Source organism: Haliotis rufescens, unplaced genomic scaffold (genome assembly GCF_023055435.1).
Source record: "Haliotis rufescens isolate VD_foot unplaced genomic scaffold, xgHalRufe1.0.p SCAF_3, whole genome shotgun sequence".
NCBI classification, from domain to species: domain Eukaryota; kingdom Metazoa; phylum Mollusca; class Gastropoda; order Lepetellida; family Haliotidae; genus Haliotis; species Haliotis rufescens.
Genome location: NW_025964001.1, coordinates 58857233 through 58963396, shown reverse-complemented (window position 1 = coordinate 58963396; position 106164 = coordinate 58857233). Strand labels below are relative to the sequence as shown.

Sequence of the window (106164 nt, the reverse complement as noted above, 5' to 3'; positions counted from 1 at the left end):
ACAAACTTATATATTGACATTTCCATAACGCAAGAGGCTTAATAATTTAAACATAATTACAGATAATCTCAATTACTTATTGCACCCAACCTCAATAAATCCCATGCGGAATACACTCTGCAAAATCAACATCGTTATCGAATCATGACTCGCAAGGGGGTTACTTTTTTTTAGCTTTGGTGGGATATCTAATTTCTATCGTCAAACAGAGATAGTCTCAAGTCTGTGTATATGGTACGGATACGTTTGATAAAACGACTATCTACTTGTAACACATTAAACTCCTTTTTTTCTGAGAACAGACTTAATCTGGTCACGTGTACCCTTATTTCGACTCAGCCCAACATGAAATAAACACACCAATGTCGCTTGTGTCCTTATAGGTCTATCCAATACTATCAGGCTTTCATGCGATGCCGCCATTATTTATGAAAATGACAAATTAGTATAAACATGCAACGGTGGTGGTCTCGCTTTGGCAGCAATATCAGCTTGTTGGGCAGCAGGCACGGAACAGCTACCGTTAGATTTGGCCTTATCTATATTTTATTGAACGTACAATCCCTGATGTGACACGTCATAAACACTTGACCTTGCACGTGCGAAATGTCAACACACAAATGTTGCTTAGCAGCGAGTCCGATTGTCCTTCTACAAGGCTACGGTGTTCTGTTAGAGTTATCTGCAGAACCGCACGTAAAGCTTGCTCCGAGGATCAGGAATCTCGTTAATACTACCCCCGAGCTCAAATAAAGAGAGTAATATACGAGAACGAAGATCGCCCGTGTGTGGGACCCGAGCCTTTTGGAACACGCGGAGAAAGCGATCCTCGTCGTGGAAGAAGTTTAGATACAGCGACAGTAACAACGTTTCAGGTTACCCCATTGCAAACGTCAATTACCTTAATAATTGTAGCCAGTGACGAAATTAATACGATGCGTCTGTATAGAATGCCAAAAGTGTTATTCAACGATACTTAATTTCAGCGTGTCAAATTATGAGAATATTTATTATCTCACAAAGATAGAATGCGACGAAAGAAAGACCAAATGTTCCTTCCTTTCAAAATCATTCTTGACAGGCGAGAAAAGAAATTTACGCTCTTCATGACAAAAACGTGCTTGATTAAATTCTTTAGAATTCAATTAAAACACTTTTCGTGGATCACATTCCCAAAAGCAGATGTCGCCTGTCTGATTCGAGCATCGCGATGGTAATTATTTAAACGTCTACTTGACACGGGACATTCCTTCTAATACTGAACCAGAACCAAACCAGTCCACTGCGCATGCGTAAACCAAACAGCTGCGTTGCCTCATTTAAGATTACCTACTCGCTAAGATAAGGCCACACGTTCATGGGTTTGAACCTAGCTTGAAAGCGTAAAAAAATATTAATTAACCCATCCTGGAGTTTGGCCGGAATGATAAACAGGAGTTTTTGATGAGAATATGGGAAACACGATGAAAAGGTCGCACTTCATCCATCATTCTCAAGCCTCTTAAAAGGGTCCGTTTTGACAATTTGTTTAGTCTAAGCCGTTTGTCTCAGGAAGCTATGGCCGGAAAAAACCATCGATCTTGCTGCAATATGCGTTGGCTGACCCACATGCTAATCTCGAACACACATGTCTTAACGGTTATGTGAACGTGTCTTTCAAAGATGTGTTTAATGATTATACTTAGTTTTGGATATCATTCAGTGAAATCGAAACAAATATATTTCATACCACCAGGCCCCCGAGAACAGGTGGGCGATTGTATTTCCTCCATTCAGAGTTAATCACGAGTTATATATGTAAATATAGCAGAAGTACACACGGGAATCAAGTTGTTTCATCAACCAGAAATATCCAAGGATGTATGTCAATGCTCAAAGGGGCGACACAACTAAAAGTCTACTGTTCATATTAAAATCAGAGCAGCTGTCGATGTAGCGATCCGGGTTTTTTTTCAGCGTAATGTTAAAACTTAAATATTTTATGGTCGCATCTCTGAACTTTACCACTAAGCGCTTCCCATCCGCGACTTTCATGAGCTTATGAACATGACAGTGGCGAAATGTACACATATTCCGAAAAAGCCCGATATAATGTGACTTATCTGTGTATATGACGGACAGTATCGTGCCAGTAACAGCTGCACCCATCATGACGTTTTCAATGTAAAGGACACGACTCTTTTGTTTGTTTGTTTGTTGTTAACGCTGCACTCAGCAATATTCCAGCCATATGACGGCGGTCTGTAAATAGTCTGGACCAGACAATCCAGTGATTAATATCATGAGCATCGATCCACGCAATTGGGATCGATGACATGCATCAACCAAGTAGGCGAGCCTCACCACCCGATTCCGTTAGTCGCCTTTTACGGCAAGCGTGGGTTGCTGAAGACCTATTTTACCCCGGAATCTTCACGTGTCTTCCTTAGGCGGAGAGGGTCTTCTTGGTCTAGTGGTAGATCGTCAGCCCGGAGAGCGGAAGGTCTGGGTTTCGATCCCCGGTCGCATCATACCAAAAGACGTTAAAAGATGGTACTTGTTGTTACCCTGTCATTACCCGGCATTAAGGGGCTAAAACAAGGACTGGTCGGCTCGGAGTCAGTATACTGTGTCTGAGTGGGGTATTCATGTTAAACTGCTGCATGGTATCTCAGTGAGCTAGCACTATAAATCGGCATCAGTCCGGACTAGTACAAGCAGCCACACAAACACACACATGCACGTCGCTATATAAGTGCAATAATCACTATCTTGAAATTTCAACTTAGTTTCTAGAAATTTCAAGATAGTATCGAAAAAAAATAAAAAAACAAATGGCCCTAAAGGCTTCCGTAGAAAACCTACTTGAAGCTTTTAATTTCGGATTTTCTGTCCCAAGTGAATGAATGCAGTAAATCCCTCATCAAATGCCTGGCAGTTACACCATTCATTTACTTGGGGCAGGTAGTCAATAATTCCTCGTAGCTCCTTCATTATTCTGTAATAACTAGACAACACAAAACGGTACAACAAATTTTATTTCTGTTCTGATACGGTAAATGACCATCATTACATTATTGATGCACTACTTCATCAACAGGATTATGTTGCATCTGTTACACAGATGAATCTTTGTTGTCGCGAAGTGTTCGTTGTCTTGTAATAATGGTCAATTGGAGATGGACAATCATGAATCTCACTATTTACCATCTTCGATGTTAGCAGTTTGAGGGATGTTGTTTCAGGTCGCATCATACCAAAAGACGTTAAAAGATGGTACTTGTTGTTACCCTGTCCTTACCCGGTATTAAGGGGCTAAAACAAGGACTGGTCGGCTCGGAGTCAGTATACTGTGTCTGAGTGATTCATGTTAAACTGCGCATGGTATCTCTGGGTTAGCACTATAAATCGGCATCAGTCCTGACTAGTACAGGCGGACACACACACACACACGTGCATTCACGCCGCTATATAAGTATAATAATCTTGGACGCGACGTTAAACCCCATTACACCTCACCTCAAGCTGACTCACATAAGTTACTTGTATCCATGTGCATGCAGACAAGAAATATCGATATGTACAGTCTTACATGTATAGAGTCTTACCATGGTGTGAGTGAGTGAGTTGGATTTAACGCCGCTTTTAACAGTATTCCAGTTATATCATGGTGTGTCAGCTTAATGTGGGAGGAAAGCCCGAAGTGATGCAGGTCTCAGACGTTTACCACTTTGGTGAAACACACACACGGTATGGTGCTGACAAACCTAGAAACATAATCGGGCGAATCGGGATTCGAACCTACAATCATAGGTTTCTGGCGTGCCCAAGGGACGCAACTCTGCACAGCGAATTGCAGCGCCTTAGACCTGTCCCCATATGATGTTTGAAAAGACAACATTCCATAAATGCAGTCAGTATTTCTCATTTACCCTATAATTGTATTGTTTACCATCGCAATGAACAACAGTCCTGCTATATGAGGGCAGGCTGACAATAATTAAGCCTGGGCCAGACAAACCAGTGATTGATATCATGAGCAACATCTCAAGCTATCGGGTATGATGACATGAAATTAACCAAGTCACAGTGTCTGACCATCAGATCAATCTCATTAAAATCTGATCTAAGTTCTCGCTGCCGCTAAACAAAGATATGAGGACATCCCATTACGGGTCACGTCAGAACAACCATTCGCAAACTTTGACCGATCACTGAAATGACATCAGCCAATTGGAAAGCAGCTTTCTCGAGCTTTACGGCACTCGTTTCAACCTAGCGACTTCCATTTCAGACTACGCTTGAAAATTATGTCGACACAGTTGTCGATTAAAATTTTGAAAACTGAACAAACGAACATTTGGGAAAGTCCAATATATGGTTGCGATTGTATGGCAGTGCTTCCCACGTACTGTGCAACGCATCTTCCGTTCAAATGTTTATCCCATGAAAGCGAGACATAGGCAATAATTTTGACGGAATCAGTCGTACGGGCCGTAACACGAACTGGGCCGTAACTGTCGTTCGGAATACCCCGTGTTAACATTTTCGAGGTTGCATGATAGGAAAACGCTTTCCGACTGTCACTTTCATGATCTGGTAAGCGAGGCTTGGATTGGTCGGATTAAAGGTGGTTCTGACGTGACCCATAATAGGATGTCCTCAGATCTTTGTTATAGCGGGAACTAAGATCTGATTTTAATGAGATTGACCTCCAGATCAATTTTGTTGTCTACTATGACCAGTATAGGTTGCTGGGGAGCTATTCTAACCTTGATTCCCCACAGGGGCTATTTATCTTTCTGCCCCCTCTGCTAGACAACTTGGGAATCCCAGAAATCTATGACAGTGGGTTCGAACTTCAGTCGCCCCAAATATGTTTTCAGGTCTATCGGTTCCATACCTGTGGGTTTGACCACAGTGGTAAAATTTTAAGACTTGCATCACTTCAGCCTTTCCTCCCACATTTAGCTTCCACTTCCACTGGTTTGGTTTGTTTTTTGTTTAACGCTGCATCTATAAGATGGCAGTTTGTAAATAATCCAGTCTGGACCAGACAATCCAGTGATTGACATCATGAGCATCAACCCATGCAATTGGTTGGTTTGTTGTTTAACGCCGCACTCAGCAATATTCCAGCTATATATGACGGCAGTCTGTAAATAATCAAGTCTGGACCAGACAATCCAGTGATTGATATGATCATCGATCCATGCAATTGGGATTGATGACCTGCATCAACCAAGTCAGCAAGCCTGACCACCCGATCCCGTTAGTCGCCTTTTACAAGCATAGTCACCTTTTACGGCAAGTATGGGTTGCTGAAGACCTATTCTACCCCGGAATCTTCACGGGTTCCACGCAATTGGGTTAAGATGACATGCTTCCACCAAGTCAGCGAGCCTGACCACCCGATCCCGTTAGTCGCCTTTTACGGCAAGTATGGGATGCTGAAGACCTATTCCATCCCGGATCTTCACGGGTCACCTCACTGGTACACACAACAGTAACACCATTAGGATATAACAACTGTTTTATTGACAGCACTGTCGACATCTGGCTGTGTTCAAACCATAGAAAACTAGCACAATCTTCACATGTTTACTGATAAACACATGGGAAAAGTTGCATAAATCATGTCACCATGTTACTGGGTACATCATGAGTGTCATTGAACCTCCAGTGACACATTTTATTTCCTTCATCATCTGTAATACTGTTCTCATGGAAGTCTATTTTCAAATTTGTTTTCATAATCAATATATTTCTCATCTATTCTCCATCTGAGTATTTTAGTAAGTGTAAAATCAACACAATCATCATTCTTTGCAATCTATACTACTCAAAAGAAATGAAAGAACATCCAACTTTTACAAAGGACTATAGTTAATCTGTCTTAATATGAGCATTCTGATTAAATGACTTGTTTTTCTACTTACCTAACGCCACACCTATAGCAGTGTGTAGCGTCAGGTAAGGTAAAACATTTTGGCGATAAACCCAATGTGTTTTGAAATTTGATGTAGTCCCACTGTAGAGTAGATACCTCTTAAATTAATTTGGAACCAATGTCATGGTAGAATGACAGATTAACTGTAGTCATATGAAATAAATTGGGAGTTCTTTAACTTCTTTTGAGTAGTATATATCAAGTGTTTGTGTCGTGCAGTAACAGAATTTACAGTTACGGAAATTGGAAAATACTTACAATTTCTCCTGACTATATTCAAAATGAGCTCCAACATAGAATAGAGTGCTGTGCCAAATACCGTATTTGACGTAATAAGCGCCCAGGGCGCTCTCAAAATTAGAAATAGGGGGCTCTTATTAGAATGTTCATTGGTGAAAAAAACAGAGTTGAAAGATAAATTTCAAGGTTTATGCTGACAGCCTGAAATGTTTATGTACGACAGATATATTTTTCCAGAATTTAGTTGCCCATAATTAAGGGTGCATATAACACACGAGTGCGTATTATACACGAATAAATAAGTCTTGTGTACATTGATCAATCGGAAGGGGTGCTAACTGGGATTGTTCTCTAGCCAATATCTTAGCAAATGTCGCCGTGGGCGCTTATTAGAGTGGGGCGCTTATTACGTCGAATACGGTACGTATCGTGAAGGAAGTTAGAGCAAGGGACGACAGTAATAAGAGTTTTTGCTATAATCACATAAATTCTTTGTTATCAACTGATTTTTCTCAACTTGTCAACAAATGATTGACCCTTTCCACAAGTAAAATTAAAACTTAGCGATGATATTCACAGTATTTGTAAGTCTGATCCCCCAGATATCAGAAATTAGTTTGTAGTGATGAATTAAGGCAAATTTTGATTTCATCACTATATCCAGACTTGACTTCAACACATCAAAGGACACACATTTTTTAATTTATGGCATTACAGACTTTTGTTGGCTTTGACAGGAGTATGTCAAAATTAGATTAATTTGTGTAGCTCTATTTTGTAAAAAAAATTTGTATTTGGCATGAAGTTATTTAGGTCAGTACGTTCAGTAAAATAAATGCTAAAACTGTTTTCAGTGCCGGATGTCAAGTGATTTGAAAATTCCATGTAATTACTGCATTGAAGGCTTTGTTCTATTCATAGAGGCTTGCAGTGCCCAGACGCTACATACAATGGATTTGATCAAATATTACCGTATTCGACGTAATCAGCGCCCAGGGCGCTCTCAAAATTAGAAATAGGAGTCTCTTATTAGAATATTATTTTGGTGGAAAAAAACAGATTTGAAATTTAAATTTCGTGGATTATACTGACAACCGGAACTGTTTATATACGACAGATATATTTTCAAGAATGTAATTGCCCATAATTAAGGGTGCATATAACACACGAGTGCGTATTATACACGAAGAGATAAGTCTTTTGTACATTGATCAATCGGAAGGTGTGCTAATTGGGATTGTTCACTAGCCAATATATTAGCAAATATCGCCGTGGGCGCTAATTAGAGCAAGGGTGCTTATTACGTCGAATACGGTATTTAAAAAAGCTTATAGGTAATTTAATTTTGTATGTTTTTTTAACCATATCTTTTTATTTATCTAATATTTGAAAGACGGAGCACTTGGGCAAATAAAAATTAATACAACTCATGGTATTTTAGGTCTGTGGCCTCTGGGGTCGGCCTATCAAATCCATAAACCAAACAATACAAACGTGTGGCCTGACCTTGAATATAAAATGTCATTACAGGTAGTACGGAGACAACACTTTGAAGACAGGTAAACTGTATGCATTCTCACTGACTTAACACTTGGAGCAGAGGGAAACTGTACTGCATTCTCACTGACTTAACACTTAGAGCAGAGGGAAACTGTACTGCATTCTCACTGACTTAACACTTGGAGCAGAGGGAAACTGTACTGCATTCTCACTGACTTAACACTTGGAGCAGAGGGAAACTGTACTGCATTCTCACTGACTTAACACTTGGAGCAGAGGGAAACTGTACTGCATTCTCACTGACTTAACACTTGGAGCAGAGGGAAACTGTACTGCATTCTCACTGACTTAACACTTAGAGCAGAGGGAAACTGTACTGCATTCTCACTGACTTAACACTTGGAGCAGAGGGAAACTGTACTGCATTCTCACTGACTTAACACTTAGAGCAGAGGGAAACTGTACTGCATTCTCACTGACTTAACACTTGGAGCAGAGGGAAACTGTACTGCATTCTCACTGACTTAACACTTGGAGCAGAGGGAAACTGTACTGCATTCTCACTGACTTAACACTTGGAGCAGAGGGAAACTGTACTGCATTCTCACTGACTTAACACTTGGAGCAGAGGGAAACTGTACTGCATTCTCACTGACTTAACACTTAGAGCAGAGGGAAACTGTACTGCATTCTCACTGACTTAACACTTAGAGCAGAGGGAAACTGTACTGCATTCTCACTGACTTAACACTTAGAGCAGAGGGAAACTGTACTGCATTCTCACTGACTTAACACTTGGAGCAGAGGGAAACTGTACTGCATTCTCACTGACTTAACACTTGGAGCAGAGGGAAACTGTACTGCATTCTCACTGACTTAACACTTGGAGCAGAGGGAAACTGTACTGCATTCTCACTGACTTAACACTTGGAGCAGAGGGAAACTGTACTGCATTCTCACTGACTTAACACTTAGAGCAGAGGGAAACTGTACTGCATTCTCACTGACTTAACACTTGGAGCAGAGGGAAACTGTACTGCATTCTCACTGACTTAACACTTAGAGCAGAGGGAAACTGTACTGCATTCTCACTGACTTAACACTTGGAGCAGAGGGAAACTGTACTGCATTCTCACTGACTTAACACTTGGAGCAGAGGGAAACTGTACTGCATTCTCACTGACTTAACACTTGGAGCAGAGGGAAACTGTACTGCATTCTCACTGACTTAACACTTGGAGCAGAGGGAAACTGTACTGCATTCTCACTGACTTAACACTTAGAGCAGAGGGAAACTGTACTGCATTCTCACTGACTTAACACTTAGAGCAGAGGGAAACTGTACTGCATTCTCACTGACTTAACACTTAGAGCAGAGGGAAACTGTACTGCATTCTCACTGACTTAACACTTGGAGCAGAGGGAAACTGTACTGCATTCTCACTGACTTAACACTTGGAGCAGAGGGAAACTGTACTGCATTCTCACTGACTTAACACTTAGAGCAGAGGGAAACTGAACTGCATTCTCACTGACTCAGGGGAATGCCATGAAATAAGGCCAAATTATCTTATTTCTTTTCTTTGACAAATAGAAAAATGAAAGAAAATGGAATGATTGGTACAAATGACAAAGAAACAAGAGCATAATTCTTCATATTTTGAAAATTGTAGAAATGATAACAGAATCATTTTGGTTTTTTACAAAATAAATGTGAAATTTTCAAGTAGAGTTGGCAACATGAAGGTTTTTGAAATGAGACTACATTCAACCAATCTTTTAGCATTTGCATACAGATAGGTTTGGATCTTCTGTAAAACAAGAAAAAAAGCTGATCTGGGCTGGAATATTTATCATATAAAATGTTTTTTATTTGGTCTTGATGTTTATAACAATAAGGCACACAGCGGCATAGAGCACTATATATAAAGGATAGGCATAGCAGGGGACCTAGGATCCCCCAAATACAGGCCCCCCCATCCTTACCCATACAGACCACCCACAATACAGACCACCCACAATACAGACCACCCACAATACAGACCACCCCATCCTCGCCCATACAGACCACCCACAATACAGACCACCCCATCCTCGCCCATACAGACCACCCACAATACAGACCACCCCATCCTCGCCCATACAGACCACCCACAATACAGACCACCCCATCCTCGCCCATACAGACCGCCCACAATACAGACCACCCCATCCTCGCCCATACAGACCACCCACAATACAGACCACCCCATCCTCGCCCATACAGACCACCCACAATACAGACCACCCCATCCTCGCCCATACGGACCACCCACAATACAGACCACCCCATCCTCGCCCATACGGACCACCCACAATACAGACCACCCCATCCTCGCCTATACAGACCACCCACAATACAGACCACCCCATCCTCACCCATACGGACCACCCACAATACAGACCACCCCATCCTCGCCCATACAGACCACCCACAATACAGACCACCCCATCCTCGCCCATACAGACCACCCACAATACAGACCACCCCATCCTCGCCCATACAGACCACCCACAATACAGACCACCCCATCCTCGCCCATACAGACCACCCACAATACAGACCACCCCATCCTCGCCCATACAGACCACCCACAATACAGGCCACCCCATCCTCGCCCATACAGAGCCATGACATGACACCTGTTGTTCCAGACCACCTCATCCTCGCCCATACAGACCACCCACAATACAGACCACCCCATCCTCGCCCATACAGACCACCCACAATACAGACCACCCCATCCTCGCCCATACAGACCACCCACAATACAGACCACCCCCATCCTCGCCCATACAGACCACCCACAATACAGACCACCCCATCCTTGCCCATACAGACCACCCACAATACAGACCACCCCATCCTCGCCCATACAGAGCCATGACATGACACCTGGTGTTCCAGACCACCTCATCCTCGCCCATACAGAGCCATGACATGACACCTGGTGTTCCAGACCACCTCATCCTCGCCCATACAGACCACCCACAATACAGACCACTCCATCCTCGCCCATACAGACCACCCACAATACAGACCACCCCATCCTCGCCCATACAGACCACCCACAATACAGACCACCCCATCCTCGCCCATACAGAGCCATGACATGCCACCTGGTGTTCCAGACCACCTCATCCTCGCCCATACAGAGCCATGACATGCCACCTGGTGTTCCTTGGTCCTGAACCACAAGTTCATGTTTCATCACTGAGAATGCAGCACCTTTGAGTTCCCAATGAGATCATTATTTGCAAGGGACTGTTGTGCATATATCAAGGGGCGTGTTCGATGCTGGAATGCATATAAAAGTTAAAACAGTTAAAATTCCTATATATTAACATGAGCTCGTGTTAACTGTCAGGGCTTCTAAAACATGGCGCACTGTTGGAAAAACCTCCCATACTTTAGGGAGTGTTGAGACAAGACTGTTGTTTCTGAAACACAAATGATGACATTTTATTTAAGCTGTTAACCCAAATGACAGCATGAAACTTGAACTAGATACGCTTTTTGGTTTGTTTGTTGTCTAACGCCATACTCAGCAATATGCCAGCTGTATGACAGTGGTCTGTAAATAATGAAGTCATACAAGAATATGAGAAATGCATGAATCCATTAGTCGCCTTTTAGGACAAGCATGAGTTGCTGAAGACCAGTTCTAACCTCTATGTTCACGGCTGAACTACTAGATAAGAGTAGAAGAAAACAAATTGTTCAGACAGACAAAGGAGAGAGCGTGTACATATGAACTTCACTGTTAAGCTTTAATGATTTTATGTTGTTTAACGCCAGTCAGCAATATTTCAGCTGTATCAGAGTAGCCTGTAAATAATGGAATCTAGACCAGATAAACCAGTGATTGATACAAAGTGCACTATCCAAAGTCATCAATGTACATTGACATGCAATCAGCCAAGTCACACAGTGACGACTCGATCCATTTACCATCTTCTAGAGGCAAGGGAGTTAACTGACTGTGAAGGTCCAGTTTCCACCCTTGCCGAACTAGGCTGGATTTTCTGAGCTTGAGCTTAGCACCACAAGTGTCTATTATGAGTTATGTCCTTTGTATGTCCCTCCTATTGACCAATCACATTCCACCTCTCATATCGATTGCATTTGCTTCAAACAAAATGGCGGTGCCCAGTCAAGACAATATGATGGATAATCAAGATCTTTATTAGTAATCAAATCATGTGAGCACCTTGATTAAAAACATGAAAAGATTTGGAATATATATGTTGACGCTAAATTGACGGTACAGATGCTTTGCAAATCCTGCAATCGATGGAAATCTGCACGACATTTTGCCAACCGGATGTCGATTTCGTTACACGATTTTGATTGGACCATGAGTAGTATAGGTAATGATGGTTCTGCCGCAACTCCACTGGAGCTGGATTTATATACCTATACTGCTACTACAGATGGAATTTTTTATGCCAAAATGATGATGCGATTTAATGATAGTCATAAGATTAAGTTAAATTGGCTCTAGCTCACCAATACCTGGGGCCAATCATTGCTTTAGATGAGTCTAAATGGTAATAAAAATATTCTTCATTATTTTTATCGATAAAGCGATGTTCAACATTTTTTATTAAGTTCTTCGTTCATTTTACTAGGAGACCAGACTATATAACTACACTCTTTTTGTAAATTGATAAGAAACAATTGATAACCGTATTTGGTTGGTTTGACATCACTGATATAATAAAAACCTTGTGGTAATTCTTTCCATTGAATAGCTTTCTCCATTATTATATATTTATGTAAGCAATTGTCTAAATGTGATCAAACGATAGTAAGCAATCTATTTTTAATCTCCAACCAGTTCTTTGGTTTTGGCACGGAATAATTGACGCGCTTGTTGCCTCCCCTCTTCTATGAACTTTTTTTTCTCGTCTTCGCTAATACCACTGGTCTTACGAGATTTTGATCGAATCTCCTGCTTCATTTTATTGTATTTGTTGAGTTCCGACAGCACTAAACGAAACTCATCCTCGGATATCTTACAATCGGCCATTGCTGTCGAAATATGATCCTCGATGCTGTTCAACTTTGCTTCGGCGAGTATCCGAATATTATCGTGTTTTAATGCTTTCTTTTGTAACCCACGAGAAATGAATTTTATCGCTATTCCTGCCAGTCCCGAGACTCCAGCGGCTATTTCCATGCCTAGCACGATAGGCGCGGCGATTATAGTTGATAGTAAACCGATACCCGCTACACCGAGTCCCATGCCAGATACTACAAGAGCGGTGTCAACTCCGTCCAGAGCATTCACGGCTCTGCGATACTTTTTATACAATCCAAGTCTCAACTCCCTATCCTTCCCTATTCGATGTTTTATGTCGCTTATTTGATGTAATCGAAATCCATCAACAGTTTCCATCTTTTCAAATGCTTCATTGAGCGCCGGATATAAACTCATAGTGTATATAACAATCATATAATAGTCTTTAATTGGTCTTGCTTAAATGTTTTGAGACTATACATCAACCTTATTAAATGTATATTATACGGCAATAATATCTTAGAAAGAGAAATACTACCACTTTTAATAATTTGGACCCCCTCGAGGGTTGCAACGGGCGATGCTCCGATATGAATAATACTGCAACGTTGACGCTCGTGTTTCTTGAGCCATTTAATCGATAGACCTGGTAATATTTCGAAGGCATCTACCGGTACATCTCCGAACAAGACTTCAATAATAAGCGTAGAAATATTAGGTATTGCACTCAGGTTAACTTTAATATCTTCGAATTCAGTTACCAAATTTAAACTAATGTTTTTTAAGGACGGACGACTATATAACATATGACCTGGGTTTTCTGGCAGGGGAGTAACCAACACACTTTTTCGTTTTGACGGGATATAAGCCGCGAGTACGATGCCACTATTTATTATCTTAGTTAAATTATGTCCCTTACCCATCATCACATAAGGTGGGATAATGACGATATTCAGTAGCCACTCGATGTTTGCTTCAACCATAGTCCATTTATTATCGTCGTTGCGAGTAATATTGTACGAAGTGTTTTTAAGGAGTCTACTAACATCGACATCGCTTAAATCTCCTAGATTACCCGTGAATGTGACTTCTTTCCGATTGTATACATTATCGTGTAAGTGTAAAGCGTATAACTTACCATCGGTACCGGGTTTATCAAATCCTTCTGTGTCTCCGAGATCGGAAAGCGCAATTGTATTACATTGTCTTACTGTTCCAGGGCCTGATGCATCAACCATTATTTTTAATATGGAGTGTTACGCTTAAGTATCCTATATGTACAGGTTGATGTTTTACATCTAATATAGAAATTTTGAGGTCTGAAATAATACCACGCTTCAATTTTTTATATTGTAATGACGAGAAAGATTCCGTTCTACCGCTATTATATTTTTCATTTTTAACTGGAACACTTCTGAGCAGAGTTGAAGGACTTTTTTGTTGGATATTATCTGTCGTACTGATTTGATCAAGATGGATGCACAACTCTTTATAGGGAACTAAATCGGGCAATGTATTTCCATGTTGTGTTTCGTTAGAACTTATAATTTTAAGCTCAAATCCAAGTGTAATTCCTAAGTATGGGATAAGAATTACACCATTTTCTCCAGTGTCGATTTTAAGCATCCCATTCGATTCATTTTGTGAGAGACTAATTCCATTAGGCTTAAAAATTTCATCATTGAGTGAGCATACGCTGTAATACCCATCAGGTATAGTAATGTATTTGTCAGGAGCATCTTTATCTAATATATGTATCCTATTATTAATTTTCGCAGCACTTATATTGGTCCACAGTGGGTAATACGTTACATCGCATAGTGCGACTTCGAGTTGTCCATCCGAGTTATCGATAGTACGAAGCAGTTGAATAGACTGACCATTTGTTATTCCCGGGAGTGTAACATACATATCAAATATACAATGATACTATATCATAACTTAAATATGGCATCAACCATTATTTTTAATATGGAGCGTTACACTTAAGTATCCTATATGTACAGGTTGATGTTTTACATCTAATATAGAAATTTTGAGGTCTGAAATAATACCACGCTTCAATTTTTTATATTGTAATGACGAGAAAGATTCCGTTCTACCGCTATTGTATTTTTCATTTTTCACTGGAACACTTCTGAGCAGAGTTGAAGGACTTTCTAGTTGAATATTATCCGTCGTGCTTATTTGATCAAGATGGATGAACAACTCTTTATAGGGAACTAAATCGGGTAATGCATCTCCATCAGATGTTGTCCTGAATATTGATAATATAAAGTTTCTTGATCTTTCTACCTGTGTAAATCCAAGCGTAATTGCTAAGTTCTCATGAATCCACATACCTTTTTCTCCAGTGCTGATTTTCACTATCCCATTCGACTCATTTTGTGTGATACTAATTCCATTAGGCTTAAAAAAATTATCATTGAGTGAGCATATACTGTAATACCCATCAGGTATTTTAATGTTTTTTTCAATAATATTTTGTTTATCTGTTATAGACAACTCATTATTTCTTTTTATAGCATTTATATTGGTCCACAGTGGGTAATACGTTACATCACATAGAGCGACTTCGAGTTGTCCATCCGAGTTATCGATAGTATGAAGCAGTTCAATAGACTGACCATTTGTTATTCCAGGTAGTGTAACATACATATTAAATATACAATGATACTATATCATAACTTAAATATGAAATCGAGATACATTACTAATCAATCGATTATAGTAACTGCCTCTGGTGCTGAATTTTTCGTTAAATTCCCAGATATCTTTGAAAATTACAGGGTCACGGCAACTAGCGATAAAATGGTGCACGATTGGTTTCACAATCCGATGCAATTTTGGCAGAATCAGTTAAACTTTGCCATATGGTGTGCCACAACGGGATGTGGCGTATCTGTTAATGCCCCAGGATTTATGCTAAATAAGTCTGTTTTATTATTTCATGTGTATTATCAGATTAGACGTATACTTAAAGAAATTAGTGCTCCATTACCGCAGGATCGAGCGTGGAATTCCACAAATAATAATTATGATAGGTCCGCGTATGAGCGTATTTGTAATGAATTTAATATTTCTACGAGTAAAGATTGGCGCATTAAAGGAGCAAACCATGGTCTAGGTGTTCCGTACAGCGGACAAAGAACTGTTAAAGAAGTCAGCGATGATTTAGTTAAAAAAACTCATCAACCATTCAATCCATTTAAATTCTTACAGAAAGACAATCTTTTTGTAAGATTGCATAATCTTAATCATGGCTGGGAACTTTGGAGTAACGATTGGAGAGGTTCCCTTATGAGTTTTAAGGGTGGTTTGGCTTATATTGTTACAAAATTTATACAAATGAACGATACCGCAAACGCTTGGAATGAATTTCTTAATGATAAAACGGAAAATAATTTTACTAACCCAGGATTTGTAAGATTTAATGAATCGATAAGAACTTATGTATGGGCAATTCTCGGTGCACAATCGCAAACACGAACATCCATTATCGGTACTGGGACGGCACTCGATGTGCAAAAACAGTTTGTCGCAAACGTGGAGGGCGCCATTAATTCACCAGTTGACATACCATCGTCTATAAAGCGTTTTCAAGATGCATTACAGTACGCTCAATCAAAAGTGGACTTCGTTTATGCGCCGGGACTATACATGTCCCCGAGTAATATGGAACTTAAGATCGGTCAAGTGATAGGTTATAATAATAAAATTGTTATCGCTACCGATCAACAAAAACCAGGTATAAATTCAGATATTAACGTTGAATTAATAACGCAAACGATCACGGGCGAAAAGGGAATAGTCAAGCCACAAACACCAACTATCGCTCAACCATCTACTAATGCTCAAGTACCACCGCATATTGAGGCTAAAAATCAACAACATATCGATGAAAAAACAGCGCTCGTAGTGGGTGGAGTCTCGGTTGGCTTACTCATGATTTGGTTAAATAGTTCTTAGCGAACACGTACAACAGCCCTGCAATTGCTACGATCAACCCCCACAAGTTTTGACTAAGCCAAGTGGTGGTCTTAGCTAATAAATTCAATAGCCAGGAAACAACACTCCCTATTATACCGGGAAGTGCGGCTGCGGCTTTCTCAGCGAGCTTTCCCAGTGCTGAACCTAATGCTTTTAAATGCTTTTTTATCCACTCTTTTATACCATTTTTATCGTTGGGCGGTGAACCTCCACCTGTACTACCACCTGTTAACGAGAGAGTCAAAGTCGATATAATAAATCCCAACGCGGTTAAAATACTGGCAATGGTTATTCCCTGTTCTCTGAACAATGTTTTAATTTTATCGGCCAGTGTAGTGTCATCGTTGAGGACTTGATCGATAGTTTCTCGAATACGACTGATTTGTGAACGAAGTGCCTTTCTATTACTGGAAGCAGCTTCGAGGCGGGCCGATCTTTCGTCTTCTAAGTTACGTAATCTTTCTGCTACGCGGCGTCTACTGAACTCATCGTCCGCCTGTTCGAGTTTTGTTTTCTCTTGAGCTATATGCTTGTCGATTTCGGATATCATGGCTGTATTATTGATGAGTTCTCCCCGCATTGTTCGCATTGCCTTGTCAAGACCTCGTAATTCCCTAATACTAAACTCCGAATATGGTGATACACTGACCGTGGAATTATCGTAATAGGTATCTAAGATTTCTCCGAGTCCGTTCGTGGCCACATTAGAGGCTTCTTCCAAATCATCTGTATTACCGAGTTCAGTACGCACGGTTCGAAGAACTTTAGTAGTCTTCGCGGGAAGTTTTGCTCGTCCGTATTCTACAAAACCTAATTCATCACGAACAAACTCGCGGCTATGTTTACCAGCTATAGTAGACAAGGCTAGGGGCTTACGAGTACTATAATGCATAAGATCAATATGCGGAGAGTCACGCACTCGCAATATTCCTTTACCATCTAGCTTAAACTTTGAATAGTCACGACCTATTGGGATAACATAATTTTTATCATCTTTTAATGCATCGTAATAATCATTGACGGTTGATTGTAAAATTTCATCGTTAAGATTCGTGCCACCAAAGTTGGTTTCATCAGTACCCTCTTCGTTTGGGTTATCAAAGTCATCAAATGTACTTAGATCTAATTCATTATGTTCAAAATTAGCCATTTTTATATTAAACATAGGGTACATAATTTCAATATAAACAATGTCTTCGCAATACGGACGCAAGTTAAACCCACAACGTAGACTTCGAGATCCATTAGGGGTCAAAGCAATTCGTCAGTCTGTAACTATAACTAATAACCCTAGTACCATAGATCAGAATCAAACGCTTCTGGTTCGCTTTCCTAATCTCGGCGCACACGATGTGTTAGTTCCGGGAACTGTCCGACTAGCGTTTACGATTAGTTTGACTTCTACAGACGTTAACAGGGAGCCCGTTCAGAACATAGGTCGTGCTATCGTTAAGAAAATCGCCATTAAAATTAGCGGTAATGAGGTTTTGAGTATCGACGATAGCGATGTATACTATTGCTACATGGATCTCTGGAGAACGGATAAAGAGCGGGAAAACTTACAGTACCAAGGTATTTGTAATAAGAACACATTGAGACTGCGCGTGGGTGCTGAAAATGGTGTTGATACCAACGAAAAAGATAAGGCCGTTGCCGACGCATTAGGTAACAGATTCTATGTTCCCCTAGACTTTGAATTACTAGATTCCCACATGCCCTTTTATCAAGCATCCCTAGGTGATAGGTTAGAATACGAACTCACTTTTAATGACTACGGTAGAGTAATCAGATCTGCTAATGATGATGCTAGCTATTCTATTGACAATATCTCGCTGGAGTACGATATGATAACGGATCCCGAATTAGCCAGACAAATTCGTAACCAGTATACGGGAAGTTTAGCCATTTTGTACGATCGCGTGCTGCGACACCGAAAGATCACGAGGGACAAAAAAGATACGATGTGGAATATCAATCTAAACGTTCCAACGAGGTCGTTAAAGGGTATTTTAATGTTGTTCGAGGACCCCTCCGATGCGTTTAAAAGAAATACCGAGAAGTTCTACAATCCCAAGATTACAAAAGTAGAATTGACTATCGAGGGCGTTCCTAATCAACTATATAGCCAAGGAATGCTAGCGTATCACCAGTGGGATGAGATTAAAAAACTTCCTTCTATAAAACGTTCTCCGGAAGTTAACGCGGTCGTGAAAGATCTGTCTCTCGGGAGTGTATCGATGGGTGAATACCTCACCACGAAGTACGCGCTATGGCTCGACATGCGAACAACGGACGATGACCAATTACACGGCAGTGGGAGGAGAATAGAAAATGCTAGCAAGGGTGCCACCATACAGATAACGAAGCTTCAGGAAGCGGCTGGTAAATTAAACATATATTTGTACGTGATTATGGATGCGCAACTTAATATACAGAATGGGAGATTCGTGCAAGCAATCTATTGATAATCTTTTACCTCAAGATCCGCACTGCGCTATCATATGCGGGCAAACGGGCTGCGGAAAAACAGCCTTTATTCTAGATATTTTAGAAAGTCATTATCGGGACGTTTTCGATCATATTATTATTCTGTGCCCGACTATAAGCGTTAATAAAACCTACCTATCGAGAGATTGGGTAATGAATGACGACGGGGTACACAGAGTCGATCCGGGCGATCGTTTACAAGACTGCCTCCGAGTATGTCACGAAAAATACAAAGGAGAATCTACCCTTTTCGTAATAGACGATTGCAGCGCGAGTAAAGAACTCACAAAAAAGAAAGATATGCTTTCGTATTTAGCATTCTCTGGTCGGCATACTCAACATAGCGTTTGGGTACTTACTCAAAAATACAACTCTGTCCTGAAAGATCTCAGAGAGCAGACCAAATGGGTAGCACTGTTTCATTGCAAAGATCGAGATTCATTCGAGGAATGTTTACGCGAAAATGATGTCATTTATACCAAGGGCGAACGAGATAAAGTCAGAAAAGTGTTAGCGGCAACGAAGCACTGTAAACTCGTATTAAAAACCGATCAACCAGCTGCTTATGCAATTGCTTAGCAAATTATAGCAAATTGTAGCAAAAATGTAGCAAATTATAGCAAAATGTAGCAAAATGTAGCAAATTGAACATTAGCGGTTAATATTACATAAAAAATGTGGTTCGAAATCCTCATTCTTTCACAACAGTTCATTATTACGGGTTGTATTGGATATGTCATATTATATTATGTTAGACTTAAATATCTCCTTAGGTATTACATTATGGAATGCGACGAACTCATCGAACAAATGCTCAAAGAATCTGATGCAGATCAAAATGTTACAGATAAATCTTTAGATAAACATAGAGAAAGACTCGCTGCTTTGGTAGCCGGTGGAAAATGTTCCCAATATTTGGGAGAAAATTATACCATCGAAAAAATTGATAACATGACCGACGAAGAGATTAAAAAACTGTACGCTCGTTACGAGTCTAGACTGGGAGCTACCATGACTAAAACGATAGGGTCTTCTATATTACAACTATACACAGCCGTAGCTAGTACGTTTCTCCCCATCCCGGCAGAACATCGCCTGTATTTATGCGAATCTCTAGAGAAAGACCCATTCATCGAACACGCTATAAGCTCAGTGAGCTGTGAGTTTTATCATAGATTCGGAATGTACTTAGCTCCGTTCACCACAGCTTTAATAACGGCTAGGTATTGTCAATTTAAACATACGTGCCCACTTAATAATAATGGAGACACAATCACAACAGGTGACACCACAACAGATTGTGAACGAGGAACCACAACAGATTGTGAACGAGGAACCACAACAGATTGCGGAACAACAAGTGAACACACAACAAGTGAATGAGGAACCACCACCAGTGAATGTGAATGCACCACATGTGAATAAGAAACCCAGAGTGACAAAGAATCCTTTGAAAATAGCCGCAGGAAGAAAGGGTGGGCTGGCGCGCAAAGCGAAATTAATAAATAATTCAAATCCGATTAAAACATGGACACTAGTAGGAGTTGCTGGTATAGCGGTTGTATGGTTCTTTTATAAGACCGGAGAAGAGAAATCGTCACCCCCGCCGCAACAACAAGTTCAATTAGAGGTTAGTCCCCATATAATGCTATAAGAAGCATGACTACTCCAGCTACAGATGGTAAAATGTTGGTAAACGCGACGTATCATTCAGCGGTGGTCACCGGCTTGGCCATTGGCTATGCCCGTATGGTTAAAATGATTACTAAAGCCACACCTCCCAAGCTAGATTTTAATGGATATGACATACCAATGATGGTTCTGGATATTGGATTAGCTATGGCAACGAAGGATATGCTCATCAAACAAGGACTTATCCCGGAAGACATAATGAAGTAATTAAACATTTGAATATTTTATATTATTATACATATGGCATCAATTGCGATGATGGTCGGTGGAGCTATTGTTAATGCTCTAGCTTTTTCGGGGAGTAATTTTTTATTTTCTAGTATGAGAGGTTCGGAGCAGAAAAGACATAATAAAGCTTTAGAACAATACCAAGCAGCCCAGTTACAATATACACAGCAGAGAATGAAGAGATTAGACTTTATTCATGAACAACTGATTAAGGAAGGACATTCAATTCAAACGTTTAAGGATGTTGAATCTGCCATGCACGAATACTTCCTCGTTTATGGGAAAAAACTAGACCCAATACCGAGACCAACAATGAGTCAGTTTTATACACCGTCAGAGGAACAAAAGAACCGAGAGATCACATTTATGATGTTGGGATTGACTTCTGTATTGATTTTCAGCTATACCATGCATAAGTCGGAGTGACAGCTGTGGCTATGCATAATCAATATCTCACAGTGTAGCTGTGATTTGCATTTAGACAAATGATATGATAGATGTATATACCATGAATAACTGCAAGTTTACACTCATGGGAAAGACTACCCTATGTAACCGACGCTGTGTTGATTTTTTTTACTGCGGCATACACAATTATTACATCAGGCGCGGAAACATCAACTATACGTGTTCTGTATGCGGGATAGGGGTCAAAGGTCGTTATTGTTTATGCAAGGAACACGGTGCTGATAGGGTCAGGAACCAGATTATTTATGCTAGGAAGAGAGATTACATCAATGAGAGGAATAGGTTGGGGAGAATATGTATTTAGATATATGAAAACAACCAATTAGACATTTGTCTCATTTTGCATATACCATTCAACCACAATGGTTTTTGTCAGAGAATTAAAAGCTATGGCAAAGCAAAGTGGACTGCGTGGATATTCTCGTATGAGAAAAGCTGAATTGATTGATTTACTCGGTTTGGAATACAACAAACCCGAGACTGTTAGAGAACTCAAAGCTCGAGCGAGAAACGGTGGGCTGAGAGGTTATTCTCGAATGAGAAGAGCTGAATTGATCGCTTTACTAGATAATAATCAACCTATTGATAATGTTGATAATGATAATGATGATAATGATGATGATAATCAACAACAAGAATTAATATTTGTACCCACATCCGCCGGCGTTGGTAAATATCTAAGAGGTTGGAAGATGGATATTAATTCCAACATGGATGTTAACGATATTAAGCCCATCATATCGAGTAAAATTAACGAGGAATTAGATGATTTACATAGTATAAAATACCAGCTGACGATTAAAATGACATTGAGTAAAAGTAACACAGACGATAGCACCGAATATATCGAACCATATTTCCGTAGCAATCAAGAAGTTATAACCGAATCCGATACTATAAACTCATCATTAGATACATCAATTCAGAGGATACAGGAAACTTTAGAACGCTGGACTAATAGAGGTTCGGGTTGGGGTGTTGATAAAATCGATAGTTTATATTTAGATATAGCAAATTATATGCCTTTCAAAGGTGGATCTTATATAGATTTACCTCCGTATTATAAGAAGAAAAAAGCCATAATTAACGTAAAAAATAAATCTGATGACTGTTTAAGAATGATGATAAGATCTGCATTGTTCCCCGTAGATTCTAAAATTGCAAATAGACCTTCTAGCTATCCCCAAAACGATGGACTCAACTTCGATGGTATAGACGAACCTACACCAATATCACAAATTGATAAGGTAGAAAAGCAAAATAATTTAGCTATAAATGTTTTCGGACATTCTAAAGGAATTGTTGTACACAGGATAAGCTCCGCTCCGGAAAATATCCCCAGAATCAATTCATTTCTGATCGAAAAAGATGGTAAATATCATTATACGTGGATAAAGAGTTTAAACAGGCTATTATACGATCAAACAAAACATGCTAGAAAGAAATATTTCTGTGAAAGATGCCTGCATGGGTACAGCAGACAAGATCTATTAGAAGCGCATAAAGAAGACTGTAGAGGTGTTGGACAGAATGCTATCAGGATCGATATGCCTAAAGAGGGAAAAAATATATTAAAATTTGAACATTATTGTAATCAAATGCCAGTACCGTACGTAATTTACGCCGACTTCGAAGCGCTTATCAAACCCATAGAAAATACCAACCATAATAATCAAGATAATAGTTTTACGTACAAAACTCAAGAACATATTCCTTGTGGGTTTGGATACATAGTTGTAAGGTATGATGGGAAAACAAACCCTCCCGTGATTTACAGAGGTCCCGATGCAGCGGGAAAGTTCCTAGAATATCTACAAAATGAAGAGAGAATAATCAGGGAAAAACTATCGTGTAAGATACCCATGCGTATGACGAGGGATGATTGGAGGGTCCATAAGAAGTCAACGAGTTGTCACGTTTGTAATAAACCCCTAGATGGGGATTCCGTAAGAGATCATTGTCACGTCACGGGTAATTATCGGGGAGCCGCTCATAACGAGTGTAACTTGAAACTAAAAATGAATGCTCAAACAATACCCATCCCCGTTGTGTTTCATAACCTTAGGGGATACGATTCACATCTCATTATGCAAGCTATCTCGAAGACCGACGGCGGTTTAACGTGCATTCCTAACAATATGGAAAAATACATATCGTTCTCGTTGACTAAACCTATACATTATAGGGACAAGGATGGGAAATCTAGAACAAAGCAAAGTAATGGGCTTAGATTCATAGACTCCGTACAGTTTCTGTTATCTTCCCTGGACAATTTAGCTAATGCGAACAATCCCGATGACTTCGCGATAACAAATAAATATACCGATAAGATAACTCGTCATTTGTTGCTGAGAAAAGGTGTATATCCTTACGAATATATGGATGATTGGTCTAGATTCGAAGAAACTGAATTACCACCCCTCGAATCATTCTATAGTAACTTAACAGAATCTAGAATAACAGATGCCGATTATGAACACGCTCTGACGGTCTGGGATAAATTAGGTTGTAAGAATTTAGGCGATTATCACGATCTGTACTTAAAAACCGATGTACTGTTACTCGCCGATATATTCGAGATATTTAGAAAGACGTGTTTCAAACAATACGGCTTGGACCCGGCATGGTACTATTCCAGTCCCGGACTATCGTGGGATGCATTGTTGAAGAAGACCGGCGTAGAACTAAAACTACTCACAGATTACGATATGCACTTGTTTATTGAGAAAGGATTAAGAGGTGGTATATCGATGGCAGCTAAAAGGTATTCTAAGGCTAATAATAAATTAGTGGAAGGATACGATCCCAGTAAACCCGAAACCCACATATTATATCTCGACGCTAACAATTTGTACGGATGGGCTATGAGTCAACCTTTACCCACGGGTGGTTTTGAATGGGTCGATGATATCAATGTGAATAATATCTATAATATCGAAGTGAATAAAGGGTACATACTAGAAGTTGACTTGGAATATCCAAGTTCGTTACATAAAGATCACAACAGTTATCCGCTAGCTCCCGAAAGATTAATGGTTAATAAAGATTGGATGTCGGAATATCAACGCTCCTTGATGGGTAATAGTAGGTTAGCTAACGTAGAAAAACTCGTACCAAATTTGATGGATAAAACAAAATATATAGTTCACTACAGAAATCTCCAGTTGTATCTATCGTTAGGTATGAAACTTAAGAAAATACACAGAGTTCTAAAGTTTGATCAAAGCCCTTGGATGGAGCCCTATATAAGGTTGAACACAGATTTAAGAAAGATAGCTACCAGCGATTTCGAAAAGAATCTGTATAAGCTCATGAATAACTCAGTATTTGGTAAAACTATGGAGAATCTAAGGAAGCGTGTTGATGTTAAATTAGTCAGATCTAATGAGGAAGAAAGACTCAGGAAACTTATAGCCAGCCCGGCTTTTAACAGAAGCAAGATATTTGATAACGACTTAGCCGCGTTGCATATGCAGAAGAGTAATATAAAATTCAACAGACCGGTGTACGTCGGTATGAGTATTCTCGACTTGTCAAAACACTTAATGTATGACTTTTATTACAACGAACTTAAGAAGCAATACGGCGATAGATGCGAGGTTTTATATACCGACACAGATTCTTTGTTGATGGAAATACAAACCGAGGATGTGTATAAAGATATGGCAGAAAAAATAGATATGTACGACACGAGCGATTACCCTAAAGATAATCCACTGCACAGCGTAGTAAATAAAAAGGTGTTAGGTAAGATGAAGGATGAATGTGCTGGGACCCCTATAGCAGAGTATGTGGGATTAAGACCTAAGATGTATTCTATAAAGAAGTCCGATAATGGAGAGATAAGAAAAGCTAAGGGCGTTAAGAAGTACGTTGTAAAAAAGCATATCAAACACGAACAGTATAAAGAATCATTATTCAACGGTAGAACGTTCAAACACGAGATGAACTCTTTAAGAAGTTACGATCATAGGATATATGGATTAAGAATGAACAAGACATCATTATCCCCCTTAGATACAAAGAGATGGATTGATAATGATGGTGTAAATACCTATGCTTATGGTTATGGTGGTAATACCGTACCATCGGGAACTATGAACAACTCTTCTCGTACAAATGCCCTACCCGGTCCATCTTGAAGATAATAAAGAATGGGCTCTCCTTCTTTCGTAACCAATCGACTAATGTTATACGTCTTAAGGGACCATATGGGATCGGTTGCGCGACGTAGGCCTCCTTCGAGTTCACCTGCCTGGTATAAATATCTTACCCTTACTCTATCCGGAAGTTTTTGTTCTTTGCCTCTCCTCGGTGCTGAAGATTCGGAAGTCACGGATTTCATTTTAATAGCATCGGATGGTTTCTTCGCTATTAATCTCGTTACTTCATTATTCAGCGCTGATACAACGGCTGATAATCGTGTCACCCATTCGGTTGATCTCAATCGCTCCGATTTCATTTCGATCCCATACTGATAGCCAAACAAACGTTCCGCTAATGTCCTGTTAAATCTTTCGACGATAGCTTGACTGCGGTGGGCCTCTCTTTCACCACGGACTATTTTGACATCGTTCTTTGTTAACAGTTTAGTTACCGATCCCATAAACTCGCGACCGGGATCTACTTGAAATAGCTTAGGCCATTTTAGCGGTCCACGTTTATATATGCGACTCAGTGCATTAGCTACCTCTGTTGATTCTTTCGATGTTAATGGCTCAGCCTCTTTGTATCGACTAGCCACATCCACAACGGTTAAAGCGTATTTATACGTTTTGCGTTTTACCTTATCGTGGGGAAGAAACAAGAGGTCAGCCTGATGAACTTCATTAGTTGTAAAAATATCAAACTTCTTCCTCGGTATATAACGCGGTGCCGGTAAATATATTTGCCACATCGCTTGTTTCTTTAACCAATCCTTGGCCACATCTTTAGATACCTTAGCCGTGGTGGCTAATTTTTTTATTGCTCCTACACCTTTCCAATATCCTCGTGGGCTATAGTAAATTTTATCCATTATTAATTAATATTGATATTTCTTTTAAAACGACTTTCGTTGAATCACATCATCATTTTTATACTAATTGAAGCAATGATTGGCCCCAGGTATTGGTGAGCTAGAGCCAATTTAACTTAATCTTATGACTATCATTAAATCGCATCATCATTTTGGCATAAAAAATTCCATCTGTAGTAGCAGTATAGGTATATAAATCCAGCTCCAGTGGAGTTGCGGCAGAACCATCATTACCTATACTACTCCATGCATTGTTAATTAATGAAATATTACATATTTCTAACTGATTTTAACTTCAATGTTTTAAAAACTAAGATTGAGTTCCAGTGACAATTGACCCCCCCCGCCCAAATCTCCCATGTTACCAGTGTTCACTACGAGGAAGTAGATCACCATGAACACCTTTGAATAAAAATTTGATTGAGGAGGTACATAAGAAGGACCAAAAATTGTTCATATAAAAACACATAAAAAATGGAACAATATCATATAAGAAAATCAATAAATTAATAATTTTCATCTAGCCATAACAGATATGGTAAAGAATTCATGAAATCAAACTAACACAAAGCACAGATACTTATGATGATCTACATAAATCTACAATTTTGGACGGACAGAAGGACGGACGGACGAACGGAACGCTACAAACCCCCGATTTACTTCGCAAACGGGGGTATAACAAGCATGGGCGGGTGGGGACCTATTCTATCCCAGGATCCCCGTGATCAAAAGTACAACTAGTGACTGTGATGTCCTGCCACTTTTTATTTTCTCTCAAGGAACTATTTCAATGTGATGATAATGCGTCTTGTGGAGGCAATTTCACTTGCAATTTTTTATGATGATCTAAACTAAATAATTTCACCTATAACGTAAGTTATTCAAAGACTTGCTTAACATATACAACATGTTGGTCTGGATTGGAACCACAGCACTGGTAGAGAGGTGCGTAGACTTACTTCTTGATATTCATCCACTGTTTAGAGACAGCTACAAAAGCATCCGGGGCACCTGCTAGCATGGCTTCCAGCTCCAGCAGCTGAAACCATTACATCATTTTGTTTGTTGTTGAACGCAACACTCGGCAATATTCCAGCTACATACTCAAATCTGGACCAGACAATCCAGTGATTGACATCATGAGCATTGATCTACGCAACTGGGATAGGATGACATGCATCAACCAAGTCAGCGAGCCTGACGACTCAATCCTGCTATTTGCCTCTTACGTGAGTGAGTGAGTGAGTATGGTTTTACGCCGCTTTTAGCAATATTCCAGCAATATCACGGCGGGGGACACCAGAAATGGGCTTCACACATTGTACCCATGTCGGGAATCGAACCCGGGTCTTCGGCGTGACGAGCGAACGCTTTAACCACTAGGCGACCCGACCGCCCCTTTGCCTCTTACGACAAGCATGGGTTGCTGGAGACCAATTCTAACCATCACATCACTACAGATATATCATATTATAGGAACAGATGTCTAAAAAAATTCCCTTTATTTCACCATTCATCATTCTATCCTATACAAATAGTTAATACAAACCGAATGAATGAATAAGTATTGCTTTACTCAACATCTGGGCCTAGATTTTCGAAACGATCTTAGCTAAGATAAATCTTAACTACTTACGTTCAAAGATAAGATATCTTAAGACTAAGATAAGATAGTTTTTTGAAACAATCGTAAAACTGTCGCAGATCGCTCAGAGCTACGACACCTATCTGTAGCGGGAGAATAGCTCGAAGTCGTCAAGCGTATCGAGGGGACGAGTTCTGTCTCGGAATATCCTCGGTCTTGTCATCAAATCATTGTCATCTTCATCATGAAAAATGTCCAGAGCAAATTATACCGCCATCTTGGATGAGGATAAAATATACTTACGACAGGTATAGGGCTATCTTAGAACTTAAGATATCTTAGGGCTACGATAGTTTCGAAAAAATAGGCTACGATAGCCTACGATTTTTTTACGATAACTTTACGATAATTTTAGGGCTAAGATTGTTTCGAAAATCTAGGCCCTGAAATATTCCAGCAATTTGCACCTAAGAATACAAACTTAAATATGGGATTCAGAATGGCTTTAATTTCAGGTAGTGTTAATCTTATGGATTAATGGAGGTTAATTAACACCAATCTTGTTGTATATACTACTCAAAAGAAGTTAAAGAACACAAGATTCTTTCATGTGACTATAGTAAATCTGTCATGGCTGGATATACTAATTATAGTCATATGAAAGAATCTTCTTTAACATCTTTTGAATAGTATATATCATAAATGAAATAGATAATGCTGTGCTATTTTATAGCTGTCAATCAAGAAAATACCTTACATTAACAATTTTATCAAATAAAGTATCTAAAATCATATCTGAAAACAAATTCCCATATAGGCATCGAATTGGTGGAACACTTTCGGACAGATATTGTATATATTACTCTCTGAAACTGTAAACTAGTGAGAGAGTGAGTTGGGTTTAACGCCATTTTTAACAGTATTCCAGTTATATCACGGCCTGTCAGCTTAATGTGGGAGGAAAGCCTGAAGTGATGCAGGTCTCAGACGTTTACCACTTCGGTGAAACCTACGAGCACGGGTATGGTGCTGACAAACCTAGAAACATAATTGTGGCGAACCTGGGTTCGAACCCACAATCATAGGTTTCTGGTGTGCCCAAGGGACGCAACTCTGCAAAATCGCAAAATTACAAAAAAGTACCACTTTTCGACCCATTACATAATCAGTCAGTCTTGATGTACAGGATGAAGCAGCACGTACCTTGCCTGTAGGTATCTTCCCCGTCACCTGTCTCCCCACCGACATGACCAGACCGAGGGCTACTGTGTATGCCACAACACTGCAACAAGGGCACCGAGACAATCAACCATTGTGCAGTGGACACGCCACAACACATGGACTGAGAACAGATCCATGTACTATACTTTCTCACTGAGCATCTTTCTAATTATTTTTTGCAGCACAAAGCCTTAGGTTTATAAAATCTTGTCCATCATCAGTGTTTGATACAAATACAGCTCAATTCCAAATACACTAATATGATGTCCTACAATTGTGATACTGTCAAAGACGCTGTCATCAATTTCTTTGTTGGAATCAACACCGAGTAATCCTGTATGATATGGTTTAAAGATCCTCCTCTACGGAGCCAAAAGTTGTCGGACATACCTGGAGCCTAGGGTGAGGTAGAAGTACAATAGGGACATACCTGGAGCCTTGGGTGAGGTAGAAGTAGTTCATAGGGACATACCTGGAGCCTTGGGTGAAGTAAAACAAGTATTTGTCACAGAGTGACGAAATATCCCCCGCCTGTACACCATAGTACCAAATATGAAGACAATCCAGCGATTAGTTCTTGAGATATTGTGGCAACACCGTTTTCCAACTCAAAAAACAGATTTGCCTGCTGTGACCTTGAAAATGGGGTCAAGGTCACCAAATCTGACAGGTGTATGCGGTGTCTGTATATACACTATAGTTCCAAATATGAAGACAATCCAGCGATTAGTTCTTGAGATATCGCGGCAACACCGTTTTCTAACTCCAAAAGCAGATTTGCCTGCTGTGACCTTGAAAATGGGGTCAAGGTCACCAAAACCGACTGGTGTCTGCGGTGTCTGTATATACACCATAGTTCCAAATATGAAGACAATCGAGAGGTTTAGTTCTTGAGATATCGCGGCAACACCGTTTTCCAACTCTAAAAGCAGATTTGCCTGCTGTGACCTTGAAAATGGGATCAAGGTCACCAAAACCGACTGGTGTCTGCGGAGTCTGTATATACACTATAGTTCCAAATATGAAGACAATCCAGTGTTTAGTTCTTGAGATATCGCGGCAACACCGTTTTCCAACTCCAAAAGCAGATTTGCCTGCTGTGACCTTGAAAATGGGGTCAAGGTCACCAAAACCGACTGGTGTCTGCGGTGTCTGTATATACACCATAGTTCCAAATATGAAGACAATCCAGTGTTTAGTTCTTGAGATATCGCGGCAACACCGTTTTCCAACTCTAAAAGCAGATTTGTCTGCTGTGACCTTGAAAATGGGATCAAGGTCACCAAAAACGACTGGTGTCTGCGGAGTCTGTATATACACCATAGTTCCAAATATGAAGACAATCCAGTGTTTAGTTCTTGAGATATCGCGGCAACACCGTTTTCCAACTCTAAAAGCAGATTTGTCTGCTGTGACCTTGAAAATGGGATCAAGGTCACCAAAACCGACTGGTGTCTGCGGAGTCTGTATATACACCATAGTTCCAAATATGAAGACAATCCAGTGTTTAGTTCTTGAGATATCGCGGCAACAAACAGGTGGGACGTACGGACCGACGTACGGACGGACGTACGGACGGTCGTGAATAATATATCCCCCGCTTCGCGCTTTCGCGCGGCGAATGATAATAGTACATTAGGGACATATAGGGACATATCTAGAGCCTTGGGTGAGGTAGAAGTAATACATAGGGACATACCTGGAGCCTCGGGTGAGGTAGAAGTAGTCCATAGGGACATACCTGGAGCCTCGGGTGAGGTAGAATTAAGACACTAGGGACATACCTGGAGCCTCGGGTGAGGTAGAATTAAGACACTAGGGACATACCTGGAGTCTCGAGTGAGGTAGAAGTAGTCCATAGGGACATACCTGGAGTCTCGAGTGAGGTAGAAGTAGTCCATAGGGACATACCTGGAGCCTCGGGTGAGGTAGAAGTAGTCCAAAGGGACATACCTGGAGCCTCGAGTGAGGTAGAAGTAGTCCATAGGGACATACCTGGAGTCTCGAGTGAGGTAGAAGTAGTCCATAGGGACATACCTGGAGTCTCGAGTGAGGTAGAAGTAAGACACTAGGGACATACCTGGAGCCTCGGGTGAGGTAGAAGAAGTCCATAGGGACGTACCTGGAGTCTCGAGTGAGGTAGAAGTAAGACACTAGGGACATACCTGGAGCCTCGGGTGAGGTAGAAGAAGTACATAGGGACATACCTGGAGCCTTAGGTGAGGTAGAAGTAAGACACTAGTGACATACCTGATGCTTCGGCTGAGGTAGAAGTAAGACACTAGTGACATACCTGATGCCTCGGGTGAGGTAGAAGTAAGACACTAGGGACATACCTGGAGCCTCGGGTGAGGGGCATGAGGTTGTAAAAGTAGTACACCAGGGAGACAATCAGGTTGAGTATCTGGTCAATGTCCTGCAACAATAGAGGTATAGGTTATTAGGTAACTGACAACAGAACAGAACAGAACAGAGTGAGTGAGTGTGTGAGTGAGTGAGTGAGTGAGTGAGTGAGTGAGTGAGTGAGTGAGTGAGTGAGTGAGTGAGTGAGTGAGTGAGTGAGTGAGTGAGTGAGTGAGTGAGTGAGTGAGTGAGTGAGTGAGTGAGCGAGCGAGCGAGAGGGTACACAAACTGAGGCAATATGCCCTATCACTTTAGGTGCAAATCACAATGTGCCCTTCCCCAACACTTACAGTTATTTTGCTGAGGCCTGTCTTCCTGATCTCGTCCTGTATTTGTGTAAAAACATAGTCCATCTCCGACGAGTACATCGTCATCCGCTCTTGGGTATTGGCTACGTTCAGAGCAAACACAATCTTGCCATTTCTGAAAATAACCCACCATATCTTAGACCAATGTTTCAAGAAGTTAATGACACAACTATGTCCACAGAACAATAGATAAACTACCAGTGTGCCGGTACTGCTTATGAACAACAGTGTTACTCTACTCACAAGTCCTCTGTCAGTATCAGCATGGCGCCGTCTAACCGATCCTCCTCTTTGGTCTTTGTCATACTGGGAACTTGTGTCGACACAAGAAACCCATGCGGGTTGATCTTTCTCTTCTGTGCAAAAAAAAAGCAGACTACAAAAATGGCAAAACAATTCTAAATTTTACAAGACTCTATCTTTATTGATCAAAAGCTGTATTTGTTTGCCCTTGAGATACCTTGAAAAAAATAAATACATTAACCGCCTTCAACAAAACAATTTGTGGGTATAAAAAGAAATCAAAGATGGCCACTTGACTGCCATATTGAATTTCCGATTGTGATACTGGAAACCTTTTACTGTGATAAAGTTTGGCTCAATACAGCTCACAACAACAGAAGTTGAAAACTGGTTTGTTTCAGCAAATATTAGCATAAATAATGTTGCCTTTAGTTTCTACCCCATGCTAAATACAATGTATAACTGATCACAGGATGTCTTGATGGAAACATAAATTGTGGGTGAAACCTCCCCTCCCCCCGAAACACTAAATGGGTTGTGGGTTGAGGAAGTAATGTTTGGTAAGAGGCTTTATTGATGCTACCTACAACTGTACATGCCATCACAGCTTCAGGTTACTCCTGCTTACCCTGGCGACTGAAAGAAGGTCCTCGCATGACTGCGCCTTCCTGATGTCTTCCTTCAGGTTAGCATAGGACACCGCACCCTCCCTGAAACAACATCCCTCAAACTGTTAACATCTGCATAGGACACCGCACCCTCCCTGAAACAACATCCCTCAAACTGTTAACATCTGCATAGGACACCGCACCCTCCCTGAAACAACATCCCTCAAACTGTTAACATCTGTATAGGACACCGCACCCTCCCTGAAACAACATCCCTGAAACTGTTAACATCTGTATAGGACACCATACCCTCCCTGAAACAACATCCCTCAAACTGTTAACATCTGTATAGGACACCCACTCTCCCTGAAACAACATCCCTCAAACTGTTAACATCTGTATGGGACACCGCACCCTCCCTGAAACAACATCCCTAAAACTGTTAACATCTGCATAGGACACCGCACCCTCCCTGAAACAACATCCCTCAAACTGTTAACATCTGTATAGGACACCGCATCCTCCCTGAAATACATCCCTCAAACTGTTAACATCTGCATAGGACACCACACCCTCCCTGAAACAACATCCCTCAAACTGTTAACATCTGCATAGGACACCGCACCCTCCCTGAAACAACATCCCTCAAACTGTTAACATCTGCATAGGACACTGCACCCTCCCTGAAACAACATCCCTCAAACTGTTAACATCTGCATAGGACACCACACCCTCCCTGAAACAACATCCCTCAAACTGTTAACATCTGCATAGGACACCACACCCTCCCTGAAACAACATCCCTCAAACTGTTAACATCTGCATAGGACACCACACCCTCCCTGAAACAACATCCCTCAAACTGTTAACATCTGCATAGGACACCACACCCTCCCTGAAACAACATCCCTCAAACTGTTAACATCTGCATAGGACACCGCACCCTCCCTGAAACAACATCCCTCAAACTGTTAACATCTGCATAGGACACCGCACCCTCCCTGAAACAACATCCCTCAAACTGTTAACATCTGCATAGGACACTGCACCCTCCCTGAAACAACATCCCTCAAACTGTTAACATCTGCATAGGACACCACACCCTCCCTGAAACAACATCCCTCAAACTGTTAACATCTGCATAGGACACCACACCCTCCCTCAAACAACATCCCTCAAACTGTTAACATCTGCATAGGACACCACACCCTCCCTGAAACAACATCCCTCAAACTGTTAACATCTGCATAGGACACCACACCCTCCCTGAAACAACATCCCTCAAACTGTTAACATCTGCATAGGACACCACACCCTCCCTGAAACAACATCCCTCAAACTGTTAACATCTGCATAGGACACCGCACTCTCCCTGAAACAACATCCCTGAAACTGTTAACATCTGCATAGGACACCGCATCCTCCCTGAAACAACATTCCTCAAACTGCTAACATCTGCATAGGACACCGCACCCTCCCTGAAACAACATCCCTCAAACTGTTAACATCTGCATAGGACACCGCACCCTCCCTGAAACAACATTCCTCAAACTGCTAACATCTGCATAGGACACCGCACCCTCCCTGAAACAACATCCCTCAAACTGTTAACATCTGCATAGGACACCGCACCCTCCCTGAAACAACATTCCTCAAACTGTTAACATCAAAAATGGTAAATAGTTAGTTCCATGATAGTCCATCTCTGATTTACCATTATTACAAGACAACGAACACTTCGCAACAACAAAGATTCATCTGTGTAACAGATGCAACATAATCCTGTTGTTGAAGTAGTGCATCAATAACGGAATGTTGATCGTACCGTATCAGAACAGAAATTTCTTTTGTTGTACCGTTTTGTGTTGTCTAATTATTACAGGATAATGAAGAAGCTACGAGGAATTATTGACTACCTGCCCCTAGTAAATGAATGGTGTAACTGCCAGGCATTTGATGAGGGATTTACTGCATTCATTCACTTGGGACAGAAAATCCGAAAATAAAAGCTTCAAGTTGGTTTTCTAAGGAAGCCTTTTAGGGCCATTTGATTTTATGTTTTTTTCAATACTATCTTGAAATTTCAAGAAACTAAGTTGAAATTTCAAGAAAGTATCTTGAAGTTTCAACTTATTATCTTGAAATTTCAACTTATCTTGAAATTTCAACTTATTATCTTGAAATTTCAACTTAGTATCTTGAAATTTCAACTTAATATCTTGAAATTTCAACTTCTGTATCTTGAAATTTCAAGATAGTATTGAAAAATACAAAAAAACAAATGGCCCTAAAAGGCTTCCGTAGTTTTCACATAGACATAAACATTTTATGAAGTTGAGTTTAGTTGAGGTGAACTTGGTATAATTTCACTTACATAGTGTCTACATGTAATAGTCCGGTTTTGCCGTTTTTTCAGTGCTGGCCCTCTGAGATACTATCACGCAGCTAAACATGGATAACCCACTCGGACACAGTACATGTGTATACTGACTCCAAGCCGAGTCCTTGTTTTAACTGTTAATGCTCATCAAAAAAAGGAAACACATGTGACAAAATTCTTCATCTGAGGTGGTGAGGTGAAATGGGGTTTAACGTCGCGTCCAAGATTATTGCACTTATATAGTGACATGCATGTATGTGTGTGTGTGGCTGCTTGTACTAGTCCGGACTGATGCCGATTTATAGTGCTAGCTCACTGAGATACCATGCCGCAGTTTAACATGAATACCTCACTCAGACACAGTATACTGACTCCGAGCCGACCAGTCCTTGTTTTAGCCCCTTAATGCCGAGCGCCAGACAGGGTAACAACAAGTACCATCTTTTAACGTCTTTTGGTATGGCGCTGTCGGGGATCGAACCCCAGACCTTCCGCTCTCCGGGCGGACGCTATACCACTAGACCACTGAGGCGCTCTCTTCATCTGAAGGTACTTGGGACCAACAAAACAATATGAGGTGTGGTTGCTCCACACACAGGCAGGGATGACAATCTAATGATTAATTTATTATGGATTCAAATGGTCTTACCCTGTATAGTGTTCTAGCATTGTCTTGGCCAGTTTAAACACCAGGTCAAAATACTGCATTACTTTTAGGTTAGCTACTGATCCCCTGCAAAACAAACACAAGGTATAGAAACAGAGTTATTAAACACCCATCCTACCATAGTATATAGACTGGAGCAGTTTCCATTTATCATAACAAATTGCCTTTAAAAAACATAAAAACAAAATGGATCCAAAAATAATTTGAAACATTGTTCCCAGGAAGTTACAAATTAGGAATCAGGAGGTCCATATTCATTCAGAACACACCAGGGCCCCGTTCCACAAAGCGATCGTAGCGCTAAGATGATCGTAACTCCCATTCTTTAGCATAGGCTTACGGCAGTCATTGCTCTACTATCCCTTTGTCGAACGGGGCCCAGGAGGAGGAAAAATATATATGATCGTTTTAGTTATATAAATTCTTTTTATAAACAACCTTATGACAGAATGACCAGTCTACTACTGACGTGTCACCATATTACAGTGGGATGAATTTTTGTGACCAAACTTTCTCCTTTCAATTCTGTATACCTGATTGAAGACACATGAAGCTGTGGGCCCACCTTATAAATGTGATGTCTGTCCGATGCCCTTCTGTTGTGAGGTGATCGGGGAGGGATGACACCCACAATACTGGCTGTTCTGGGTCGGCTAGGCGACGATATTGCACTGCTATTCCAAATACCTCCCTCCAGCTTAAAGGCCTTTCTGTGACATTGACTAGGGTTACATTGCAAGAAGATGAGTGAGTGGGGTGAGGAGGATTTACACAGATTTCAGTTAATGTGGGAGAAAGCCCAAAGTGACGCAGGTCTTGGACCATTATCATGTTGGTGAAGCTCATTTGGGGGAGAGATTTCAGGATATGATCTCATCCACTTTCCAAATGAGTGAGTTTGGTTTAAAGCTGCTTTGAACAGTATTTCAGTCATATCTATACATGGATGTCAGCTTAATGTCAGAGCAAAGCTCCAAGTGTAGCGTCTTAGACGTTACCACTTTGGTGAAGCACGAGCAATCCTAGAAACATAATTAGGGTGAATCTCGGATTCAGCCAACAAACATAGGTTCCTGGCACACCTAAGGGAGGCAACTCAGCACAGGAAATAGTGCCCACCAATGTACCACGAGTCTGTGAAGCTTATCTGAATATTCTTGAACATTTGCAACATTCTACCAAAATTATATCTTCAACATGGTTGCTACTGCAAACAGACTGGTATATAAAGTTCAAAGTTGAGGCACATAAATAAATATTCATCAATCTGAATATCACACAATTACCATAGACATAACAAAAAAGCTGAGAAATGATTTTAAAAAATGACATTTACAATATGGTTGCCATGGCAACAATTCCTAAAATCTGATCGAAAGTCGTTGAGCACTTAAAAATGCACACTGTTTTTTTGTGATGATCTTGAATCACAAACCTGCCGACATGCATCTGTAGCTATGAATAATGGCAGATCCCAGTATCAGACAGAACTTGTTATATTTTCCATGAATACTTCACAAGAAATCCTCTAGAAATTTGATAATATGATTTAATGACTCATGCAAATCAAGACAAATGTCTTATCTCTATACATACCTCCACTTCCTTTTGTATTTTTATAACTTTTCCATTTCATCTGAAGCAGAAAGAGAAAACAAATATCTGAATGAAAAAATGAAGTTACAAAGCTCAACAGTATGATTTATCCTGGGCCTTGCTCCACAAAGCAATCTTTGCACTATGACTAGCTCCAACATGTCAACACAGACTTGTGAAAGTCAGAGCTAAGATTGTGGAGACCATGGACCACTGTCCACAATATATTGTCAGTGCTACGATTGCTGTCACTCCTAGTCCAACACTTCAACACAGACTTGTGAAAGTCAGAGCTGAGATTGTGGAGGCCCTGGTTCACTGTCCACAATATATTGTCAGTGCTACGATTGCTGTCACTCCTAGTCCATCACTTCAACACAGACTTGTGAAAGTCTGAGCTAAGATTGTGGAGGCCCTGGACCACGGTCCACAATATATTGTCAGTGCTACGATTGCTGTCACTCCTTGTCCCACACTTCAACACAGACTTGTGAAAGTCAGAGCTAAGATTGTGGAGGCCCTGGACCACTGTCTACAATATATTGTCAGTGCTACGATTGCTGTCACTCGTAGGCCAACACTTCAACACAGACTTGTGAAAGTCAGAGCTAAGATTGTGGAGGCCATGGACCTCTGTCCACAATATATTGTCAGTGCTACGATTGTTGTCACTCCTAGTCCCACACTTTACATATAAACTTATGTTAGCGCCATTGAAAGAATGATTGTGGCACATGGCCCAATGTGATTGTTAACCAGCCAGTGCCTCGCAGGCAGCTTGGGTTCTATACTCCCCAGGGAGTTGAGAATGAAAATCAAGTACACACTGATCCTTTGACTGGGGTAATGAAAATGCAGTGCTTCGAGACTACAATGTGTATGGAGTTATGCATTTTATAAGTGGATGATGATGATGATGATGATGATGATGATGATGATGATGATGATTATGATGATGATGATTATTATTATTATTACTGGGTCTTTAGATAAACTTAATTACCTGTTTTCCAGAAAATGGAATAATGTGTAACGTTTTGAATAAAAATTAAGAAATTAAAGTGGAAATTAAGAATATTGTTTGTCCAACATACCTCAAAATGTTGTGCTATGTGTATCGAGGCAAGCCCCATGGCAAGATTGAGTCTTTTATTGGGTGTAAATCCATCTGAGTTGACCTGCATGGACCAGCCGATCTTCTCCGCCCGGCACAGCAGGGTCTGTGCTTGTGGTGGGTAGCTGGACAGGGTCTGGGGCGTGACGTCTCTAGTGGGGGGAAGGGAGGTCATTAGTGAGGACATGTTCACAGAGCAATACACAAACTTCACGGTAGATGTCACACACACATTCTGATACATATGACAACACAAAGACAAATGTACCTGGCCTGTGAAGATCCGGGGTAGAATAGGTCTTCAGCAACCCATGCTTGCTGTAAAAGGTGACTATGCTTGTCGTAAGAGGCGACTAACGGGATCGGGTGGTCAGACTCACTGACTTGGTTGATGCATGTCACTGATCCCAATTGCATGGATCAATGCTCATGATATCAATCACAGGATTGTCTGGTCCAGACTTGATTATTTACAGACCGCCGTCATATAGGTGGAATATTGCTGAGTGCAGCATGAAAACAACCAACCAACCATGAACCTCCCCACCCCACCTTCATTTTTCAGGAGGAACCCCCTTGGAGCTTTCTTTTAAGTTAATAACTAGAAAGTGTTTTTACTCGTAAAAACATATGTCTCCCCCCACTCCCCTAACCCCCATTCATTCGTTTACTTCACTTTAAACCCCATCTGTTCATTCCCACAAAAATAATTCACAATATTTTAATGCTAGAATTGCTTTGAATTCAATAATATTGAAAAGATCAAATTCTTAAATTTCATTATAAGCAAAAGACACAGAAATATTGAAGGGGTGTTGAGTTTAGTTCTGGAACAAAGCCCATCCCAATACAGAGTCTAAGTTAAACTTGTCTCCATAAACAAGAAAAAATAAAATGTGAAAAACTTCTAAATAGCAAGAAGCACCACTTCAGGGCTTGGTTAATATGTTACAACTTCATGAAATAATATTGAACAGTTTTTGAGTTATGGTCAGGAAACAAAGCTTACCCCCATTCAGAGCCTATGTTCAACTTATCTCCATGGAAACGAGAAAAAATAAAAATGTCAAAAATCTCTAAATAGCAAAAGGCACCACTTCAGTGCTGGGTTAATGTGTATACAAAGTTTCGCGAAAAAATATTAAACGGTTTCCGAGTTATGGTCCGGAAACCAAGCTTACCCCCATTCAGAGTCTATGTTCAAGTTATCTCCATGGAAACGAGAAAAAATAAAAATGTCAAAAATCTCTAAATAGCAAAAGGCACCACTTCAGTGCTGGGTTAATGTGTATACAAAGTTTCGCGAAAAAATATTAAACGGTTACTGAGTTATGGTCCGGAAACAAAGCTTACCCCCATTCAGAGCCTATGTTCAACTTATCTCCATGGAAACGAGAAAAAATAAAAATGTCAAAAATCTCTAAATAGCAAAAGGCACCACTTCAGTGCTGGGTTAATGTGTATACAAAGTTTCGCGAAAAAATATTAAACGGTTACTGAGTTATGGTCAGGAAACAAAGCTTACCCCCATTCAGAGTCTATGTTCAAGTTATCTCCATGGAAACAAGAAAAAATGAAAATGTCAAAAATCTCTAAATAGCAAAAGGCACCACTTCAGTGCTGGGTTAATGTGTATACAAAGTTTCGCGAAAAAATATTAAACGATTTCTAAGTTATGGTCAGGAAACAAAGCTTACCCCCATTCAGAGTCTATGTTCAAGTTATCTCCATGGAAACAAGAAAAAATGAAAATGTCAAAAATCTCTAAATAGCAAAAGGCACCACTTCAGTGCTGGGTTAATGTGTATACAAAGTTTCGCGAAAAAATATTAAACGGTTTCCAAGTTATGGTCCGGAAACGGTGGGAACGCCGACGCCAACGCCGACGCCGACGCCGACGGGAACCGTGCCAAAAACAATATGTCTCCCTCCATTCTGGGGGAGACATAATTCAGTAACTTATAGTGACTGACATCATGAGCATCAATTCAGGCAATTGGGTTACAATGACTTGTATTGACCAAGTCAGCGAACCTGAACACCCGATCCCGTTAGTTGCCGCTTACGACAAACATAGTCGCCTTTTACGTCAAGCATGGGTTGCTGAAGACCTCTTCAAACCTGGATCTTGACAGGTCGGTACACATAGAAGGTGGAAATGGATCAATCAAACCGGTGTGATTTGTAAACTACTGACCTGATGTCAGGCTGTAACCCTGGCTGCTCTTGATATGGTTTCTGGAAACAGTGAATGAGTTCATGAGTTTGTGAGTAGGGTTTGCAAACAGTGCAAAACAGGGGTTCAGAATACTAACCAAGATAATGTTAAATATCTGTGGTTGGTTGGTTGGTTTGTTGATTAACGCAGCACTCAGCAATATTCCAGCTATATGACAGCGGTCTGTAAATAATCGAGTCTGGACCAGACAATCCAGTGATTAATATCATGAGCATCGATCCACACAATTGGGATTGATGACATGCATCAACCAAGTCAGCAAGCCTGACCACCCGATCCCGTCAGTCGCCTCTTACGACAAGCATAGTCGCCTTTGGGTGGGTGGGTGGGTGGGTGAGTGGGTGAGTGGGTGAGTGGGTGAGTGAGTGAGTGAGTGAGTGAGTGAGTGAGTGAGTGAGGTTGATTTGACACCGATTTAAACAGTATTACAGGGTGTCAGCTTAATGTGGGAGGAAAGCCCAGAGTGATGCAGGTCTCAGACATTTACCACTCCGGTGAAACCCACGAGCACGGGTATGGTGCTGACAAACCTAGAAACGTAATCGGGGTGAACCAGGATTTAAACCCACATCCCACAATGATAGGTTTCTGGCAATTCTCAAGGGACGCAACTCCACATAACGAATTACGGCGCCTTAGATAACACCTGTGCCCTCGAGAACTATATGAAGACATCATCCATTGACAATATAATGACAATGAGAAACACAGAGACTAACGGACTTGAAACTGGAATGGGATTAAGTCTGTGTCAATTCAAGACCGTACATTTGTCCTCATACTGATGGAGATCTAGTTTTGAGGGATTCGACTTTATAAGCCTAAGTAAGGATAAGAATTTATGGATGAACAACTTCTTTATTACAATTTAGAGCGACATTTTGGTGTAGGTTTTAACACCGTTATCAAGCAAGTGATTTACAGAGTGTAGTAAGCAAGTATATATACACGTAGGAGGCAATGTTTATACAGTAGGGTAGATATTGTTATACTGGAGTAGAGAAGCCTGTTATGTACACACAAGGGTAGTGATGGCAATCATCGGTGAAGTCAGTGCCATAAACAAAGGACGAAGCCAGTAAATAAACAACGGGATTATGGCTGATTGGGGTCTTTGATGAGTTGATGGTACGCCGGGGGGTATGTAATAGCCTTGGTCACGGTTGATTGAGGGCTGAAAAACCTACACCGAAACGTCGCTCTTAATTGTAATAAAGAAGTTGTTCATCCATAAATTCTTATCCTTACTTAGTACTCCAACTTCTAAATGCCTATCAAAGAAGTTGTATAAGCCTAGATGATGTTAATATACAGAGGGTAACAGTCTCGGATTGATTCATTATAGTTACTAGGTATTAATCTTATATACAGAACCTGTTAATTTCTGCACAAGTATGTGGTAAAACTGTCATTTTTTAACAATCTCTCAAACAACCATGGTACCACATATGACGTACCGTAAATGTAAATGGCAATGTTTTAACCCAGTGATCCTGGAATTCATCTCCCAGATCGTACTCCGGTTGAAGTTGGTCCAGGTTCACGTCCAGCTTGGAATGTAAATATCGACCATATTCTGTAACATCACACAGGTAGCATTTTACCATGTTTGACATAACTAACAGAAATACTTACGTCATTGATTGAAAGACGTGACTAAAAAGACGGGGTAAAAATGATTATTCTCAATACAGGTATTTCCATTTTCATTTGTTTTTAACCTATGGAAGTCAGACGTCCTTTTCTGAAGGATTTGCTTGCCTGAACCGAAAATTTAGAGTGAGTAAGTATGGTTTTACGCAGCTTTTAGCAATATTCCAGCAATATCACGGGGTGCTTCACACATGGTACCCATGTCGGAAATCGAACCATGATGAGCGAACGCTTTCACCACTAGGCACTATCCACTAGGCCACAGAGGTGGTTGTTAATTGCCAAGAAACAACATATAACAGATGTAGCCATAGGATTAATTAAGTCTCACGTACCCCTGAGGTAATGAGCTTTTATGAACTCTGGTGACATTTTTATAGATCCTGCGCTTTTTATCATCACCTGAAAGTGGAAAATACAAAAACGTTATCACTTCCAAAATACTGCCATCGTTCAGCATAAACAGATCACAAATTAGCCAATGCTTGATCAACAATCATGATTAGGAAATAACAATACTAACATGCCAACCCCATCTTAACTACCAGAGCCCTGTTCCACAAAGCGATCATAGCACTGCGACAGTTGCAAGTCTATGTTAAAGTATGGGACTTACCATCTTCCCCAGGCAAGGGCGTTAACTGACTGTAAGAGTCCAGTTTCCACCCTTATCGAACTAGGTTGAAAATTTCCAGGCTCGATCGTAGCACCACCAGTGGCTATTACAAGTGATATCCCTTCTATGTCCCTCCTATTAACCAATCAGATTTCATCTCTTATATCACTTGTATTTGCTTCAAACAAAATGGCTGCGCCCAGTCCAGATGATCTGATCAATAATCAAGATCTATATTGGGTCTTACCCCACGAAGTGCACTGACATATTTCTTTGTATTCTAATTCGTAGGACCATGAATATTCTTTCAGTTCATCAAGTAAAAAAAGAAGGCAAAATATGGCGATTTTCTATTCTTTAGTCTGTACATTTATAAAGATTAATAGGTTTAATCAAAAGATATATTTCCCTCAAATAAATGGTAAGCATTATAAAAAATAAACAACTTTTCCTTGATTTTAAAATATAAATTGAGTCAATGTCTTTAAAATCCGACCTTAGTGCTCGCTACTGGTATACTTAGTGAAGCAGTAGTGAGCACAATTATGTGAGTTTAATGAGTTTGAAAGACAGAGTATGAGTGTAATTATTTTGATTACTAGTAAACATAGAGGACACTTGGCTCAGGAATTCTGTTACGAAGGAGATGGGTTCAATTACAGGAAATAGTCCAACCACAACTGTTGACAAATGAGTCAGATAGTCCCCACAGACCAGCGACACTGTGGCATGTTTACAGTAATATCAAGCACAGATCTCACTGCGAAGGTAGTGACATGAAATGCGTGGGTACCTACTTTTGTGGACGCTTTGACACCTTCGTAAAACTTGCCCATAGCTAAGTAGGCCAGGCCTTGCATATATTGGCAGTGAACGTTTTCCGAGTCGATTTCTAAACATTTCTGAAACAGAAAAATATGTGCACAATGATAATTGAACTAAAACTTGTCATGGTCACTAAGGTGCCAATTCCCGAGGCAAAGGCGTCCACTAGCCCTGAACCAAAACTTGTCGTGGTCACTAAGGTGCCATCTTCCCGAGGCAAGAGCGTCCGCTAGCCCTGAACAAAAACTTGTCATGGTCACTAAGGTGCCACTAAGGAGGCAAAGGCGTCCACTAGCCCTGAACCAAAACTTGTCTTGGTCACTAAGGTGCCATCTTCCCGAGGCAAGAGCGTCCGCTAGCCCTGAACCAAAACTTGTCGTGGTCACTAAGGTGCCATCTTCCCGAGGCAAGAGCCTCCACTAGCCCTGAACCAAAACTTGTCGTGGTCACTAAGGTGCCATCTTCCCGAGGCAAGAGCGTCCGCTAGCCCTGAACCAAAACTTGTCGTGGTCACTAAGGTGCCATCTTCCCGAGGCAAGAGCGTCCGCTAGCCCTGAACCAAAACTTGTAGTGGTCACTAAGGTGCCACTAAGGAGGCAAAGACGTCCACTAGCCCTGAACCAAAACTTGTCATGGTCACTAAGGTGCCATCTTCCCGAGGCAAGAGCGTCCACTAGCCCTGAACCAAAACTTGTCATGGTCACTAAGGTGCCACTAAGGAGGCAAAGGCGTCCACTAGACCTGAACCAAAACTTGTCGTGGTCACTAAGGTGCCATCTTCCCGAGGCAAGAGCGTCCGCTAGCCCTGAACCAAAACTTGTCATGGTCACTAAGGTGCCATCTTCCCGAGGCAAGAGTGTCCACTAGCCCTGAACCAAAACTTGTCGTGGTCACTAAGGTGCCATCTTCCCGAGGCAAGAGCGTCCGCTAGCCCTGAACCAAAACTTGTCATGGTCACTAAGGTGCCATCTTCCCGAGGCAAGAGCGTCTCTAGCCCTGAACCAAAACTTGTCATGGTCACTAAGGTGCCATCTTCCCGAGGCAAGAGCGTCTCTAGCCCTGAACCAAAACTTGTCGTGGTCACTAAGGTGCCATCTTCCCGAGGCAAGAGCGTCTCTAGCCCTGAACCAAAACTTGTCATGGTCACTAAGGTGCCATCTTCCCGAGGCAAGAGCATCCACTAGCCCTGAACCAAAACTTGTTGTGGTCACTAAGGTGCCATCTTCCCGAGGCAAAGGCATCCACTAGCCCTGAACCAAAACTTGTCGTGGTCACTAAGGTGCCATCTTCCCGAGGCTACCCCTAAACAAAGATCTGAAGACATCCCATTAGGGGTCACGTTAGAATGACCTTTCATCCGACTAATCAGAGCGTCGCTTACCAGATTATGAAAGTGACAGTTGGAATGTTATTTCTAATCATGCAACCTTGAAATCTTTAACACGGGGTATTCCGAACAATAGTTACGTGTTTAACGACTGAATCCATACAATCCAGACCATCTATTAGCCATTCCAGAATGTTCTTTTGTTCAGGTTTCAAATTTGTAATCGAGAATTTGTCAAAATATGTTTGAAGCGTGGTCAATCCATTGGTAATTCAAAGTTCACCGAAGGTCCTTCTGATGTGACCCGTAAAGGGATGTCCTCAGATCTTTGTTTAGCAGTAGCGATAACTAAGATCTGATTTTAATGATTGCTAGTGAAACAAAATTTTCAGTCGATGTCTCATTTATACTTTGGAACAATAGCATGATGACATTAAACAGTTGTTGTCACTTGAACACTTTTTATATTTTCCCCAGTGTTTCAACCATCTGTAGAAATGACATTATTGTTTGGTCATTACAAGAGATAAACACACAAGACATCTTCTATGTGAATATTTACATGTCTTCATTTTGAGTGTCACTCGGCAATAACAGGATAAAACAATGTCTGTCCAACTCGTAGTCAGCATAATGGGGTATCTACCCAGTATATTAAACTGTGGCATAGTATCGCGCAATCTCATTAAAATCAGATCTTAGTTCTAGCTACCGCTAAACAAAGATCTGAGGACATCCCATTAGGGGTCACGTCAGAACGACCTTTCATCCGACCAATCAGAGCGTCGCTTACCAGATCATGAAAGTGACAGTCGGAATGTGGTTTCTCATCATGCAGCCTCGAAAACTTTAAAACGGGGTATTCCTAACGATAGTTACGGGCTTAACGACTGAATCTATACAATCTAGACCATATATTAGCTATCTGAGAATGTTCTTTTGTTCAGGTTTCAAATTTTTAAGTGAGCATTTGTCAAAATATGTTTCGAAGCGTAGTCGCCAATTTGAAATTAGTGCTGTAAAGCACGAGAAAGCTGCCTTCTGATTGACTAATGTCGACTTCTTGTCAGTAATTCCATTGGTCGGTCAGAGTTTGCGAAAGGTCGGTCTGACGTGACCCGTAATGGGATGTCCTCAGATCTTTGTTTAGCAGCAGCGAGAACTAAGATCTGATTTTAATGAGATTGGGTATCGCTGGGCTAGCTCAACAGAACCAGCACAAGGGCAGGGTTAAAATCATAACAGCAAGGTTAACATGAGGTCTAATGGCTGATAGAAACTCTTCTTAAAAAATACCTTGTGCAGTGTGTATTATATAAAGACAGTGATAATTGTTCTTTCAGACAAGTAAACTGTATACATTATGAACAAGTGGTCCTGAAGATTCAGAAATTGAAAAGGTACGCCAGGTTCAAGTTATTGAGTATGGTTTTACACCGCTTTTAGCAATATTCAAGCAACATTACAGTGGGGGACACCAGAAAAGGGCTTCACACATTGTGCCCATGTAGGGAATCAAACCTGGGCTTTCGGCATGGCAAGCGAACGTTTTAGCCACTAGGCTACCCGACCGCCCCACATGAAGTTCGAAATGGTTCAAAAGCATTCTTCTTGTTGAACACTTAGTTTCCAAAGGGTACACTCAAGCATCGATAGGAGTGCTCTGTGGCCCATGTGACAACAACTACATTTGTGACGCTGCTGTACTGACGTTGAAGTCGTTGAGGGCAGCGTGGGAGTCTCCGCTGTGGTACATCATGCTTCCCTGTAGCTGCAGGGATAGGCTGTGGTTGGGGTCCAGCGACAGAGACTGGTTAAAACGACTTCTTGCTGCTTTCAAGTTACCTAATTCTCTGGGAAAAAATGATCATTTTTCAGAATTTGACACACTACATGGCTATCATATACATAAAACAACTGAGAGTAAGAGCTTCACAATACTTGCATGTGCATTTTAGCGATTCTCAATGCTGATTGGTCAATTGAAGTGATATGAAATCACAATGCTTCATTGTTGGGAAAATGTGATCATCTTCCCGAGGCAAGGGCGTTAACTGACAATAAACGTCCAGTTTCCACCCTTGCCGAACTAGGCTGGAATTCCGGAGTTACATTTTGGCTGGACTAACGAGTCCATGTATAGTCCAATCAAAAAGGAACTAAAGTACTCACGGCAAAAAACAAACCCTGTTTTTTCGATCTAAGATTTTAAATAAATGCAGTTAATATACAAAATATATAAATATTCACACAACTCAATTAGTACTAATTGGGCCTTGGCACAAATACAAAGGTTTTTATGTCTTTTTACGCGTAAAAGTGTGTAAAAATAATATTATTATTATTATTAGCTGTTATTTTTATTGTTGTTTTGATCACTTTTTTCCAGGCTAATTTGCATAATGCCTATAGCCTGTTTCTGCCATGTCAAGTTGGACTTAGTTTTATTTTTGAATGTTGAAACTGCCTACAAATTACCTCCTGTAAAGTACATTTTGTATTGAGCAATGAGATAAAACTAGCAAATCCAGACTAGTACTTTTCCAGTTGTTTTGTTATTTCGTATTTACATCTACTTAATGCTTTGTGTCGATTATTAAATCCAGCAAAACAGATATTTTTCATTTCCATGAGTACTTTAGACATCCGGTTTGTAAACAACATGGAATTCAACATGCTGATTTCGGTTGTCAGCAGGATTTACAAAGCATGTGTACTGCCAACTGGGTGTCGTTTCATGTTTTTAATCAAGCTGCTCAAGTGATTTGATGCACTTTGTGGGGTAAGACCCATTTTATTACAATATAGATCTTGATCAGTGATCAGATCGTCTTGACTGTGCGCCACCATTTTGTTTGAAGCAAATGCAAGTGATATGAGAGATGAAATCTGATTGGTTAATAGGAGGGACATAGTAGGGATATAACTTGTAATAGCCACTGGTGGCGCTACGATCGAGCCTTGGAAATTCCAGCCTAGTTCGGCAAGGGTGGAAACTGGACTTTTATAATCACTTAATACCCTTGCCTCGAGAAGATGAAATGCGATATGACATCATCGATTTTTTTATAAGATCACAAATGGATAACATTTTGTCATCCGAACCCAAGGAAAGCTTCAGTGAAGGTCACATTACATATAATTATCTTCATGATGGGTAATATTTAGAGTGAGTGAGTGAGTTTGGTTTAACACCGCTTCTAACAGTATTCCAGTTATATCGTGGCGTGTCAGCCTTATGTGGGAGGAAAGCCCGAAGTGATGCAGGTCTCAGATGTTTACCACTTCCGTGAAACCCACGAGCACGGGAATGGTGCTGACAAACCTAGAAACATAATTGGGGCGAACCGGGATTCGAACCCACAATCATAGGTTTCTGGGGTGCCCAAGGGATACAACTCTGCACAGCGAATCGCGGCGCCTTAGACGACTGGGCCACCCGTGCCCCTGGTAATATTTAGAATAATCTACTTGAAAGTAGAGGTTATTGTGACATTAATGCCCCAGATCTCCTGCTGAGCTGCTGAGTTTGGCCACCTGTGCCCCTGAAGATATAAAACAGGAACTCACTTGAACGCCTGTGCTAAACTTGTACATGCATCTATGTGATCGGGTTTCTTCTTCAGAATTTCTTTGAATACTTCTATTGCATTCTGAAAATAAAACATCATTTTTAGAACACAAAAAACAGCCAATGTCATGTAAGCAAGATTTCAGAAATTAATAGGGTCCGAACAAACAGGGTTTTAATTACTGCACCATGAAATGATATACTATCTCTGTCATGAAAATGTGCAGAGTGAAGATAACGTGTAGAGAAGGTCGCAAAATTTCTTGTTTATTACTTTGTGTAAGGATCCATCAACCCTGACTCGGCTCCTGTAGTACTCACCCTGACTCACCCCTGTAGTACTCACTCTGACTCACCCCTGCAGTACTCACCCTGACTCACCCCTGTAGTACTCACTCTGACTCACCCCTGCAGTACTCACCCTGACTCAGCCCCTGTAGTACTCACCCCCTGTACTACTCACCCTGACTCACCCCTGTAGTACTCACCCTGACTCACCCCCTGTAGTACTCACCCTGACTCGGCCCCTGCAGTATTCACCCTGACTCGGCCCCTCTAGTACTCACCCTGACTCACCCCTGTAGTACTCAACCCCTGTAGTTTTCACCCCTACTCACCCCCTGTAGTACTCACCCTGACACCCCCTGTAATTCTCATCCCTACTCAGCCCCTGTAGTCCTCGCCCTGTAGTACTCACTCCCTGAAGTACTCACCCTGACTCATCCCGTTGTTCTCACCCTGACTCACCCCTTGTAGTACTCACCCTGAATCAGCCCCTGTAGTACTCACCCTGACTCACCCCTGTAGTAATCACCCCCTGTAGTACTCACACCCTGTAGTACTCACCCCCTGTAGTACTCACCCTGACTCACCCCCTGTAGTACTCACACTGAATCAGCCCCTGTAGTACTCACCCTGAATCAGCCCCTGTAGTACTCACCCTGACTCACCCCTGTAGTAATCACCCCTGTAGTACTCACCCTGACTCACCCCCAGTAGTACTCACCCTAACTCGGTCCCTGTAGTACTCACCCTGACTCGGCTCCTGCAGTACTCACCCTGACTCGGCTCCTGCAGTACTCACCCTGACTCGACCCCTGAAGTACTCACCCTGACTCGGCTCCTGCAGTACTCACCCTGACTCGGCCCCTGTAGTACTCACCCTGACTCGACCCCTGTAGTACTCACCCTGACTAGGCTCCTGTAGTACTCACCCTGACTCAGCCCTGAAGTACTCACCCCGACTCACCCCTGTAGTACTCACCCTGACTCACCCCTGAAGTACTCACCCTGACTCGACCCCTGTAGTACTCACCCTGACTCGGCCCCTCTAGTACTCACCCTGACTCACCCCTATAGTACTCAACCCCTGTAGTTTTCACCCCTACTCACCCCCTGAAGTACTCACCCTGACACCCCCTGTAGTTCTCATCCCTACTCAGCCCCTGTAGTACTCACCCTGACTCACCCCCTGTAGTACTCAACCTGACTCATCCCATTGTTCTCACCCTGACTCACCCCCTGTAGTACTCACCCTGAATCAGCCCCTGTAGTACTCACCCTGACTCACCCCTGTAGTAATCACCCCCTGTAGTACTCACACTGTAGTACTCACCCCCTGTAGTACTCACCCTGACTCACCCACAGTAGTACTCACACTGATTCACCCCCTGTAGTACTCACCCTGAATCAGCCCCTGTAGTACTCACCCCTGTAGTAATCACCCCTGTAGTACTCACACTGTAGTACTCACCCCCTGTAGTACTCACCCTGACTCACCCCCAGTAGTACTCACACTGACTCACCCCCTGTAGTACTCACCCTAACTCGGTCCCTGTAGTACTCACCCTGACTCGGCTCCTGCAGTACTCACCCTGACTCGGCCCCTGTAGTACTCACCCTGACTCGACCCCTGAAGTACTCACCCTGACTCGGCTCCTGCAGTACTCAATCTGACTCGGCTCCTGCAGTACTCACCCTGACTCGGCCCCTGAAGTACTCACCCTGACTCGACCCCTGTAGTACTCACCCTGACTCGACCCCTGTAGCACTCACCCTGACTCACCCCTGTAGTACTCACCCTGACTCACCCCTGTAGTACTCACCCTGACTCGACCCCTGTAGTACTGGGCCAGACCCAGGTTGAAGTAGGACATTATGTACATGTCCCCCTCAGACTCCAGATTCTGTTTAAAATCCGTCTCAGCATCCGCAAAATTCTGGAATGTCACACCAAAATGTCAGCCAGGTATAGCCTTACAGAGCTTGGTTGGATTGTCAGAGTGGTATCTCTTAAACATATTTAGGATGGTGGAGCCTTATGTACATTTCCTTTCAGCCAACAAGACTTTTTTCATAATCATCAACAGGATTCATAAAAATTCATACAAATTTGTAACACTAGATCCAGTGAGGGACTTTTGACAGTGTTCCAGTTATATCATGGTGTGTCAATTGGATGTGGGAGGAAAGCCTGATGTGATGCAGGTCTTAAACATTAACCACCCATGCACTGGTATGATGCAATCAACATAGAAACATAAATGGGGACAACCTGTAACACTAGACAATGTAGTGAGAGAGTTGGGTTTAACACTGCTTATAACAGTATTAGTTATATCACGTGGGTTTCTCCCAGGTGGTAAACGTCTGAGACCTGCATCACTTCTTTCACGGGCTTTCCTCCCACATTAAGCTGACACGCTGCGATATAACTGGAATACTGTTAAATGCGGCGTTAAACCCAACTCACGCACTCACTCATACAATTCTAATCCGGATTACCCATGTGGGTTATATATTAGAAGACTCAGATACTGAGTCATCATACTGAGTGTTGCAATTACTATAATATGAAATATTTATCTCACCTCTAGTAAAAGGTTAATGACTCCCCTCATAAAATAAAGTTTTTCTGTAGGCCTGTGTTTGATGGCCACTGTGAGATCCTCCAGTGCTTCGTTGTACTGTCCGAGGCTGATATACACCTGCAACACACTCAGTCATCAACAGGGGGACATTAACACAACAGATTACTTAGGCCTTTTATCTTATGTTAATTGGTTTGCAAAATGTTTCACCCAAAATTCGGTGTAGGCAGTAAAATAAAATTGTAACACAAATCTGAAGTTCCTTGCTAATGAAAGAAAAAAGTATGCTTCAACACTTTGAGGTCATTGAGTGATGGAACTCGTAGTGCTCTGTGGGTTCTGTCCTCTTTGTTTACATCCAGTAATATTTGGAAAGAAGTGTATCAAACTGAGAATTGGTCAGAATTAAGACTGTCATCTCTTTAGTAGTACAGCAGCCATCAGTTTGAAACCAGAAGGTTTTTCTGTCCTCCAAATAACTTAAAAGCATATTGCTTACAAGTACCAAACTTTTACACCAGAGGTGCCCTTGAAATAACTTGTAAGTGTCATTTTCTTCATCTGTGAGAAAAATCAAAATATGAACTTGTCTCATTTTCCATTTTTTAAGATTGAAACTTAATACAAAGTTATTGATATAAATATAATTTGTAAATATTATTGATCATTTATTTAATTTTATCTTTATGTCTACACAACAACTGGAGGCTCGCTTGACTTTCCATGTGTTCCAGTAACTGGTTTAATTGTCTTGACACAGTACCAGTGATGACAATGATTGTTGGCAAGTTCCAAACATGACATACTTTCATTCCTACAGTAGGGTTTTCAATCTTGACCATCTTCCCGAGGGTTTCCAGAAGCTGATATCAAAACTAGATTTTGCCTCGGAAGACTTTGATATAGGTTGGTGGACATTCAGGCCTCGGGAAGACTTTGATAGAGGCTCGTGGACAGTCTTGCCTCAGGAAGACTTTGATAGAGGCTCGTGGATGCTCTTCCCTAACTTTGCTAGAGGCTTGTGGACACTTTGGCCTCGGGAAGACTTTGATAGAGGCTCGTGGACAGTCTTGCCTCAGGAAGACTTTGATAGAAGCTCGTGGACAGTCTTGCCTCGGGAAGACTATGATAGAGGCTCGTGGACACTTTGGCCTCGGGAAGACTTTGATAGAGGCTCGTGGACAGTCTTGCCTCGGGAAGACTTTAATAGAGGCTCGTGGACAGTCAGGCCCCGGGAAGACTTTAATAGAGGCTCGTGGACAGTCTTGCCTCGGGAAGACTTTGATAGAGGCTCGTGGACACTTTGGCCTCGGGAAGACTTTGATAGAGGCTCGTCGACAGTCTTGCCTCGGGAAGACTTTGATAGTGGCTTGTGGACAGTCTTGCCTCGGGAAGACTTTGCTAGAGGCTTGTGGACACTTTGGCCTCGGGAAGACTTTGATAGAGGCTCGTGGATGCTCTTGCCTCAGGAAGACTTTGATAGAGGCTTGTGGATACTTTGGCCTCGGGAAGACTTTGCTAAAGGCTCGTAGACAGTCTTGTCCTAGGAAGATGACTCTTGACAAAGGCCAGTGTTGGAATGCCACTGTTACTCGTTCAAGCACTGATTTTATGAGTGGGTCATAATACAAATTATTGATGATTCTACACAAATTACTACATTGCGGGTTAAAATATTTCAAAGAATCCAGTGTTACCTCTGCTCTCCTCTCATAGGCTTCATGTCTCTTCTTATCAGTCTGAATGGCTTCTGTAAAGTCAGACAGAGCTAATACTGCATTTTCCGGCACCTGCGGACAGAACAAGGCTCATGTGTCATGTGTACAGAGATAGTGACTGAGTAGGGTCTTACACGACTATAATAATAATAATAATAATAATAATAATAATAATAATAATAATAATAATAATTTAAAAAAATTAAATAATAATAATAATGTGCCCCTTATAATGCGCTAGCCTCCATGTAGAATTCATGCACAAAGCGCTACATTCAAATGTCACTCTGGAAAGCTTTTGTTAACAAATGTGTCTTTAGTTTTGCTTTGAATGTCTGAAATGTTGAGGAAAGTCTAATCTCAAGTGGAAGATCATTCCATAACTATGGGGCAGCCACACCGAAAGTCTTTAGTCCATAGCTGGAAAGTCTATACTGAGGAACAGGTGTTGATTTGCTGATGGAAGAGTTCTTGGTGGATTATGAAGCTGGAGCAGAGTGGAGGGATAAGCTGGAGCCTGGTTGTTGACACACTTGTAAGTCAAAGACAGCATTTTGTACATGATCCTTGACTCAACCGGATCAGTGTTCCCGCTGGCTATTGAAACTGCCAGTCCTTGTGTACTGGCAACTCTAAAAATTACCAGTCCCCCCTAATTTTTGCCAGTCCCAACTTTCAACAAATAAAAAAACGTATGGAAATTATTTGGTTTTAATTCTTGCAACATCATGTTCAGTGCAAAGATGTCATCTCTGAAGTAACTTAGTTAGATCTATACGCCATCCACACAAACTTCAGTCACAATTTTCTCTTCTTTTTTTATATATTTCGAGACAAGTCACTACAAATGGATATTTAACCTATTAATAGACACGGGGAAACCCTGATGGTAACAGACAAGCCGACTTGAATATCACCAATGTTTTGTTCAAAAACAAAGATTTAAAAGGTACTTTATTTGCCGGTCCACAGGGACTGGCAGTCACATGAATAACCGGTCCAAGCCTAATTTTACTGTTTAAAAAACTGGTAATTACCGGTAAACGGGAACGCTGCCGAAGCCAGTGTAGATGCTAATAGCAATATTCCAGCCATCCATTCATATGTACAATCAACTTCGAGGATTCAATATGACTAGCATTTTAACCACGATGTTACTCCAAATTCCCCCATTATACTGGATGTAGTGAAGACAGTGACAAAAATGCCTTAGCTTTGTATCATTGATGGCAACCTACATTTAAGCCTTTCCTTGCATAGGCCACTCCTCGGCCATAGAATGCAGCAACAGTTCTTGGCTTGACCTGAAAATATTTTGAAATGTTTACATACACTTTTGATAATTCATTTAAAGTGCTTCGAAAAATATGTAGGGAAACAATAACTCAATATTTCATTCCGTAATCACACATTGTTTTTTCTTGTTATGAACTATCATTTACTACATGATGTCATCACACAGTTTTAATAATAATAACAACAATTACATATTTTTTTATTTTTTTTATTTTTAAAAATATCTAATTTTTTTATTTATTTATTTATATTAACAGCCTTTTCAAGACACATATAATTTTAAGGTCTTCTAAAGGCTCGACGGCTCTATTAAGAGCCTTTTCAAGGCAGCCTGAAAGATGAAGATAAATCTGACATCTAATGGATGATGGAATGATTAACAGAACACTCACCTGAAGTATTTTTGTAAACTTTTGAATGGCGAGGTCATGTGATCCCAAATTAACCAAGACCACTGCCAGCGCTACAATACAAAGTCATTCATAGTGTGATCAATACAAGCAGCACATGCATATACAACACTAGCATATGAAGACGAATCTGAATGTAGATCTGACAAGCCCTCCGTGTTCTCATGATGTAATAGGGTATTTATTCCCCCTGGAGATTCTTTCCAGGAGAAAGTAACATCCTAGGTAAAAATATCCAGTTGAAATTCTTGACAAAGATATTACGTCCACAGCAAGTATCTTAAAAACATTGGAATATTTTCCCATATGAATATTATTTCTTCCAGAAACGTTTTGAACCGAAAACATTAATCGTTTACAATGTCAGGTCAGCTTCAAATCAACCTCTCCGTGTGGATTATTCTAAATATGGTAAGAGTCAGCAAAACATTTGGAGCAGCTCATCTGATTCTGATTCTTGAAAATGAATGATAATGGGCAGTTCCAAGTGGGGACCATCTTCCCGAGGCAAGAGAGTTAACTGACTTTAAAAGTCCAGTTCCCACCCTTGCCAAACTAGGCTGGAATTCCTGGGCTCGATCGTAGCGCCACCAGTGGCTATTACGAGTTGTGTCCTTTCTATGCCTCTCCTATTGACCAATCAGATTCAACCTCTCGTATCACTTGCATTTGCTTCAAACAAAACGGTGGCGCCCAGTCAAGACGATCTGATCGATAGTCAAGATCTATATCGCGAAGTGCATCAAATAATCTGAGCACCTTGATTAAAAACATGAAAAGATTTAGAAAATATCTGTTGACAACGAGTTGGCGGTGCACATGCTTTGCAAATCCTGCAGTCGACCGAAATCTGCATGAGACTTTACGAACCTGATTTCGATTTTGATTGGACTATGCATAGACTCGTTAGTCCAGCCAAAATGTAACTCCATAATACCAGCCTAGTTTGGCAAGGGTGGAAACTGGACTTTTATAGTCAGATAACTCTCTTGCCTCAGGAAGATGGCCTGGTTCGGCAAGGGTGGAAACTGGACTTTTATAGTCAGTTAACTCTCTTGCCTTGGGAACATGGCCTGGTTCGGCAAGGGTGGAAACTGGACTTTTATAGTCAGATAACTCTCTTGCCTTGGGAACATGGCCTGGTTCGGCAAGGGTGGAAACTGGACTTTTATAGTCAGTTAACTCTCTTGCCTCGGGAAGATGGCCTGGTTCGGCAAGGGTGGAAACTGGACTTTTATAGTCAGTTAACTCACTTGCCTCGGGGAGATGGCCTGGTTCGGCAAGGGTGGAAACTGGACTTTTATAGTCAGATAACTCTCTTGCCTCAGGAAGATGGCCTGGTTCGGCAAGGGTGGAAACTGGACTTTTATAGTCAGATAACTCTCTTGCCTCGGGAAGATGGCCTGGTTCGGCAAGGGTGGAAACTGGACTTTTATAGTCAGATAACTCTCTTGCCTCAGGAAGATGGCCTGGTTCGGCAAGGGTGGAAACTGGACTTTTATAGTCAGTTAACTCTCTTGCCTCGGGAAGATGGCCTGGTTCGGCAAGGGTGGAAACTGGACTTTTATAGTCAGTTAACTCTCTTGCCTCGGGAAGATGGCCTGGTTCGGCAAGGGTGGAAACTGGACTTTTATAGTCAGATAACTCTCTTGCCTCAGGAAGATGGCCTGGTTCGGCAAGGGTGGAAACTGGACTTTTATAGTCAGTTAACTCTCTTGCCTCGGGAAGATGGCCTGGTTCGGCAAGGGTGGAAACTGGACTTTTATAGTCAGTTAACTCTCTTGCCTCGGGAAGATGGCCTGGTTCGGCAAGGGTGGAAACTGGACTTTTATAGTCAGTTAACTCTCTTGCCTCAGGAAGACGAGTGGGGACTATAACCAGAAAATTCATCTTTCTTTTTTATGGGATGGTCAAAGTTTGCTTTAATAGGTTTTCCTGACATGACAGCCTATGGATTTTGTGATCTAAAGGCAGGGAGGAAACAAATCTGAGTAGAAAGATCTCATGTTGATAAGACTGATATGAAGGCATACATCTTGACAATGAGGAACTGGATCTGTCATTCATGTAAATAATACATTCCACAGGAAAAATAACACATTATTTGATCAATATTACCTTGCAGGGCCTCATTCCACAATGTGATCTTAGCGATATGGTGAACATAACAATAGTTGTAGAGCTAAGACGATCGTAACTGCCATACTTTAACATAGACTTACGACAGTTGTAGAGCTAACATCATGAACATGATCATAACTCCCATACTTTAACACAGACTTACAACAGTTGTTGTGCTAAGATGATCATAACTCCCTTACTTTAACATAGACTTACGACAGTTGTAGAGCTAATATGATAATAACTCCCATACTTTAACATAGACTTACGACAGTTGAAGTGCTAAAATGATCGCAAATCCCATACTTTAACACAGACTTACGACAGTTGTAGAGCTAAGACGATCCTAACTGCCATACTTTAACACAGACTTACGACAGTTGTAGAGCTAAGACGATCGTAATTCCCATACTTTAACACAGACTTAGGACAGTTGTAGAGTTAAGACTATCATAGATCCCATACTTAAACACAGACTTACGACAGTTGTAGAGCTAAGACGATCGTAATTCCCATACATTAACATAGACTTACGACAGTTGTAGAGCTAAGACGATCCTAACTGCCATACTTTAACACAGACTTACGACAGTTGTAGAGCTAAGATGATCGTAATTCCCATACTTTAACATAGACTTACGACAGTTGTAGAGCTAAGATGATCGTAATTCCCATACTTTAACACAGACTTACAACAGTTGTAGAGCTAAGATGATCGTAATTCCCATACTTATACACACACTTACGACAGTTGTAGAGTTAAGACTATCATAGATCCCATACTTAAACACAGACTTACAACAGTTGTAGAGCTAAGACGATCCTAACTGCCATACTTTAACACAGACTTACGACAGTTGTAGAGCTAAGACGATCGTAATTCCCATACTTTAACATAGACTTACGACAGTTGTAGTGCTAAAATGATCGCAAATCCCATACTTTAACACACACTTACGACAGTTGTAGAACTAAGACTATCATAAATCCCATACTTTAACATAGACTTACAACAGTTGTAGAGCTAAGACGATCGAAACTCCCATACTTTAACACAGACTTACGACAGTTGTAGAGCTAAGACGATCGAAACTCCCATACTTTAACACAGACTTACGACAGTTGGAGAGCTAAGACGATCGTCACTCCCATACTTTAACATAGACTTACGACAGTTGTAGAGCTAAGACGATCGTAACTCCCATACTTTAACACAGACTTACGACAGTTGTAGAGCTTAGACGATCGTAACTCCCACACTTTAACACAGACTTACGACAGTTGTAGAGCTAAGACGATCGTAACTCCCATACTTTAACACAGACTTACGACAGTTGTAGAGCTAAGACGATCGTTACTCACATACTTTAACACAGACTTGTGGCAGCAGTAGTGCTATGATTGCATTGTGGAAGGGGGCTCCGGAAGTTATTATGATCACATGATGATGCCACAAATTTACACATGTAGTCAAACACCGTTGTGTTGATGAATAAAGAAAGAAATATGCAGGGACCAAGCTTTAACTTTGAAATAACCATGCATTTAAAACATCAAAGTTTGACAACAGTGTTTTTTTGTTTGTTTGTTGTTTAACGCAGCACTCAGCAATATTCCAGATATATGACGGCAGTCTGTGAATAATAAAATCTGGACCAGACAATCCAGTGATTGACATCATGAGCATCGATCCACGCAATTGGGATACGACGGCAGGCATCAACCAAGTCAGCAAGCCTGACCACCCGATCTTGTTAGTCGCCTCTTACGACAAGCATAGTCGCCTTTTACGGCAAGCATGGGCTACTGCAGATCTATTCTACCCCGGATCTTCACGGGTCCAACAGTGTTATACTGTATATGGTATATATATCTGCATACTGCCAAACTATTAATACCAGGTATTTTTAATAATTTGGTCTTAGGTAAAACATCCTTTTATTACCATGTTTACATTAAATGACTTGACAAATCATCTTACCAATCTTTTGGTCAATATCAGAATCTCCGGTTGCCATGGGAACAAGACCTTGTTCAACTATACTGTTTGCTAAAATCTGTAAGAAAAATCATTGAAATGATTATGTAAGTTATCATAAATGTATTTCAGTGTTTTTTCAATCAAACATACAAGATAATCCTGTCAACAACTAACAGTTCCAAAATGTCCCTCTAAGATGTTATTTCAATGGAAGACAAGATCACCGCCACCACAAAAATAGAACTGCTACTGGTTTTTCTTTGCGAGTGTAACTGGGCGTGGAGTCATCCCACAGATGACATCCTTACCTTGTCAGTTTGCTCATGGGGTTAACCGCTTTGGTCATGTCGACAAGGCGTCCGACCTCAGACCAGGGCCCTGTTCCACAAAGCGATCTTAGCACTACGACTGTAGTAAGTGAGTGTTAAAGAATGGGAGTTACGATCGACTTAGCGCTAAGATCACTTTGTGGAACGGGGCCCTGGGGTCTGAATCCCATCATAGGCTGCTACATTTTATGGCCGCTACATTTGCAGAAGTTCGAATTTCAATTTTCACTTAAGCCACTATATTTGCATTTGTTGGATCATGAATCCACTACATTCTTCAAAACTGGAAAAAAATTAATCCAATTTTACACTTATTTTTGCTGACATGTCATACAAGCAAACATTAATAAAACTTATGTTTCTCAATTTGACTTACCGTATTCGACTTAATAAGCGCCCCGCTCTAATAACCCCCGGCGATATTTGCTAATATATTGGCTAGTTAACAAGCCCAATTAGCACCCCTTCCGATTGATCAATGTACACAAGACTTATTTAATTGTGTATAATACACACTCGTGTATTATATGCACCCTTAATTATGGGGAATTAAATTCTGGAAAAATATATCTGTACGCACAGACTTTTCTTTTGTATCATTTCAGGCTGTCAGAATAAACCAAGAAATTTATGATCTTTCAACTCTGTTTTTTTTCCCCACCAAAATGTTATTCTAATAAGAGCCCCAATTTCTAATTTTGAGAGCGCCCTAGGCGCTTATTACATCAAATACGGTATATGTTGCCAAATCGTTCAGTAAATGGATCTGGTTGTCAAACTTAATGACTTAGCGGATTTAATTCAAAGTATCATCTTCTTCATCATAGCGCGCACATGATGGCATCTTGTTTTACTTTTGCTCGATTTCATCAGAAGAGAGAAATATTCAACCAAAAATGATGCACAAAACTTACTCTTGTAAAGAAATATTAAAAAATAAAGCATATAATCACCTTGCTTAAATATAACTTTAGAAGAGACATGTGCGAGGTGTCACATGACTTATTCACGCATACAGAAAAATAAAAAAACACGATGATGCAATTTCAGTTCTGTTGTAACTTTCTATGTCTGTTATTTCTTCTCCAAATTACAATTCTAAAACCTCTTTGAGCTATTTTTACAAAAATGCATACTGTATTGGACGTAATAAGCGCCCCACTCTAATTATATTGGATAGTGAACAATCTCAGTGAGCACCCCTTCCGATTGATCAATGTAAGACTTATTTATTCGTGTATCATACGCACTCGTGTGTTATATGCATCCTTAATTATTGGTAATTAAATCCTCGAAAAATATATCTGTCCTTCATAAACATTTCAGGCTGTCAGCATAAACCACGAAATTTACGATCTTTCAACTCTGTTTTTTTCACCAAAATACTATTTTAATAAGAGCCCCCTATTTCTAATTTTGAGAGCGCCCTGGGCGTTTATTACGTCAAATACGGTAACCCTGTATATATATATATATATATATATATATATATATATATATATATATATATAGTGAAATTCATAGTACATAGTGTTGAGGATAAACATGTGTAAATCGAATTTGGGCAATATTGGTGTGTCAGTTTGCAGATAACAAATTGATAAAAGCATTTCTTTCTAATTGTAATGAATATAAAAATTGAGCGCAATACCAGAGAAAATAGAAAATGTTACTTGTATATCTGAAGCGGTCTGTGTGATCACGTGGCATGTGCTGTTTAGATGATGGCGATGACTGGTACGGTTGGTCAATGGGAAATTTTTATTTCCTCTGTTTTAATTCCATGTCGTCGCATTATAACAGATATCTAGTGAGGTTTTGCCCACGAACAGAAATACCGTATTCAATGTAATAAGCGCCCAGGACGCTCTCAAAATTAGAAATAGGGGGCTCTTATTAGAATATTATTTTGGTGAAAAAAACAGTTGAAAGATAAATTTTGTGGTTTATGCTGACAGCCTGAAATGTTTATGTACAACAGATATATTTTTCTAGAATTTAATTGCCCATAATTAAGGGTGCATATAACACACGAGTGCATATTGTACAAGTCTTGTGAACATTGATCAATTGGAAGGGGTGCTAATTGGGATTGTTCACTAGCCAATATATTAGCAAACATCGAATACGGTATGCGCATTTGCTCATAGTTTCACACAATCCAAAGTTATTTGCACAGTCAACTTTGAACTTGGAATATTTAAAAAATTAAATGAAAAAAATGGCGATATGCTCAGAGAAATGCTAGACTATATCCATGCCACTACATGGCTAATACTGAGAAAGCATGCTAACCTGGGGATCCTCTGGACATGAGGACGGATCATCTTTATTGCAAACTTCGTTCATATGCTGAGAGGTACAAAGCCCAGCTGGGAGATTGTGTTTGCCTGTCTCTGTTAGGAAATGTTAAATCATGAAAGATATTAATAAGGATATCACAGCACAAGATAGAAACATATGTTAAATTCCAGTTAGAATTTATGTTCACACATAATTCACTTAGACTAACATATAGTCTCTAAAATGAACATATCGTACAGAAAAAAGTTGTTCAGTTATCTTAATAAAAATATAATAAAAAAGGAGCCCAGTGATTCTCTTCATTTTCAGATACTGCAGTAATCTAGACTTGCCAAACATTATAGACTTGCATGGGCTGTAGTTGATATATTTGTATCAGGGTCTGTAAGACAGACTAATAATTCACTCACAGCACGGCAGAATTATTTTGAAATCAAAGTACACAAAAGTGGAATTAATTTAGTCATTTTCGTAATGAAAACAATTATATGTATATATTTCTAACACATTTGTGACCAGAACACAAATAAATATTTGGATATATACATTCAAAATACATCCATAAGTCAAAATTCATATACACTGACAGTGATTAAATCATGAATACTGTTACAGATGCATTAATAAATAATGAAACAAAAGTTTACAATGTATCACAATAAAATGACAACTACTCCCACATATCAAACAGATCTAGGCTACATATTCACCAACAGCTGATCAATACAAGTGGGTGTATATTGCGGTCGACCGACCGACCGGTCACTCGTGTCAGTCCACTCGATAACACAACTGTACGTGACTGATTTGGATGATATTCCTCATGGCTTAATTGAATTGCATATGCTTGACAACTGGCGTTAAATTAATACTATTTTTAAACTGTAACAACACGCACCACACTCGGCGACGACTTCACCGGGCGTCAACACGATGTTGAACGTAAGCGGAGTTGTTTCCCATTCTCTGTTGCTTGCCTTATTCCCACATACGAGGCAAGGAGCGCCTTTAATCGGCTCGATTCGTTTTAATTCAAAGACCTGTCTGGTTCCATCTTCATGTTCAATCTGGACATTGGCGATTTCGCAGAACTGATTGTCCTGCAGTGTAAAACATAACTGTAAAACCACCACCGTTAACCACAACAGCGCCATGTCACCATAAACTAAAGTGGACTTCTGCGTTCAAGATGTTATGGCAAGGGAAGTAAATCCTGTTAGAATACGAGGTGGATGGTAGTGCATATTTATTCTCTGTCAGCAGCTTAGTTAGACAAGTTCGATTCCAGGTTTGAAATTATTCTTAACATTTTGCTATCGATTGGAGGCGGTAATTTTTTTATATTTTTCATTCATTTTCACGTGGTGACTGATAATAATTCGACCTATAGTATATCAGTTCCACGATAAACGGTTAATTTGGTAAAGACTACTGAACATTTTATCGATATATATAAAAGTACAAAAGAAACACCTCTCCTACATTTTAGGGATTAGTATTGTACAGCGGGTGTTCTACAAATAGAACGAACATGTTCACCGATGACGTCATACACAATAAACTAAGACAATGACGTCATCACATTAATGACGTCATATTACCAATCTATATGACAACGTTAATCGCCATGTTTTTATAGTCGACAGTTTCGAAAGATGGATTATTTTTCAATCTGTATTTGACACGCTAATAAGCGGCTGCTGAAAATGAAACGGTATGGCAAATTTTCTAACAGACATTTCGGAAGAGACACGGTTGAAGATTACCTTGGTGTCATCCATTCTCAGCCTGATTTGCATTATTCCTTCGCTCATGCTGCTAGGTGCCGGGGCCTACATTCAAGTTGCTGTTCAGACAAAAGCTCGCTTGATTAAGGATTTAGATGCAACAGTTTTACCTTCATGTATAATTACTATAGGATTTTTGTGCGTGTTTCACAATTCCTTTTGTGGGGCGGTGGTGTTTTTGAGCAGGAGAAGGAAGAAGAGGGAGGGCGTCATTAAATTTTTGTTCCCTACAGTTATAATAGGCCTTGTGCTCTGTCTGGCGATTTTCGCAGCAGGGATTATGTGTTTTGTACAAATTACCCATCTAAGCGATTCATTACGAAAGGGCATATCCACAGCAATGAAAGAATACAAATCGGATCCCGTCTTGAAACAAGAGATGGACATTGTGCAGATTGAGTTCGAGTGTTGTGGAAACGATAAGTACACAGACTGGTTTGCCGTTTCCTGGATACATAGTGACTACCTAGCTGCTAAAAGGTAAGGTTATATGAAGGAAAAGTATCACAACAAAACGCATGTGTTTGCCTAGCCTTATGATCGTGTTCTTGAAATGAAATCTAAATTTTACGTACACGTGGAACAATTTACATAACGTGTCCTAGGTAACAGTTTAACTGACCAATAAATACAAATTAAATTCCTTATACAGATTAAGGTCCGGCAAGGGGAACGGATGGCCCAGTCGTCTTAGCCGCCGCAATTCGCTGTGCAGAGTTGCGTCCCTTGGGCGCGCAAGAAACCTATGCTTGTGGGTTTGAATCCCGGTTTGCCCCGATTATGTTTCTGGGTTTGTCAGCACCATACCCGTGCTCGTGGGTTTCACCGAAGTGGTAAACGTCTTAGACCTGCATCACTTCGGACTTTCCTCCCACATGAAGCTGACACGCCTCGATATAACTGGAATACTGTTAAAAGCGGCGTTAAACCCAACTCACTCACTCACTATTGATCATATATTTCTCAGGTCAGATTTAACAAAAAGAATCAGTATATTTTACACTTTTTGTACACTTTAACAGCAGTTTAAACTATGTGTGATGAAAATATGTCTAGCGCAATCACTTGGATACACGATACGTTACTTACTTCAAACGAGAATGGGCGCGATTCGAACCCAAGATCGGCACAGAGAATTGCGGCACCTTAGACGACTGGGCTAACCCCATCCCCTAGTACATGTATATAGGAGAGCTTGACGTTCTGAGCTAAACCGCTTCCCTTTAACACCCCAGTGCTGTTGCAAACAACATCAACGACGACGTGCCCTACAGCTGTTGTAATCCCGCGTCACCACGTCCCTGTATCAACCACGGCATCCACGACAACAAACTTCACCATGACTACGATTTCCGAATGTCGACGACACTACACAACACGGGATGTCGTCCCGCCCTGGACAAGTTCTATGGGTGGGGGTTGCTCACGGATGTGGGTGCTCTCATCGTGTGTATTTCGCTCCTGCAGGTACGTGGTAGAATAAGGGACTGGAGCCAAATTGGACACAATTGAAATGTCAAATTTTAAACTTGCGAAAACTTTAAAATATTGATATGAACGTTATCATTTTCTTTTTCTGCCACTTGCACGTTTTGGGCTTCTTACATGACTAAGTACATATACTGAACAACAAAAGTTCCTGTGACATTGAATAAGATTTAATGCAAGTTATGTTTTTTACCAAATCTGAAACAGATAAAAGACTCCCGTAAGTGTTCAAATGGTTTAATTTGCCATACTGACTTCAGAAAATGCGTGATTTCATAAAAAACAACAACCCACGAACATGCCAAAATGTCAATTTACAAATCAATAGCGTGTGTGTCCACCTCTGGTTGCGATGCAAGCAACACATCTTCGTCTCATGTAACGGACCAGGCGTCGCACAAAGTCCTGTGGGATATCTGTCCATATCTGCTGGAGCATGTTTCGAAGTTCCTGGAGTGTCTGTGGATCACGTGGTTGACGTCGAAGGCGCCGATCCGTCTCATCCCACATGTGCTCGATTGGTGAGAGATCAGGGGAGCGAGCCGGCCAGGGGATGACATTCACGTTGTTTTGTTGAAGAGAATCCTGAACAAGTCGAGCAATATGAGGTCGGGCGTTGTCATGTTGAAAGGTAATGCATGGGCCATGACGACGCAAAAACGGTAGAACAACAGGGCCGATGATCTCGTCGCGGTAGCGCTGTCCATTGAGATTTCCCTCTACCACTATCAAACGGGTCCTCTGTCTTGCTGTCGCCCCCGAACCGATCTTCTTCCATGACACAATGATTGACGTAACGTTCAGCTCGACGTCGGTACACTCGAATCCGTCCATCGCTGTGGCTGAGGTGAAAACGAGACTCGTCAGTGAATAGAACTTCCTCCCACTACATGGCCGTCCAGCGTAGACGCTGTCTGCACCACTGTAGACATGCTTGACGGTGGTTTCCTGTCAAAATGGGACATCTGAGGCGACGACGTACGGTTTGTGAAGATATTCGTTGAAGGCCAGGGATGCTTCTTGCAGTCACTGTTGCTTTCTGGAATCGATTTCGTAGGTGTGTTGTTCGAATCCAGTTGTCGTGTCGATTATTGGTTACGCGTGGCCTGCCACACCGAGGATGGTCTCTGACTGCATTCGTCTGTTGCCAACGTTGCCCTAAACACCAAATAGTGTTTCTGTGGACGTTAAATTGTCTTGCAACATCACGTTGACTCGATCCTGCTTCAAGCATACCAATAGCTCGCAGACGCTCATTTTCGGACAGGCGTGGCATTTCGTAATGTTGAAGTAATGCGTAATTTTGTTGTTCTTCTGAGTGGTTGTTGTCAGCACGAGGCTAAACAATGCATATGGAATCCCGTTAACGCACATGTTTGTATACCCATTCTTGGGTAGTAAAATGCATGGGACTTGCATAAAAGTCAACTTTTGTATGGAATGCATGCTTTTCTGTAGCAGTTGCGTTTTTGTGACTTGATTCCATACATGTACTACAATACTGAAAACCAAACTTTACTTGTTTAAAAAAAATCGCTAAAATATTGGTGTCACAGGAACTTTTGTTGTTGAGTATATGTAAAGCTTTTCCCGAGGTTAAGGTTTACATTTTCAACCAAAACCGAGGAGGCGTTTTTTACCCAACGTATGAACCGACTAAATGCAAGAAATAACAGAAAAATAAGAAAACATCGTCATACCTTATAGTGAAACTATACAGTGAATTCGCTCAAAGCGTGCAAGAGAGAAAACACGCATGGACTAGCTGGAGTCATTTTAAACAAAATTGTGACTTTAAACCAATCAATAAAAACAATTGTGTTCACACCAAGAGGCAAGTTTATAAAACGTTAATTGTAAAGCATAGTTATAATTATAACAGTTGAAATGTATTCACCAGATCCCAGGCAATACACCAGAACGCCCCGGGGATAATTGATATAGCCTGCCTTGGAAGTTTATCAACGTTTAGAGTGACTGAGTGAGTGAGTGAGTATGGTTTTACGCCGCTTTTAGCAATATTCCAGCAATATCACGGCGGGGGACACCAGAAATGGGCTTCACACATTGTATCCATGTCGGGAATCGAACCCGGGTGTTCGGCGTGAAGAGCGAACGCTTTAACCACTAGGCTACCCGACCGCCCATCAACATTTAGACGAACCTTCTGTTACTGTACGGGGCGGTCGGGTAGCCTAGTGGCTAGAGCCATCGCTCGACACGCCGAAGACCCGGGTTCGATTCCCGACATGGGTACAATGTGTGAAGCCCATTTCTGGTGTCCCCCGCCGTGATATTGCTGGAATATTGCTAAAAGCGGCGTAAAACCATACTCACTCACTCACTCTGTAACTGTAGGTTGACGTCATCAGAATACCAAGAATTAGTTATTTTTCAACACTTTTAAATCTTATGTTTATGGACACATTTAGCGTTGTTGTAAGTCGAAAACATGCAAGTGTTGAAATAAACAAAATCACAAGCACACATCCCACATTCCTAAACGTTTTGTTATCTTGTTATCGGTGGATGTCTATTCTATCCCGTATCTATCGATCGTGACCGCCTCCGTGGTTCAATCCCCGGTCGCGTCATACAAAAAGATGTTAAAAGATGGTACTTGTTGTTACCCTGTCTGGTGCTCGGCATTAAGGGGCTAAAACAAGGACTGGTCGGCTCGCAGTCAGTATACTGTGTCTGAGGGGGGTATTCATGTTTAACTGCGGCATGGTGACTCAGTCGGCTAGCACTATAAATCGGCATCAGTCCGGACTAGTACAAGCAGCCACACACACACACACACACACACACACACGTAATGCACGTCGCTATATAAGTGCAATAATCTTGGACGCGACGTTAAACCCCATTTCACCTCACCTCGATCGTATCCGCCTCACTCATTAATAGCAGATCTTTGGTCTCGCAACCAACTTGCATTCAAGCGACTGTCTAACGAGAACTAAGACCTGATTGTAATGAGATTGGGACCCAAGAGCAACTATATCTCTTTACACGTTGGCTTTTGGTACTGCTACATATATTATTCAACATAGCCTTTACGCTATATAGCCAATATATTGTCCTTGCATCTATTTGATTCACGAAGGACCGGTGAGTTAGTCAGCCTCGATTATCCATTCAGTTATGATGAATGCCCTGGACCCATTAACTACCGTATAGCTTCGTAATAAGCGCTAGTTCGATTTCCATGTGGATATTTGCAAGTGAAGTCCATTCTTGGTCACATTTCTTTCCCGCTGTGATATGGCTGTGATATATTTTATTTTTCCCCTTTTTTTTATTTGTGATTTCTATGATGCAGGGTGTTGCTGTTATACTGACACGAATCGTTCAGACATCCATGACTACAGCTTATGAAAATGGCGATCTGTTCGGCCCAGCTACAGGATATATTTTCTGGTGCAAAACCTCTGCTGGTAAGAACAGTTTATTTGACCCGCACTGCATCCAATGGTTGGTTGGTTGGTTGGTTGGTTGTTTAACGCCGCACTCAGCAATATTCCAGCTATATGACGGCGGTCTGTAAATAATCCAGTGATTAATATCATGAGCATCGATCCAAGCAATTGGGATCGATGACATGCATCAACCAAGTCAGCGAGCCTGACCACCCGATGCCGTTAGTCGCCTTTTACGACAAGCATAGTCACCTTTTACGGCAAGCATGGGTTGCTGAAGACCAATTCTACCCCGGAATCTTCATGGGTCCTGCATCCAATGGCCCTTTATATAATATCTAAAGAGGATTAAGCGTACCATCGGGCATAGTGGTGGGGTAGCCTATTGGTGCAAGCGTTCGTATGGCAAGCCGTTTTCACATTTATTACGGAATTACAGATATCTTCAATTGTTTTAAAGATATCTGTATTTTATTTAAAGATATCAATAATGTTTTTAAGATATCAAAAAATAATTGAAGATATCTTAAAATGTTACGGTGATATCAAGAAATTAGTTTGTGATATCTCTAAATGTATTTAAGATATCATTAAACAATTACCATCCTACAGTACATAAATATATTAGAAATAAATTCAAGATATCTTAAATTCAATTCAAGATATCTTGAAATAAGTCATACATATCCACAAATGCATTGCAGATATCGTTAATTCAATTAGAGATATCTTTAATTCAATTAGAGATATCTTTAATTCAATTCAAGATTTCATTAATTCTGCCCGTTACGGATATCAAACATCCAATTAAAGACATCATTAATACTTTTGATGATATCTTTATATCAATTATTGATATCAGTTATCTTATTTAAGTGACATTATTAATGTAAATTCTTTAATAATGGCAACAATTGAAGATATCAATAATTAATTATTAATATCCGTATTTAGTTTCAAGATATCAGGAATTGAATTAATGACATCATAGCAAAACATGACATTTTGATATCTTTAACTCATATTTTGATATCAATAATCAAATTTAAGATATCAGCAATTCTTTTCAAGATATCTTCAATTCCATTCAATATATCTTCAATTCATTTCAAGATATCTTTAAAACAACTGAAGATATCTTATATTTTATTGCAGATATCGACAGTTATCTGCATTTAGGATATCTTCAATTCCATTCAAGATATCTTCAATTCCATTCAAGATATCTTCAATTCATTTCAAGATATCTTTAAAACAATTGAAGATATCTGTAATTCTGTAATAAATGTGAAAACGGCTTGCCATACGTCCGTTCGCCACGGTAGCGAAAACTAAGATCTGATTTCAAGGAGATTGGAATAGAACACTTCAGCAGTATATAGGGTGGGTTGCAAGGTCCTTTATGATGGATTTGAGTTTCAGATGACGAAGGCAGGGATGTGGCTGAACGTCTTCTCCCTGACAACGATGACCTCACGTGGGGCTCAGATTTCGAAGACGATGATCATCAATATGATGTTCCCCAGAACGAGGGAGATATGTCCCCGGATGTCCAATCAAATGATTCATCGGAACATATTTACCACGCAATAGAATTCAGCCCATCTTCACCCCGAAAGTCACATACAACAGCATACAACAACTCCGCGCACCTGCCAACAACTCTGTCCACTGGGGTACCATCTTCACATGCTCCCCCTGTCCCCAGCCGTGGGAAGCAGTATGCGTCTCCCCCAAGGTCACGCTCCCCCAGCCCCGTCCGAGTCCCTTCATCCCCAAGCACCCCTCTAAACTTCCTTGATGTTTCACCACAGAACACTTCCACGAAGGCGTCGCGCCATAGTCATTCTCGCCTTATACCTTCGGTCAGACATCCCGTTCTCAACACGATGTGATCAGCATCTTCATCTTCAAGTGCAACTGTTTAAATGTGTGATATTCAAAGAAACATGTCAATTTCTTCAACATTTGAGGAATGGTTCGATACAAGGCTTTGAGGCTGGAACCGTTAGAGCACTGTAACTCCGACAAACACTGATGTCACTCATTGAGATGTACATTTATTAAACTGTCTTATTTGTAACTGATTGTACGCTGTTGTCTTTAATCCTTGACTACACCTGCATTGCGTCTACATGTATATCGCATTGGTTAGTTTTACATTAGAGCACCAGTGCTCATTTCAGAAACTGGAAATGTGGGGCCCAATGTCCCCTACCTTTCGAAGAATTGGGGACTTTTGAGGAAACAAGGGGACACGCACATATTTTTGAAATAAATGACGGTTGGGCTATATTGACCACATGCATAGGGACAAGGGTATCGGGGATGTTGTTTTCAGTTATACGCACTGAGCATAACGTTTTGCTTTATGCTGATTAAGAGACCGCCTCCGTGGTCTAGTGGTAGAGCGTCCGCCCGGAGAGGGGAAGGTACGGGGTTCGATCCCCGGCCGCGTCATACCAAAATGCGTTAAAAATGGTACTTGTTGTTACCCTGTCTGGTGCTCGGCATTAAGGGGCTAAAACAAGGACTGGTCGGCTCGGAGTCAGTATACTGTGTCTGAGTGAGGTATTCATGTTAAACTGCGGCATGGTATCTCAGTGAGCTAGCACTATACATCGGCATCAGTCCGGACTAGTACAAGCGCGCACACACACAAACACACACACACACACAAACACATACACGTAATGCACGTCGCTATATAAGTGCAATAATCTTGGACGCGACGTTAAACCCCATTTCACCTCATGCTGATTATGACAAGTGTTCTATTGTTGTTTGCGGAGTGTACCATAGCTTTGGGATTTTATATCAACGTATAGTCGCAAATATTAATGTCACCTAAATTTCGTTTTGGTGCATCGGCAGATAATCCGTAAGTTCCTTGCATAAAAAATATTCGAAGGAGTGCATTTTTCGCGCGAGGTACTTCCGAAAGGATTACCTGCCTATGCACCAATGAGCCAAGGCTTATACATAGATTACTACCTCGCGTGTTATCTGTCCCTCGTGAAATGATATTCTCAAAATTAAATCCTCGTGTCTCGTCGGTCACCATTCGTGACCAACTTGTGTTATTCCGGGACAAGCCAAATAGCGACTCGTGGCCCCCTCGTGGCCATTTTTTGCGACCGGGTTCCGTCTTAGCGCAAACGGGCATACCTAAAATAATTGTCAACTCGTCGCGTTATGGTTCACATATATTTCCCCATATATTATATATATTTCAGATGCAATTTAAAGCACATCGGGACATGCGGAATTATACAGTATGATTGAACACATTTAACTGTGCCTTGGGTATATTTTTAGATGCAAGACATACGTAAAATCAAAACTTATTTCTGAGGGATTCTCTGACGAAGAACTTGAAATCATACGCGCATTCTGATTGGTTTGTCGTATTTTCGCACATAACATACATCGATAGGGGGTCGAGTCTTCTTGCAGGTTACGGAAAGGGGCGAGTGGTGACGACTGCGTCGGTTACCTCAGTTCTTTATTTCGGTATTTCAATGGTCCAACAGTATTTGGTACAGTATTTGGTCCACCACACAATACAACATGGTTAAACGAGTGACGCAGATAAAATAACAGTAAATATATTGAAAATTGAAGTTGCAGTTACAAAAGAAGCAATTGCTGACGTAGGTGGTTTCTTTGCATGAAATATAAAGTATGCGAAGTTTTCTGTTAGCACAGTCCCGTTTAGAAGACGTAAGAATACTGAATGTATTTGTTTGTTTGTTGTTTAACGCCGCACTCAGCAATATTCTGTAAATAATCGAGTCTGGACCAGACAATCCAGTGATTGACATCATGAACATCGATCCACGCATGTTGACATGTTTACACCAAGTCAATCGTTTAGAAAACATAACCCCTAAATATTTATAAGATGAAAGACATTGCATCTGAACACTATAGTAGTACCATATTTCGTATTTTGGAGTCAAAACATCATTTCTGAAAGCTTCTGTTTTCGTTTCATCCATATAAATAGACAATTTGTACTTATTACAATAGACCCGAGAAGATTCCGGGGTAGAATAGGTCTTCAGCAACCCATGCTTGCCGTAAAAGGTGACTATGCTTGTCGTAAAAGGCGACTAACGGGATCGGGTGGTCAGGCTCGCTGACTTGGTTGATGCATGTCATCGATCCCAATTGCTTGGATCGATGCTCATGATATTAATCACTGGATTGTCTGGTCCAGACTCGATTATTTACAGACCGCCGTCATATAGCTCGAATATTGCTGAGTGCGGCGTTAAATAACAAACCAACCAACCAACCAACTTATTACAATATTGTTCAAGAACGTTACTACTTGTTTTGCAAACCATATATCATATCTGACAACAGAACTATACATAATCAGCAAATATAAGATAGCTGCGCGATAAATCGCAAACTTGATGATTGGAGGACCTTATTTTTTAGACGGGTGTGTCTGGTAAGTTGTTCCCCATAGATGTAGCTGGGCAACGCAGATAAACGCAGTGGCCCAACGCATTCGTGACCAACTAGTGTTATTCCGGGACAAGCCGAATAGCGACTCGTGCCCCTCTCGTGGCCATTTTTTCGACCGGGTTCCGTCTTCACGCAAACGGGCATACCTAAAATAATTGTCAACTCGTCGCGTTATGGTTCACATATATTTCCCCATATATTATATATATTTCAGATGCAATTTAAAGCACATCGGGACGTGCGGAATTATACAGTATGATTGAACACTTTTAACTGTGCCTTGGGTATATTTTTAGATGCAAGACATACGTAAAATCAAAACTTATTTCTGAGGGATTCTTTGACGAAGAACTTGAAATCATACGCGCATTCGGATTGGTTTGTCGTATTTTCGCACATAACATTCATCGATAGGGGGACGAGTCTTCTTGCAGGTTACGGAAAGGGGCGAGTAGTGACGACTGTGGCCCAACGATCGCATCCAAAAGTGGGAGAAACGTGGAGACTGGTATTAGGAGAAAAGGGTTACTGACGTGCACGTGTCTAAGTATCTGGATCTAAATTAGACGACCTTTCTACCTTTATGGGTTATATTCTTTATTCATGATGTATTTTGTATTAGTTATATTCGACGAATCATATTCTACCAAACGAGAGTGTAGGTTTATTTCATCAAATGCGTCCGCGTGTATGTCACTGCCACTTAAAATGCCTTCGGCTCGTGATATCTAACCTAACGCGGGACGCATTAAACCCCATGTACCCCGAGTGATCCTGCTACAACAAATTTATCTTGCCGACATGTTTTAAAATTACATTGTAAAAGAATTCAAACAAATTCAAAATTGATAGAAAACAGCTGTTTGATTGAGCTGAGGTTAGCTTCGTCTATGTCACGTGACTTGGAAAAAGCGTGTGTTTTTTTGCTTTGAAGCGGGGTATAAAGGATTTACATTTTGCCTCTCAAAAATCAACGTGCAGCCTGATTTGCTCGTGGTGGGGTATAAGAGATTTATTCCCCCGCTGAGAAATTTATTCCCCTCCAAGGCGGGTTTCACAGTATTTTATCAAGATCACTTGGGCCAATCAGATCTAATAATTCTGACATGGGGGTATGATAAAGTATCATATAGCGACCCTTGTAAAGGGTCATAAGACCAAGGCAGTATCTTGTCAACTCTACAATGCAAATCGAAGTCCAGTGAAACTTCCAGTTCGTGTGCTATTCTGACCCGGGACACCCACTATACAGTATATATAAACACCGTTCTAATTCGTCTATTGTTTACTTGGCAGTGAGCTAGCCACACAATTAGTGAAATAAACCCGCAATCTCGTTTGATAGAATATGATTCGTCGAATGTTACTAATACAAAATACATCATGAATAAAGAATATAACCCACAAAGGTAGAAAGGTCGTCGGATTAAGCTTCAGATACTTAGACACGTGACGTCAGCAACTCTCGGTGCTGTTTGATCAGTTGAAGCGATAAGACGTCACACTGCTTAGTAGCAATATGTGACGTTATACATTGCTGTGATAACGTTACGTCATCTGAGGGTTGATTTCAGTCAAGTTTTCACAACATTTCATTCGTCTCTTTTCATTTCTTCACTGTCTGTCTTAAAATGAACAAAATTTAGATCCATCAGTTGTTAACTCTATCTTAGGCCACGTTCACACAGTGCCGATTATGGATCCCATTTGAGATCAGACAGCGCTGAAAAGTGAAAAAGTAGGATTATTACCCATATGGGCTCAAATATGCAGTGTAGTAACTTTTTGATATTTGCACAGTGTGCAACTAGTGATTCTAGTTTAATCACTAGATTAAGGGGATTGGTGATTAGTGATTGGTCAGTTGAACAAAGATCAATTTTCATTTGACAACGGAACTATTTTTTTCTCATCCCATTCATTTACAAATCCACGCCATTCATTCAGATGTTTTACGTGCTACAAACTCACTGATTCGGGATTTTTAAGACAAGACACATACTTTCATATCAACAACATGATTTCAGATTATTATTTTTTCATTTATTTCACATGATTTTCATTTTACAGTAAAATCCAAAACTTCGTCCCCGTTTGTAAACAAACATGGCTGGCCATTTGACACCTGTCAAAGAAAATGACCTCGATAAAGCGGACGGAGATCTGACTGACATGAAGAGTTATTCGTATAATTCAACCTCTGAACACATTTAATGTCTTTGTTGTCAAAACTGCATAAGGCCAGATTGAAGTTCCACGATTCAGATTGTGAATTTGCCAGAAACTGTTTCTAGTGCGCCAGGATCATCACCACCAAGTCCGGGTTTGCGTCTGTGTTAGAGCCAACTTAGAGGGCTTGCTGTTTGATGAATTTTTCGACCACCCGAATCCAAAAACCGGACTTTGTAAAGACAGGTTTGTCTTTGTGAACGATGACATCGATAACTGCCAATGAAAATGAAAACACAATGAAAAAGACTGAACCTGACAAGTTGACATGAACTTAGTTCACCAATTTATACAGGTAAGAAAACACTAAAAATATGTCTATTGTCTACTCACGCTTTCAACGATGGCATGAGAATAAAAACAAATTCATTTTGCAACAACATTTAGACTTTCCGAAAGACATCATAAAGATACACTATTTCGTAGAATTTTGTAAAGTTGTGTGAAGAAATAAGAACGTGACACTTTTTTATACAATGTATACGGTTTTTTTGTAACCGCGACGTCTGCACAGTACGGCGCTGAGCGGTATGCAGGCTGACTGACGTCCGGGCACCATATAACTATGAGGGTTAATGACACAGGAAAGGTGCAACTAAACATTTTCCTTTGCAAATTTATCATTTCGGCATGCACATCAGACAGTTCAGAATTCGAACTGTCTACTTTGAAGGAGATCAAGGGTAGCATAGAGTATTACCTTAGCGACATGATTACCAGCATATGGTTGCGAAATCGATGCACTTTGCTGAACTCGGAGAGGTTTTGAAATCAAATTAAAAAATATAAGGAAAAGAAAACTTACCCCAGCGAGCTTGATCCTGTGTCCGATATTGAACTAAACGAACTCCGTGAATGCGGACAGCTTAGCACCAACCAAAAAAGTCTCCAGATACCGTGTTTGTCTATCAACAGGTATTCGACCATTATGAATCACTTTAAGGATTGACTGTGTAGTGTTTTCGGTTCATTGAGGCATGAATGGAAAAAAATTATGTGCAAACTGCATGATTCCGCAAAGCGGATTCTTACAAAAGTTTGCACATCGGTTTTTCGATTCATACCTCAATGAACCGAAAAAAATACATAGTCAATGCTTATAATTAAATTCGGCAACGAAAACATATAATAGTTTAACGAAAAACAGTTTATATAAAAGCAGACCAAAATGATGAGATTGATAAACATTCCCGGTGTAGGAATACAGACTGTGGCGTGACATGAATCAGGTGATTGTTTAATTTATGCACATAACTTGACACGCCCACACAGTCAGTAGCCAATAAACGGAGAGTAGGATTAAAACAAAGTTCACAGGACTTGTCAATCAAGGAAAGAGGCGAGAAGAACTGGAACAGTCAGACTGTAACGAGCCGGAACAAATATGTCCGGGAGAAGGCGGCTGTTTCAAATGACATAGTCGGTAAGATACGAACATTAGTTCCCTGAGAACGGGAAGACCCAGTTGGAAAAATGCTAGTTAGAAATGAAACCCGAAGAAATGAAAGTTGCGGCATCGAGGCGAGCGGGACAAAATCAGGCGAGCAAGTCTGCACATTTGCTGTTTCATTAATATTCCTTCTCGGCCTTCGGTCTCAAGGGTTGTATGGACAAGGAATATGCATGAATTTCGCTAAATGCCCAGTGCATGGCGATACACGTGAGCAGAAAGGGAATTCCCTCGCATGTAATATTAGGATTCCCCGACAATCCGTAGTAATAAAAGTAGTCCGCTTCGGTGGGCGTGGCTTACCTTTTCACATTCATTGGGAAATGAATGCAATAACACGTGACCAATTCAGCTAATCAGAATGCAGGAATTTCAATGAACACAAGGAAAATTTAATTATATCAAAATATCAACATAACTACCGTCATCTGACTGTCCACTCCACAAGCGCGTTTGACAAGTCCTCCTAAAGTCCCACATGCACATGTTTCCCATCAGTTACTCTTTTCTCAAATCACACACGATGTTCATTAAACTTGTAACGCCGGTTCTCTTGTCATTCCTGGTTTCGGCTGTCTCATATATCTGGGTCAAGTCGGGTCATTCGTTCCGACACTGTGACAGCAATCGTACTTTTCAAAGTTTACCTTCTTTTCGTAACTTTTCTCAAACAAACAAGACTCATGTACATTCCGTCTATGTTGTTGTTATAGGTTTTGACATTTTTTTTCAAATGACACATACAAAATTGGACATTTTTTCTGTGTTTCCTCCTCTCAATGTGAAATGCATGTCTCTTCCGATGCACGACGGGGACTGTCTGGCAGTGACGAGATCTTGTCAAAACAAGCTTTGATTAAAAAACCTGATGAACCATTTAGGAAACTTGTCTTCTTTATCAATGCTAGATAGTGTACGGTGTGTAAATCGGAAAGAAATGTAACTGCAATAACGTGATCTTTATAGTTTTTTTAACAGAACTATATTTTTCACCCGTAACAACACGTTAATTGAGTATTGCGATTGGATTGATTGGATTGAATGGACAGTGTTTTTTCACACGCGGATTGATACAAAACAGCTGATTCTTGATCGGCGACAGTTTTTTTCCACCCTTGAAACGTCTTTAATATGATTATGAGTAAAAAATAGAATAACCCACACGGTACGAGTGATTACGAAGAATATGTCACTCGTGAAATTAATGTTGTCGCTAAAGCTCGGAACTTAAAACATTAATTTCACTCGTGACATATTTTCCGTAATCACTCGTACCTCGTGGGTTATTCTATAATTACTATCCTCAATGATCTGGAATGTCCTATCATTGTCTGAACGCAGTCGTATACGTTCGTAACAGAGTCCTACGGATCGGGAAAGGTCCCGAGAGGTCGGCCAAGCACTCCCGACAGTACGGTGCGTCCCGTAACATTCGGGAAACTCAGACGATTTTTTCTAGTCGGATTATGTGATCAATCGTGACGATATGTCGTGACAGATTCTGCTGTATCGGATCAAAATCGTAACAATGTCGTTTGTTGTCTGGACGGTGTCCTGTGGATCGGGACGCTGTCGTGATGAACGCCGTTTTTTGTCGACTGAGTCCAGATTGCGTCCAGATCATGCCTAATGCGAACCGTCTTTGTCGGTTCACTGTCCGGTCACTGTCTGATCTCTGTCGGATCGCATTCGGGAAAATCGGGACGCTGTCGGGACAGATTCGGTCGTTTTTGACCATGCGGAAGATCTATACAAATCGGATCAGATTCGGACTGTGAACGGGAGAATCGGGACGAATTCGGCTGGAAACGGCTGAATTGGGACGCTTTTCCCGCCACGAATCACAGGATCTTGATCAGACTTTTGACAAATTTTAATCGGGAATGGTCCCATCTAGGACGGCAGTAAAAATCCTGAATGTGTGACTGTCCCTCGGAATCAATAATCCTTAAATCGTCGAAGGACACGTGAAGATCCGGGGTAGAGAATAGGTCTTCAGCAACCCATGCTTGCCATAAAAGGCGACTATATGCTTGTCGTAAGAGGCGACTAACGGGATCGGGTGGTCAGGCTCGCTGACTTGGTCGATGCATGTCATCGTCTCCCAATTGCGTGGATCGATGCTCATGATGTCAACCATTGGATTGTCTGGTCCAGACTCGATTATTTACAGACCGCTGTCATATAGCTGGAACATTGCTGTGTGCGGCGTTAGCAACAAACAAACAAACAATAATTAGTCGAAGTGTGTGTGTGTGTGTGTGTGTGTGTGTGTGTGTGTGTGTGTGTGTGTTACTGACTTTATCAAAACAGTGTAATATGGTTGTTGTTGTTTTGTTTTTTTCATTTCTCTACCGAGAATGGAGGAGGAAAATGAATGTAATGATTTCTTAAATACCGGTACTTAGCAGCAGCACTAAACAGCTTCCTTTATTATTGACAATTTTGTTGAGAAACAGGATCATCTTATACGACATTATTGTGATGCCGCTTTAAACAATATTACAGTTATACCACGGCGTGTCAGCGTCATGTGGGAGGAGTGAGTGAGTATCGCATAGAGACATGAAAAATGGGCTCCACACATTGTACGCATGTGAAGAATTATATCGGAGCCTTCGGCGTGATGAGCAAACACTTTAACCACTAGACTGTCACCTCAAGTGGGAGGGAAGCCCCCCCCCCCCCCCCCCCCCCCCCGCTTTTTATTTCGAAAAAAATCTTTATTTCTGTATAAATTACCACCAAAGACAATAAATAGATCTTAAGTGTGCACACACACACACACACACACACACACACACCTTTTAAAAAACCCTGTATCCGCCCATTGTCTGCAACTAAAATGAAACACTGCAGGTACAAGCCCTCTATTCATAGGCAGGCTGAGGAGGCACTACAGGTAGCTCAAAGGAGGCAGAGAAGAGGCAGAAGCATTGCTATGGTGTCTCAAGGGTTGCCGTGGTCGCCGATGGAGCACGGCGGTCGCCACAGTCATCGTTAAATGCACTCTGTCGGTCGCCCAAAGGAGGCACAAGGGAGGCAGAAGCCTCGCCCAGATTGACGGGAAAATATTTCAGCATAACGCATCTATTACCTGGCCACCATTGGGCGACCACTGTGCCTTCATTCTGCAACAACGGCAATGCGTGTGCCTCCCTTCTGCCTCCTTTTAGCCACCTTGGAGCAACCAACCTCCTCGGCGACCTTTGTGCGACTGTTTTGAACATGTTCAAAAATTGACGGCGACCATGGCGTCCATGGCGATGTCTGAACCTCCCGTGTACCACCTTGGAACGATCTAGGCAACCATTCTGCCTCCTTTGAGCCTCCAACGACAACCTGGCAAATTTTATGGTCGCACGATGGAGGCACAAAGGTCGCCATCATGTGTAAAGGCCCCCAGTCGTCACCACTCGCCCCTTTCCGTAACCTGCAAGAAGACTCGTCCCCTTATCGATGAATGTTATGTGCGAAAATACGACAAACCAATCAGAATGCGCCACAAAAAAATCAAAAATGGCCACGAGAGGGGCACGAGTCGCTATTCGGCTTGTCCCGGAATAACACGAGTTGGTCACGAATGTAAAGGCCCCGTAAGATTATCCTTTGTTATGTATTAGCGAATCCCTACACTGCTAGACAGACGGATATAGTGCATGCAGATACTGGTGAAACACAAGCAATGATACACATAGTGGTTGTTTATCTCATTGTTCCAATGATTACATGAAAACACATTGGAAAGTATTCCCATGACATAACCAAAACACTCCAAAGCTTATATAGTGTAAGCAAAATAGATACATCCATGTCTCGAACATGGATTTAACGCTGGATGAGGCTTGTTAAAATTAATTTCTTGTGTCTAATGACCCGAGCATCTCTAAAACCAGCACCGCTTAAGAACTGATAAGAAATTACTTTTTTAAAAGTCAAATTTCGTTTTTGCACGAGATTCCTTCGTTATGTTCATGTAATGCACTGACTAGATGGACCTGGGTGCACGGGTGGCCCAGTCGTGTAAGGCGCCGCGATTCGCTGTGCAGAGTTGCGTCCCTTGGGCACGCCAGAAACCTATGATTGTGGGTTCGAATCCCGGTTTGCCCCGATTATGTTTCTAGGTTTGTCAGCACCATACCCGTGCTCGTGGGTTTCACCGAAGTGGTAAACGTCTGAGACCTGCATCACTTCGGGCTTTCCTCCCACATTAAGCTGACACGCCGTGATATAACTGGAATACTGTTAAAAGCGGCGTTAAACCCAACTCACTCACTCACTAGATGTATCTTTCCATCAGTGGATATAACATGACTCTCTGTCATGTAAGTTGTGTATATTGTGAAGTTCCAATGTCGATGGCATGTAACATTTCTAATGCAAAGAAGTACAAAAAAAAGTTCACATAAAAATAAAAAGTAAGTTTTTATCAGGTTTACATCAGCACAAGTACGTTTTAACCTTCCTTTACGAAGATACAGAAACCACGAACCTTCTACAATAATAAACCCTGAATAATAGCAAAAACTTTCTTTGCTTGTACACCGATCCCTCGAACTAATGACGTAACTAGACCTTGCTGGCTCGAACATCTACACCCAGATGTGGTGTTACTCTCTTGGCACCCTTCTCCGGTGACCTCTGCCCGCCTATTGCCTTGGGGAAAGGAAGATAACTCTTCTTCGACTAACGTATTCCATTCCAAGGACAGGTCAATGCCAGGAAAGAGCTGGGCCAATTCTAGGTCATCACACAGCGTTTCCAGAATATGGTCTGGGTCAACTCTTGTCCCTGTGTCCACGGCTTGAGTGACGGCCGTGTCAAGTATTTCAGCAATCAGATAGTCTAGCACGCCCGCAAGGTAGATAGCAGCTCCAATGCTAACCGGCGCAGGTGTTCCTGGGCGTGATCTCAAAGCATTCAGAATGAACTGGGCCGATATTGTTGTCATCGGGGTTGGCGTGTGGTGGTCGTTGTCGATAGCTCCGCCATTGTAGCGTCTTTTACGTTTTTTCATTGTTGCTGGATCTAAGTTTAGATGAAAATAAGAATAGAAACACGGGTGTTATACAATTCAACACACTGTTTTTTTAATCAGGTGGTCAGGCTCGCTGACTTGGTTGATGCATGTCATCGTATCCCAATTGTGTAGATTGATGCTCATGATATCAATCATTGGATTCTCTGGTCCAGACTCGATTATTTACAGAACGACGTCATATAGCTGAACTATTATCGCATGCGACGTTAAAACAATAAACAAACATACATTATTGCCTGCATTATTTGAAACCTTAGTGAGGGAGGGAGCTAGCGAGATGGGTCTTGTCAGACTGATTTATATAATAACATCACGTAAAAAATGTCTCACATTACCGTAAACAAGCAAACAAACAAACTGCAAACCCAAAATAATCTTTGAAACATTTTAGGGGTATTTTCTTTATGCATTCCGAACACCAGAGGCAAGAGAGAGAAATTTCGATTCGTTTATTATTTTCTCAATTCAGATTGGAAACGGGGTCTGCGAAATGTGGGAGGGAAGCCCGAAGTGATGCAGGTCTTAGGTTTGCAGCATTAGATTTAGTTCATACTAATTTTCCCTTCTGTAACAAAATGAACACCAAAGAGTTCGCGCTTAATTTCGTCATGGTAGAAACTAGGATATAAACATGGTTTGGCATACACAATTAGTAATTGGACGAAACCCCATTAAAATATTCCATTTAAAGTGCATATGGTTATAGAAAAAAACAGCATCTGTCGTGTTGGTAATCATATTTTAGAAAGTACATTTTAACATTGAATCAATTAATAAATATGTCTTATGAACAAGTATCACGATAACTGGGGAAAGGATATATAACACCACACACATATATATATATATATATATATATATATATATATATATATAGAGAGAGAGAGAGAGAGAGAGAGAGAGAGAGAGAGAGAGATAAAATACAAAAGTCCAAAGATGAGCTGTATAATTTACTCAACCGGTTTCACGCATGTGATTTTCAAGAGTACAGTTATACCGTTACGCTATATATATATGGAATGATTTTAATAACATTAACGGCGACAACTTACATATATAAGCAATTCATGCCTGTGTATGTTGTAGAACCATGCTTTAAATGTTAGGTTGAGAGGAAGATATAACAAGAATATTATTACATTAAGGGATCACACTTTGCACTAAAACAAGATTGGATAGAAATATAACATAATTATCATACATATTTGTAAAAATGCAAAGTTCAGCCTATGAAGGCTTATGAGACACAATAGCACCATATAAGACATTCAAACAAAAAGATATACAATAAGACCAGCGTCGAGTTTTAGCCATGTCAAGATATGGTTACCTCCCCATTATGGTAGAATACCAACCTCTTTAAGTGATTCATTAAAATCAGATCTGACCCATGAAGATTCCGGGGTAGAATAGGTCTTCAGCAACCCATGCTTGCCGTAAAAGGCGACTATGCTTGTCGTAAAAGGCGACTAACGGGATCGGGTGGTGAGGCTCGCTGACTTGGTTGATGCATGTCATCGATCCCAATTGCGTGGATCGATGCTCATGATATTAATCACTGGTTTGTCTGGTCCAGACTCGATTATTTACAGACCGCCGTCATATAGCTGGAATATTGCTGAGTGCGGCGTAAAACAACAAACCAACCAACTACAATCAGATCTAAGCTCTCGCTGCCGCTTTGTATAGCGATAGTGAGAACTAAGATCTGATTTTAATGAGATTGTTAATGATATAATTTGCCCACATTGTTTTAGTATTTATGTTGATGATGAGAAGCATGCCCCTTTTTATTCTGACTTCAGAGATGAACTTTTATCATGCTATAGAAATAATGAACCCAATTATAACAGTCTTGGCGAGAGCGAAAAGTTAATATATTTTTACAGAATGATAGTTTAGTAAACATTTTATACAGAACTATGTTATACATGTAGAAAAGAAAACTATGAACTATGAACATTATAACATGGTTGTTTTAAAACGCAACTATTTTTCATTTTTTATGTATACACTGATTGTATGGTTGTATTAATATACTACTGTGGCACTATTTCATTCATTAAGATCGTGAAGTTGTGCATATTACATATAGTATCTTATTTTGTTTACCATGTCTCACAAACTTTATGGCCGAGCGTAACTTTTATTTATCATCGAAAACTGGCTCCCACAGGAGATATCGCTTGGATGAGATCAAGCGATATCTACATTGTAGATATCGCTGCAATGAAATTGCATCTCAATGCTTTTCAGACCATTGTAACGTCATTGTTACCATGACGTCACAAGCAAATGACATCGCTAATGGCTCTGCTACTGAAGCTGTTAGCAGTGCTTTTTACACTTAAAACACTACTTATTACTGTCTGTAAGCTGAAAAACTTGGAAGAATGATGTTGGATGATAATTCTCTATATGTTTACCCATCCATTTTAACCCCACTATTGGTTTATTAATCATGGCAACTGTAACGTGTGGCACGCAAATAAACTATCACATTTCTCTCTTCTCTGTTACATGAAACAAATAAAAAACTTGTATTTTGAGAGGTTCATTTACAGAACCTTACACCTTTTGTAATTTAAACAGTTTCGTTTCATCCATGTCCGACAAGGCGACACTTGTTATATGTTTCAGGTTTCGCCACAATTATAAACTAGAAAAAAATAGTTCAAGGTCCTCCTTATTTATTAACATGCTCCAAAGCTCAATCTGTGATGGATTAGAAAAATAGAAAAGATACAACTATACATTTAAATTATATGGTGCTCCTCTTACTGAGAGACAGGTCGGTATTAAACAGAAGTAAAGAATGGTTAAATAAATAAATAAATAAATAAATAAATAAATAAATAAATAAATAAATAAATAAATAAGGAGTCCAACCAAGGAGATACACAATGTAGGTATAAATAAATAAATAAATAAATAAATAAATAAATAAATAAATAAATAAATAAATAAATAAATAAGGAGTCCAACCAAGGAGATACACAATGTAGGTATAAATAAATAAATAAATAAATAAATAAATAAATAAATAAATAAATAAATAAATAAATAAATAAATAAATAAATAAATAAATAAATAAATAAATAAATAAATAAATAAATAAATAAATAAATAAATAAATAAATAAATAAATAAGGAGTCCAACCAAGGAGATACACAATGTAGGTGTATTGACAATTACCTGTGCTGTTGAGAATGTGTGTCTAACTAAATTTCGTGGTTTTGGCTGAAATGTTTATAAACGACAGATATATTTTTCCAGAATTTAATTGCCCATAATTAAGGATGCATATAACAAACATATTATGCACGAATAAACAGCCTTGTGTACATTTATCAATCGGAAGGGGTGCTAATTAGGATTGTTCACTAGCAAGTATATTAACAAATATCGCCGTGGGCGCTTATTAGAGCGGGACGCTTATTACGTCGAATACGGTAGTAGTGAAAAATATGCAGTCATGGTCTACGAACAACAACAGGTTGTTGGCTACAACGGAAAATATGCCTTTTCTACGGTGGCCGATAAGGGACATGGAGTCTGTTTTTCAATATTTTGATGTTTCACTTACTTGTATCGTAACCTTTTGCAAATTAACACAATTTGTCATACAAATATGTGATAAATCATGTATAAAAACAACCGAAAACATGGAAAATGTACTTTCAAGTAGCTATTGAGTCGCTGAAATGTGAAGCGAAAATGTCAAAAAATAAAATGGAAATGTCAAAAACCAAAACGAAAATGTCAAAAACTAAAATGAAACAACAGAAAACTATTTCCACCGCGGTGGAAATAGTTTTCTGTGTTTTCATTTTAATTTTTGACATTTTCGCTTTTGTTTTTGACATTTTCATTTTAGTTTTTGACCTTTTCGTTTTTGTTTTTGACATTTTCATTTTAGTTTTTGACATTTTCGTTTCACTTTTCAGCGGTTCAATATCTTCTTTACACAAGATTTATCACATATCTGTAAGACAAATCGTGTTAATTTGCAAAAGGTTACGATAAAAGTAAGTGAAATATCAAATATGGAAAAACAGACTCCATGTCCCTTATGGGCCACCGTACTTTTCAGAGCTTACGATCAATAACTTGCTCTTTATACCCTATTATACCGTTGTATACCCATCTTGACGAATCATTGAATCATTTTCTGACAATGTTTAGTAATCTATCTCATTACGAGCCTAAAACAATCAAACAACCACGTCATATATACACTTACTGTGACAGAATAATTAATGCAAGTAAATTAAAGTTCAATGTAAATTTTCCATTCCCTGTTTCTATTCAATTTATATTTCGTTAATATTTTTGAGAGTGTATTCATTTTGTATACACGCACCACTAAAACCTTATCAACATCGACAACCTCGATGAAGCTTGCAGTCAAAATAAAACATTCAGATCTAAACGAATAAAGTGAAATAATGTGCATAATTTGAAAAAAAAACAAATTACTTTCAGTGGCAAGATCTCTCTCTCTCTCTCCGACTTTTTCTCACACACTTGCTCTCTCTTTCTCCTGACGTTCACCTATGCATTGTTTCCCCAGCAGTTCGAATGGGCCGGGTGAGGGTGAACGGCGGGAGTCGTGTTTCGTCATGTCTAAATTTAGCTTCATTACGGGCAGCGGACAGACAGCTTCATTATCTTTGCATGTTTGATGCAGGGGAGGGGAGGGGATGTGGAGGGGTGGTGGGGGCGGAGACATGATAATGACGGGAGGGCGAGTATGAACATGCTGAACTTTCCCTTGAACATGTTGACACATGCTGGACTGTTGTGCGTATTTGGGGCATGGGTGGCCAAGTCGTCTGAAGCGCCGAGCGCTGTGCAGAGTTGCGTCCCTTGGGCATGCCAGGAACCTATGATTGTGGGTTCGAATCCCGGTTCACCCCGATTATGTTTCTAGGTTTGTCAGCACCATACCCGTGTTCGTGATTTCACCGAAGTGGTAAACGTCTGAGACCTGCATCACCTCGGACTTTCCTCCCACATCAAGCTGACACGCCGTGATATAACTGGAATACTGTTAAAAGCGGCGTTAAACCCAACTCACTCACTTACTAGTTTTAAGTTATTGCATAAGGGGCTTCGGGACATGGCGTTCGGTGTTGCAGTTCATCATATGTGATTGTGTTGATTTATTACATATTTTCTACGTCTAATCGCTTGTATTATTATGTATAAAATAAGTTTTGTTTAAACTTTATTCAATGATTAATTGGATTGGCTATGACTGGTTTTTTTCTATTTTGAAATGTATTTGTTGTAAATACATTCAGAGAAGTCTGATAAGTACCAAATCACATTAGGAGTGAGTGAGTGAGTATGGTTTTACGCCGCGTTTAGCAATATTCCAGCAATATCACGGCGGGGGACACCAGAAATGGGCTTCACACATTGTACCCATGTCAGGAATCGAACCCGGGTCTTCAGCGTGACGAGCTAACGCTTTAACCACTAGGCTACCCGACCGCCCCAAATCACATTAGGATATGACATAGAAGAGTAACGAGACACATTACATTTTATTATTGAAAAGAAATAAAAACACCTCCAACTTCCTATGAACGATTGAACAACATTGTCACTTAAAGCCAGTTAAAGATTGTGGGAAAATGACAGTTCTAATAATTTCATAGATACTTAGTTTTATAAATTTGAACATTATTTAGGACTGGTCATTTATTCTAGCGTGTGTGTCGTAAAAAAATGTTACATGTATTTGGGGAGGCCATGAAAAAAAATATATGTAAAGATCACAACGCAGCTGTATAAAACGGCTCCTCTGAATATTTCAGTGGTAAACGATGTTCGCTAACCCTTGCACCTATACCAGTCCTCGCCACTTGAAACAGAATCATGAAATATGGCGATGATTACATTAGAGAAGATGGCATATTAGACTAACATTTGGTCTCTGAATTCTTATATTACAAAATATCATTCTTGACTCTAAAAATACAAAAAAAATTCCCTAGGCTGGTTTCGGAGCTAGCTTGAGCTGGCTAGACCTACTTTTGTATGCATTTCTAGATTATTTATTTTTTCATAAAATAAATATATTCCACGGTCATGGTGCAGGACTAATGGCATATGTGTGCTAATACTTACAAAGTGAAAACAAGCCATTCCGGTTATGAGGAATATTACAGTTATGACAAAATTAACAACAAAATATATAAAAAGTCCGCTTTAAAAGAAATATCCACTTTGATAGCGATAAACATCATCAGTGCGGATTACCTGTGATATGAGTAAGTGAGTATAGTTTTACGCCGCATTTAGCAATATTCCAGCAATATCACGGCGGGGGACACCAGAAATATGCTTCACACAGTGTACCAAAGACGGGAATCGAACCCGGGTTTTCGGTGTGACGAGCGAACGCTTTAACCACTAGGCTACCCGACACCGCACCGAATATATATGCATTTTATGAGAACAAAACCAGATTTATATAAAAACAAGATCAGCCTGCTCTATTAAATCAGCATCGATGTTTTCTTTTATTTTTAGAGGAGAGAAATGTTTTTGTGTAATAAAAGATCTATACAGTATATGTTTATCCAACCAAAGAACCATGTAATAAACAAACTCGCAAAAATCTAGCAGACGAGACCGTCCTCGTCTGCGAGTTTGTTTGTTGTTATTATTTTATACATGACCCTGTGGTCTGACCTTACTGATAGCGAAACATCCGTGTTAAAAACCAGGATTTCCGGAAGTGACGTCTCGTACTTTATTTTTAGCAGGGGGAACCCCTAGCAAAATGGCCACATTGCAAGTGTGTAGACGTTTGTTGTCGCGGGTTGTTTTGAAAACATCAGCCCCAGTGACAGTTCAGTCAAAGAGATACTTGAGGGTAAGTCGTTGTCACGTGTCTAAATGGAGGTGTATGTAAAATAACGGGTGTTTGTGGACATTAACTGTGAAACTGAAAGTTTAATATTTTGCGTTCCTCGTACACATTGGTGGACATAGCTGCTACTGGGTCATGCATGGCTGATCACACGATGGTGGGGGCTCGTTTATGAAAGGGGTCAGAATAGAGAACTAGGCCTATAGGTTCAAAATGTGTACACTATTACACAGCGTTCTGTAAGGTCAATATTACACTTACAGTAGATTTCTATAAATGGATTCATCTCGAGTCGTACTAATTTTAGGGGAAATATTGCCAGTAGCATGCAAATCGTTTAACACATCTTTGTCTTATAACTGAAATGTATGTAATATAAACAGTTAACGATTATGTTAATTATTTAGAGTCAATGTCTCATTTAGCACAAGCCACTTGCTGCAACGCACCAGGATGAGATACTTTAGACGAGGTCGGTCTTTTGTCCTTTAGTCCGAGACAAGTGAAAATCTAGATGGATTAATAATGTTTTCCTGAAATCTAGTTTTCTCACAAAAAAACAACATGAAATAAGCTGTGGACAAGCTGAATTGATGGATGGTTTCCCTCTCTTGTAATGTAGACCTGTGTTGACTATGAAGCATGTATCACCTTCAAACTCATAGTCCAATATTGATTTTTAAAATATATGAGTCTCATTATATGTCTAGATCTATTAATAATGTTGGCGTATGGTGTATAATATACAGAACATGGTATCAACTCGGCAAAGCTGTTGCATGTATTATTTATGATGTCAATAGATGTGTCACTTGTATAAACATTCATAAAGGAAAGTGAAAGTGGTAAGTTTTAGTGTAATAGTAGTATTCTTAAATAGAGACTATTTGTACAGTTTGGATATACAATATGGCATCTGAATGTTGAATTTAGAACATTATGACCATGGATTACTTTTTTGTTTAGGTCTGTGATAACGTGAAAATATATTGATTGGCTTGAAAGGCAATATAAAAACAATGATCACTGTCCAGTTGGCCATGGTTTGGAATGGGAAGGTTTTATAATGCCTATGTATGTTATCTGTCTAAGCTATTGTATGCCAGGTGAAACGTATCTGTTGCAGGTTGGTGACAGGTTGCCTAATGTCGAGGTGTATGGAGCCACGCCGAATGACGTCATTAATCCTGCCGAGCTGTACAAAGGAAAACGAGGCGTGTTATTTTCCGTAGTGGGAGCCTTCACGCCAGGTTGTAGTGAGGTAGAAAGATATACCGTATTCGACGAAATAAGCGCCCAGGGCGCTCTCAAAATTAGAAATAGGGGCTCTTATTAAAATATTATTTTGGTGAAAAAAAATAGAGTTGAAAGATAAATTTCGTGTTCATGTACGACAGATATATTTTTCCAGGATTTAATTTCCCATAATTAAGGTTGCATATAACTCACGAGTGCGTGTCATACGCGAATAAATAAGTCTTGTGAACATTGATCAATTGGAAGGGGTGCTAATTGGGATTGTTCACTAGCCAATATATTCGCAAATATCGCCATGGGCGCTTATTAGAGCGGGGCGCTTATAAATCCCTTATACCCCGCTTCAAAGTGAAAAGCAGCACGCTTTATCCGAGTCAATGAAAGTCATGTGACATTGCGCAAGCTAACCTCAGCTCAATCAAACAACTATCAATATTGACTTTGTATGAATTCTTTTATAATGTCATATTAAAACATGTCGGTAAGATCAATTTGTTGTAGCAGGATCACTCGGGGTACAGGGGGTTTAATGCGTCCCTCGTCAGGTTTTATACCTAACGAGGGGCACATAAAACCCCATGTACCAGGGTTAGAAATTAACTGAAAAAGTGATCCAGTCCACAGGGCTAACTGCAGCTGAACTTTACTAGCCCTGAAGAAGATCAGCTTAGCTGTCTTGTTTGGCAACAAATACCTTTACGCAAAGACGTACGTCTTTGATTTACAATAACAGTGTCAATTCGATATGAAATTAATATAGCCCCAGTCACTGCGTCCATGACACCCACACATGTTACGAAGGTGCGTTCAAACTTATTTTTGTGCGTCCAAGACGCAAAAACGCGCTCTTCAGCCAACACTGCTTTAAGGTTAGTTAGCCACCCAGGCTAGCGTTCTGCGGATGTTCTTAGCCCTGTAGGAAATACTCTAGCCACAGGCTAACGGGCGAGCGTTAATTTCAAACCCTGTGTACCCCGAGTGATCCTGCTACACCCTATATTGTCACCCCATGATATGATACAACATTTTAAGAAAAGAATTTTTTTTATAAAATTTTGTCAAATGTTTATAGCATCCTTTATATGTATTCATGTTCAATTTCAGTCACATATTCCTGAATACATATCAAATCATCAAAAGTTCAAGGTAGGTGAATGAATCATTTCTGTCTAAAACAATTATGCCTACTAAGTTTCTTGTGATTAGTTATTTTTTAATGTCTCAACCAATACATCATGTACATATGTGGGATGTAGGGGTGTCACGATAAATCAAACTATCGATATATTGATATTGGTAAGCACTTAAAGTCAATAAATCGATTGTTAAATCAGTTTCCGATCAATAGTATCGATTTCAATTAGGAATATCGATAGTTTCGATTGTATTTACCATATCATAAAATACATGCAATAATGCTTTTCAACGTTTTTTTCTGTTGATCATGAGTAGTAATTTACTCATGGTAATGTGGAAGTTTCTTTTTTTTAAATTATTAGGGTAAAGAAAAAACAATCAGTCATATCTCAAACTTTACTTTTTATTTGCTGTTATGGTTATCACATTTAAAGGAATCTTCAGTTCCAAGGTTTCATTCAACTCTAAAATCTATCTACAATGATACACTAAAAACTATCGATATTTATCGCAATAGTTGTTTGCAATATCAATAGTTACCGCAATAGTTTCTTTCAATATCAATAGTTATCGCAATAGTGATTTCCAGACCAATAGTCACCCCTTGTGGGATGTCACCTCAGAGAGGGCAGTGCGAGCCTATACTTAGGTAGAGTTTTCTCCCTTTGAACAGATCCTTACATGTGTTGTCAAATTCGGCATTTGATTTTATTGAAGCAGGAAGACTAGATTATATACATGAAATATAGCAACACCAACCTATTTTACTCAGTATGTGAAATAGGGAATTGTTTGTCTTAGTCATCTTCCCGAGGGGAGGGAGTTAACTGACGGTAAAAGTCCAGTTTCCACCCTTGCCGAACTTGGCTGGAATTTCTGGGCTTGATCGAGTGGCTATTACGAGTTATGTCCCTTGTATGTCCCTCCTCCTATTGACAAATCAGATTCCACCTCCCATATCACTTGCATTAGCTTCAAACAAAATGGCAACTCCCAGTCAAGACGATCTGATCAATAATCAAAATCTATAAATGATAAAACAGGTCTTACACATGATAAAACAGGTCTTACACATGATAAAACAGGTCTTACTTTGCAGAGTGCATCAAAGCACCTTGATTGAAAACATTAAAAGATTTGGAAAATATCTGTTGACGCTGAGTTGGCAGTTCACATGCTTTGCAAATCCTGCATTCGACCGAAATCTCTATGGCACTTTTATGAACCGGATGTCAATCTTGTTACATGATTTTGATTGGACTCTGCATAGACTCGTTAGTCCTGCCAAATGTTAACTCCATAATTCCAGCCTAGTTTGGCAAGGGTGGAAAGTGGACTTTTATGGTCAGTTCACTCCCTTGCCTGGGGAAGATGGTCTTAGACAGTTGGTGTATCATAATGGATCAGACATTCCAAGAATGTGGCAGCCATGGCTGATATTAAGGAGGTGGTTGTTGTTTGTTGTTTAACGCTACACTCAGCAATATTCCAGCTATATGATGGCGGTCTGTAAATAATCGAGTCTGGACCAGACCATCCAGTGATTGACATCATGAATGGACTCATGAAGCTGCATCAGAGCTATGTGGTGACTAGCGAACATTTTGGTATTCTGACTTCGATCCCATTTACTGTGTAGACGTACAGAGACAACTATTTGGTTTTTTTTGTTTAGAATCCTATATGACTAACCCTTCAGCTTTAGTTCTTGTACTGCAGCTGATCAATGGCTGATCTTTGTGTGGCAGGAGGAGGGGTATGATCTGATCTGCTGTGTGGCCGTCAACGACCCCTTCGTCATGGATGCCTGGGGAAAGGAACTCCGAGCTGAGGGCAAGGTGAAGTGGTTTATCTTACCTCCGTGTCAGAATGATGAGATATGATTGGTTCACGTGATCTTGATAAGATACTTTATCTTACCTCCGTGTCAGAATGATGAGATATGATTGGTTTACGTGATCTTGATAAGATACTTTATCTTACCTCCGTGTCAGAATGATGAGATATGATTGGTTCACGTGATCTTGATAAAATACTTTATCTTACCTCCGTGTCAGAATGATGAGATATGATTGGTTTACGTGATCTTGATAAAATACTTTATCTTACCTTCGTGTCAGAATGATGAGATATGATTGGTTTATGTGATCTTGATAAAATACTTTATCTTACCTCCGTGTCAGAATGATGAGATATGGTTGGTCCTCGTGATCTTGATAAAATACTTTATCTTACCTCCGTGTCAGAATGATGAGATATGATTGGTCCGCGTGATCTTGATAAAATACTTTATCTTACCTCCTTGTCAGAATGATGAGATATGATTGGTCCGCGTGATCTTTATAAAATACTTTATGTTACCTCCGTGTCAGAATGGAGAGATCTGATTGGTTCACGTGATCTTGATAAAATACTTTATCTTACCTCCGTGTCATAATGGAGAGATCTGATTGGTTCACGTGACCTTGATAAAATACTTTATCTTACCTCCGTGTCAGAATGGAGAGATCTGATTGGTTCACGTGATCTTGATAAAATACTTTATGTTACCTCCATGTCAGAATGATGAGCGATAAAATACTTTATCTTACCTCCGTGTCAGAATGATGAGATATGATTGGTCCTCGTGATCTTGATAAAATACTTTATCTTACCTCCGTGTCAGAATGGAGAGATCTGATTGGTCCGCGTGATCTCGATAAAATACTTTATCTTACCTCCGTGTCAGAATGGAGAGATCTGATTGGTCCGCGTGATCTCGATAAAATACTTTATGTTACCTCCGTGTCAGAATGGAGAGATCTGATTGGTTCACGTGATCTTGATAAAATACTTTATCTTACCTCCGTGTCAGAATGATGAGATCTGATTGGTTCACGTGATCTTGATAAAATACTATGTATCCCACCTGGGAGGGAAATAAATTTCAGAGTGGGAGAAAAAAATCCCTTATACCATGTTTACCCCGCTCAAAAGCAAAAAGCTGCACATTGTTTACAAGTCAATGAAAGTCATGTGACACAGAACAAATTAACCTCAACCAAATACGTATCGGGAGCACGGGTGACCAAGTCGTTTTAGGCACCGCGATTCGCTGTGCAGAGTTGCGTCCCTTGGGCACGCCAGAAACCCATGATTGTGGGTTCGAATCCCGGTTCGCCCCAATTATGTTTCTAGGTTTGTCAGCACCATACCCATGCTCATGGGTTTCACTGTCTGGTAAACGTCTGAGACCTGCATCACTTCGGGTTTTCCTCCCACATTAATCTGACACACCACGATATAACTGGGAAAAACGCCGTTAAACCTAACTCTCTCACTCACTGTTGCAGTATCCCTCAGGGTATATGTCGTTTAATTGTCATACTGCTACAACTTATATTATCTCAGCCTACATTAAAATACTGGCTTCTGATTGGTTAAGTGTTGCAATTTGGTGTTGCAATTATTTTCCATGTAGACCTCTCATGTAACCCGCTCATATAGCCCGCTGAGAAATCAATGGGAAGACACCTTGGGTAACTTGCTTATCTCGCATACCGGTAAGTATCATTTAGCTGAAATATACTGATGTTTATCCGAATGCATTGGGTAAAGGGAAGTAACTCAGTTCATTTGCATCTTCTGCTAATTGTCAAGATGGCTGAATCAATTGGTTGTCTCGGTGAAACTTTGGACATATATCATGTATATTCCGAGTCTGTATTGTCAACTGATCCCTCGGGGTATATGGTGTGATGTACCCTGTGTGTGAGCCTATGCACCTCTCGCCTGATGTGCGGCAACCAACCAACCAACCAACCAAACCAACCAACTGTATCTGATATAGTATGTTCTGTTTCCGTGTTTCAGATCAAGATGCTGGCAGACACGAGAGGCGAGTTCACGAGGGCCATGGGCATGCAGCTGGATTGTACCAAGCCTCTCGGGGGATGGCGGTCCAGGAGGTACAGTTGCCATGGTTACACAGTGTATTGGCATCGTACCACTGTAGGTGGTACAAGTAGTAATGTTGAAGTATATCAGTGATACTGCTGTTGCCTGAAGTAGTCTAAGTGGCCCCACTGTTGTAAGTTGTATTAGGCTGAAAAAAATAATAGTCTTGGTTCTCAGGCACCGCCAGCATCGTCATAAAATCTGCCCCACGTTTTGTTTTATTTCCATTTAATATTTTTTTATAAAAATCCTAATACCTATAAACAACGCGATCCAATATAGAACACAGTTACTTCCCTTTCCATGTGCACTGCTTTACTGCACATCTCGTGTTATGGTCATGGTGGCAATAGTGAGTGAGTGAGTGAGTTTGGTTTTACGCTGCTTTTAGCAATATTCCAGCAATATCACGGCGGGGGACACCAGAAATGGGCTTCACACATTTTACCCATGTCGGGAATCGAACCCGGGTCTTCGGCGTGACGAGCAACGCTTTACCCACTAGGCTACCCGACCGCCCCTGGTGGCAATAGGAGTTTGTATGCTTGTTTATGTAGGGAGGCCCTTTCCCAGGTTGATGGTACACAACTGTTTATTTGGTTACATACTGGTTTGAACAAGCAAAAAAAAAAGAAAACCACTAACTGCCGCTCTATATTTACAAAAGTTATTGCCTGAGAACCAATTCTTTTATCTTTTAAAGCCTTATGAATGCGTTTGTTTGTCGTTTAACGCTGCACTCAGCAATATTCCACCTATATGACGCTTGCCTGAAAATAATGGCTCTGTGTCAGACAATCCAGTGCTTTATCATGACTGGTATAGGTGTTGCAGGTATTCTTTTGTGGTAGAGGACAGAGTGATACAGCTGTAGTTTGGTGTTGCAGGTATTCTATAGTGGTAGAGGACAGTGTGATACAGCTGTAGTTTGGTGTTGCAGGTATTCTATAGTGGTAGAGGACAGTGTGATACAGCTGTAGTTTGGTGTTGCAGGTATTCTATAGTGGTAGAGGACAGTGTGATACAGCTGTAGTTTGGTGTTGCAGGTGTTCTATAGTGGTAGAGGACAGTGTGATAGAGCTGTAGTTTGGTGTTGCAGGTATTCTATAGTGGTAGAGGACAGTGTGATACAGCTGTAGTTTGGTGTTGCAGGTATTATTTTGTGGTAGAGGACAGTGTGATACAGCTGTAGTTTGGTGTTGCAGGTATTCTATAGTGGTGGAGGACAGTGTGATACAGCTGTAGTTTGGTGTTGCAGGTATTCTATAGTGGTAGAGGACAGTGTGATACAGCTGTAGTTTGGTGTTGCAGGTATTCTATAGTGGTAGAGGACAGTGTGATACAGCTGTAGTTTGGTGTTGCAGGTATTCTACAGTGGTAGAGCGTGATACAGCTGTAGTTTGGTGTTGCAGGTATTCTACAGTGGTAGAGCGTGATACAGCTGTAGTTTGGTGTTGCAGGTATTCTATAGTGGTGGAGGACAGTGTGATACAGCTGTAGTTTGGTGTTGCAGGTATTCTGTAGTGGTAGAGGACAGTGTGATACAGCTGTAGTTTGATGTTGCAGGTATTCTATAGGGGTAGAGGACAGTGTGATACAGCTGTAGTTTGATGTTGAAGGTATCCTATAGTGGTGGAGGACAGTGTGATACAGCTGTAGTTTGATGTTGCAGGTATTCTATAGTGGTGGAGGACAGTGTGATACAGCTGTAGTTTGGTGTTGCAGGTATTCTATAGTGGTAGAGGACAGTGTGATACAGCTGTAGTTTGGTGTTGCAGGTATTCTATAGTGGTGGACAGTGTGATACAGCTGTAGTTTGGTGTTGCAGGTATTCTATAGTGGTAGAGGACAGTGTGATACAGCTGTAGTTTGGTGTTGCAGGTATTCTATAGTGGTAGAGGACAGTGTGATACAGCTGTAGTTTGGTGTTGCAGGTATTCTATAGTGGTAGAGGACAGTGTGATACAGCTGTAGTTTGGTGTTGCAGGTATTCTATAGTGGTAGAGGACAGTGTGATACAGCTGTAGTTTGGTGTTGCAGGTATTCTATAGTGGTAGAGCGTGATACAGCTGTAGTTTGGTGTTGCAGGTATTCTATAGTGGTAGAGGACAGTGTGATACAGCTGTAGTTTGGTGTTGCAGGTATTCTATAGTGGTAGAGGACAGTGTGATACAGCTGTAGTTTGGTGTTGCAGGTATTCTATAGTGGTGGAGGAGAGTGTGATACAGCTGTAGTTTGGTGTTGCAGGTATTCTATAGTGGTAGAGGACAGTGTGATACAGCTGTAGTTTGGTGTTGCAGGTATTCTATAGTGGTAGAGGACAGTGTGATACAGCTGTAGTTTGGTGTTGCAGGTATTCTATAGTGGTAGAGGACAGTGTGATACAGCTGTAGTTTGGTGTTGCAGGTATTCTATAGTGGTAGAGCGTGATACAGCTGTAGTTTGGTGTTGCAGGTATTCTATAGTGGTAGAGCGTGATACAGCTGTAGTTTGGTGTTGCAGGTATTCTATAGTGGTGGAGGACAGTGTGATACAGCTGTAGTTTGGTGTTGCAGGTATTCTATAGTGGTGGAGGACAGTGTGATACAGCTGTAGTTTGGTGTTGCAGGTATTCTATAGTGGTAGAGGACAGTGTGATACAGCTGTAGTTTGGTGTTGCAGGTATTCTATAGTGGTAGAGGACAGTGTGATACAGCTGTAGTTTGGTGTTGCAGGTATTATTTTGTGGTAGAGGACAGTGTGATACAGCTGTAGTTTGGTGTTGCAGGTATTCTATAGTGGTGGAGGACAGTGTGATACAGCTGTAGTTTGGTGTTGCAGGTATTCTATAGTGGTAGAGGACAGTGTGATACAGCTGTAGTTTGGTGTTGCAGGTATTCTACAGTGGTAGAGCGTGATACAGCTGTAGTTTGGTGTTGCAGGTATTCTACAGTGGTAGAGCGTGATACAGCTGTAGTTTGGTGTTGCAGGTATTCTATAGTGGTGGAGGACAGTGTGATACAGCTGTAGTTTGGTGTTGCAGGTATTCTATAGTGGTAGAGGACAGTGTGATACAGCTGTAGTTTGATGTTGCAGGTATTCTATAGGGGTAGAGGACAGTGTGATACAGCTGTAGTTTGATGTTGAAGGTATCCTATAGTGGTGGAGGACAGTGTGATACAGCTGTAGTTTGATGTTGCAGGTATTCTATAGTGGTGGAGGACAGTGTGATACAGCTGTAGTTTGGTGTTGCAGGTATTCTATAGTGGTAGAGGACAGTGTGATACAGCTGTAGTTTGGTGTTGCAGGTATTCTATAGTGGTGGACAGTGTGATACAGCTGTAGTTTGGTGTTGCAGGTATTCTATAGTGGTAGAGGACAGTGTGATACAGCTGTAGTTTGGTGTTGCAGGTATTCTATAGTGGTAGAGGACAGTGTGATACAGCTGTAGTTTGGTGTTGCAGGTATTCTATAGTGGTAGAGGACAGTGTGATACAGCTGTAGTTTGGTGTTGCAGGTATTCTATAGTGGTAGAGGACAGTGTGATACAGCTGTAGTTTGGTGTTGCAGGTATTCTATAGTGGTAGAGCGTGATACAGCTGTAGTTTGGTGTTGCAGGTATTCTATAGTGGTAGAGGACAGTGTGATACAGCTGTAGTTTGGTGTTGCAGGTATTCTATAGTGGTAGAGGACAGTGTGATACAGCTGTAGTTTGGTGTTGCAGGTATTCTATAGTGGTGGAGGAGAGTGTGATACAGCTGTAGTTTGGTGTTGCAGGTATTCTATAGTGGTAGAGGACAGTGTGATACAGCTGTAGTTTGGTGTTGCAGGTATTCTATAGTGGTAGAGGACAGTGTGATACAGCTGTAGTTTGGTGTTGCAGGTATTCTATAGTGGTAGAGGACAGTGTGATACAGCTGTAGTTTGGTGTTGCAGGTATTCTATAGTGGTAGAGCGTGATACAGCTGTAGTTTGGTGTTGCAGGTATTCTATAGTGGTAGAGCGTGATACAGCTGTAGTTTGGTGTTGCAGGTATTCTATAGTGGTGGAGGACAGTGTGATACAGCTGTAGTTTGGTGTTGCAGGTATTCTATAGTGGTGGAGGACAGTGTGATACAGCTGTAGTTTGGTGTTGCAGGTATTCTATAGTGGTAGAGGACAGTGTGATACAGCTGTAGTTTGATGTTGCAGGTATTCTATAGTGGTGGAGGACAGTGTGATACAGCTTTAGTTTTGTGTTGCAGGTATTCTATAGTGGTAGAGGACAGTGTGATACAGCTATAGTTTGGTGTGTCAGGTATTCTATAGTGGTGGAGGGCAGTGTGATACAGCTGTAGTTTGGTGTTGCAGGTATTCTATAGTGGTGGACAGTGTGATAGAGCTGTAGTTTGGTGTTGCAGGTATCCTATAGTGGTAGAGGACAGTGTGATACAGCTATAGTTTGGTGTGTCAGGTATTCTATAGTGGTGGAGGGCAGTGTGATACAGCTGTAGTTTGGTGTTGCAGGTATTCTATAGTGATGGAGGACAGAGTGATACAGCTGTAGTTTGATGTTGCAGGTATTCTATAGTGGTAGAGGACAGAGTTATACAGCTGTAGTTTGGTGTTGCAGGTATTCTATAGTGGTAGAGGACAGTGTGATACAGCTGTAGTTTGGTGTTGCAGGTATTCTATAGTGGTGGAGGACAGTGTGATACAGCTGTAGTTTGGTGTTGCAGGTATTCTATAGTGGTGGAGGACAGTGTGATACAGCTGTAGTTTGGTGTTGCAGGTATTCTATAGTGGCGGAGGACAGTGTGATACAGCTGTAGTTTGGTGTTGCAGGTATTCTATAGTGGTGGAGGACAGTGTGATACAGCTGTAGTTTGGTGTTGCAGGTATTCTATAGTGGTAGAGGACAGTGTGATACAGCAGATCAATGAGGACCCGGACCACACCGGCCTGGTATGTCTGCTGTGTATAAAGAACATGAAGAGCCGGGCACAGGCACCACCTTGACGATACGACCCGTCTTCGTGTCTCGTTGTTCTGTCCGTCTTCAACCTCGTATATACGATCATCTGATTTGTATTATAAATTGTTTACTTTAATCAAGGCAGTATCTCCGTCCCCACAAAAAAGAGGGTTCTCAGATGATGGTTTGTTTTGATGAGGACTAGGGATCTGTGCAATCTGCAGTTAGATTTTGTAGGACCAGGTCGACTGGCAGTCTGGCTTGCATCAGCAGCCATGTCCCAAAGTACCCAAACCGTTATCGAGGATACCGTGTCATATTCTGTTATCACACCTTGGACCCATTTGCTACCACAGCTTTGTTTTCAGTCTGATTTGAAAGGCACAGTTAGTGAGTGAGTATGGTTTTACACGCTTTTAGCAATATTCCAGCAATATCATAACGGGGGATACCAGAAATGGGCTAGACACATTGTACCCATGTCGGGAATCGAACCCGGATCTTCGGCGTGATGAGCGAAGGCTTTAACCACTAGGCTACCCGACCGCCTTTTTGAAAGGCGCAGGACTAACAATGAATGTCCTATAAAATTAGACCCATGATCAGTAGAAATGTTATGATAATTTACAAATGGAAGAGGTTGTGATGGTAATGAAATAAAGCAGGCAAATGGGCCCAGGTTGGAATGAAAATAGGATACACTTGAGAACTTGGGATTTTCACAAATAACTTCTCTTCTTTTCTGTACTAAAACATCAGTCTTTTTTCTTGAAAGTGAAAAGATCAAATTTTACTATTCCAATATCACCATAAAAGTATCAAAGACCAGAACAAGTGTTATTGAATTCACTAGCGGGCTGCTGTTGTCAAAACTAAATGTCAACCACAGGCCAAAATATATTTTCCCGAGCAAAAGAGTTTGTATGCTGGATGTTCTAGTGATGCTGGGAGCAGGATGAGGAGTCACCTGGTGTATCTTTCTATGGGAGTGGGCATCGTATGCTATATACTACCCAACTTTTGATAAGGGTATTCTGAGGGTCCAATTTAGGACTGAACAAGACCGATTGTTTGTAAATGTTTTCATACAAATATCTGATATTGCAGAGGAACTGAATCAAGTTAATTAACAAAAGTACATGATTCGTATTTTGTCCACTAGTTTTTTAACTCAATGAAAAATTCCAGTACCCCTAGTAATTGTTCAGAATCTCATTAACCCCAGAGGACTAGGGTCCTTCTACACACCAACCTCAGTGCTGTGATGATTGTATCTCACAATTCTGTACATACTCCAGAACGTTGTCTTGCTGAGATTGTTTTATTGGAACAGAGACAGACGTTGGCACTTGTCACTCCGACATTTCGTCTGATGGGTAAGTGCCAGTCCATGGCCAATCTCATTAAAATCAGATCTAAGTTCTCGCTGCCGCTAAACAAAGATCTGAGGACATTCCATTACGGGTCACGTCAAAACAAGCGGTAATGAAAATCTAATAATTTATTTATTATGGCCTAAAGATAGATGTAGAAATAATTTGTGTGGCTGAAAGCTGATCTCATCTGTGGAGATGGTTACATTTCACGAGTGAGTGAGTAGTGGTTTTACGCCGCTTTTGGCAATATTCCAGCAATATCTTGGCGGGGGGCCGGGGGGGGGGGGGACACCAGAAATGGGCTTCACACATTGTACCCATGTCGGGAATCGAACCCGGGTCGAGCGAACAGTGTAACCCCAAGGCGATCCGACCGCCCGAAATTTGTTTTGAAATATCGGGGCTGATCTGCGTGCACCCAATATTATGTTTCACATTAGATGACTTCAGCCAGTGCCTCATGTTCAGGAATACTTCTCCTTGAAGTCTGTACTGTCCGACATAGGACAGAAGTACTGTTTTCTTGTGTATTATACACACCACCCACACTGGTAGTATGTTTCTGGTTTCTGGTATGTTAACTGCTGTATTTTTGGGGGAAAGGGTATGCACTGTACACAAGAAAATAAAGTATTTGAAAATTTTGGAGCTCTTCTGAATTCTTTTAATTTTTGATGGTTAATTAAAATTTTTTCGGGTTTCAGGATAGGGCTGCCCAAAATGTTGTAGAAAGAAATTACCGTAATCGACGTAATAAGTGCCCCGCTCTAATAAGCGCCCACAGCAATATTTGCTAATATATTGGCTAGTGAACAATCCCAATTAGCACCCCTTCCGATTGATCAGTGTACACAAGACTTATTTATTTGTGTATAATACGCACGCGTGTGTTATATGCATCCTTAATTATGGGCAATTAAAATCTGGAAAATATATCTGTCGTACATAAACATTTCAGGCTGTCAGCATAAACCACGAAATTTACAATCTTTCAACTCAAATTAATATTCTAATAAAAGCACCCTATTTCTAATTTTGAGAGCGTGTTTATTACGTCGAATACGGTATTAGAAAGGCAATGTTTGATCAGAATGTTTGAATTTTTGTATTAGCCTTTATTTCCAGCCCTGATTTTTTTTAAATTATTTGCATCGAAGAATATTGACTTGGAATTTTTGTAAACAGTTACGGTTGGCTTCATAAGGATAACTTGTCTGTACAGGGTACGGATTTGTTTGCCATGTTTTGTATATTAAACCAGAAATGCTTTGTTGTACACTCTGTGTGTCATTTGTGACCAACTCGTGTTATTCCGGGACAAGCCGAATAGCGACTCGTGCCCCTCTCGTGGCCATTTTTGTGACCGGGTTCCGTCTTAGCGCAAAGGGGCATACCTAAAATAATTGTCAACTCGTCGCGTTATGGTTCACATATATTTCCCCATATATTATATACATTTCAGATGCAATTTAAAGCACATCGGGACATGCAGAATTATACATTTAACTGTGCCTTGGGTATATTTTTAGATGCAAGACATACGTAAAATCAAAACTTATTTCTGAGGGATTCTTTGACGAGGAACTTGAAATCATACGCGCATTCTGATTGGTTTGTCGTATTTTCGCACATAACATTCATCGATAGGGGGACGAGTCTTCTTACAGGTTACGGAAAGGTGCGAGTGGTGACGACTGTCAATGTGTTTGTGGAGTCCATTGATGAAGATGATGCTTTCAATATGTCGAACAAACAAGCAAATATTTCAGGGAATATATTTTGAATTTACATTTACATTTTTCAGAATTTGATAAAACAGATTTCAGATGAAAGAAAGCTTGATTGGTACCTGCTACCTAAATACTGATCATGTTAAATTAGAGAATGCAGTTCATTGAGTTAAAAGGAGTTGATCTGGTTCTGGTGTTAATGTTACAAGGTACATGTATGTAATAATGAACATTTTTGGATAATGGTGAAAGTGTAAATAAACGTTTATTATCTTGACTCTGACTTTCATCATTTTGTATGTAGACCTGTCTTGATTTGAGTGAGTGAGTGAGTTGGGTTAACGCCGCTTTTAACAGTATTCCAGTTATATCACAGCGTGTCAGCTTAATGTGGAAGGAAAGCCCGAAGTGATTCAGGTCTCAGACGTTTACCACTTCAGTGAAACCTACGAGCACGGGTATGGTGCTGACAAACCTCGAAACATAATCGGGGCGAACCGGGATTCGAACCCACAATCATAGGTTTCTGGCGTGCCCAAGGGATGCAACTCTGCACAGCGAATCGCGGCGCCTTAGACGACTGGGCCACCCGTGCCCCGTCTTGATTTGAAGTGAAGTCTTGAAAGTTGGTTCTCGTGATGTATGTGACCCGTGAAGATCCGGGATAGAATAGGTCTTCAGCAACCCATGCTTGCTGTAAAAGGTGACTATGCTTGTCGTAAGAGGCGACTTATGGGGTCGGGTGGTCAGGCTCGCTGACTTGGTTGATGCATGTCATCGATCCCAATTGCGTGGATCGATGCTCATGATATTAATCACTGGATTGTCTGGTCCAGACTTGATTATTTACAGACCGCTGTCATATAGCTGGAATATTGCCGAGTGCGGCGTTAAACAACAAACCAACCAACCATGTCAGTGTGGTGAAACCTCTCTGGGGTAAATACCCAGAATGCTAGTTGTATGAGGCGACTAAATGGATTGGACTGTCAGGCTCTGACTTTGTTGATTGTAGGTCATAGGTCATCGTACCCCGACACTGTTTACAATATCAAATACTAGTTTGTCTGGTCCAGACTTGGTGCAGCGTTAAACAAATAAAGAATAGAGCTCTGAAGCCCTGAATTATGAAGAATTCTACCATGACAAGTGCTCGGTTCCAAACTAAACGTAAGGGGTATCTATTCTACAGTGACCCCAGTATGTTTATATGTTTGTTTGTTTGTTTGTTGTTTAACGCTGCACTCAGCAATATTCCAGCTATATGACAGCGGTCTGTAAATAATCGAGTCTGGACCAGACAATCCAGTGATTAATATCATTAGCATCGATCTGCGCAATTGGGATCAATGACATGCATCAACCGAGTCAGCGAGCCTGACCACCCGATCCCGTTAGTCACCTTTTATGACAAGCAAAGTCGCCTTTTACGGCAAGCATGGGTTGCTGAAGACCTATTCAACCCCGGAACCTTCACGTGTCGTATGTTTATATGATGGCGGTCTGTAAATAATAGAGTCTGGACCAGACAATCCCGTGTTTGACATCATGATCCACGCATTTGGGATGCAATGATATGCATGCACCAAGTCACCTCTAACAACAAGCATCGTCACCTTTTATGGCAAGTATGGGTTGCTGAAGACCTATTCTAACTCGGATCTTCCCGGGTCGGCAGCAATTGGATAAAAATTATATTGGATTTCTGTGAGCAGCCTTTAGATATTTCTAAAGCTGGGATCATTCATACAAAGTTTCAGGTCAATTGGCCTTGTAGTTTTAGAGATCAAGTGAGTGAGTGAGTGAGTTTGGTTTAACGTCGTTTTTAACAGTATTCCTGTTATATCACGGCGTGTCAGCTTAATGTGGGAGGAAAGCCCGAAGTGATGCAGGTCTCAGACGTTTACCACTTCGGTGAAACCCACCAGCACGGGTATGGTGCTGACAAACCTAGAAACATAATCGGGGCAAACCGGGATTTGAACCCACAATCATAGGTTTCTGGCGTGCCCAAGGGACGCAACTCTGCACGACGGGGGACACCAGAAATGGGCTTCACACATTGTACCCATGTCGAGAACTGAATCCAGGTTTTCGGTTTTTGACCGAACGCTTTAACCACTAGGCTACCCGACTGCCCCATAAAACTTTCCTATTCACATTTCTATCATCTGGTTACACACAACACAAGACGAACACCAGCGTATCTCCCATGATTTTATTAAAATATATTCTTTCAACAAAATACAGAAACAATGTTTCTTCATTGACAATGGTCACATGTTTAGCACTGATATATAATCACACATAACATGAACAACATGATGAGAATACAACCTTCCCAGAGCTCTACAACCACTGGGATATAAACACACTGCCACCATGCGCGGAGACCAAACGTCATCCTTAGTCACAGCTCAATACACCATCACTCCTGGCTCAATTTAAGCTCCTTGAACAAGGACCAAGCCAACTGGACAGTCTGAATCCAATTACAGTTTAATTACAATAACGGAATCGGATACTACTGAAAAGATGCTGAAGCACACCTGATTGTTCCATGTTACTAGAATTAATCTTTCATGGCATGGCCTATTAACTATGGAAACTCCACTCTGATGATAACTTTAGGAACACCGTCTTTTATACAAAGGGACATAACTCCTTTACGTGTAATGTACAAGGCATCTGTTTAAGCTGCTTTTCAAGTATAAATTTCAGTCTTTCATAGGCATTTAGATGAAAGAACAAGAAAGTATGAACTTTTTGGGATAACAACCCAAAGTTTACATTCCAACATCAATCAGTGGAAAATAGAGGAAACTATTGAAATCCAAGGAAAGAAGCTTGTCATTAAGTGAGTGAGTGAGTGAGTTTTACGCCGCTTTTAACAGTATTCCAGTTATATCACGGCGTGTCAGGTTAATGTGGGAGGAAAGCCTGAAGTGATGCAGGTCTCAGACATTTACCACTTCGGTGAAACCCACGAGCACGGGTATGGTGCTGACA

The 106164-nt window shown here is 40.7% G+C and overlaps 4 protein-coding genes across 18 annotated transcripts; 2 read left to right on the top strand and 2 right to left on the bottom strand.

Moving 5' to 3' along the window:
- Positions 1-8803: 8803 nt before the first annotated feature.
- LOC125384303 lies at positions 8804-10798 on the bottom strand. Its single transcript, XM_048403161.1, has 2 exons — positions 10680-10798; positions 8804-10575 (listed from the first exon to the last, which is right to left on the bottom strand). Exons 1-2 carry the CDS (start codon positions 10796-10798, stop codon positions 9357-9359), a joined length of 1338 nt encoding a protein of 445 aa, XP_048259118.1. The 3' UTR covers positions 8804-9356.
- On the bottom strand, positions 8804-63179 carry LOC124151112 (tetratricopeptide repeat protein 13-like). 5 transcript variants are annotated; one of them, XR_007223199.1, is made up of 26 exons: positions 62901-63179; positions 61994-62094; positions 59370-59445; positions 55250-55320; positions 54800-54865; positions 53541-53633; positions 51844-51960; positions 51079-51192; positions 48973-49055; positions 47114-47255; positions 44048-44152; positions 42970-43036; positions 42439-42557; positions 40940-40980; positions 38723-38894; positions 37629-37668; positions 36598-36754; positions 36015-36098; positions 33006-33087; positions 32378-32490; positions 32117-32249; positions 31760-31839; positions 29406-29484; positions 27577-27656; positions 10846-11149; positions 8804-10673 (listed from the first exon to the last, which is right to left on the bottom strand). XR_007223199.1 is itself a non-coding variant. In XM_046523432.2 (25 exons), exons 1-25 carry the CDS (start codon positions 63154-63156, stop codon positions 11050-11052), a joined length of 2571 nt encoding a protein of 856 aa, XP_046379388.1. In that variant the 5' UTR covers positions 63157-63179; the 3' UTR covers positions 8804-11049. The 5 variants fall into 5 exon arrangements, 2 of the variants coding, with proteins under 2 accessions (XP_046379388.1, XP_046379390.1); XR_007223198.1 differs by having other exon boundaries at positions 8804-10828; positions 10881-11149; XR_007223200.1 differs by having other exon boundaries at positions 8804-10656; positions 10881-11149.
- A 430-nt stretch (positions 63180-63609) lies between these two features.
- Positions 63610-70787, top strand: LOC124151114 (peripherin-2). Its single transcript, XM_046523435.2, has 4 exons — positions 63610-64269; positions 65025-65256; positions 68603-68717; positions 70122-70787. The coding sequence occupies exons 1-4, from the start codon at positions 63719-63721 to the stop codon at positions 70592-70594; spliced, it is 1371 nt and encodes a 456-aa protein (XP_046379391.2). The 5' UTR covers positions 63610-63718; the 3' UTR covers positions 70595-70787.
- Positions 70788-88681: 17894 nt separating this feature from the next.
- LOC124151096 (peroxiredoxin-5, mitochondrial-like) lies at positions 88682-100201 on the top strand. Of its 11 annotated transcripts, none has more exons than XR_007223192.1 (8): positions 88687-88789; positions 89913-90047; positions 91148-91189; positions 92929-93018; positions 95033-95127; positions 96004-96480; positions 96577-97156; positions 97205-100201. XR_007223192.1 is itself a non-coding variant. In XM_048403160.1 (6 exons), exons 1-6 carry the CDS (start codon positions 88697-88699, stop codon positions 100091-100093), a joined length of 576 nt encoding a protein of 191 aa, XP_048259117.1. In that variant the 5' UTR covers positions 88682-88696; the 3' UTR covers positions 100094-100201. The 11 variants fall into 11 exon arrangements, 1 of the variants encoding a protein (XP_048259117.1); XR_007223189.1 differs by having other exon boundaries at positions 96577-97522; positions 97619-100201; XR_007223194.1 differs by having other exon boundaries at positions 96577-97989; positions 98139-100201.
- The last annotated feature ends 5963 nt before the right edge of the window (positions 100202-106164 follow it).

Coding starts and splice junctions, on each gene's coding strand:
- LOC124151096 (XM_048403160.1), top strand. CDS start 88,697: ATGGCCACATTGCAAGTGTGTAGACGTTTGTTGTCGCGGGTTGTTTTG. Junction 91,190..92,928: donor CAAATCATCAAAAGTTCAAG/GTAGGTGAATGA, acceptor TTTGTGTGGCAG/GAGGAGGGGTATGATCTGAT. Junction 95,128..99,972: donor GGGGGATGGCGGTCCAGGAG/GTACAGTTGCCA, acceptor TTGGTGTTGCAG/GTATTCTATAGTGGTAGAGG.
- LOC125384303 (XM_048403161.1), bottom strand. CDS start 10,798: ATGGGGTGGTCTGTATTGTGGGTGGTCTGTATGGGCGAGGATGGGGTG. Junction 10,576..10,679: donor GGGTGGTCTGTATGGGCGAG/GATGAGGTGGTC, acceptor TGTATGGGCGAG/GATGGGGTGGTCTGTATTGT.
- LOC124151112 (XM_046523432.2), bottom strand. CDS start 63,156: ATGGCGCTGTTGTGGTTAACGGTGGTGGTTTTACAGTTATGTTTTACA. Junction 37,669..38,722: donor ACATAGCACAACATTTTGAG/GTATGTTGGACA, acceptor TTTCTGCTTCAG/ATGAAATGGAAAAGTTATAA. Junction 11,150..27,576: donor CAGTGGATGAATATCAAGAA/GTAAGTCTACGC, acceptor TTTGTGTTTCAG/AAACAACAGTCTTGTCTCAA.
- LOC124151114 (XM_046523435.2), top strand. CDS start 63,719: ATGGCAAATTTTCTAACAGACATTTCGGAAGAGACACGGTTGAAGATT. Junction 64,270..65,024: donor GACTACCTAGCTGCTAAAAG/GTAAGGTTATAT, acceptor TTAACACCCCAG/TGCTGTTGCAAACAACATCA. Junction 65,257..68,602: donor TGTGTATTTCGCTCCTGCAG/GTACGTGGTAGA, acceptor TCTATGATGCAG/GGTGTTGCTGTTATACTGAC.